The following is a 144,179-nucleotide window of genomic DNA, read 5'->3' as shown; positions in this document are numbered from 1 at the left end:
ACTCGGAATCTTGAAATGAAAAGCCAGGCAAATAACCATAATGAGAAAGTATTTCCATTCCTCTTTTTGACATATGAGCAGCCAAACACACTTGGCTGCTCAATCACATTAATTACATGGTTTTTAACCTCTGAACATGTAAAGTGTACAGAGTTCCTGACTTGCGGCCATGTCCTACAGTCATCAAACCTTTGGAGATCTTCCAAGCGCTGTTCCCAAAAACTATCGCATAACCCGCATCATCCAACTTTCCTGTACTGATCAAGCTCTTTCGGATTGCTGGAACATGTCTGACATTCTTGAGCCATAAAGAAGAGCCATTCTGAAACTTCAACTGCACATCTCCCACCCCAAGTATGTCACAAACCTGCTCATTGCCACGTCTGACATAATCTTTAGTAGTCACATATGATGTAAACCACTCTTTGTGCGGAGAAACATGTAAAGATGCCCCTGAGTCGATATTCCAATCACTCATAGCATGTCCATCCTCTTCAGTCAAGAAAATAGAATCAAGATTGCTTTTGAGGAAGATATCACCAGATGCTATACCACAATCACTGTCTGAACCAGATCCTGTGACATTCACCTCTTCAATCTTCACTGAACGCTTCTTTTCATCTTGCTCAGAACTCTTTGTTTTGCCTTTTTCTTGTTTCCACTTCGTACAGTCTCGTTTCATGTGACCCTTCTTGCCACAATGGTAGCATTCTATGTCATCCTTTGACTTTGAATCACGAGACTTACTTCGGTTTTGTGTCTTCTTACCCTTTTCTCTTTGGACTGTTGTCTCCCTCGAATGACCAAAGCACTATTGCCTTTGCCTTTGTCAATGTTCTTCCTGTTCACTTCTTCTGTGAGCAAGCTGTCTTCTACATTGGCACTTGTAAGACCTTCTGGCATGACAGAATTACTTAACGCTGTACGAAAAGTATCCCAATTATCTGGCAAAGTGATTAAGAGAAACATAGCCTTCACTGAATCTGGAAAGACTATCTCCTGTGTTGTTAAATTGACTGAAAATTGTGTGAAATTCATTGAGATGATTTGCCATGGCTGTCCCTTCATCTTCAAATCCACCAATTTCTTGAGCCAGTAAATCTGAGAAGCAGCACTTTGTTTCTCGTACATACCACATAGCTTTTTTCATACGCCATACACTGTAGTCTCTTCTGCTACGTTGAAGTAAACATTTTCTGCCAGTGTCAGCATGATTATGGAACAAGCTTACTCGTTAAGCTCTTCCCACTCATCTTCAGCCATACCTTTTGGTCTCTCCCCTTTGAGCTTCAGTGGCTTCACTTGTTTTTTCTGCACCAAAACCTGCCAAACGTGCTTCTTCCAGAATGGAAAGTTTGTGCCATCCAGCTTCTTTATGTTGTAAAGAGTCTCACTTTGAGAAGATTCCATATCTGCCAAACTGTTTACTCCTGGGAAAAATCCGGCAGAGTTTCCCCTGTAAACTGGCCTCTGTACACAATAAACAAGCTATAAACAACAAACTGAACACCTCTCCTCAAGAACTGTCAGTATTTTGAAACATTTTGACAGAGTCTCCCCTATAAACTGAGCTCTAGAAACCAAAAGATAGCTCAAAAAACAACCATAAATAGCTGACCAGTGACAAATCTAAAAATCTATGTAATATGCTATCCTGTAAGCATACACTGTCTCCTGTCTGGGCGATCACAGAACCTGTATCTGTCTCAAGACTGAACCCTGAACAATGCCTCAACGGCCTGACGCATAAGATGCAATCCAGTGTCTACACAAAGTCATACATCCTATGGGATAAAAGTCGCCGAAGAGGATGCGTGTAGAGGGGAACTCCAGCAACCTAATCACCTCACACTAGGTAACCCTGCTCTCAGTGCTTGGCTTCAAAAAACCTCACACACGACCCTCACAGATGGCTCAGTAAACTGCCCAGAACTAGCATACATCCTACAATAAACCAATCACTGTCCTATGACCGCTGCGGCGGTCTGTTTGCTAGCATGACTCACAACTAGCATACCCACAATCACAATACATCAATCTGCAATACATTCCAGTGGTGTCAAGCCGTCGTATGGCCACACCTCCCCTAGAACCTGGCAAGCACAAGAAGTAGCAATGCAGACTGCAATATATATATCTGATGATATATATATGTGTACCTGGTCTATAGATGATGCTTTGAAGACAAATGAGTGATGTATGTCGATGCCGACCACCTCTTGCTTGCCAATCTACACAAGACGGGTTTCTTTGCGGCGGGCTGAAACCTATCTTCTGATGTAGTGCTCATAATGAAATTCTAAGGGCATAAACGGCTTCAAAAGGGGGGTAAAACCCCAGGTCATCTAATGGAAATACTCTCGGAACGCCGAGTGTGAATTTCCAAGCTCCGGATCCAGAATCTGCCTGAAAAGTGCGCGTGCGCGCAATTACGCAAATACGCACTGAACCAAGCTCTGATACCAATTGAAGTCGTGGAGTGGAGCGTGGATACACACACACACACACACACACACACACACAGATACACAGAGAGCTTATACAGTACGAAGAGAAGTCGTTTGAAGGGTTATCTCCCAAAACCTTATTATCCACAAAAGTATATGTGAGTATATACAAAGAGTTAGAGTTAAGTGAGTTAGGTGGACGGCCAACCATATCCGTATAAGAGGCCACTTGGGCTTTAATCCCAACAGAAGGAAAGCTTACCGGTTTGAAGTCACACTGGCATAAAATGTGTTAGGTATGTTCATAGTGGAATATATCATAGTGGGAATTGTGTAACAAATTCGTATGTGGACTTTAATATCATTGATGCACGTGTTTTGCAGTTTATTTTACCGGTGGCCATTGAGGGATGTTTGTCTCTTGACGTCCGTAACACAATCTACAAACTTGCGAAGTTGGTGCAATGGATCTCAAAAAAGGAGATCAATGTAGGCTCCATACCATTCGCCAAACTAAACACTGTGAAGGTTGTGTGCATATTTGAGAAACAATTTCCTACTACCATGCTAACCATTCAGGTGCATCTTCTTGTTCACATAGTTGATGAGGTGGAAATAGCTGGCACAGTACATTCCAGATGGATGTTCTTTTTAGAACGTTTCATGAAAATGCTCAAGGGATATGTGCGTCAGAAGGCACATTCGGAGGGTAGCATGGCAGAAGGTTGGCTGGTATCAGAGTCCCTAGTGTACATTGGAGAGTGGCTAGACGGAATTGATAAAGCCCAGGACACGCTATGGTGAACCGTAGATGATGAGCACATATCTGGGATCATCATGTGCAATCTCGGTGTTGAGAAGAAGATGATGGAAGATCTAGAGGCTAAAATCAACCGATTTTGCATGCTTCACAATCCAATGATGCAAAAGTGGATTTCACAATATGAGGATGCAAAGCAAGAGCGACAAAGGGTACGAATCGAGTGGAGATGGGGAAGACGACCATCGATGCACTATCGAACGAGTCTGGAGAGCCTACCAACATTCATGAGTTTATGATGGTTGCACAACCAATTGAAAAGCGTACAACAGTGCGGTGAAGAAGTGACTGAGGAGGAGTGGGAGTACTCTCGAGATTGTGCAACCAAGGTAAGTTTGCAGTATACGACTAGTGACTTTCTAGATGTTTGAACGGCGACTCATAATCTTTGTTGGTTGTAGTATAAGTCATACACAGCAGCATGGTGTAAAGGTCGACATTTTAGGGTGGAACGGATCGACAAAAAGCATTTTACTCAAGACTGTGGAATCATGGCAAAATTTGAACAGTCTAGTCGACGACGGTCCTCTGATGCAGATCCTGTGGTGGCGGAATTCACTTAATTCGGCACGCTACAAGAGATTTTGAGGATCGATTATAGAGGATGTTTTGCCAACTTGTTCGACGTGCAATGGTTCAAGATAATCATGGAGGGTCGCAACGCTACTGTGCGTAGAGAAGAGTCTGGTTTTCTTGAGATGGATTCAACTAGGAAATCGACTGACCTAAGAGACACTTTCGTACTACCCGAGCATTGTGAACAAGTTAGTATGTAAATAGTTAACATCCAAGTATAGGAGTTATGTGCTTGGAAGCTCTCATGTAAGTTATGTGGCTCTGGCAGGTGATATTTCATCCTACAAAGTCTGCTTCAAACTGGTGGTACGTCATAGATGTAGCCCCTCGTAGTGCACGGATGTATGAAGGCTATCATGTGCCAATCACAGGGACATCAATGGAGGAGATCGGAGAAGATGTTCAGTCAGAAGCCGCTGAGGTGCTTCCAGATGAGCATCAAGCTGCTACTCTCTATGGGGTGCATGCAGAGGATCTACAAAATAAAACCGAGGACATAGATATAAGAAGTTATGCTGAGCTTTGCGAGGATGAGAGAGAGACCTCTTAAAGCCATAAATATTGTATTTGAACAATTTTGCTTCGTTTATCATATATATTGTATTCACGTGCCTTTTTGTCCATTTCTATCTATATGCATCATTGCATCATTGTATTTAATGGTCTTTGCGTCCACTCCAAGTACGTTTGCTCTAGGTATGTTCTCACAAGTAGGGACGACGAGCACTACACTCCGAGTACGATGGAGACTGAAGCTGCAATCACGAAGTCTGCTCAATATAGATGCTGCTCGTCTCACCGCTAGATCTAGTTGATCGAGTGAAAGAGACACTAAGAAGCACTACACATGCTTCTCAGTGAGTGTCTCTTTCACCTGATCAATTAGACTTAGTGGTGGGTGGGGCAAGCAACTTCTATGAGCAGACCTTCGCGACGTAGCTTCAGTCTCCATCGCACCCAGAGCGTAGTGATTTTACAAATTCACAAAAATTCAACAAAATCTCTCTACACAGGAATTACTCCCCCTTTATGAGTCCTCTCTCTCTCTCTCTCTCTCTCTCTCTCTCTCTCTCTACTTGTCCATGTTTTCTTCTCCATTCATTCAATATTAAGATTCAATGTTCGTGTGTTTAATGCAGGTATGGATGAAGATGAGTTTCTTTCTTCTTTGTCACCCCAGCAGAGACAGTGGTACGTGGAGTGTCATCGCTCTAGAGCACCATCATGCGTTCCTACTCCTTTAGCATCTCCCTCTGTTTTGGAGCATTCAGCGCGTTTCTAAGCTTCGGTGTCGACGAGACGATCTTCACACTCGTCTAGGCACCAGTGCTAGTGGTGGCGGCAGCGGTTGTTGTGGGGATGCCACCGCCGATGCCTCAACATCGCCTCATGTTCGACGAGGCTCTTTACCCACCCCTTCTTTACCCGCCCCCACATCGGCCACGGCATCACCATCTACACTAGGTTTTGCGCGGCTGACGGCCGTTCCTAGCAACTACACACCACTAGCTACTTCTCTAGGAGTCACTCGAGTCGACACTCCATGCTTCGGGGCCCAGACTCTAGTGGAGACACCTGACGTCTGTACCCCCATCAACACGCTGCTAGAGACCCCTGCCGGGATGCCCAAGTTTACACATCACTGGCGAGAGGGCTTACCTTACTCCGTCGACTTCAGCAGTGGCATCATCTTGGATGATGAAGGCAAGAAGGTGATCTCGCGCATGCGCGGTCTTTTCTCTTAGGTGTTTAGACACTACATACTAAACACCTGGAGTGAAGTACCGAGTGATTTAAAAGACAGAGTCATCAGCATGTTGCATGATGAGCTTCTCGTTTCAACACGGGATGACCGCTTCAATGAAGACCTGATGAAGGTTTGAATGCGCGAATACTGCAAGCACAAGTGTTTCGAAGTGCAGAAAGCAATTAAGCATGGGTGAAACAGACTAGATTGGCTCGCCAAAGAAGATTGGAAGAATGCAAAGAAAGCAGCGCGCGAGAATCTCGACAAGTGCAAGCAACAAAAGGAGGCAGCCAAAGCACGAGTAGAGGCAGGGAGCTCGCACCACTTAGGAAGCGGTGGGTGGGCATCATTTGAGGCTGATTTTGTAAGTGTTTTTCGGATTGCTCTTAGGTTTGATAGTTTAGGGTTTAGGGGTTTTTAAATTCTAACATAATGGATTCTTTGTATGTTTTGATAGTGGTCAATGACAGGACATGACCCCACACCGTACGAGCGCAAGTACTCACGAAGGAAGGGCTTAAACGCCCTGATGGACATTCTGAGTTCTCATGGCAGCATGGTTAGTATTAGGGTTTACTCTTTTCTATTTGTTGTATTGTTTTATAAATTATATGTTTATACTTACAAAAAGCTGTCTTTTTTTTTGCAAAATCCGACAGATACGCCGCTTGGATGCAATGAGACGTCTGATTAGACGATGTCAGTCTAGCCGTAGCTAGATAGCATTAGTTTATACGTCTTTTTGTAACTATTGGAAAACCATGTTTATTTTTTCAATAATGACAATGGTGTTGTAACTATTACATTTGCAAAGTTTAACAATCAAGTGATTTTGCCTATGATGTGTACAATTGTCATTGATTTACTTTGATCAATTTACTTTTGTTAGCTTTGTATCTTTATTTTGAAAACAATACTATGAATGATGGAGTTAATGGTTATATTGTCTTGTGGGTGACTACTTTGGGTCTATATCTAAGCTTGCACTTTCTTTCAAAGGTGAATCTGGGCTTATCTTGGATTCATTTAGGTTTACTCTATTATTGAAACATTCGATATGGTTGACAGGTGGCAGGGCCCAATTTTTTTTTCTCTCGGACGTCGCTATGAACGTCGCTATAGGTGACCTGTATACGTCGCTATAATTGTTGCTATAGGCGTTGCTATATAGCGATGTCTATAGTGACGCATATAGCGACATTCCCGTATCGACGCTCATAGAGACGTTCCCGTATCGACATTTATATAGACGTTCCCATATCGATGTTGTTAGCGATGCTCTTAGCGACGCTGGGGAGGATAAAAACCCAATGTATTTTCGTCGCTAACAGCGTCACAAGTGCACACAACCTCTTGTAGTGTATGCTTGCACAATGAGAGAGGAGAGGGAGGAGGAGAGTAAAGAAACACAGACACTGGATGCAATCTTCCCCCGTGCAAAAGTGACCATTTCCCTCTTGCACGTATTTGATTAATAGATTTTTTGAATGATCAAAGTGAGTACAAAAACTGGCTGGCCGGTCATAAATGGCCAAAGCTCATAAAAGAGCACTTGAATAATAAATTATACATAAAATATAATATCCTTTTGCATAACCCTTAGCCTTTTCCACCTGTCAACTTCACTAGACAATAAAATATCAATTCCATTGCATGTGCTATTGAGAAGACACTACATTTTTTTATTTTAGATGACAAGCTTCATGCCAGGATGTTTGTATAGCATTGCTTTTTGCTTCATGATAAGTGACTGAAACAATAGAGGTATAACTTGCAATATCATTGGGTGTGGTCAAATGGTGGTGCCTTACAGTTTAAGGCACAAAGACCTTCCTATTTTTTGGCGAGGTACTATCAATTGACAAGATTACACATGATGCATAACTTCTCCACTTCAAGACATGGAAAAGGAGAGCATGATGGTGCAATTGTTGTCATCAAGAGAACCCTCACTCGTGAGAAGCTAAAACCACATGATTGGCCTATGAATGTGCATATTATGTTGTTATTTTTCTTAATGAAAAATCTCATTTCACAAGGGAAGAACATAGGTGCAATACTTAGAGTGATGATTTCAAAGGATGATGTGCAACACAATTTGTTGTGGGATTGTCAGCCCATTATAGGTTCTTGCTCATTCCATTGTGTTGATGGATATTCAATAGACAAGCCATGCACTCTACACCTTTTAACATTCTCATCCCTTTGTAGTTCATGTGTGTTGGGGTAGTGGAGGAGATGCAAGAATAGACAATACATAGAAGAATGGAAATATATCTCTATTGTGCCATTGCCAGAGATGGTAGAACCAAACAACAAAAAAGATGAAGATGACGAGGAGGGAAGCATAGCTATATTGGCCATGCCAACGAGCGAGGATTCTTACTAACAATCTATTAAGGAAACCTTGAATTATTGTGTGAGATGTTGTCAGTTGGGGACAACTTTGCAATCAACATTGTCGAGGCCAACAAGGACTTCTACCTTCTAAAGTGAACAAAAGCAATGTATCAAAAAATGAAAACATAGAAGGACAAGTGGCATAACATAATTATTTATGGTGCAATAGTAGTTGAAGGCTTGTACTATGGACATATTGAGGGGAAGGTAGATAATACCCAATTGGATCAGACATCTCCAGTGATGATCTACTCCCATCTTGTAAGAGTCATACAGCATGGGCCTATCCTTGGATTCCATGGCCAGTTTATATTGTCCACTAAGTTATATGAAAACATATACAACAATATCTCATTTGATGATGGAAGTGATCGAGATGTCGTATGTTAGCCTTCAACCCACGTCCCAAAACTGCAAGTGCGACAATCTATACTTCTCTCAAATAGAAAATTTATTTTGCTGATTTCATGTTTTTAAGTTTGTACTTTAGTGTTTGTATTTCGCTAACTTGTGACTAAAATAAGAACCTAGAACAAAGGGGCATCAACTCAACACCTTATGATCATGTACAATTGGTGATTTTTAAACAATACCAAAAATGGTAAAACAAAATACCAAATGTACCAAAGACGCAAAACAAACAATGCATTTATCATATACAGCAAAAAGGGGATTTCCATTTGCCAATATATATAGCAAAAGGATATCTAGTTACAATTTTCAATCGATGTCAAGGGGTCATACATACAGGAGTACCCCTCAAGCTCTATAGAATGGTTAACAAGTATAGGGGAGATGTCATCCTCTACATCCAACAAGGGGCTCTTGCAAGAGTAAGCAGTTAAGTATTTGGAGCATATCCAACCAAGAAACCATAGCAAGATAGAATTTATCAGGTATATGGGGGTTTCTTTGTCAAAACATTCTGGCTCGTAAGATGGAAAACATAAACAAGCATCATAGTTTCTTTTTAATGACTTGTATTTGGTATCATCGACCATAATTGTGTTGGTTTTATTACGCTATGGGTGTTTCTCCCATACTCTCCTCAGTCTCTTTAAGAATACATGCTTGTCACGTAACCCTTTTGGCACGTGCAATTATTGTTGAATAGTGTTAGCCCATACCTTGCATTTTTTTTTGGAAGAATGTGTATGTTATGAGTATTTCATGTGGTAGTGATGTGTGTGAACACACTTAGGACCGCGGAGGCATTTTTTCTCTCACTAGAAGGTTTTTTCCCCCGTGCATTGTATATACGCCCATCACTCTAGGGCTATCTTATCTTTCCATTGAACACTAAGTAATACACTCTCTGTTGTGTGCCTTGAGCTTCCTTCATCTTCTGCAAGTTGTGTGTGTTTCCTGCAACCCTAATTCTAACAATTGGTATTAGAGCATGTTTTGTCCTTGCGGGCAGCAGCTCCAATACATGCATGCTCACTCTCTCCAATTTTTGTGAGCTTTGGCTAGCATCAGCAGGTCGATAAATACTTTTATATGGGCTCATTTTGGTCTCTGTTTCAATTGCAAGTAATACTGCATAGGCTATTTTGTCATTTTGTGTAAGATTTTTGTTAGTGTCATTTTTTGCATAATAGGTCCCTTACAACCTTCTACGATTTGTGCTATATAGCATGTGTTGTTCCCACTTTGTTTCTCCTCTTTTTGGATAGTTTTCCTATCAGGTGCATCATTTGCTATGGCTAACAACAACATAGATGTGTTCAAGATGTTTGTTGTTGAGGATAGATTGGATGTGGACAATTACCCTATGTGGGCTTATATGATGCACCATGTTTTCGTGTCAAAGGGTGTTTGGAATATTGTCCAGGGAATTGATGTAGGTCTTGGTTCTGAGGGTGTAGGCAATGTTGAGGATGTTGCAGGTTTTGGTGGCAAGATTGTCACTACCAGAGTTGTTTTTCCTACGGCTGAGCAAACTCAATGGGATGTAAAAGATAGACATGCTCATGATTTGATTGTGTTTTCGGTGAAGCGCACTATTACTCCTCACATTTGTTCAACAAAATCTACAAAACAGGTTTGGAATTGTCTGGCTGATCTTTATGCAAGTCGCAACAATGAGGCAAAAATTGCATTGCTGCATAAAATGCTAGAGTTAAAGATGAAATGGACACTTTCCTTGCTAGTGTCAAGGATATAAATGAGAAACTTATTTCTACATGCGAAGTCATTTCTGACAGTTCCCTTGTGCAGACTGTTCTTGATGCTTTGCCAGATTTGTACCAGACTTTTGCTAGTACTTGGAGACTTATGACCCAAGAAAATCCAGAAGTTGTTAAGTTTGACACATAATGCACATTGTTGCTGCAAGAGTCACTTTTCAAGAAAAACAGGTCTAAACCATGTGCAATTATTGCTACTAAAAGAAAAGGTGGTAACAACAATGTAACCACTTCTTATGGTTCTTTTGCGAGTGGAAAATCTTGTGTTTCCAATGCTTTTGCTGGCATCACTTCATCTGGGAATTCTGGTGATAAGGACAAAAATAAGATTTGCTGCCATTATTGTAAAGCTAATGATCACTCGATTAAGTAGTGTCCAAAATTGAAGGCAAAAGAGGCGAAGAAGAAAGAGGCTGGATCAACTACAGGGTCCAATACAAGTGCAGCTATTGTAGAGTCTTCTATGAAAGGAGATTGTGATGCTAATGTAGATGCAAAGAGGGCTTTTAGTGAAAAGTGTACTTATGCTCCTGTTGTCCATGATGCATGCATGTCAGTTGCTGCAAATTCACATGTGTGGTACTTTGACAGTGGTCCTACAAAGCACATTACCTCTCATCGTGACTTGTTTACCTCTCTCGAGGAGGTCCCTCATGGAATTCAGTCACTTGTGCAAACAATGCCTATTATCCGGTTAAGGGGCTTATTGCTATCGATGCATTGTATGTACCTGTGATCAAGAAGAATCTTTTGTCTGTATCTGCAATTGCTAGAGTTGGTCTTGTAGTCAAATTTGTGGATGATAGATGTACAGTACATGATCTCAATTTTGGTGATGGAATTGTTGAATCTGGCATTTTATGTCGTGGGTTGTATAAGCATTAGGAAAATTTTGAACTCATTTTTGGGCCTTTTAAGAGTGCCACATCATCAAAGTTGTACAAAAGAAAGCAACCCGGTAGACCCCTCTAAATATTGCTTAGAACTCCATGATATGACCTATCATTGGAAAGTTCTTGAAAAATGGATTCTAAAGAGCCAAGGTCTGAAAATTTTGGATGACTTCTGTGAAAGTTATGCCATTTATTTTTTTCAATCAGCCAATTTTTTTTACCGTTACGGTAATCTAAAATAAGGACGAAGCTCGACCCGCCGCAGACATGTGGAAGCAAGCATAGGGTGTCAACCTACACTCGACCAACTCCTAACTAATTCTTACAGAGGTCTCTACCCAACGTGTAAGTCACAACCTTCAAGAGTGCATAAGAGGAAACTTCCTACAGCGCACCCATCAAACAATCTCGAAACACCACAGAACTTGAAGGAGACCCTACTAACACCAATAGGTCACTCTCCCTAAGGTCTATGAACCAAAACCCCAACCCAAAACACCCGGTGCAAAATCACGTAGGATGTCTGGTCGAAATTTGCAGGTCTTCGTTTCCAAAATCTAAAGTGCCTAATGTGTAGCTCTACTCAATGTGAACGCGTGGATATGTTGCAATGCAAAATCAGACAATGCATGCTCACCGAATCACCAGATGAAGCTCGTAGATGGAGCTTGCAAAACCGGACTATACGCGTGCAATGTAGGTATCGGCTCGTAGCTCTCGTCGGGGGCAACACATTGCACTTCTCCACACTCGATTGTGACCACTGGTATGCGCGTAGCATCAAGATGAAGTTCTCACTCTCTCTCATACATAGTACGCTCACTCACAGACTTCAAACTTTTTTAAAATGACAAAAGGTCCTTCATTAAGGTCAAAAAGTGGTATAAATACCTTACAATTCTCAAACCCTAAAGTTCCAAATTAACCATCTACTCAATCTAAATGTCAAAACTGGGATACAATCTGGAAACTTCTGTAAGCCCCAATATTTACAAGGTGAAATGTCAGGTTTCCTCAATGAATGAATAATTACAAAAAATAATAATCTGCCGAGCAGTCAATTTTTGTAGGGTGTGTCCAGCTTCTAACACTGCCCCCCTCCTTGCTCATGTCGTCCCCGACATGGCTTTTGAGGTGCTTCTTCATATTATTGTTTCTCTCATCTTTAGCAGCGACTCGTATCTTGCATGTTGAGCGAGTAGTGTTGGGCCAAATATGTCGGTGCTCATGGTGAAGAAGCCGGTGTAGAAATCTTCTTCAAAGGCCTGGAGGTGATAGGATGGCAAAAACATGATCCTTTGATACAATGCATGTATCACCTCCTTGGAAGGCTGACCAAACAAATCATATGCACATCTGTAAGTATCTTGAAAGAAGAAGATACTGTCTGTCGCCTGGCCCGGTTTGAACGTCTCGAAGACTGCCAAAAGGGTTTTGCAGATCTTTCTCATCATAATGCAAGAGAGGTCAGGCGAGCCAGTGAACAATTTGATGACGCTCGTTAGGGTTTTCACCATGTATTGAACACTTATTCTCTCGCCTTCCTTCAAGCCTGGCAGCTTCGGATAGTTTAGCCACGTGGGTTGGCTTCTTTGCAGTAGCTCATGGGCCTTCCACGTCCGCATTCTCGGTAGAGGGCAGAAGCTTAGGTTATCTCTGATGATTTTTGGTGCCTCTACCAAATGGATTAGGTACTGTGGATACTTTGTCAACCATGTCTTTCTCCACCTGGGCTGGGAGTCGACTATCAACTTTACCCCTTCAGGCTTGGAGATATCTGCTGTGTACAGTGGACTGTTGGCTCTTCTTTGATTCTTTTGTTGATGGCGGCTTCGTACTTTAGCTTAAAAACCCTCTGCTCCCATTCCAAATCTTCTTTGGTCGTTTCTTTGATTTCTGTTTCTATGGCCTTGCGCAGCTTCTCTTCCTCTTCTTGTGTCAGATCTTGTGGCTCTTGAGAGGGTCCTACAAGGATTTCCTCTTGCATGGGTGTGTCCACCACAGGATCTGCCACATTTTCTAGGTCTATGCCTTCCATGGCTGCTGGCCCTGTGCTTGCCTGCTCTTCTGCCTGCTAGCCACTCATCTCTTCTATCTGTTTTTGGAATGTATGTTTCTCTGCTTCAGCTTGTTCTCCCATGTTCATGAGGAGGTCATTCAAATCGGCGTTTATCTTCTCCGCCTCCTCGAGCTTTCTCTTGATATTTTCTAGCTCATCTTGCATTGCCTTCTGCTCTTCTTTCATGCGGGTTTGCATGACTACTAATCCTTCTGCCATCATCAGCCTTTGATTCTTCTCTAAAGTCAACTCTTTCTGGAGATCTTTCATTTGTTCTTCATAGATCTGGCTCTCTGAAGTGGTTTGAGTCGAGCTAGTAGCTCTGACTCTGGAAGGAAATGCTCATAGCCGCTGGATGGTTTGATCTTAACTTTAAGCTGGTCCTTGAGCTCAAGGACATCATCCTGGCTAGCCTCCTACTCTATTTATGCCTTCTCTTTGGCATTCCGCATGGCCTCCACTTCCTTGGACTCCTCAGCAAGTTGTAGGGTTAGGTTATCCCTTTCCCTCTCTGCATCTGTCAATGACTTGCTGAGTTGTCTATATTCCTCTTCGGCTCCTTGCAGTTTTTGAGCTGCTGCCTGCTGATTTTCTCTTTCCATCTCCTGGCATCTTTGCAATGCCTTTGCCAGACTGGCTGTTGGGGTATAAAGCCCAATGTGGTCGCCCAGGTAAGTGGGTGGGCCGCCAGGTATGTACACATATTCTTTTGTAAAAACCTAATAAGAACTCACTATGCTCTACACATTACAGTAGAGCGAGTTCACCATATCGTCGTGCTCTTCTTCTCACACTCTCTCTCGCGTCGCACTTCCGCTCGTACTCCTTCAACTGGTATCAGAGCTCAGATCGAGGCTCGAGGCAGCACTGCAGGAGGCTAGAGTCACCAGCTCAGATTGGAGTGAAATTCGACAAGCGAAGACACGGCCCCAAATCCTGTGGGAGGACCCGAAGGGCTTGGTGTTCTCAAAATTTCATTCTGAGGTCATCTCGGCCACCGTTCGGCTTCGACAAAGGTCTGCGCAGGCCATTTTCGACTACATGGTCTCGACGGGTGCAGATCCGACTCTGCAAATTTGGGATTTTCGGCCTACGACTGCAGGTGTTGAGGATATCGACACTCCCAGAGTGCTGATTTGTGGTTGTCTACACATCGAAGGACGGCTCACAGTTCTTGGAGGCGTGTCACATACGACACGGGCGCATCTACACATAGACTGTAGGCGATATCCACTAGTTCATCAGGTAGCTTGTGTTTGCTGCTTGATATTCCAGATTTCTTCTTGACATTGCAGGTACTTCCACATGGGATGTATTGTCAGAGATCATGTATGTCTGTTGAGGGTTTGCTGGCTGTGAGTCACGCAGCAAACAACCGCGGCAACGGTTACAGCATACAGTGGGAAATTTGTGGATGTATGACTTTGTGGGAAGTCTATGTATTGTCAGATTTACTGCAGCCTTTGTTGAGGGTCGAGTGAGGTTTTATTGAGCTGGGGGATTCTCGAATGTTGAGATCCTTTCGGTGATACAGGTCTTGGAGCGATCCCTCGAGCACCCTTAGATAGGCAGCTAGGATGTATTGACTGTGAGTTAGACAGTTGGGATTGCATCTTTGCTTTACTGCCGTTGAGGCATTGTCACAGACTATGATTACAAAACAGTGACAGGACAGTCAGAGACAGTACAGGTGCAGGACAGGTTTACCCACAGCTTATAGTGTTAGAGAGACAGTGGTTTTTTGAGCTGTTTTTTGGTCTGTTTTTAGTACACCAGAGCCATTTTACAAAGGAGACTCTGCCAAAATTTCTGCAAAATCTGAAGCTTTCTTGGTTTATTTGACAGGTTGATATTGGTTCAGAGGTCAGTTTACAGGGGAAACTCTGCCAAATTTTTCCCGGGAAAGTAAACTACTGTGAAGCGTAGCTATGGCAGGATCACAGGACACTGCTCTTTACAATATCAAGAAGCTGGATGGAACCAATTTCCCATTGTGGAAGAAGCAGATTTGGCACGTGTTGGTACAAAAGAAGCAGATAAAACCTATAAAGCTCAAGGGGATAAAACCAGAAGATATGGACGAAGATGAATGGAGCGAAATGGATGAATTGGCACTTTCTACCATTATGCTGACTTTGGCAGAAAGCGTTTACTTCAATGTAGCAGACGAGATGTCGGCTTATCAAGCATGGTTAAAGCTGAGTGATCTTTATGAGAAGCAGAGTGCAGCTTCACAGGTATACTGGCTTAAGAAGCTTGTTGACTTGAAGATGAAAGAAGGGACACCTATGTCCAATCATTTGAATGAATTCAACACAATCTATAGTCAGTTGTCAGCTCAAGGTGTCAAGTTTGATGAACCTGTTAGAGCTATGTTCCCGTTGATCACGTTGCCGGAAAGTTGGGACACTTTTCGCACAGCTTTGAGTAATTCTGCACCTCCAGATGGTTTGAACATAGCAGGTGTAGAAGGAAGTCTGCTTACTGAAGAAACCAATAGAAAGACAATGGACAAAGGCAAAGGAACAGCCTTAGTTGTCAGGGGAAGGACCAAAGAAAAGTACAAAGGAGGAAAGAGGAATCAGTCTCGTAGCAAGTCCCGCAGTGCTAAAGGCAAGAGTGACATATAATGCTACCATTGTGGCAAGAAGGGTCACATGAAAAGAGACTGCAGAGAATGGAAAGCAGAAAAAGGCAAAGAGAAAGCTGAAGACCATGGTGAGAAGAACAAGTCCTCAGTGAAGATTCAAGAAATAAATGTGACAAACACTATTGCAGAGGATGACAATCTAGTGTCAGGAGACATCTACTTCTTGAAGAATACAATGGACTCAGCTCTTCTTACAGCATCTGAGGGAAATGCACTGAGTGACTGGATTATAGACTCAGGGGCATCACTTCATGTGTCTCCAAACAAGGAGTGGTTTACCTCTTATGTGACCACTAAAGATCATGTTCGGCTAGGCAATGGGCAGACATGTGAGATCTTAGGTGTTGGAGATGTTCAATTGAAGTTTCAGAATGGCTCTTCTTTCATGCTGAAGAATGTGAGACATGTTCCCACAATTACAAAGAGCTTGATCAGCACAGGTTTACTTGATGATGCTGGCTACGTCACCACTTTTGGACAGAACATGTGGAAGATATCCAAGGGTTCTATGACAGTAGCACATGGAGTAAAGTCTGGAGGACTTTACATGATTTATGTATCAAATGTCTCTAAAAATGTAATCAATGTAACCGAGCAGCCGAACGTTTCTTTGTGGCATAGCCGGTTAAGACATATGTCCAAGAAGGGAATGGAAATCTTGTCTCGTTCTGATTATTTGCCTAGATTTTCATTTAATGATTTTGAATTCTGTGAACATTGTCTGTATGGTAAGCAAACACAGCAGCCACATAAGCATAGAAGCAGTAGAAGAGATACACAGTTGGCACTTGTTCATAGTGATTTGTGTGGACCTATGCCTAACCTATCTCTAGGGGGAGCTTCTTACTTTATGACATTTATAGATGATTACTCGAGAAAAGTATGGGTTTACTTTATCAAGCACAAGGATGAAGCGTTTAGTGTTTTCAAAACATTTGTGACACTTGTGGAGAATCAGAGTGGCAAGAAGCTTAAATGCTTATGCACTGACAATGGTGGAGAGTATGTTTCAAAGGCCTTTCAGGACTTTTGTGAGTCAAAAGGTATAAAACGTGAACTTAATGCTCCTTACAATCCTCCTCAAAATGGTGTTGCTGAGAGGATAAATAGGACCATACAAGAGAAGGTCAGAAGTATGTTGTCTAATGCACAGCTACCAAATGGGTTTTGGGCTGAAGCTGTATCAACAGCTATCCATCTTGTAAATAGATCTCCTAGCAAGGTTTTGCAGAAGGATTCAGTGACAGAGATGGTATGGTCAGGCAAAATGCCCTCATACAAGCATCTCAGAGTCTTTGGCTGTGAGGCATATACTCACGTTCCAAAGGAATTTAGGAACAAACTTGAGCCAAAGAGTAGAAAGTGCATCTTTCTAGGCTATGGTAATTCTGGTGAGATGGGGTACAGACTTTGGGATCCCGAATCCAGAAAGGTTGTCCGCAGCAATGATGTTCACTTTAATGAATCCAAATATCATTCTAAACCAGAGAGGGTTGAGGAGATTAGAAGAGTTGTCTTCCAAGAGGATGGACCTGCACGTGCAAGACAAAATGTCAGGGCTCAAGAGGAGCAAGGACATGATAGAGTGGAACCACAGGTTGTGGCTGAGCCTGAGCCACCTATTGTGCGTAGATCTGCACGTGTCACACGACCTCCTGATAGGTTTGTTCCATCTATGAACTATGTCATGTTGACTGATTGCAATGAGCCTTCATGTTACAAGGAAGCAGTGCAAATGAAGGACTCCGGGAATTGGCAATTGGCCATGCAGTCAGAGATGACAGCTCTGCATAAAAACAAGACATGGAAGCTAGTTAAATTACCACAGGGCAAAAAGGCTCTACCTTGTAAATGGGTTTATAGGTATAAGATCACCGCTCATGATAGTCAGCCAAAGTACAAAGCAAGGCTTGTTGCCAAGGGCTTTAAGCAAGAACAAGGCATTGACTTTGATGAAGTCTTCTCTCCGGTGGTCAAGATGACTACATTGAGATGCTTTCTTGCATTGGTTGCCATATTAGATTTGGTGTTGCACCAAATGGATGTCAAGACAACGTTCTTGCATGGTTTCTTGCATGGTGATTTAGATGTGGAAATTTACATGCAGCAGCCAGAAGGGTTTGTTGAGAAAGGCAAGGAAGATTGGGTATGCCAGTTGTTAAAGAGTCTTTATGGCTTAAAACAATCACCGAGGGCATGGTACCATAAATTCCACAAGTTTATGCTTTCTCAAGGCTACAAACGTAGTGAGTTTGATCACTGTCTATATACAAAGAAGGCTAAGGATGGCAGTTGACTGATCCTTATTTTGTATGTGGATGACATGTTGATTGCTGGCAAGCACTTGGAAGAAATTTCAGCTTTGAAGTCAAAGATGGCAAAATCGTTTGACATGAAAGACATGGGTGAGGCAAGTCATATACTTGGTATGCGCATTGAGAGAGGCAGATCAAAGAAGTTGATTTGGTTATCTCAAACAGAGTATATTGACAAGGTTTTGCAACGTTTCAATATGGAGAAGGGAAAGGCATTGAGTGTTCCATTGCCACCATATGTGAAACTTAGCAAACAAGATTGTGCTGTGTCTGAGGAAGAACAGGCTAAAATGGATAAGATTCCATATGCGTCTGCAGTGGGTAGTTTGATGTATGCAATGATTGCTACTCGCCCAGACATTGCATTTGCAGTGGGAGTAGTAAGTCGATACAGGTCAAACCCAGGCAAGAAACATTGGGAGGCAGTGAAAGGAATATTGAGATACCTGAAAGCTACAAAGAGTATGCGTATATGCTATGGGAGTCAGGAGCTAAGTGTAAAGGGTTTTACAGACTCAGATTATGCAGGTGACTTAGACAACCGAAGGTCTACGTCAGGGTATGTCTTTACATTGGCTGGTGGAGCAGTATCATGGCGTTCTAGATTACAAGATTGTGTTACTCAGTCTACTACAGGCTGAATATGTTGCAGCATCAGAGGCATGCAAAGAATCAATTTGGCTTAATCGACTAGTAACAGATTCGGGAATCAAAGAAGAGATGCATGTGTTATATTGTGATAGTCAAAGTGCTATACAATTGGCTCGCAATCCAGTTTATCACTCAAAGACAAAGCATGTGGATGTGAAGTATCATTTCATCAGGGAAATGCTCGAGGATAAGCAACTTCAGCTTGTCAAAGTTCACACCACAGAAAATCCTGCTGATCTACTTACAAAACGACTTCCCTTAGAGAGCTTTGCGCATTTTCGCAAGCAGTTAGGTGTAGGGTAGTACATCACTTCTCTACATCTGTTATATATTAGCTTGTATAGTAGCTTCTCTCACACTTAAAGTAACACATTGGACTTTAAGGGGGAGGTTGTTGGGGTATAAAGCCCAATGTGGTCGCCCAGGTAAGTGGGCGGGCCGCCAGGTATGTACACATATTCTTTTGTAAAAACCTAATAAGAACTCACTATGCTCTACACATTACAGTAGAGCGAGTTCACCATATCATCGTGCTCTTCTTCTCGCACTCTCTCTCACGTCGCACTTCCGCTCGTACTCCTTCACTGGCTTGTAGCTCTGTCTCTCTCTCTATCTGCCTTTGGCTTTGTTTTTGTAAAGTGTCGACTTCAAGCTTGATTTTCACTTTAGGCTTTGAGAGTTTCCATTTCACTTTCTGTGGCTATTGACTGTGCCCTTAGCCCGGTTAGCTTGGTCATCACCACACACCAATCATTGGTGGGCGGGTGCAGGTCCACTGTATCAGTGGCCATCTCCTTTAGCTCCACTAACCACAGGCTCTACATTTTCTCTTTGGGCCCCGTGCTTGCCAAGTCAAATGCGACTGTGGAAGCCTCTTCTTTTGAATATCCGGCAGCCAGTAGGTCTAGAAATGTGTTATAGCTTGCTTCATTTGGCTCTGGTTGCTCATGTTTAGGCTTAGCTTCTTCTTTTGGTTCTTGCTCTTGGCTCTGTTCTTGCCTTGACTCCTCTTGATCTTCAAGTTTGTCTTGCTCCTCCTTTTGTTGAGTTTGTGGAGGGCTACAAGGAGGTGGTGAGGGCGGTGGGCTTGACTCAAAACTGGACAGTGGAGTTGTCGGCTTTTTCTTGAAATCCCTGTCCACCTTTGTCTTCCTCTCTCTCTCTTGGCCTTCCTGCTCCTCTAGCAGTTTTCGTCGGACTTACTCCACTTCTGCTTCTGTAAATGGTACATGTGGGATTTTTTCCGCTGTGGCATCGAGAATCTCAAAATTCTTAATATAGTCGTCAAATTTGTCTATGTGCACCCTTCGGGATGATCCCGACATTGCTTCTAGAGACGGCTTCCATAGCTCATTCAAATCTCCTTTGAGGGCTCTTTCGGCTCTAAAACTTTCCATTAGCCGCTCTAGCCGTGCCGCTCTCTGTGATTTCGTCTCTTTTACCGGCACTTGGATAGATTCCTTCTTTCCCTTCTTCAGCTATGGCTGCTCTTCTTGCACGGTCTCTAGCCGACGTTTCAACCTTGTGGCAACCCTTGGTGCTTTGGGCTGTTCCTCTTCCTTATCTTCCTTGAGCTGAGCTCAGCCAGTCGTTCTGTGATGGAGAGTCGGGCCATCTTCCCTTGGCATGCAATGCCCCATAAATCACTTTCGTGATTAGCTCGCCCGGCACAATGTATGTGGGGTTCTTGTTGCCCATCTTTACCAGATTATCATGTATATAAGCTGCATAGTTGATTACTTTCGGCTTGCTTTTTTGCATTGCCCAGGTAAAGGTTGTGGCAATTGCTCCAGGCGGCATTCTGTACTTTTGTGGCCGCTTTGTACACATATGGAAATACTGATTGTACAGCTGACTCATGATTGCCACTTTAGGGTTGGCAATGTCTTCAAAAGTGTAGTTGCCTTTCTTTTCTGTGTACACCTTTACTTCGTCTATTCTTTTGGTTACACTATCCCCTTTGTTGGAGAGGTCTAGTGCAGCTGCCACCACTCTCTCCGTATTACAATCTCCGTGTCTGGCTTGCCTTGCAGATCCGTAACTCGTGCCACTCCGTCTTCCTTGATTGTCGTCACAAATTTCCATACTCTTTTTATGTCGATTCCTACCGGCACAGCTTCAAAATAATTGTGGAGATCAATCTTCTCCAAATACTCTGCCATCTTGCTTCTGACGAACTCATTGAGCTCCCGCGGTAGCATTGGTAGCTCTATCACATTTCCTTCGGTGTCCTTGAATACGCCTTGGTAGATCTTTAGATCATTGGACTCTAGCAAGTCCTCTTGGATCCATGTGCTGGTTGGCTTTAGAGTTTCTTCTGGTATGACAAAGGGCTCTACTTCTTCCAAATAATCCTTTATGGTCATCCTCTTCTTCTTTTTCGGTGACTTTGCGGCTGCCATAGATCCTGTTGCACTCACTAGTCCAAAGTTAGCGTTTTTTACATATCAACTGAGAAACTGAGTTTTAACTATCCAAATGAATTGAAAATTGAAAATAAAACTTAAAAGGAACTTGGAAAACTGTGCATGTGCTCACAATACAATTTTGGCAAAAATTTATCATCTAGACATCCTACGTGTAGGATGTCTTTTTCATCTGATTTTGGTGATACTTGACATGCTGGTGGTCCTTGGCCTGTACAACGTGGCTATGTGCTTGGAATTGGGTTTGGGCATCAAAAAGTGGATTTTTCGACAGGTTCAGGCTTTAGGCTCACAAATTGGGTAGAATGTCCACAATAGGTAGCAAATGATATCCAAATGGGTTGAAAATTGACATATGGGCTCCTTGCACCATGGTAATGGCTCCCATGATGTCATTGTTTGCACCGAAGTTCAAAAACATGCTGGAGACATCCTACGCGTAGGATGTCTATTTCATCAAAATGGCTTGAGATTGGGTAGTCCTTGGCATGTGGAACATGGCCATGCTTTTGGATTTTGATTTGGATAAGAATTGATGTTGGTAAGACCATGTGTAGTGTTTTTGGGCTCATAAAGTGTATCTTGAAGGTCTTGGGGGTCAAAAATGATTAGAATGGCTTCAAACTTGATATATGAGCTCTTGAAGATGCTATGAAAAGACTTGGGGGGTTCACTATGTGTAAAACTACCATATCACGTGCGTTCAAGACATGTTTGTAAAACCCCTTATCTGTAAATTTTTTACGAATATAATGTACCCTTTTCTTTTAAAATCTGTAAGTTTTTTCTAAATTTGAAAAAATAATGTCCTTCTGCATATATATTTCTGTAATTTTCAATAACTTTTAATACCCTTCTGTTGAACTCACGTGATAGGTTACATTTTTCTTAGGTGACCTCCCCGGGTGAAAAGATCTGGAATGTAAAAATACCCTCTGTAGGCCAAAAATGTCAAATAGACATCCTACACGTAGGATGTCTACTTCATCATTTTTTGGAAGTAACCACACAGATTGGTTGGCTATGTGCTCATGATTGTATTGTGCAAGTTTTATGTGATTTGGACAAGTTTTGGTAGGTCTATGGCCCATTATTGCTTCTATGCCCTAACTTTTCGTATTTTCATGCATATGAGGTCAATTTTGGTCCAAATGTGATGAAACTTGGTGGCTAGCATGTAAAGGCTATTCAGAAAATGTGTGATGAGAGTTGTTGGATTCTATGCCCAGAAATGGCCTTGAGACATCCTACACGTAGGATGTCTCCTGATGATTTTTTTATGGGAACTTCTACTGGTGCGTGCCCTTAGTCCCCTTGAGTCCCTTTTAAGCCTAATTTCAACAAAAAAGTCAAATGGATAGAAAGTAACTCCCTGTGTGGATTTCAGAGCCTCCGAGCCATTTTCTGACTTTTGGAGTGCTTTTCGACGATGAAATTTCTTGATGTTGGTCTCCATAGCTTCCCGATCCCTTGGGGATCCTTGCCGTATGGTTTTTGTCGACTTTGGCTTCACCGGAGCTCCATTTGGCAATTTGTCGCTCTAGAAGCACCCGTGGTTGCGTTTACATGTCGTCGATGACTTGTGGTGGTCTACCACCATAGGACTCGGGAGACGTATAATACGCGAATAATGGGCGTATTATTCGTTTATCTAAATTATACGGCCGTATTATACGGTGCCACATCAGCATAAACAGCCAAGCGTATAACTTCTTGGTTTTTCGATCGAAAAACTTTTCGAACGAAATTATTTTCAATAAAAAATTATAACGATCGAATATGTTAGTATATATAGCAGCACGTGACAGGCCTCATACCATCTTTCACAATCAGTGTTTTCCTAGTACTCTCACCAAACAATCAAAAAAATAATTTGTAAAGAAATAAAACAATTTGAATTAAATAAAAATTAAAATTCAATAGAATTTAAGTTTTGTGATTCAAATTTATGAATTTGTTTTGAAAAAATTAGTAAATAGTTGAAAGTTTGTATTTTGTGAAGAGTTTAATCTCTCACCTGATACAAATTGTAATTATAAGAATCACTTGTCAATGTGTTCAATTAATTGACACTTGAAAGTGACTAATAAAAAAAAAGTAGGATATTATCGTTGTGTGTAGAGTGTACTCTCCCATGAGATAATTAGTTTAAAAATATAATTACATAAAAATTAATTTTATGTAATTTAAAGTTCGATTTTGATGTGTAGAGATTTTGTCTCACTTCAAAATGAATATAATGAAACAAAATTATATTTTTACGTCTTGTGTAGAGCTATTCACACTGCTATGCTCTCACTAGAGTAAAAATTTAGGAAAAACATGTCCAAAAATATTGATATTCTCTTATCTTTATTTGAACTGCAAAATCTACCGTACTGTGTGAGAGCATACACATGCTCGCATTGTAGATAGATAATCGCTTAAAAATCTATGGTAAAGTGTAAGAACTTTTTGTTCGCACTTTACATAGATACGATAATTATCAAGTATTGTAAGTGATTATCATTTTGACATTTAAAAATGTCACTTATAGCTCTTGTATGTATAACAATTTATAATGATAATCATTTTAATACTTGATTTAATTGTAATTATTGATTATCGTAATGTGTTAAAGCTTACAAGCTTGCACTTTAGATAAATCGATGCAATTTATATGTAATCCAATCGTATTGTTTTTTATTATTGTATTTTTGTTCAATCATTGTTTTTAATTATTTTAATTTTGTTCAATCATTGTTAGTTAAATTAATTTAATGTTTTAATTGATTTTGATTATGAAAATGATCATTGACTTTGTTTTTACTAGCAAATTACTTTTGTGCATCATGGTGAAAGGACAAGAATGGAGTTATGTGCATGAGTTGAAAGCTGGGAGAAATACATCTCGACTTAAATGTAAATCTTGTGGCCACGAGTTCAGTGGTAATGCAACCAAAATTAAAGAGCATTTATTTAAAGTCCCTGGCAATGTTGAAAAGTGCGGGGCACCACTAAAAGATATTCATGAAAAATTTGCCATGTATTCTCGCAAAGTAAAGTTTGGGCCGAGATTCTTCAAGAATATGACGCCAAGCTCGAGTATCATAAAGGATAATACAATTTGGTGGCTGACACTCTAAGTCGTATGCCAGAGATCAATTCTCTCTTGTTTACGGAACTTCGCAGTGAATTTTTGGATTCTGTAAAAAGGGCAAATATGAGCATATTCCAAAGTGTGGAGCCATGTACAATTGAGGGATCCTTCTCACTCCAATGAAGGTAGTGTAACGTTAACCTCCACACATAGTTCTCCTCTATCGAGTGATGAACTACAGCGATGGAAGCATTTCACCATCAACAATGGGTACCTACTCCATAAGGGGAGAGTTTGTGTACCGACAGACACAGACATTCGGCGCCAAATTCTTTATGAATGTCATGATAGTCCAAGTGCAAGGCACCCGGGTATTAGAAAGACTTATGCACTTGTACGATGATAGTTTTATTGGCCAGGTTTACATGGCTTTGTTCAAGCTTATGTCTTGCATTGCCAAAAATGTCAAGTTAACAAAGCAGAGCGCCTGAAAGTAGGAGGACTCTTACATCCTTTGGAGATTCCCAATGGAAAATGGAAAAGTATCTCTGTGAACTTTATTGTGGGTTACCAACCACTGTACGAGGTCATGACTCGGTATGGGTAGTCGTAGACCGGTTGACTAAACTATGTAAGTTTATTCCAACGAAATCAATGATTAAGACTCCAAAACTAGCCAAGTTATTTGTGGACACTCTATACAAGTTATATGGGTTGCCAAGTAACATTGTCAGTGATTGTGATCCCAAGTTTAACAGTCGTTTTTGGAGGGCTGTGTTCAAACGATTGGGTACACAACTAAACCTCAGTAAACAATCATCCAGAAATAGATGGTCAGACTGAACGAGTTAACCAAGTGCTAAAGGATATGCTAAGAGCATACATTAGCAAGAAACCGTCAAACTGGGAAGAATATTTACCTATTCTCGAGTTTGCCTACAATAGTGCTAAGCATGTCACCACTGGATTAGTCCTTTCATGCTCATGTATGGTTTTCACCTAGGTCGCCTATTACGGTGGGGTTGGCAACCGAAAAGCTCCAACAGGTTAAGGATTTTCTCCAAGACCACATGGATACGATGAAACTCGCTCGTCAGAATGTCCGACAAGCGCAGGATTGGTATAAGAAGTACGTTGATGAGAAACGTCGACAAGTTACCTTTGAGGAAGGAAGGAAGTATTTTTACGTGTGCCAAAACATTCAGAAAGTCTGAAGACTAGGCCAACACCTAAATTATCTCCACGATATTGTGGGCCTTTCAAAATACTTAAGCGAGTAGGTGATCGTGCCTACAAATTATTGCTACCTACACATTCTGTATTCATCTGGTGTTTCATGTAAGCCATTTACGTAAGCGATTACATGGGGATGGCAATGTCATTGACCAGCAGATTTTGGTTGATTTCGTTGAACCTCCTACCTTACCTCATGAACTTGAACGTAGTCTTGACTATCATGATTTACGTATGCATCATCATGTACATCAACAAGCCTTAATCAAGTGGAAAGATCGACCTGAAGAAGGTGCCACTTGAGAAAACATTAGTGTTCTTAAGAAGAAGTTCCGCACTTTTGTTTTTGAGGATAAAAACTCTTCTTTATGGGGGGAGTAATGTTAGGACAACGGCAAGGCTGGACTAGACAAGGGCAAGGCCGGGCTAGGCAGTGTGGAAAGGGCAAAGGGCTAGGAGCCATGCTATATAGTGGGTGGTTGGGAGGTGGACTCCTAGGTTCTAGTTCCCCTTGTCTAACAAAGGGTGGACAACAAAACTCTCTTTCTCTCTCTCTCCCTCTCTCATGGGAGATCTAGAGAGGACTCTATGCTCAAGAACTCAGCTACAGATGCAAATCCAAGCAAGTGAAAGGTTTTCTTCTTCTTCATTATCTTCTATTACTCTTTTATGATAATCTATGCTAAGATATTACTCATGTAGTAATCATATAAGAAGTACAAAATCTCTTGCTTGAAATATACTTCTTTCACCCTCATCTACCTCTTACCCCACAGTTCTTTCACCCCACTAGGGTGTTTAGGGCTTGGGAAGGAGGGTTACAATGGAATCTTGAAGAACACCATATTCTTGATTCAAGGAAAGATCTACAAGAGCACAAGTTGTGTTGTAATTGAAGCTCTCTTTGGGACAGAATTATAATACATAGACCTTTTGGAGGGCGGGGACCGCGGCTCCAAGCAAAGCCGCTACTTGTCAAGTTGTCATTATTAATTGTGGTATTATCTTTGAATTATGTGCATGATTTTAATGTTCTAATGTGTGAATGTGCAATGAAATCAGGCCGGCACAACCTCTAGTCTCCTCTAAAGAGTTCTCTTAAGGAAAACTCTCTCCTTTCATAAGTTAATTTGAATCTAAAATAAGCACTAGATTTTTTGACATTGTGATGTTTGAGCATGGGATTGTTTGTTCATAGCTTCTTGGGGTCAGATTACTAGAGCTCCTTAAAGTCCAATTATATGCCCCTCTCAAGCTCAAAAGACTCTTGCTCCTATTCTAAGTGGGATGACCTTTGTGCTGGCTCTTTCACTCTCACAGGTGATGCTGATCTTGCTCTTTTCTGCCCCTTTTCACCCACCTTTTGATTCCCCTTATCTTTTCTTCTCTTTTCTTATTTTGTACCTGAAAGTTTTTTGGGGTTCTCAAGTTGTGTCTGCATGTTCTACATCTTTAGCTTCTTTTTCTTGTTGCACGATTGTTGTTGTACCTACAGCCTCATCTTCTAGCTGTCTAGCTCTCACAAGTCTCTTTCCTATTATAGTAGAGACGTTGGTTGCCCTTGGTGGTGATGGCTACTCTTTGTTGGGTATCCAAGCCCTTTGCAGTAATGTCTTAGCCCATGGGAATATGGTTTTATAGCATGCAAGTCACCTTTTTAGTTGTAAGTCCAGTTTGCATGACACACTTTTTCTATATATACAATGTAAGGCTTTTTACACAAGATGCAATAAACAGTAGTGTGGTTTTTCTCTTTGCAAAAGATATACCGAGTGCTCTCCCTCTCACCCTCTCTGCACCATATCACCTTGCCATGCCTCCATAGCTCAAGGCCCAACACATGGTATCAGAGCGAGGTCTTCCCGGACATAACCATGCAAAGAAGAAGAAGCAGCTTCCATGTGAACAGTCTCCTACTTGAAGAAATCGAAGAGGTTCAACCATCATCAAATCACTTGGTTTTGGGATCATCAAAAGCACCTAGGGAATACAACAAAAAAGCGTTTCTCTAAGCTACTCAAATTCCTCACCCACGAGCAGGTACAAACACATCATACTTGGCGCAGCATGTAGCTTGCTGTTTTGGCTTTTTTCATGAAAGCTTGCCTTGTGTTTCATACCATTCGATTTAATTCATGAACTGCCCATCCAATTTTTTTCCACCCTTCCTATCTAAGCCATGTTTCCTACATACACGCTCACATTGCCCCTATACATCTTTGTGCATATTTGAGTTGAGCTGCGTGTTCCGGTGTGATACGACTACAACATTTTACTAGTGTGCAAAATTTTCCAAAAATTCAATTGTTATCAAAGTTGCTTCCCAGAAATTTGATTTTGCTGCAAATTGACTCTTGAATTAAATTCAATTGTTTCCGACTCTTTGACGGACATTACTTACCTTCTCCAGTATAAAGCTATCCTTTGCATATCAGATATGGCATCAAAAGTCGACACATTCAATGGATCCGACTTCCACATTTGGCAGATCAAAGTTAAAGGCTATTTGATGCGGAAAAACTTATGGAACGTGGTCAAGACTCTTACAGTCGACGAATCTGGCCATTATCTGTTGAGCTACAGAGGAAAAACGAACAAGCTTTTGGTATTATTCTAACTTCCTTAGAAGATGACTTTATTCATTATTTGGACGATGTTGATTCTTCAAGTGCTGTTTGGATAGAATTAGAGAAGCTTTTTGGTGCCAAAGCTAAGTATTCTAAAATGAGTTTAAAGATGGAATTATATTCCATCCGCATGCATGAAGATGAAAATATTGCAGCCTTAGCTAATAGACTGAAGAGCATCAAAACACAGCTAGTTTATGTTGAAGCCCCTGTGCCAAATGAAGACCTTATAGCCATTTTTCTGAATAGTCTCCCTGCAGAATTTTGTCAAATTGTCACTATTTTGAAGGAGAAGGATCCTCTGCCTTCTTTGGATGATATTGTTAACTCCTTACAGGAAGAAGAGAAGCGAGTACCACGAATCAGCTCTTTCGTACAAATTGCATATGTAGCCCGTGGTTGCAATTCAACTGCCAATTACACCAGGTCTACTACCAGCACTAGACCTTGTGCTATATGTGGACGCAACAATCATCAAACCAAGGATTGTTTCAGCAAAAATCCTTGCATCGATTGTGGAAAGACTAATCATCCGTCAAACAAATGCTTTAAGAAGAACAAGCGACAGATCAATATGGTTGAAGGTGATACAGACGATGCAGCACCAACGCTTTTCGTAGAAAGTGATGTCCTGTAGCTTGTTTGAGTCTATCTTTATGTTTTCATTATGTCAGTTATTTTTCAATAATTGTATGGGTTATAGACACTGCCATAAAATAAAATGGTAAGACCACCCTTTGTTGTTTAGACAAGTTCTAGTATGTCTCATACTGATGGTTGTTTGAGAGAAGTACACACACACACACACACACCTATGCTATAGTCAAGGGGGGGGGGGGGGGGGGGGGGGGGGGGGGGGGGCGGGCTTCTACTCATGGTTTCATGTGAATGAACTCTGCCATGGTCTATCTCGAGTCCATTGTCAGTGGTTTGGGCTTGAGGGGGGGTTGTTGGGTATCCAAGCCCTTTGCATTAATGTCTTAGCCCATGGGAATATGGTTTTATAGCATGCAAGTTACCTTTTTAGTTGCAAGTCCATTTTGCATGACACACTTTTTCTATATATACAATGTAAGGCTTTTTACACAAGATGCAATAAACAGTAGCGTGGTTTTTCCCTTTGCAAAAGATATACCGAGTGCTCTCTCTCTCCCTCTCGCCCTCTCTGCACCATATCACCTCGCCATGCCTCCATAGCTCAAGGCCCAACACTCTTCATCATCTTCCCCCATGTTGGCAAGCCGATCATTTTGGGTGGGAGCAGGCGGTAGATGGTATGCACCAGTGTGATAGGCCCATCATGTGACAACCTTTGGATCTCCATGATAGGTAATTGTACACAGATTTTTCAAAAAATATAGTTTTGTATTCACATATTGTGAATGGTTAACTAGCAAGTATGTATGCCTGGGTAAATGTAGATGCCATCATATGGAGAACTGCTAAAAGAATGACCACCCAACCATAGGAGTCCCAAACTTGATTGGACATGATCGAGGCCTTAGTGTCCTGGGCTACACACCCCTCTAGCCATCCTAGGCCTCCTGAGATCCCGTGTGGGCTTTACCCCCTAGCTCTGCACGAGTAGTGTGCACTAAGCACCCTACCTATATGTGCCATGTGTGCTCCATGGCCATGATGCTATAGATGACATGACATTGCCTCCCTTCAAAGTAAATTTTACATCCTTGTAAACATCCTTGGATACCTACAAAGAGAAAATCATGAAGTGAAAACTCTTCTTGCATGAGTTCAACTTAGAACTCTTTTTTATGCTTTTCTTTGAAAGTTCTCTCTTTGAGAATTTCCTATTACCTCATGAGTTTACCTAAAATCCTTAGCTCTTTATTGAACAATAAACTTTTTTTCACATTCAAAATGGAAACCTCTAACACCTAATGATAGCAATTACTTGTGACACTTTAGTGCCTAAAATACATAGACCAAGCATCACATACTACTTTGGCTGGACAATATGATGTCCCCTCTTAGGTAATTATCATCCACCTATCTTTAGAGACCTCTACAAATCACTGGATAGGTGAGAGTCCAAAGATTTATAATGTTTTCTCATGACATTCACTATTATTGGCTTGGAATCTTTGAACATCTACCCATGAGCTTGCTTGTATCCAAGCCAATAATTTTACCTTTCCCACAAGTATGCACTTTTCCTAGTTGGGAATCAACCATTCACTATCAAGTGAATAGGCGTTCTAAGTCTCTCACCTTATGGTGTTTCATTGGGTAGAGTGACGTCTTTTTCTTGAGACTTATGATGAGCACTTACTTGCCTTCGAGTCTTAAATCGTGAGTTTTTACACTCAAACTTTCCTAAGAAGTAACTTCTTTTTAGCTCTATACTTTCTTCCTCCCTTGAGGAATTTGTATATGTCCTTAGATATAACTTTTGTCAGGTATAACAACCTCTTGGGCTTAACCTTTTACCTTTGTGCTAGAAGCTGAGCGCAAAAGGGTGAAAACATGTGTAGGTGGTACCACTTTTTCCACCTCAATAGCTAAGAAAAGGAGGGAGCTTTAGTGTTTTTCAAATTCGTAAAAGGGAGAGAAATTTTCTCCTATTTTTTATATGCATGCGAGTAATCATTAGACAAAGTTGGAACCCTGCTCCCATTAATATGCCTATCGCACCCCTATTAATCCACATGTTGTGTAGCCCTGTTCCTTCTAACCTCAAGACCTAGACACATGTGTCATACCTTCTTTGTTAACCCCTTAATCCTGCCTTTCATCTTGTGAAGTGCTTTCATGCTCACTCATCCCTTTGCTGTCTTGCACTGGTTTTTATGCACAAAGATGAGTGCTACCACCCCCAAGAGGAACACCCCACCCCTCTAGGAGGAGTAAGAGACCCTTTGAGGATGTCGACTCTATTGTGTAGACCCTTCACCACCTCCAAAGCAAGGTGAAGCCTCCCTGACAAAAATGGCTCCCCCGTTTGCAAAGTTCGACACTCAAAATGGTATTGTGCTCTTCTTCCGTGTTTGTGCTACATGAACATATGCTTATTCCATGTCTCCTCCATTGTCTTTTGTTTACACATTGGTACCTTGTCTCCTCAAGCCTATTGGTGTATGTGTCACATATACCCCCTTGAGAATTAACATTTTCTTGTTCTCTTTCTTATTGCCAATGTTGTCTGAGTAACCCGCTCTTCCAATTTTTCTGCTCATTTGTTGAGATGCATGCTGAGTACGGCTTGAACCTCGAGGGAAATCTTTCCAAAGACCTTATCGACCAAGATTTTCCACTAGAGTAGTGGCTAACCATCTTCAAATTTCCCAAGAAGAAGAACTCAAAGGTCTTCGTGCATATGGTGCATGATCATCTCTATGACGCTTGCCAGCTTTGTATAAAAAAAGTGTAAAAAAGTAGCCCCCTCTAATAGGGAACTAGTGACATATTTTGCTACGGGATTTGCCTATGAGAATTGTGTAGTAGCTCAGGCTAAATCCAGAAGTCACAAGATTGCATGGACTGTGGTGGGTGGTATGGTCTTGGAGAATGTAAAGGCCCAAAGGGGAGGCTTGGATTGCAAGGTGTTGGCGAATACGCTGCAACGGACGTCACCCAGCTTCTCCTTATTGTGCTGATCACAGTGGTGTGCTCACATGTTGGTTTGGAGTCATAAATCAAGATGGAGACATCCTACACGCAGGATGTCTTTTTACTCTACTTCATCTCAAACTTGCACTGTAGCTTCCCCTTGATGTGCTAAACTCACAGCTATTTGTAATTTTTGATTCTGACACCTATAGGTGGGTCAAACGATCAAGAATCTATTCCAAAATCCTGGTGTCTGTTCTGATAAATTCCCAAGTCAAATCAACTCCAAATTGGACCAAATTTGCCTAGGAGGCTTATCTAAGGCTATATGACAGCATGGTATGGTCAAAGTAGAATTTTGGTCTCAGAATCATGCAGTAGACATCCTACGCGTAGGAGGTCTTTTTGCTCAGAATGAACCCAAACTTGGACCAAATATTCCCCTAGTCTTCAGCAACCCACTGGTATGCTTAGACTTGAGTTTGGATGTCAAAAGACCCCAAAACTAGCTATTCTTGCCTTTTGTTCGTCCAAAAACGCTAAAGTCTGTTCAAGCTTCACTTTCACTGACCCAAATGAGATGAAATTTATCACATGCACTCAATACAACATTTAGAACATGCCTATGGAGTCATCCTATGGTTTGGTGTCAAAATTAGGCCTTGGACACAATTTGGGTAGGATGTTTGGCAATTCTTGTCTTTTGGCTTTAATCTGTCAAAATTTGGTCAAATTTCCACTTTCCAGGTGAAAATAGGGTAGAACCTACCTGCTAAACACATTGGTAACCTCAGATTTTCAAAAAAGTGCCCAGATCACCCTGTAGACATCCTACGCGTAGGATGTCTACTTCTTATTTTTTAGACTGAAGTGTCCTGATGCTTCCTTATGCTTTCAGCAAGTGCAAGTATACTTCACAATTGCAAAAACATGCAAAAATCACTCAATTTAAGCCTTTTCTAAAATTTTACGTTTTCTGACTCCGCCTTTTGGCTTTTGGTCAACAAAAATAGGAAAAAACACTCAAGTCAATACGTTACTAGGGTAAAACCTACCTTCTAAACCCACTGGTAACCTCAATTTCCCCAAATTCCTTGCCAAAAGTGCCCTGGAGACATCCTACGCGTAGGATGTCTACTGTTTTAAACTGCAAAAAGTTTTCTGGCAGTAGTACTCCCTATGCTCTGTAGAGCTCTCAGCAATAATCACAGAAAACTTTGGACTTCAAATCAGCTTTCAAACACAATTTACCGTCTTTCCTACTTAGAGTTTTCCACTTCTCTTGATGAGCCTAACAACAAATAAGACATGCAAAAAGTACTCTAGATCAGCAATCAAGATATCCTACTTACCCTACTCCTACTCATCATGTGAGATGGTGATTTTGATGTCTTGGTTGCTTCCTGGCCTCACACGGACTCTCAAGTCAACCTACCACCATATCTACCACTCCAACTCCTACTCTCTACACCACAACCTACTACTACCTTATACTACCTAAGATGGAAGATCCAGGCTAGACACACGCTCCCTAGACTCCTCCTAAGACCTAGAGAGTCCACCACCCTTTGATCCTATCTAAATATAAAATAGTACTCTGGCAAGCCACAGGGACCTCTATCCTCAAGGACTAGTCTCGGTCACCTACTTTAGGGCCCTCGTCCCCGACAGCGGCGCCAATGTTGGCGGATACGCCGCAACGGACGTCAGCATAGCGAGAACTCAACTAACATATAATGTCGACTGAGGACGAAGCTCGACCCGCAGGCGCGTGGAAGCAAGAAAAGGGTGTCAACCTCTACTCGACCGACTAATGACTACTTTCTACAGAGATATCAAATCTACATGCCTTTGGTTCTGTGAATGTAAGAGTCTCCTATGATGCTACTGCAAGCCAAAAGCCCATTAAACGATCTCAAAACTTCACAAAAGTCAAGGGAAGTCCTACACACATTGGAAGGCTGCTATCCCTAAGGTCTCTGACCACAAATCCTAACCCAATACCCTTCGTGTAGAAAACGTATAGGATGTCTGATCAGATTTTACAGGTCACTATTTCTAAAATCTAACATGCCTAATGTGTAGCTCTACTCGCTCTGATCACGTGGATATGCTGAAATGCAAAAACGGACAACGTTTACTCACCGAAACTCCAAAAGTAGCTCGCAGGTGAATCTGCCAAAACACATAAGGACGTGCGTGATGTAAGCATCAACGCGTAGCTCTCCTCGTGGGCAACACGCTGCTGCTCTCCGTTTGCGATTCCAACCACCATAGCTCTTGTAGCACACACATACACTCTCTCACTCTCTCTCGCAGTCTCCCATTGACACAGAAGATAAGATTATTAGAAGTCCCCGTACAAAGCTTTTGGTTTTGGTTTATATACTAAACCTTAGAAAACCTAATGTCCGGCCAAAATGACCTGATTTGTCCCTATGCTTCTATAGAGCTTAATTACAACACCGTGAGCTGGCTTTGCTCATCCAACAAGCATATGCGGCCAAAATACAATTGCCAATTTAAAATATGAAGTTTATACATAAACATTACAAAAGTGACCATAATGGCTCAAGATAATGATAATGGTATATTTGATGATGTCCATGAGCTTGTATCTTCACGTTACAGCATCCATCTTCATCTTCATCACTTCATCAGCATCTTCATATGGAATCTTTAGAGAATCTTTGAGAAATCTTCATGGAAGCGTTGTTGAAAGGTTGACCTGTCAACACTCTCCCCCTCCGAATTCTTGTCATCCCCGACAAGACCCTATGTCTGGAGTGGCCTTGACGAGTGCTTCATGTTTTGGTGTTGGTTGAATCTTTTGTTGTTGTAGTTGCTTCTACTAGATGCTTTGTATGTTGTAGAGTTACCTTTTTCTTGTACATGTAGTGTAGTTGAAGCCATAGCTCTCCCCCTCCGATTGGTTGTTGTATCGTGAATAGCTTGAGTGAGGTTTGTTATTGCAGCAAGTCTTTATCTTGGCAGCTCTGTATTGTTTGTTCTTTGGGTTTCATCCTGCATGTGTACCTGTAAACTTGAAGCCTTTTTGAATTTTTTTTGGGCCGCTCCCCTTTGATTTTCTAGTTGATGAGCATGTAGTTGTTTGGGGATGTCGTTGGTCTGCTTTTCTGTGTTTATATAAAAAATAAAATAGTAAAAACAAAATGTGGCGTATATTACAAAATGAAGGTCTTGGATACCTGGATAGGACTAAAGGGAAAAACCCAGTGGGAAAAAAATGCCTTTAGTCACAATTTAATGTGAGGCTATATGTACTTATGTTTTGATGTAACCGAGTTAAAGTACTTATGGCCGTATGGCTACTATTATTGACTGGATATACATTGGATAAGTGTTAGTAGCTTGAAGTCAGAGTCGTTGTTGTTGAGCAAATGTTTCTGAACCTGTTACCGCTTCGTCATCGTCATTTTGTTGTGTAAGTGCATGGGTGGAACACAAATTGTGTCGAATGCAAATGTCCAATGATGGGACATTATATATGCTTGCACAGATAGATGCATGGGAAACAATATGTTGTGCGAGAAGAGTTTGAATGGGTGCTTCCAGGAGTGAACGTAGCTAGAGAAGCAAAAATATATTTGACTTCAAGAGCTGCCGTTACTCACAAGAAGGATTGTTGATGCTCGAGGTTTTTTCACTCTCCTCACTGTGTACATGTGCCATATCTGGGTGACCTTGGTTGTCAAAATTTCTTTTTGTTGTTGTTGGTCCCTTGGTTGAGAAGATTGGCTCGCTCCTTTCTCCGTAACACTTTGTCATCATGTTCTGACATTTCTTGAGAGCTAGAGATGACTTCAATCTTCTTCGGTATGTGTTGTTCTTTTGGCACCCATTTGTATCTGCATCATGTGATTAGCGTGTCTTTGTAGATATCCTTTGCCTTGACTGGGACATTGTCCTTGATTTTGCCTTCCGTGAAATTGCGATTATTTTCAAGCTAAAGTCGTCTGATTGAAGAATGTTTATTTGGCATCTTTGGTAGCCAGATTCTTCGATTTCCTTGATAGTAACCTTGTTCTTGAAGAATTGTAGATGGCACTTCCCATGATGTTTTTGATGTCGTATTAAGATGTACAAGAGTGCCATTTTTGGGATTATTTACCGATGAAGACACGCTATGTTGGTATGAAGGCTAGCTGGGTTTGAAATTTCCTGCATACCTTTGGCGAGCCTTGTTGGTTGGTCTCCTTTGGCGATATAAATATGAGCTTTGTTGCTTTTGGGGACACTTTTTGAAACCTTTATCCACCGCATAAGCCGAGGTCTGTGGTTTTGGTAACCAAAGTTTCTTTTGACCCTCATTAATAGCCTTGCTGTGCTAAGCTGTAGTGGGAGGCTGTCCATCCCATGTGTTTACCTTTCATCAATTGGCTAGGATCATTTACCCATATTGGGTCCTTGAACTTTATTTCTTCAGCTTTAATGTAGACCTTTGAAAACCTTTGTCGACGGTGATCTCGCAATGTAGGATATTTCGGTTGAAAAACTTTCTTTGGAGACTACCTTTGATGTGGAAGCATGTTGACGGTTGATGTAGACGCTTTTCTTGAACCTAAATGGGTTTGGCTAAAGACTTTGATTGCAGAGGATGTGTTTGTTGGTAGGACATTTGTGGGCTTATTTTGGCTTTGCCTTTGTCAGCAGAGCCGATAATCTTGGAGCGGTTGTAGGCTGACTTTCTGGAGAGCTAGTTGTGATGACCATCATTGAAGATTCAAATTCTTCCTTAAGTGTTTTTGCCCATAGCTTGGACAAAATCAAATGTGTACTCAGTTTGGAAAAATCCACTACTAGGAATTTGTCTTTAACTATCTTTGACCGTAGTTTAAGGGTAGCTTCTATAATCCCCAAACTGGTGACCTTAACTCCATTTGATAGGGATACATGTACCTAAATTTCATACAGTTCTGGCTTATCTAGAAGTAACCACAGCCCATAAGACATGATATTAGTCGTGGCAGTGCAATCTATCTCTGCTGCTGTAAAATTGAATTTCAGTTTCTCATGCACATCCAACAAGAATTTAATCTTCTTGTTGGCTGCCAAGTAACTGATGTCCTCTTTGCTTTTGGTGCTTGTCTCGGACTTTTGTGCCTTGGAAGCTTTGTCATCCTCTTGTATGTTGAACTTCTTTGTCATTTGAGTGGTTGTAGCATGTCCCAAGTGCTTACTATCTTCTGATCTATAGCTTTGGGGAAGGTCTATAGCCTGAGCTGCTTGTTGGTCTTCATTGCTAGTTTCTGAATGTGATGCCTTGATTCTTGATTTCAGAAGCTCTCTGTCACTATTTACTTCTTCTAGCACTTGAAGGTCATTCAATGGTGACTTTCTTCTTGAAAATGTTTTGAAGCTTGTGTAGCAGGATGTTGAGGTTGACTCTCTTCTTCTGATGCAACGGTCGCCGTGGCCTTTGGTTCACATTGCTCCATGGGTTCTTGTGGAGTCTCTGTTTGAAAATATTCATTCATATCCTGCATTGCTTGTCCTTGGTAGTCAATCTTGGAGTCGTTCATTTCCTGTTCTTCGGTGGGTTCTAAGACTTCAGCTACGTCATCTTTTAGCTTCTGCTTGTCTTTGATTTCTTTAACCACCACTGTAGATTCCAAAGTAGATGAATTTCCTTGTGGAGTTTCAGCTTCATTCGTTGACTTTTCTTGCATGCCTTCCGCTTGTGACGTGGCACTAAGATTTGATGTTACCTCTGCCACCTCTTCTTGGGTTGACATACCATCTTCAGGATCTTGGCTTCTTTTGCTCTCGAACCTTGAACCGCAAGCTTCATCTTCATCACCTTGTGGATGCTTTGACTTGTCCTCACTGAGGTTCTTTAAGCAATCTTGAATCAGCTGATTCAATTGATCTTTTTTGAAAGCCTGATTCTCTATGATAATGTTGTTGACACCCTTGACTTCAAGCAACTGTGTCTTGAGCCTATCTTTTGTGCTCTGTCACAAGATCTACTTCTTTTTCGGAGAGCTCGTTGGGGATTCTTGCTTTCGTTTCCTTGTTGTCACTGTTTGAACTTTTCTTTTGGCTTGCTGCTTCTTCTTTTCCAGGTAGAGCTTTGTTGGGTAGTCCTTGATTAAATGACTAATGGCACACTGGTTGCAATATGCCTCTATCTCAGCATTTGCATTCTTTGGATGAGGCAGCTCTCCATAGTACTGTTGATAATGATTTCCTATGGTATCTTGATACAATAAGACATCTGAGTTACATGCATGTGCCTGTAGATTACGACCAACTTAGGTGTATCCACTGGCTTCGTCTCTTTATCCTCCATCGTCTTGTCCTTGAGAAGCTGAAAATAGCTTCCATTATTGCTTGCATACAAGATCAAATCACTATCCATTCTTTCTAGCAGTCGTAATGCTAATTCTTCCATCAACATATGGTCTTTGACGTGGGGCTTCTGCATAGCCTTAGGGCTATGTTTTCGAGTTGATTTTGGTGAGGTTTGCACCGAGGGTGAAGATCGAGCCCGATCTTTGTTTCCCCTTTCCCTAAATGGTGCTTTTGGACTGGGTCCAAGTATGTGACTTACAGGTTGCCGACAAATGCTAAACTCATCCATATTTTTCACATCGGCTATTTCATAGTGCCTATCGTATTTGTCGACCACAATGACATCTTGACCTGACCTTCTACATTTGGCATTGTGAATTTCTGATGGTCTCTCCTCCGGCTCGGCATCTTCCAATGCTTCTTGAAATTCCACTTGGGTGCCTGAAAAGGACACTGTTTCTTGTAAAATTGGACTTCTTAATTCCACTCTTGAAGAGATAGGGTCTCTTTGTTGAGTTTGAACTCCCCCCATCCGAGAGGGTTCCATATGTGATGTTGGCATCTGTTTAATGCCTGATGATATGACATCTTGTGCTTTGTTAAGTAGCTCTTGAGACCGAGCTAGTTCTTTTTGAAGTTGTGCTATCTTCATAGGTGATACTTCCGGCGTATTCCTTGTTTGTGCATTTTGGTGTGTTTGTGCTTTGTCTTGTGCTGGTGCGGTGCATGAGACTTGTGCCATGTATTTCCATGTGGTGTCTTGTGTTGTGCCTTGTTGTGTGTCATGTGGTGTGTCACTCATTTGTGTAGTGACAGCTATCGGTGTCCAGGTGCATAGTTAGAGGTAAACCCATGACGAGATAGTATACATTACCACCTTTAGACATGTAGTCTTCTCCTCTTGAGCCAAACGCTTCTACTGCAAAATAATGATTGTTTTCTACAAGAACTTCATGACTTGTGACAGCCCTGTAGTATCGACCGTCCTCATCTCCATGGAAGGTACCAATTTTCCGTTTTCCATCTGTGCTTTGTACAGAAACTACTTGGAGGATATGTGTAGATATCTATAAGTTGATCCTTGTACAACATTTCTATCTCATTGTTGATGTATTTTCGGTTTCAACTTCCACATATTGAGATGTCCGAGTTTCCTCTGTATCTTTCTTTGTCTTGATGTACAATTCCGATTGACATCCTCATAGCATGGCAGTCCTTTGTAATGGCCAGTCAGATAGATCCAAATTTGCTCTCTTGTAATTTATGTGGATGTACTTGGAGCTTTGTCTCGGCTGGTCTGATTCCTTTGAGATGCCATTGATTTCGTCTTGACTCCCTTGTTGTACCTGTTCAGTGATAGCTCTAATTGTTTTCCTCAATGCTAATAAAAATTATTAGCACCCTTGTGTCGGTCTTTTTTGCTTGAGGTCCTTCAGCTTTTGTGGATGCCTTAATCTCTGAGTTTTCTGAACTGGGCTTTGCTTGCACTGCTTGAACTTCTTAGCTCCCTTGCTTGCCAAGGCTGATACTGAATTGTCTGGCTGCTTGCTTTGTTTAGAGCTTTTTAGCAGGGCTCGGTCTATTGGAAGCACTATGAGAAGTTATGCAACTTACCACTATACTACAACGATTGCTCCCTTCGTAGCGATTCTTGAGTCGAGCTAACCTGTGTTCACTTTAGCACACAATCTGCAAAATTCTATTTAGCTGGCAAAATTTTTCACAATGAATGTAAAAATTCCTGATGTGCCTTTGACGGCCACACTTGTTTCGTGGGCTGGGAAGTAACTTTCAAGTTCGCTTTTAGCTAAACTAAACTTAAGCTAGCACAAGAGAATTATGCACAAGTTGCAACGATTTGCTAGCAAAACTCTTGTGTTAAAGTTCTCCAAAACTTGTGACTGTTGTTGCAAAATCAAGAGTCCTTGTGTATGGTCTTACTGCTACCAGATTTATGTATGGACGCTCAAATTTTACACTAGGCCGTAGTTACTTTTACACCTTCGCACGGGTGACCAATGGTTTTCCCAAAAGATAAATTCAATCTGCTAACTTAGCAGTCTTTAATGGTCAACTAGAAGACCTAGAGACCAAATTTGGTTTTAAATTTCAGCTTCCCGATAATGAAAATCTCACATGCACTCGTGTCCGCTATAGGTTGATTTGAGCGGTCTGTTCCAGAGCCTGGGTTGATTCTAGCCGATGACCTCGCTTATGGCTCACTAGCCCCTCTCCTCGGGAAAAGTCAAAACTATGTTCAAAACCGTGACCGTTTTCTCACAATTCTTTCGAACTATCGGTTTTAGACACACCTGACTTTCGGATGCATTTTGAGGCCTTAAACGACGTTTTTTTTCAAAGTTGACCAAAATGGTTGCCAAAGTCTGTAGTGTCGCTCTCAGGCTACATTTTGATATAAAAACTTTTCCAATCCAATATAGTTTGTGAAAGTTATGGCCAAAATAGTGAAATGCAGTTTAGAATGGTCAAAATGATTCCAAATTCAATTTTAAAGAATATTTGGGATCTTTGTGACACTTTGAACACCCCTGTATGGTCAAAATTACAGTTGGACCCTAAAACTGGCCTGGAGACATCCTACGCCCAAATTTTTTTTGCTCAGAATGAAGCAACATTTGGTGCAAAGGTTCTAGCAACACAGTGGTATGGTCAAAATTTCAAAATAAGCTCCTGGACAGTAGGATGTCTTTTTGCTTAGAATTGGATAAAATTTGGTCCAGAGACTCCCCTTGGTGTGTTGAACCCCTAGGTATCCTCACTTTTTGTTTCTGACACCTCTAGGCTGGTCAAATGCTCAAGAATCTGTTTTAGAAGTTGGATACTCTATCAGCTGATTTTTTAAGTCAAATGAGCTCCAAATTGGACCAAAATTAACTGGCGCTTAAGATGCTATAAAACACTTTGGTATTGTCAAATGTTGGTTTAGGGTCCAAAATCATGCAGGAGACATCCTACGGGTAGGATGTCTTTTTGCTCATAATTGAATAAAATTTGAACCCTAGATTCCCCTTGAGTCAAGCAACCCAATGCTATGCTCAGATTTAATTTGGATGCCAAAAGGTCAAGATTTGGGCTGCATAAGCTTCTGGTGCACTCAGAGGGTAGGATGTCTTTTTTCAGGAGCAAATGATGTCCAAATGACTTAAAACTTGATGGCTAAGCTTAATAGGGCATGATAAACAATTGTATAAGGTCAAAATCTCCCCATAAGTTCATTTAGCACGTGGAGACATCCTACAGATAGGATGTCTTTTTGCTTAGATTTGGCCAAAATTTGAACCACAGGTTCCCCTGGAGTCTAACAACACAATGGTATGCTGAAAATTTCAATTGGACCTGAAAATGACCTTGAGACATCCAAAATTGAATCCAAGGTTCCCCTTGATGTGCTAAACACACAGCTATTCTCACTTTTTGATTCTGACACTTGTAGGCTAGTCAAATGATCAAGTAACTGTTTCAGAAGCTAGATGTTCGATCTGGTGAATTTTCAAGTCAAATCAGCTCCAAATTGGACCAAACTTGACTAGCAGGATTATATAAGGCTATACAACACTATGGTATGGTCATAATAGGATTTTGGCTTCAAAATCATGCAAGAGATATCCTACGCGTATGATGTCTATTTACTCAGCATTGGCCCAAATTTGAACCTAAGACTCTCCTTGTGTCCAACAACCCAATGGTATGCTCAGATTTTCATTTGGACCCAAAATTCACCTTGAGACATCCTACAGATAGCATGTCTTTTTGCTCAGAATGACTTGAAATTTTCACCCCAGCTTCTCCTTGCTGTGATGATCACAGTGGTGTGCTCACATGTTGGTTTGGAGTCATAAATCAAGATGGAGACATCCTACGTGTAGGATGTCTTTTTGCTCTGTTTCAGCTCAAACTTGCACTATAGCTTCCCCTTAATGTGCTAAACTCACAACTATTTTTACTTTTTGATTATGACACCTATAGGTGGGTCAAATGATCAAGAATCTGTTCCAGAATCCTGATGTCTGTTTTGATGAATTCCCAAGTCAAATCAACTCCAAATTGGACCAAATTTGCCTAGGAGGCTTATCTAAGGCTATATGACAGCATGGTATGGTCACAGTAGAATTTCGGTCTCAGAATCATGTAGTAGACATCCTACGCGTAGGATGTCTTTTTGCTCAGAATGAACCCAAACTTGGACCAAAGATTCCCCTAGTCTTCAGCAACCCACTGGTATGCTTAGATTTGAGTTTGGATGTCAAAAGACCCCAAAACTAGCTATTCTTGCCTTTTGTTCGTCCAAAAACGCTAAAGTCTGTTCATTCTTCACTTTCACTGACCCAAATGACATGAAATTTATCACATGCACTCAATACAACATTTAGAACATGCCTATGGAGTCATCCTATGGTTTGGTCTCAAAATTAAGCCTGGGAAACAATTTGGGTAGGATGTTTGGCAATTCTTGTCTTTTGACTTTAATTTGTCAAAATTTGGTCAAATTTCCACTTTTCAGGTGAAAATAGGGTAGAACCTACCTTCTAAACACACTGGTAACCTCAGATTTTCAAAAAAGTGCCAAGATCACCCTGTAGACATCCTATGCATAGGATATCTACTGCTTATTTTTCCAGACTGAAGTGTCCCCGATGCTTCCTTATGCTCTCAGCAAGTGCAAGTATACTTCACAATTGCAATTACATGCAAAAATCACTCAATTTAAGCCTTTTCTAAAATTTTACGTTTTTTGACTCCGCCTTTTTGCTTTTGGTCAACAAAAATAGGAAAAAACACTCAAGTCAATACGTTACTAGGGTAAAACCTACCTTCTAAACCCACTGGTAACCTCAATTTCCCCAAATTCCCTGCCAAAAGTTTCCTGGAGACATCCTACGTGTAGGATGTCCACTGTCTTAAAATGCAAATTTTTTTCTGGTAGTAGTACTCCCTATTCTCTGTAGAGCTCTCAGTAATAATCACGGAAACTTTTGGGCTTCAAATCAGCTTCCAAACACAATTTACCGTCTTTCCTACTTAGCGTTTTCCACTTCTCTTGATGAGCCTAACAGCAAATAAGACATGCATAAAGTACTCTAGATCAGCAATCAAGATATCCTACTTACCCTACTCCTACTCATCATGTGAAATGGTAATTTTGATGTCTTGGTTGCTTCCTGGCCTCACATGGACTCTCAAGTCAACCTACCACCATATCTACCACTCCAACTCCTACTCTCTACACCACAACCTACTACTACCTTATACTACCTAAGACGGAAGATCCAGGCTAAACACACGCTCCCTAGACTCCTCCTAAGACCTAGAGAGTCCACCACCCTCTGATCCTATCTAAATATAAAATAGTACTCTGGAAAGCCAGAGGGACCTCTATCCTCAAGGACTAGTCTCGGTCACCTACTTAGGGCCCTCGTCCCCGACAGCGGCGCCAATGTTGGCGGATACGCCGCAACGGACGTCAGCATAGGGAGAAATCACCTAACATATAATGTTGACTGAGGACGAAGCTCGACCCGCAGGTGCGTGGAAGCAAGCAAAGGGTGTCAACCTCTACTCGACCGACTCATGACTACTTCCTACAAAGATATCAAATCTACATGCCATTGGTTCTCTGAATGTAAGAGTCTCCTATGATGCTACCGCAAACCAAAAGCCCATCAAACGATCTTGAAACTTCACGAAAGTCAAGGGAAGTCCTACACACACTGGAAGGCCGCTATCCCTAAGGTCTCTGACCACAAATCCTAACCCAATACCCTCCGTGCAGAAAACGTGTAGGATGTCTGGTCAGATTTTACACGTCACTGTTTCTAAAATCTAACATGCCTAATGTGTAGCTCTACTCGCTCTGATCACGTGGATATGCTGAAATGCAAAAACGGACAATGTTTACTCACCAAAACTCCAAAAGTAGCTCGCGGGTAAATCTTCCAAAACACAGACGAACGCGCGTGATATAAGCATCAACGCGTAGCTCTCCTCGTGGTCAACACGCTGCTGCTCTCCGTTTGCAATTCCGACCACCGTAGCTCTTGTAGCACACACACACACACACACACACACTCTCTCACTCTCTCATAGTCTCCCAGTCGACACAGAAGATAAGATTATTAGAAGTCCCCTTACAAAGCTTTTGGTTTTGGTTTATATATTAAACCTTAGAAAACCTAATGTCCGGCCAAAATGACCTGATTTGTCCCTAGGCTTCTATAGAATTTAATTACAACACCGTGAGCTGGCTTTGCTCATCCAACAAGCATATGCGGCGGCAACCAAAATACAATTGCCGATTTAAAATATGAAGTTCCTGTAAACATTACAAAAGTGACCATAATGGCTCAAGATAATGATAACGGGATATTTGATGATGTCCATGAGCTTGTATCTTCACATTACAGCATCCATCTTCATCTTCATCACTTTATCAACATCTTCATATGGAAGCTTTAGAGAATCTTCATGGAATCTTTGTGGAAGCGTTGTTGAAAGGTTGACCTGTCAACACAAGGTGAACAAGTTCTTCTCCGATTATGGTGTGTCCATCTTACATGGACAAACGGATTATGATGTTGACTCCTATAGTGTGACGATGTCTAATCACCCTGCAAAAGTAGATGAGTTTGTATCCCAACCATTATACACAGATTGGGTGTGTAAACTACCAAGGATCTTGATGGAAAAGTTCATACTACTGAGCAGAAGGTCACTTTTGCTAAATTGTTCTTAGCAAAGAAAAAGGATTTGTGGCTGCGCAATGAAGGGAGCTAATCCGCTTGTGCTCCAATTACAGAAGATATGGAGAGACTCAAATCAAACATATAGATATTACAAGCATCTCCCTTAGAAAATGAAGTTGTCATTGTCAAGATGGAAGTTGAGATAATAGTGTTGGATAGGGTCTTGTCAAGGGCTGGTGCCTTGAGTAATGCTACAAAGATGAAGGGTGTCCACCCTATAGGTACTTTCATACTAAAGAGTACTACTATGCTAAAAGTAGTGGTCTAAGCACTTGCAAGTGCTAAGGCTATTTGTAAGTGGTTAGACCACTTGCAATCGTATTGCGCTCATGCATGTTCTTGTCCACTTGCAAGGGCTCAAACCACCTAAAAGTTCTAGGATCACTTGTGGTAAGACTTACACACTTGTTCTTAGACCACTTGCAAGTGCTCATACCACTTGTAGGTGCTAAAACCACTTGCAAGGGCTCAGACTTGCAGGTGCTATGTAGACTTACATGTTGCAAGTGTTTTAACTTGCAATGGCTCAAACTTGTAGGTGCTAAGACCACTTACAAGTGCTCTGACTACTTGCAGGTGCTAAGACCACTTGCACGGGCTGAGACTTGCAGGTGCTAAGACCACGTACAAGTGCTTAGACCATTTGCAAGGGATCAAACTCGGGCTGCTAGGACCACTTACAAGTGCTCAGACCACTTGCAAGTCCTTAGACCACTTGCAGGTGTTGAGACCACTTGCAAGGGCTCATACCGCTTGCAAGGGCTCATACCGCTTGCAATTGCTACCACCAATTACAAGTTCTTAGACCACTTGGGAGTGCTAAGAGCATTTGGAAGTGCTTAAAATTACAAATGGTTTTTCCCCATTATGTATAGGCTTTGGTTGAGGAGATGGACCGTGTGATATGTGAGCTGAGGAGACATGCCTCCATCATGAAGAGGAAAAGGTAGATGCTTGAGAGCCCAAGAAAAGTACTAACCCACTTCCCCCCAAAACTTGAGCATACAAGAAGCTTTATCTAGAGCACACAAATCTCCCATGCAAGACACTGACAAGTGAGGTACTTCTAGACCATGAAAACCACCCCTAGGGTGGAGGTCATGCACAAAGATTTAGAGACCAGTTTCCTTGAGTGACCTCTACCACGATACGTGAGACACCACAAGATCAAGTAGATACTACCTTAGAGGATGTTCGCAGGAGTACTACTATCTATAAGCAACCTAAGAGATATGAAGCCTATAGCTCATCACATAGAGCTTATCCTACGGCCACTAGACATGCTTATGTACCCCCCAAGGTGACATAGACTATACCACTAGCTAGTGATGATACACCAATTTGGATTGAGGGCCACAATACACAAGTTGGTTTATCCCATGGCTGGATCATATCTAGATAGTCACAAGAGGCATATGGATTTTATAGAGACATAGATAGATTTCGGTTCCTAGACCATGGACCCTAACACATCCTCATAGATCTCCTATAGTTTCTTTGACCATATCCGTGTTACAAAGATCTACACCACGTTTACAACCTATAGAGAGACCTTGACCATGACGAGTGCCGACACAAGCTGGGTGGACATTTACAACAACATGTTAGGAGATCTCAACATACTTTAATCAAGATACCATGGACATTGAAGATTTGGATACCAAAGAACCAACCACCTATTACACCACAGGTTGACATGAGCCATAGTTTATGTGAGATATATGTTGACCATGCTATTGACTTAGAGCTATGCTAGAGTCAACCATTGAGGGATCCTAAGCCAAAGACTATATTGAACATAGATTCATAGATTGATGTCATCCCTAGACCCATTACTTCTCCTACAAATTCTAACAGCCATATAGAGCTAGGTGCTAGCCATCCCATGACCATTAGATAGAGAGCTAGGAGATTGTAGTTTTTATTGTTTGAGAAGAGTTCACTTAACCCTCTTAGTTGCACTGAACCCTTGACTTGTGCATATTGACTATGGTACACTAGACACATGAGTATATACCTTCAAGTTTTTTGCCTCTAGACATCCAAGTTTGAGACTTAGTATAAGATTTCTTTTTATTTTTATTTAGGTAATCAAAAACTCATTTTTATATTGACACACCTTCTTAGATGGTAGTTTTGTCTTGCAATTTTGCAACATAGATGGACTTGAGCTTTCACCTAGGATGGATGTGTTGAGCTTCAACGTTACACGTCAAAATCTAGAAAATCAACTTGCTATACTGAGAAATGATGTAGAGAAGGTGGAGGCCTTTATCAAATTAGTTAAGGATCTCCAAGATCAACTAGCTATTGGTGGTGTGGGTATTTCTCCAAAAGATTTATCTCAGCACTACATTTGTATACTTCTAGCTAGATATGATGATCTTGTTATGACACTCAACACTCAGGTTCATCCAACCTCTCTTATTCTTAAAGAACTGAGTACAATATTGCTTGAAGAACTCGGGACTAGGGATGGCAGGGTTTATGTTGCTTTCACAGTCACTGCAAAAGACAAGGAGACTACATCGATTACCTCTAAGAAGAAGCCCAAGAAGAAGAAATTTACAGGTAGTTATTTTTATTGTGACAAGAAAGGTCATATTGGTAAAGACTACAAAAAGAAGAGAGCATATGAGAAGAACAACACCATGAAATATTCTTGGAAGGAAAGAGAATCTACCAACAATCTTGACGTGGATCTTGAACTATGGTCCATCATAGAAGAGGTATGCTCATCAGCACATACATTGTTTGTTGATGGCCCTTGAATTCTAGATAGTGGAGCATCGCAACATATGACTAGTAAGAAAGAGTGGTATAGTTCTTGGAAGCCTTCACAAAAACCTATTAGTGTGATTATTGGTCATAATACAAAAATTTTGACATTTTTTTTGAACTAATTCCTCTTTTAGTAGTGACATGCAAAACTAAGCATGCCATAGATCAAGAAGAATTTGTTGTCAATTGCTAAAGTCAATGATTTTGTTCTTGAAGTTTGTTTCAAGCAAATTAGAGTTAAAAATCTTGGATTTTGAAGGCAATACAATGGGCACTTACGATAACTACAAAAAAAGATGCAACTCAATTATGGCATAAGAGACAAGTATTGTTGGGATGAAAGAGATACAGAGATCTAGGATGATTGCACACATGCCTCAAGTCTCATATATAAATGAAGTATGTGAGGCTTCTATGATGGGAAAGCGACAAAGAGAGACATTTTCACAAGAGAGTAATAATCAAGCTCAGTCTCCTCTAGAGTTGGTATATGCAGATCTTTATGGTAAAATGTCTACTTCCCCTTTGGGTGGATTTTTTAATTTTTTGCTATTGGTCTCAATGACTTTAGGAGAAATACGTGGGTGTATCTCATTCATGAGAAGCTTGAAGCTTTTGGAAAATTTAAAGTGTGGCACAAGCTTATAGAAGTTCAGAAAGGAAAGAAGGTCAAGAAACTTTGCACCGATAGATGAGGAAATTTCATTTCAACTGAATTTAGTAACTATTGCAACAAACATGGAATTAAGTGAAATCTTACTACTGCTTACATACCACAACATAATTTATGAAATGTCGCAATTAGACTATGGTAGAGATGACACAATGTATACTTAAAGCCAAGGATATGCCGAATTCCTTTTGGGCTAAAGCAGTAAGTACAAAAATTTGTATCCTCAATTGAAGCTACACAAAGGTGTTGAAAGGACAAACACCTCAAGAAGCCTATTCTAAGAAGAAACCTTCAGTATTTCATTTCAAAATGTTTGGGTGTTTCAATTATGTACGTGTTCCTAATTCCAAAAGGACAAAGTTAGAAGCCCAAAGAAAGAAGTGTGTATTTCTAAGATATAGTGAAGATTTTAAGGCATACATACTCTATGATCTAGTGGCAAAGAAGATTCTCACTAGTCACGATATGGTAGGTTCCACATTCAGTAAAGAAAATAGGTTTGTCCACTTGCTCATCAAATTAAGAAATAACCCAACTTGTGTCAAATCAAAGGTAGGTAAAAATTGAGGGGGAGGAGTTTTCAGGTAAGGAAAAGAACTAGCCAATCTATTGTAGCATCACAAGATAAGCCACTACCAAAGTGGACTCAACAGCTAATCAAAATCCTTATGTTTACAATTCTCATGAAGAAGAGAATGAATGGCTTACAAAGGTCAAAGAAAATAGAGGAGCAAAAAAGGGCCTCCAAACACATCATCAACATGGCTCTAATGATTTAAATTGCGGGATCTATAAAGAAGCCATTTTCCATGTAATAAAATATAATATCTAACTTTACCAAATGATTTTCTCATATTAAACTGATCATTTAATATGGGAAGATAAGAGGGGAACAAGAGTTAGGATATAGATATATGCTTCTAGACCTATCTCAACAGGGGACCAAAAGGAGAAATAGTTACATCTGAATAGGGATCCAAAAGGAGATGGTCTACCAAAGAGCAATGTGCAATAAGTGCTTCTAGATTTACCTCTGCAAGGGATCAAGAGGAGAGATGGTCACATCTCAATAGGGGTCCAAAAGGAGGTAGTCTATCAAAGAGCAACGTGCATCTAATGGAGCTTAAAAGACCTTAGGGTTAGCTTCATTAAAGACCTCCAAAAGTTGGTGTTAAAAAGTCCTTTAACCTTACGCAAGCTAGCGCTAACCTCGAGGTGGAAATCGTACCCAAGCATGAGGTGCTAAAATGATTAAAGTGGTTGTGGGAACCTTGCCCAAAGCTTGAGGTGATTTTTATGCTTAAATGAATAAGGTTTTTGAAATGTTAAATTCAAAGATAAATTATCAAGAGGCATGAACGTCCATACTTGATTGACTAAGGCTTGAAGTATTCAATTCAAAACAAATGATTTGAGAAGCATAAAAGACACACGCTTTCTTGATTGACTAAGTCCTTGAAGTATTCAATTCAACCAAATGGCTTAATAAGCATAAAAGACACATAATGATCCTCCACATGTGTGGCCCTCATTATGTACTTGAATGCTATTGGTTAGGTTTTAAAGGGGGTCCAATGAGAATTTAGATACATAAAAATAAATAATTAATTTCTTTCTCTCAAAGAGAAAAAAGAGGACACATGTCCAAATGAAATAATAAAGAAATAAGAGAGAGAGAGAGAGAGAGAGAGAGAGAGAGAGGTGTGGACCAAGCATGAGAGTGGGGTATACTCTCCCACACATACGCACACCTTCTCTCATTGTATGGAGTACAAAGTGCAAGAGCTCCATCTCCTTCTCCAAGCTTGTGGATAAGTGGAGAGCCTACACCAACACTCTTGGCTATGGAATGTAAATCCAACCAAGAGCCATGCTTCAATGCTTAAGGTTGCCATCTTGTTTATCTTCAATGCTAAGCAAGAAGAGTGATGATAAGTGAGGAACTATTTCTTTCTTCTATGGAATGTTTCTTCTTCCTCTTCCCTACCCTCATTCCCCGCTAGCTCTCTCCACCTTCGAAGGTGTTTGAGGCCTTAGGACTGAGGCTTGGGATAGTTAATGCTTTTTGCAAAGTTTATGTTATGCTCGTGATGCATGAAGCTTTCCATCTTCATAGAATCACCAAGGTCACAAGGAACACAAAGATTGTATTACAACAAGTCTCTCTTGATGGGAGAATCTATAATACAAACGCCTTTTGGAGGGGGGACTGGCTCCAAGTAAATCCGGTCCTCAACTATTGTCATGTTCTCTAATACTCTCTCTCTTGCAACAGTGTTGTTCATGCCAAGTTAACTAAATGCTATGTTTATGTTGCTACCATCAATTAAGTTCACCCTCTATGTTCTCAAAGTAATCTCACAAAAATGCTCACTCTAATTCTCTTAATTCCACTATCCTCAAAGTTCATAGACCATTCCCATTACATTCCATCCAAGAGGCCATGGCTGATTCAAACTGGAAAGAAGCAATTCAATTCAAGTTTGACAAGGTTCATGGCTCATTGAGAAATTACAAAGCAAGGTTAGTAGCATAAGGTTTTTCACAAATTGAAGGGTTTGATGTGAGTGAAACCTTTGCTTCCACAATTTGAATGACCACTATTTGCTTGAACTTGCTCTTGTTGATATGGTTTGTTGGTTTTCTTATTAAGTGGATGTAGTATCTATTTTTTTGAATGGACTTCTCAAGGAGGTTTATGTAGAGCAATCACTAGGATTTGAGTCACCCCATTCAAATGAGAAGATTTGTAGTTTGAAAAAGGCTTTATATGGCCTAAAGAAATCACCAAGCAAGGCCATGGTATGTCAGGATAGATAGGTTTTTTATCTTGGCTATAAAAGAAGTGCTTCTGATGCAAATTAGAACAAAAAGTAAGTCATTGTTATCTTATATGTAGATAACTTACTTATCACAAGTGATCATGAATAACTTAATCAACAAACTTGAAAGAGTTTGAACTACGAGTTTGAAATGATAGAATTGGGACCTTAACATTATTGTTTGGGAATTGAGGTTTGCAATCTACAAAGGAAATCTTCATCTCTCAGCAAAAGTATGCAACAAAAATTCTAAAAGCATTTGGGATGATGGATTGTAAACCTTAGGGCATTTCAATGTAGGTGAATGTGAAATTCTCCATGGAGGATTCTTCTCCCTTAGTCAACATCAAGAAGTATATGAAGCTTTTGGGAAGTTTGATTTCCGTGTGTAATACTAGACTAGACACTTGTTTTATAGTTGGTGTTGTGAGAAGGTTTTTCAACAATCCTAAGGAAGGCGAGCATGTATATTCCAAACTATATTAAATGTACTTTGTGCCATGGAATTTTCTATGGCCTTTGCACAAATACCCCAAGTGGGTATCATGAATCTAATTGTGTAGAAGATTGTGATTCTAAAATGTCAAATTTTGGATGTTGTTATCACTTAGTTCTAGAGTGTTTTCTTGAATTAACAAGAAGCAGACAACCAACATTCTTTCTTCAACAAAAGCAAAGTATAAAGGTACTTGTTTTGTAGCTTGTGAAGAAGTTTGGCTCGGGGGGTCTTATGGACTTAGGTGTTCTTGTTGATTTAGCAACAACACTTCAATGTAATAATAACCAGAGTTGCATGGCAATTTCCAAGAACCTTGTCTTCCATGCACACTCAAAGCATGTTGAGATTCAATATCATCATGTTCAAAAGCTTATTGAGAATGAGATTGTGAAGATAGAGTATTGTCCTATTCAAGACAATTGTGCAGATAAATTTACCAAACCTCTTGTGAAAGACCAACTACTTTGACACCTTGATCAACTCAGTGTTGGTGCATGGCCAACATAAAGCATCTTTGGGTTATTCTCGAGGGTGGTGTTAGTATACTTGCAATGCTCACCTATCGTTTTTTCCCAGCATAATGTGTGTTGCACAATTTTTAAGGCCCTCATAGAAGGAGAATCCAATAGTGCACATATATTTGGTGGATTCCACCTTACATACTGATAAGATCTATATTTGTGATCATGGATAGTACATAGTAAATTCAAAATTTATCATGTGAGAGAAAACTTGCTTGTTGGAATATTCATTTTTGCCAAAATATCATGACTAAACGGAGGCCAAAAAGTAATAAAAAAATGGTCAATTTTTTGTGGTGTTTGATTGGTGGCTGATAACCTTCAAAGTTGGTGGCCAATTTTTAGGTGGACTTGTCTACACATATATGGCTACACAATGTGTGCCAGGATGGTTGTGTCTCATAAGAGAGGGTAGCCCATAGAGACTCCTTTACATCTTTATAAGTAGGCCATCTCCATGAACCATGGAATCCATATTGAAGGATAACCAACTCGTTTTATTCCTACCTAATACATCTATTTTTCTATACCACCATCTAAGATTTACCTTGAGAGTGTATGGGTGGATGTTACCATCACTTTGTAATAGTGATAATCTATATTTTGATTATCCATTAATCTACTTTGCGTCATATCTCTCTCTTCTCTCCTTGCTACAAGATCCTATTTTGTTCTGCATTTATTACATATAGCCCCACTTGGTGAGACATCCTTTTGTGCATCCACTTTTTCTAGTTCTTCTAAATTTTAGATAGTTCATGCCTATCCATTCAAGTTGTCATGTCATTCTTAGAGTAGGAAATAGAAATTCAACTGGTAGAACTGCATCAAGTTCGTAGACTAAATTGAGTGGTATTGTGTTAAAAGTGGTGCAAAAACTAAGAGAAATTGATGATGCAACCAATAAATGAGGGAGCTATGGCTATAAACTAGAGCAATTTATAGGGCTTAGGTAGATGCTAGGTGTTTGTGTTTGCAAAGGGATAAAGATGTATATGCAAAATGTGGTTTTTGGGCCATTTTTGGATTTTTTTGAGCCTATTGGCTAGAATATTTCAAAGTTGAAAATTAAGAAGTTTTTTGTTGGATTCCTTAATGGGCTCTACGATCTTGTCCTTATAGCTCACCAAAAGGAGCTACTGGTAGGAAGCTATGCCAAGTTGAAGGTTCAACTATTTCTAGATCAAGAAAGTGATGGTGATGAAGATTATGCATCCCAAGGGTTGTGGAAGATAGGGCTTTGAATTGAAAAGAATGATTTTTAGCCGGCCTTTACAAATCCTGACTCAAAGATCAAACAATAAAGATGTGAGCAATTGAAGCTTTCCCGAGGAGTTAGATCTACACCATTTTTTTTAGTCTTGGGATGCATGCAATCAAATAATTTATCAACTTTCTAGGATTTTGGGAGTTAGTTAGTATTCAATGCAAGATGTAAGGGGCCATAAGTGATGGTTTGTTGATTAGAGTCATGTGCACAAAAAACATGTCAGTTGAATTCCATAATGAACGATTCACAATAATGAACGGCTTAAATGTAAAAACTTGATTTTGAAGCGACCGATATGGTGGGTTGGAAACCTCAAAGTACAAAGAAAAGGAAGGATTTTGAATCCTAGTATAAGAGTTTTTGGCTGAGCTTGATGGCTCAAGCATCAAATTAATGAGCAAAAATCTTGGAGCTCCTGAATATGGCACTAAATAAAAAATGGTTGTGCTTATTTTGGGTAAACTTGGTGTGAAATTTGGGAGGCATCCATCACAGCTTGCCACATGGCACCTCTCAAATCCCACATGCAAATGAATAAGATGAGTAGGTGTAACACATTTTGAAAAGGAAATAAGCAGGCGAATGTTGAGAGATCCGGACCCTATTGCATAACAAAAACATTTAAAATGAATTTAAGATCACAAAACGATCAGCACTGAACTGCAGTTTGCATGAGGAATTATGCATTGCGAAATTTGGCGAGAGGTAGGGATCTCTCTCTCTCTCTCTCTCTCTCTCTCTCTCTCTCTCTCTCTCTCTCTCTCTCTCTCTCTCTCTCTCTCTCTCTCTCTCTCTCTCTCTCTCTCTCTCTCTCTCTCTCTCTCTCAAGCCAGGTTAGCGTGCATAAAAATGGCTTCGAGGGCTGTTTTTGAGATGCTGTTTCAGGTAGGGGACAATGCCTCAAAATTCACGCAGAGCTTGCTCTGCAATAGGTGAAGGGAGTAACAAGGCTAGTAGGGGGAAGGCGACAGGGTAGCAGCAACGTTGCGTGAGTGATGTGAGAAGCAAGACTGCATGACAGGAAGGGGCGAGGCCACAAGTGAAGATGAAACTCATGGTATATATAAGAAACTAACGCCCTCTCATATGTTGAGAGAGAGAGAGAGAGAGAGAGAGAGAGAGAGAGAGAGAGAGAGAGAGAGAGAGAGAGAGAGAGAGAGAGAGAGAGAGAGAGAGCTGCTTGGCTATGGAGTATCGTGCTCCTCCCATGCATGGGCAGCTCCAATGGTTGTTTTGGTTGTTGGGTGGCTTGGAAGGTGGATCTCTTAGTGGGTGGTCACATGCATTCACATACAGACGTCGAAGAGTCCCAAATGATTCAAATCTTTTGTACTTGAAGGAAAAAAGTCAAAGAGGGAACAATAATGGCACCATTGTTCCCGTCGCTCATGGATTAATCAAAAGCTCCTCTCAAAACTTGGAGTCCAAGAAAAGTAAAAGTAAGGACAAAAATAGATCTAAGAGACCATGCATGTGAGGTAGCTGCCAAAATTAGCTAGACCGCCCAAAAAATCAATTTTCTCTGTTTTTGAAGAAAAAAGGAATTGTAGGGTTTATTTTTTGGATGAGGGAGAAGATCAAGAAGCTAAAAGTTGTGTAATTTTTTTGGTTGTCTTAATGAAGCTTTCAAATTCCAAATTAAGCCCGATTTTTGTTGTGTATTTGTCTTGGCATCCTCTATCACTTTCTTTGCTTTGTTAGCAAGGTTGTGAGTTGTTGTGCACTCCCCAAAATATCTTTGTGTGCATGCATGCACGCACCGACACACACACAAACATTACCAAAAATTGGTGTGCGATTAGGGTTGTAGTTGTTAGTGTGTGTAATTTTGACTACAGTTCAAAATATGGGGTATTTTTAAATCCAAGTCTAAGTCGTTTGGGGTGTTGTGTGTACCATGAAGTGTAGAGAGGCCATCCATTTGCTACTAGGTGTTTTAAATGGTTCCCCCTTTCAAAGAGTCTTGTAAGCTATGGGATAAGCCCACAACATAGAATGCAACTACATATCCCAATCTCCTCTTCTTGAACTACCTATCTTTGTAAGGACTGATCTTAAAATTTTGTTGCTATATTTGTCTTGGATGTTTACTTGTGCTAATTTGTTGTGAATGATCATGAACTCTTTTAGCAAGTGTCCAATCACTTCATTCAAGAAATGCATACCCCAATTGCTAATAATAGTAAGCCATTACAGGCTTTGGATCTTCACTTGGTAGGGCTAAATCTATTTTCTTTGCATATTCTAGTCCACCATAAGATCTCCCATGCTATTTTAACTCCCCCATAATCTATTGAATAGAAACCTTCCTCTCTTCATGTGTCTATTTCTTGTAATGGGATGAAACACTTATGGAATCGCTAGGTGCATCCGTTTGATACCATCACTGCAGTCCAAAATACTTTCAAGGTCTTTTTTAAATTCTTTGATTTAGGTTTTTGCTCAATTTTAATCAATTTAGGGTCTTTTACAACCTCATTGTCCCTTTTTGGTTTTCTCTCTATTTTTTAATCCCTTTTTTTTTCGATGCAATCCTGTGCATTCACCTAGGATAAAGCGATGAATTTTTCCCTTCAATTTAGGCATTGAATGTATCCTTGTTCTTTTGAATTAGTTTACTATTTTCCCCTAAAAACAGTGTAATTCTACTGAGATAATCAATTAAACTAATTATCTGAGATTAGATAATTATCACGGGTTCCAAAAGATGTGATTTATCTCTAATAATTATCTCAAAGTATTTTGAATTAATTTGATCATTTCTCCCTTTGATTTTCTCTTAAAAACAGTGTAATTTTGCTTAAATAATTATAAAAATTACTCAAAAATTTATAAGATAAGTTTCCTTGCATAATGATAGTTTAACACAGCTCTAATAATTATCTCATCTTAATCTAAATTTAATTATCATTAATTTATGGTTAAAATGAGTAATTTCAGTCCTAGTATGATATAATAATTAATTAGCTTAGTATCCCTAAGCTTAATCACAATAATCAGCAGAGAATTTTGAATTAGGAGAGAATTTTAGAGTATACATAGGTTTAATCTTCAATTAATTAAGAAAATTATAAATAGGTAAACCTAGTTTTATTAATTAAAAAAGGTTAGTGCTAATTACCGTTGATTAACCAACTAAAGCTTTGCTCTATAGTGATTTCTACTAGAGATCTCTCTAGATGAGAGAGAATGTACGAAGGCTTCGAGTCTAATTTTTTGTGAAGGAAGGGGGTCTTTTTATAGTTTTTATGGGCCCGTGGGCTGTTTCTGGCAGGTTTTGGCACCTCAAGCAAGGCCCCAGCTTCCAGCTAGCACCACCTACTACTAAATCTATCCCGAGCAGGTTCCCCACAGGTCCACACAGTCCCCCCAGCTTCCAAAATCGATTTTTACTAATTTCACTGATTTTTAATGATGAAAATTGGAAATATCAGTAATTTCTAGAACCTTAGGATAAGAAAGTCTTTATTAATAATAATTACTGAAACCATCCAATTTTACTTAACTAACTAAATTCCTAGTGTAACCTTTCAGAGCCTGTAACTTTTCCAGATTTTATCGAAATCTGATTTTGAAAATTCTAACCATAGTAAAGCTCTCGTTATGATTCCAAAAATACCAATATCAACCGATATTGGGAAAATCTTTGCGAAGTGATACTTCGTCCTCCCATGTGGCATCTTCAGTGGGGTAGTCCTTCCATTTTACTAAATGTTCTCTGATAACTCTATTCGTAGACTTCTTTCCCTAGTATCAAGAATACAATCTAGTTGGAGTTCAAGAATTCCTTGCTTCTGCATCACAATCTGTTCGTCGTCTAGAGTGTGATTGGGATTTGGGATGTAAGGTTTTAGAAGATTGATATGGAATACATTATGGACCTTGAGGTGTTCAGGTAGTTTTAAGTTGTAAGCTTGATCACTAATTACTTTAATCACTTCATAAGATCCACAATATCTGGGGCTTAGTTTTTTGTATTGTCCCAAGGATAAATTGCTTCTCTTTGGCCGTACCCTAAGGAATACTTTATCCCCTTGTTTGAAAAACCGATCAGACCGTTTTTTATCAGCATAATGTTTTTGGCGGTCCTTAGCTGCTTGAATGTCCTGTCGTATGGCTTTGGTTTGGGTATCCATCTCTCCAACATTTGCTTTGAAGCTTCTACTCTTGAAGTAGGGTCAAAAAATTTTAGGGGTGATATACATTCATGCCCATAGAGAGCATTAAATGGTGACATCCCAATGCTTTTATGAAATGAGAAATTATAGGCGAATTCCACCAGAGGAAGAAATTGTATCCATTTCTGGGGTTCTCTACTACAGTAAGCTCTAAGGATGTCTTCAATAACTTGATTCACTGTTTTCGTCTGGCCGTCCGTCTGAGGGTGATAGGTTGTACTGAAACATAGCTGGGTACCTAAGGATTCAAATAAAGCGTTCCAAAATTTTGAAGTAAATTTTGTATCTCTGTCTCACTGACTATTCTCTTAGGAAGTCCGTGTAATCTGAAGATCTATTTGATAAATAAACGGCTTATGTCTGATGCAGTGTAAGTTGTTTTTACAGGCATCAAATGAGATACTTTAGTCAGCATATCCACTACCACCATAATGGAGTCATAACCCCCTTGAACAGCGGGAAGGCCAGCTACAAAGTCCATGCTAATAAGTTCCCACTTCATTTGAGGAATGTCCAGAGGTTGAAGTTTTCCTGGAATCATTACTCGTTCAGCCTTAATCCTTTGACAGGAAAGACATTGTTTGATGTAGCGTAGTATATCTCTTTTCATTCATGGCCAAAAATAGCTTTTCCTTATGGAATTAAGGGTCTTTACATAGCCAGGATGGCCGGCAACTTGAGCGTTGTGTCCTTCATAAAGGATTAACTCCTTTATTGTTGGATTCTTAGGAATGTAAAGCCGATACTTATAATGGAGAAGCCCATCCTCAAGTGAATAATCCTTGATTCTGTCTTTCTCTTTCTCTTTTAGGTCCTACTGATTAATAACCTATAGGAGTTTTTGATAATCCTCATCTTCCAGGGAAGCTTCCTTAACCTTGTTTAAGATTGGATTGTCGAATGTGGAAATAGCCCCAAGAAAAACCTTACGGCTAAGGGCATCAACAACCACATTCTCTTTCCCTAGTTTATATTTTATTTCAAAATGATATTCCTGTAAGAGTTCTATCCATCTTCTCTGCCTCATGTTGAGTGTTGCTTGTGAAAAAATCCATTTTAGACTCTGATGATCAGTGATTAACTGAAACTTTCCTCCTAAAAGACAGTGCCTCCAGAGTTTAAGAGCATGGATGATAGCTAGGAGTTCCAGATCATGAGTTGGATAATTCAGCTCGTGGATTCTTAATTTTTGAGAAGTAAAGGAGACTGGTTTGCCTTCTTGGTTTAAGACTCCTCCTATAGCAAGACCGATGGCATCTGTTACTACTTCAAACTCTTGAGTGAAGTCAGGAAGTTTGAGTACAAGGGATGATGTAAGATTTTGTTTTAGTTTGAGGAAACAGTCCTCCTGCTCTTTTTCCCATGTAAGTTTGGTTGTCTTTTTAAGTAGTTGCGTCAAGGGTGCGGCAATGACTACATAATCTTTGATGAAGATTCTATACCATCCTATAATGCCCAAGAATCCTCAAATCTCACTGACCGTCTTGGGTTGTGGCCAATCTATTATGTTCTTAATCTTTGCGGGGTCTACTGAGATTCCTTCAGGGTTTATTATAAAACCAAGATAGCTAACTTCAAGCGTGAAAAACACACATTTACTCATCTTGGCATATAACTGATGTTGGCGTAGAAGATGAAGTACTTTCGTACATGGCCTTCATGCTCTTTTTCATCTTTGGAATATACCAAGATATTGTCAAAAAACACCAACACAAAATCATCTAGATATTCTCTGAATATATCCTCCATGAGATGGTTAAAAGTAGCCGGAGCATTTGTAAGACCAAAAGGCATCACGATGAACTCATAATGCCCATACCGAGTGTTGAATGCAGTTTTGTAAATATCTGCCTCCTTAATCCGGATTTGATGGTAACCTGATCTAAGATCAATTTTTGTGAATACCTTGGCTCCATGTAATCTATCAAGCAATTCGTCGATGCGAGGAATAGGATACTTATTCTTTACTGATACCTGGTTAAGTCCCCTATAATCGATGCAGAGATGTAAAGATCCATCCTTCTTCTTTTGGAATAGAACAGGCGCTCCCCAGGGTGAAATGCTTGGTCTTATGAATCCTTGTTCAATAAGCTTACCAAGCTGTTCTTTTAATTCAATAGCTTCAGGGAGAGACATTTTGTAGGGTCTTTTTGAAATTGGTTCACTACCTGGAAAGGTTTCTATTTCGCGGTCTATGTCCCTTGGAGGAGGTAAATTTGAGAGATCTTCCGAAAATATATCCGAAAATTCCTTAAGCCATTCTAGAGTTGTGTTGTCCCTTGAATCATCAGCCTTATTAAGTTTTACTACAAAAATATGTTGCCCCTTGCATAACCCCTTCAGAAGTCGACTAGCCTTAACTAAATGAGCTTTAGGCTTCACATTTGATCCTTGTACTAACGTTTCTTCACCTAAGTGATTTTTGAAGGATAGGTTCCCTTGAGCACAGTGAATATGGGCTTGATTTTTGATTAACCAATCCATTCCTAGAACACCGTCATAGATTCCTACTGGTAGAGTCCGAAAGTAAGATGAAGTAAGGGTTCCTCCTAGTTCAAACTCAACTTCCCCGGCTGTAAATTGAGATAGAACCTCTTTCCCATTTGCTAGTTCTACAACTAATTTCTTGGTGGGATATTGTTTCCATTTAAGTTTCCTTAAACATTTAGGGGAGAGAAAAGAGTGTGTGCTGCCACAATCTATAAGTAGTTCAAATTTTTCACATTCTCTATTTGCAGTGGTTTGGATGACATCATACTGTTGTCGAGCTCCAAGGTTATCAATGGTGGCAAAAAGAGTAGCTCTTTCGTCTTCCTCATCCAGCAAGGTTGGCTCTCCTACTGCAGCATAAGTTCTGGCTCCTCTACCTCTTCCTCTGCCTTGTCCTCTATTTCCTCTACCTCTTTGATTATTTCCTTGTCCTATCTGAGTATGAAGAGTGGTTCCAGTAGCAACTCGGGGATTTTTCCCTTCGGGGCATTGGCTCCTGTAGTGCCCTATTCTATTGCATTCATAGCATCTGATGTTTGGAAAAGTCTGCTCTATAGTGGCTGCAGCTGACACTGCTCTTCATTGATTTCTTTGGTTATAATTTCCCCTTGCTCTTCCTCTAAAGTTATTGTAGTTATAATAGTTTCTTGCAGGGGGCTTTCCTTTAGCTGCGAGCGGTTTAGCTCTTAGAAGAGCATCTTGAATAGATATGGATCTCATAACTTCCAAGCGGGTACTTAAAGGTTGTTTAGACCTTGGCAGAAATGAGCAATCTGTTGTTCCATTGTCATTAGGGGTGCATAACATCGTAAAGACACATATTTGGTGTAGTATTCTTCCAAAGTAAGCCCTAACTATTTGAGGGCAAAGAATTCATTCATTTTGATAGCTTGATGAGCTGGAGGAAGATATCTTTCCTTCACTGCCTGCTTCATTCTTTCCCAGGATGGACTAATGGAAGGGTTATCTCTACAGTATTGTTTCCACCAGAGTTTTGCATCTCCAGTGAGTTGAAACATTCCTAACATTGCCTGATTTTTTGAAGCAGTTCCTGCTGCCAAGAAATAATCATCCATGGTGTAGAGCCAGGCTTCGGCATCACACTCTAAGTTGGTTCCCTCTCCCTTGAAAGTTGGGAGTTGAACCTGTTTTAGTATTAGTTTCTTTTCCTGGGTGGGAGTGTAGAGGCTTTTTGCATTCCCATGGGTTTTTAATTAATGAAGATCTTTTAGTGATAACAATAATTTTGTGTTGTCATGCAATTTTTCTAATTTATATACTTTTAAAAATTTGAATGAAAACAGAAATCCGACGATTACTATAACCATCTCAATTAAGTTACACAAAGCATGTCATAAAACCATGCAAAAGTTAATACAGCACTGACTCATAGTATGTACAAGATGGACTCATGCTATATACAAGATGGACTCATACTATATACAAGATGGACTCATGCTATATACAAGGTGTAACTTTCTATACCAAAATCCTCTTCACCACTGGTGGGTCTGACAGGGGATCAAAAAATAAAACATCTTTTGGTCCCCTAAATTTTGGCCCTACCCTCATGGGTCTTATCCTACCTCGGTATATTACTTTTGCTACCTGATCATATACCCACTGATTTTGTGACACTTCTATCCCATCTATAGTAATGGTCTGATCTTGATCTTTAGTCCCACTGAAAAAGAAAATTTTGATGGTCCGAAGTGTTTCTACCCACTTGAGTCTTTTCAAATTGAGTGCCAAACCTTCTATCTGTCCCATATCAATCAAGAAAATTCCGCCAAACTGTGACCAGCTAATTCCACATGTAGGAGGAGGGGAAAACATTTCATCTAGTAATTGCATGATGCTCTTGCGAAATAAAAATTTACTGGAGTTGCAAGCAGCCTCGAACATGATGTTGAAAATCACAAACTTTCGGTAAGCTTGGTAGATATTTTTCTGTATCGATAGGAAAATTCTCATTTCACAACATACCATAATCAAAATTGCAATATAACTTGTGCATATTCTTTCAACTTTTTCATCCTAGGGTCGGGACCTTGTTAAACCATGCTCTGATACCACTTGTAATATCCCGAAACCCGCTCTCATACCATAATTAAAAATGCAATATAACTTGTGCTATTCTTTCAACTTTTTCATCCTAGGGTCAGGACCTTGTTAAACCACGCTCTGATACCACTTGTAATATCCCCAAACCTGCCGACACCAAGAGCAGGATGGGACTTTTGACAGGTCTCTAGGCCTAATAAAATCTAAGTCCCTAAACAAGATAATTCCAGGGAATTCACCCTTACCATTGATAATGGTTTAGGTTTATAGCCCTAGAAGGAGACTTAGTCCTGTCTCGCAATGGAAACGGGACAACTTGTTGAATAGTAATAATAAAAAGAAACTATTCCGGCCCTATAACTTCGACCCTTCATATTAAGGTTTCCTTAGCCAACGCTTTTTTTCCCCTAACATATGTGAGGGCACAACCGTTGGTGGATTCCTCTTCCAAGCGAAGAAGTTTCTAGACGTTTTTAGTGCACGGGAATGGATAGTTACCTGACTAATCAGGTCCACCCGTCCATGATTGACAACCTTAGTCAATCCTCACTTACCACCCCACACTCACACATGATTCTTTGTTGTTGAATTACTACCACATTCTTGTCACAATTAAAACAATGATTTCTTTTAACTTTCATAACTGAATTCATTAAGACAACCCTTGAAAAACAGTATTGAAAACATTCTTTTAGCAAACAAACATCTTTAGACTCAAGACAAGGTATTGTCATTTTGAAGTATCTCTTACCAGTACTAGCTTGTCTCAAGACCACCTATATAGGGGTGAAAAAACGGCACACATTCCTTGTTTATAAAAACCGGGGTGGAAAAATCCATCACCCCATAGTCCGGCGTCCATACGCCAACCGGTTACCCATACAACCGGGCGGTTCCTCTAGGATAAACTTGATATCCTAAGTAATATCCACAAGCACAAACAAGCATGGGGTAAAGACCATGCGCACTGAGGAAACCGACTCATCCATGGCAGAATCGCCATCATTACTCATTACCGGGAGTAAAATATTCCAAAGAATCAGAGGTGCCTTGAGACAAGCTGTCTTAAGGATGGTCAAACATTTCTTTCCTAGGTCAATCATTCATAACCCAATTATTTCTTTCCTATTTACAATCATTGCTCGTTGGTTTCTTGGAAGTTACCTTCCTTTACAACCAGTTTACGTATGCAATGTTAACTTAGAAATGAACTTTAATATAATTAAAGACTTAAGTGAACAAAATAGAAATCCACCTGGGACTGGTCGTCCATGTGCTGCTGCGCTGGTGCCTGCAGACTTTCCTCCGTAGGCCTATGACTAGGCCCAGCCTCATGGTCATGAGTGGCTTTATTTCTTTTGTTGCTAATATGCTCTTCCTCGGTAAGAGGATTTCCATTGGTTCTCTTTGGAGCCATATTGGCAGCCTTTATAAAAGGACTTAATCGATTAGAGGATTACTTGAATAATCTCTTTTGTTCCTTTTTATCCAAAAATAAGGATTTTTGGAATAAATAGGTATCCTTCTTAGTTTATTGGATGAGATATTTCTCCTTTAACTTCCTTGTACTATTAGTAATTTTCCATAATTATCATATAATTAGGGAAGCTATTTTACTGGGTTTCTCCTTAGTCTATATTTCAAGAATATCCTATATTTGGCCTTAGTAAATTATAATTCCTATCTGCTAGTGGATTACTCACCCTAAATGTAATTTAATATGTTCTAACTTTAAGAATTTTCTGGTTAACTCATAAAATTGATTTATAGCTTTTCGCTTCTATACTTATGGTCTAATTTAGGTAAAATTTACCGACAATAATTTGTTATAACAATTATTTAGGCTAAGGTGATTTTACCAACCTTCAATAGTGATTTTTGACCTCTGGTAATAATTGGGTAATTATATAAATTCATTTACTAATTTTCTTTCTCTAGTTTATACACAAAATCGATCGACTACTTTTAATGAAGATAAGTATCTAAACTAATTACCTGAGGTTAAGATAATTATCATGGATTTCATAGATGTTTTTTTGCTCTGATAATTAACTCAAAGCATTTTGGATTAGTTTACTCTTTTCCCACTTTTATTTTCTCCTCAAAATAGTGTAATTCTACTGAGATAATTAGTTAAATTAATTATCTAAGATCAAGATAATTCTCAAGGATTCCATAACATGTGATTTATCTCTGATAATTATCTCAAAGCATTTTAGATTAGTTTTCTATTTTTCCCCTTGTATTTTTTCCTAAAAACAATGTAATTCTATTGAGATAATTAGTTACACTAATTATATGAGGTTGAGCTAATTATCATGGGTTTAAAAATATATATTTATGCTCTAGTAATTATCTCAAAGAATTTTGAATTAGTTTACTATTTTTCTTCTTTTATTTTCTCCTAAAAATAGTGTAATTCTACTAAGATAATTAGTTAAACTAATTATTTGAGTTTAAGATAATTATCACGGGTTCCATAAGATATGATTTACCTTTGATAATTATCTCAAAGTATTTTGGATTAATTTGATCATTTCTTCCTTTACTTTTCTCTTTAAAACAATGTAATTCTGCTTGAATGATTATAAGAATTACTCAAAAATTTACAAAATAATTTTCCTTGCATAATAACAGTCTAATACAGCTCTGATAATTATCTCATCTTAATCTAAATTTAATTAATATAATTATCATTAATTTATAATTAAAATGAGTAATTTCAGTACTAATATGATATAATAATTAATTAGCTTAATATCCCTAAGCTTAATCACAATAATGAACAGAGAATTTTAGAGTATACATAGGTTTAATCTTCAATTAATTAAGAAAATTATAAATAGGTTAACCTAGTTTTACTAATTAAAAAAGTTTAGTGCTAATTATCGTTGATTAACCAACTAGAGCTTTGCTCTCTAGTGATTTCTGCATAGAGGTCTCTCTAGGTGAGAGAGAATGTACCAAGGATCTGAGTCTAATTTTTTGTGAAGGAAGGGGGTCTTTTTTAAGTTTTTCTAGGACCCTAGGCTGTTTCTGGCAGGTTCTGGAATCTCAAGCAAGGCCCCAGCTTCCAACTAGCACCACCTGCTGCTAGATCTGTCCCGGGCAGGTTCCCCACAGCTCTACACAGCCCCCCAAGCTTCCAAAATCGATTTTTACTAATTTCACTGACTTTTAATGATGAAAATTGAAAATATCAGTAATTTCTAGAACCTTAGGATAAGAAAGTCTTTATTAATAATAATTATTGAAACCATCTAATTTTACTTAACTAACTAAATTCCTAGTGTAACTTTTCAGAGCCCGTAACTTTTCCAAATTTTATCGGAATCTGATTTTGAAAATTCTAACCATAGTAAAGCTCTGGTTATGATTCCAAAAGTACCAATATCAACGATAGTTGGAAATATATAAGTAGTTCAAATTTTTCACCTTCTCTGTTTGTAGTGGTTAGGATGACAGCATACTGTTTTCGAGCTCCAAGGTTATCAATGGTGGCAAAAAGAGTAGCTCTTTCGTCTTTTTTATCCAGCAAGGTTGGCTCTCCTACTGCAGCATAAGCTCTGGCTCCTCTACCTCTTCCTCTGCCTCGTCCTCTATCTACCTCTTTGATTATTTCCTTGTCCTATCTGAGTATGAGGAGTGGTTCCAGTAGCAACTTGGGGATTTTGCCCCTCGGGGTATTGGTTCCTGTAGTGTCCCATTCTATTGCATCCATAGCATCTGATGTTTGGAAAAGTATGCTCTATAGTGGCTACAGCTGACATTGCTCTTCGTTGATTTCCTTGGTTGTAATTTCCCCTTGCTCTTCCTCTAAAGTTATTGTAGTTATAATAGTTTCTTACAGGGGAGTTTCCTTCAACTGCGAGCGGTTTAGCTCTCAGAAGAGCATCTTGAATAGATATGGGTCTCATAGCTTCAAAGCGGGTACTTAAAGGTTTGTTTAGACCCTGGCAGAAATGAGCAATCTATTGTTCCATTGTCATTGGGGGTGCATAACGTCGTAAAGACACATATTTGGTGTAGTATTCTTCCAAAGGAAGCCCTAAGTGTTTGAGGGCAAAGAATTCATTCATTTTGATAGCTTGATGAGTTGGAGGAAGATATCTTTCTTTCACTGCCTGCTTCATTCTTTCCCAGGATGGACTAATGGAAGAGTTATCTCTACATTATTGTTTCCACCAGAGTTTTGCATCTCCAGTGAGTTGAAACATTCCTAACATTGCCTGATTTTCCGAAGCAATTCCTGTTGCCAAGAAATAATCATCCATGGCGTCGATCCAGGCTTCGGCATCACGTTCTAAGTTGGTTCCCTCTCCCTTGAAAGTTGGAAATTGAACCTGTTTTAGCAGTAGTTTCTTTTCCTGGGTAGGAGTGTAGAGGCTTTTTGCATTCCCATGGGTTTTTAATTAATGAAGATCTTTTAGTGATAACAATAATTTTCCGAAGCAATTCCTGTTGCCAAGAAATAATCATCCATGGCGTCGAGCCAAGCTTCGGCATCACGTTCTAAGTTGGTTCCCTCTCCCTTGAAAGTTGGGAATTGAACCTGTTTTAGTAGTAGTTTCTTTTCCTGGGTGGGAGTGTAGAGGCTTTTTGCATTCCCATGGGTTTTTAATTAATGAAGATCTTTTAGTGATAACAATAATTTTGTGTTATCATGCAATTTTTCTAATCACCAACAATTGCACTCTTGATCTCTCATTTCTAGAATTTGAACCACTAGAAGTGATTTCATTTTCCCACCATCTCTTTTGTGGCATCATGAATTGTAGCTTCGTCCTTATTTTCTTGTTTAGAAATGTCTTTCATGGAAATTTCTTCATGTATCTTTAATATTAGAATCTTCTCCCGTGTTTTTCTCTCTCGCAATCATTAGAGTCCTCTTTTGAATCTTTGTCATTGCCCTTTACTAAAAATCATCTAGATAGGGATTATGTCAAATCCTTCCATGTCACATATTCTTTTTAGGAGTTGACTCATTGGCACATACATCCATCATTGCAAAGATTTGAGTCCACTCAAAAGGTTGAAATAAGTACAAAGGAAAAGAGTTAGAAATATGTAGCTCCTTGTTATTGTAACTTACGAGGCTTTGAATTTCCACACATCCAAAGATGTATTATTGCACTTAATCATGATGGTAGTTTAGTATTCGCAATAGGGACTAGGTCAAGTTACTCTATTTGGATTTAAGACTCACATTCAAAAGAATTTTCTTCCAAAAAATTCTCATTACTGATCTATCTTGCCTAAGATATATGTAGATAATTATATCTTTAATCTTGAATCATTTGTAATTGTCTCATAAAAGATCTCCCAAATATAACATCATAATTGGATTTCTTCACAAAATCCACTATTGTGAAGGTGTGTTGGTAGTGAAAATTACATGAATTGACAGCAAATCCCTCAAATAAACCCATACATTTCTCAACATGCTTGTCGGCAAGCTAAATAGTCATTCATTTTTCTTATGAAAGGTTTACCCCAAGATTCCCAAACTAGGCTTGGTGGCTATAGCAATTCTTGCTCCACTATCTAGTGCATCCAAAAAGGAGTTTTACCAAACACTGAGCGAAATTTTTTGAGCAAACAAAATATCAAGCGAGCCATATGTAAGGTTTTCAGTTTTTGAAACCTTAGAAATTGTACAAAGCCTGCTAAATTTAACTTGAAAACACTGTAGAATGATCCAACTATGGCTGATATTGGTATTTTTGGAATCATAACTAGAGCTTTACTATGGTTAGAATTTTTCAGGATCAGATTCCGATAAAATCTGGAAAAGTTACAAGCTTTGAAAGGTTACACTAGGAATTTAATTAGTTAAGTAAAATTGGATGGTTTCAGTAATTATTATTAATAAAGACTTTCTTATCCTAACGTTTTAGAAATTATTGATATTTCTAATTTTCATCATTAAAAATCAGTGAAATTAGTAAAAATTGATTCTGGAAGCTGGGGAAGCTGTGTGGAGCTGTGGAAACTTTCCCGGGACAGATTTAGCAGCAAGTGGTGCTAGTTGAAAGTTGGGGCCTTGCTTGAGGTGGCAGAACCTGCCAGAAATAGCCCAGGGACCCAGAAAAACTATAAAAAGACCCTCTTCCTTCACAAAAAATTATACTCAGAACCTTGGTACATTCTCTCTCATCTAGAGAGACCTCTACGTAGAAATCACTAGAGAGCAGAGCTCTAGTTGGTTAATCAACGGTAATTAGCACTAACTTTTTTTAATTAGTAAAACTAGGTTAACCTATTTACAATTTTCTTAATTATTGAAGTTATACCTATGTATACTCTAAAATCCTCTCCTAATTCAAATTTTTTTGTTGATTATTGTGATTAAGCTTAAGGATACTAAGCTAATTAATTATCACATTAGGGATGAAATTACTCATTTTAACCATAAATTAATGATAATTATACTAATTAAATTTAGATTAAGATGAGATAACTATCAAAGATGTGCTAAACTGTCATTATACAAGGATAATTATCTTGTAATTTTTTGAGTAATGTTTATAATTATTTAAGCAGAATTATACTATTTTTAAGAGAAAAGTAAAGGTAAAAATGAGCAAATTAATCCAAAATACTTTGAGATAATTATTAGAGGTAAATCACATCTTACAAAACCTGTGATAATTATCTTAACCTCAGATAACTAGTTTAACTAATTATCTCAGTAGAATTACATTATTTTTAGGAAAAAATAAAACAAGAAAATTAGTAAACTAATTCAAAATGATTTTGGATGATTATTAGAGAAAAAATACATCTTTTAAAACCCATGATAATTATCTTAAGCTCATATAATTAGTCTAAATAATTATCTCAATAGCATTACATTATTTTTAGGAAAAAATACAAGGGAAAAATTAGCAAACTAATTCAAAATTATTTGAGATAATTATCAAAGATAAATCATATATTATGAAATCCGTGATAATTATCTTAACTTCAGATATTTAATTTAACTAATTATCTCATTAGAATTACAATGTGTTTAGGAGAAAATAAAAGGGAGAAAATAGTAAACTAATCCAAAATGCTTTGAGTTAATTATCAAATAAAAAATACATCTTTTGAAACCCATGATAATTATCCTAACCTCAGGTAATTAGTTTAGATAATTATCTTCATTAAAAGTAACCAATTTTGTGTATAAACTAGAGAAAGAAAATTAGTAAATGAATTTATATAATTACCAGAGGTCAGAAATCACTATTGAAGGTTGGGAAAATCACCTTAGCCTAAATAATTGGTATAACAGTAAATTTTGTCTAAATTAGACTATAAGTATAGAAGGAAAAAGTTATAAAACAATTTTATGAGCTAACCAAAAAATTCTTAAAGACAGAACATATTAAATTACATCTAGGATGAGTAATCCACTAGCAGATAGGAATTATAATTTACTAAGGCCAAATATAGGATATTCTTGGAATATAGACTAAGGAGAAACCCAATAAAATAGTTTTCCTAATTATATGATAATTATGGGAAAATATTAATAGTACAAGGAAGTTACAGGAGAAATATATCATCCAATAAACTAATAAGGATGCCTATTTATTCCAAAAATCCTTATTTTTTGGTAAAAAAGAAGAAAAGAGATTATTCAATTAATCCTTTAATCGATTAAGTCCTTTTATAAAGACTACCAATATGGCTCCAAAGAGAACGAGAGGAAATCCTCTTACCGAGGAAGAGGATATTAGCAACAAAAGAAATAAAGCCACTCATGACCCTAAGGCTAGGCCTAGTCATAGGCCTACGGAGGAAAGTCTGCAGGCACTAGCGCAGCAGCACATGGACGACAAGTTCCAGGTGGATTTCTATTTTGTTCACTTAAGTCTTTAATTATATTAAAGTTCATTTATAAGTTAACATTGCATACGTAAGGGATAGGAAGGATAAACTGGCTGTAAATGGAAGGTAACTTCCAAGAAACCAACGAGCAATGATTGTAAATAGGAAAGAAATAATTGGGTTATGACTGATTAATGTAGGAAAGAAATGTCTGACCAATACAGCTTGTCTCAAGACACCTCTGATTCCTTGGAATATTTTACTCCAGGTAATGAGTAATAATGGCGATTTTGCCATGGATGAGTCGGTTTCCTCAGTGCGCGTGGAGTCTTTATCGCGTGCTTGTTTGTGCTTGTGGATATTACTTAGGATATCAAGTTTATCCTAGAGGAACCGCCCTGTTGTATGGGAAACCGGTTGGCGTATGGACGCCCGGACTATGGGTGATGGCTTTTTCCACCCCGGTTTTTATAAATAAGAATGGGTGTCGTTTTTTCACCCCTGTATAGGTGGTCTTGAGACAAGCCAGTATTGGTCAGAGATACTTCAGAATGACAGTACCTTGTCTTAAGTCTAAAGATGTTTGGTTGCTAAAAGAATGTTTTCAATACTGTTTTTCAAGGGTTGTCTTAATGAATTCGGTTATGAAAGTTAAAAGAAATCATTGTTTTAATTGTGACAAGAATGTGGTAGTAATTAAACAACAAAGAATCATGTGTGAGTGCGGGGTGGTAAGTGGGGATTGACTAAGGTTGTCAATCATGGACGGGTGGACCTAATTAGTCAGGTAACTATCCATTCCCGCGTACTAAAAACGTCTAGAAACTTCTTCACTTGGAAGAGGAATCCACCAACGGCTGTGTCCTCACATATGTTAGGGGGAAAAAAGTGTTGGCTAAGGAAACCTTAATCTGAAGGGTGGAAGTTATAGGGCCAGAACAGTTTTTTATTATTATTATTATTCAACAAAATGTCCCGTTTCCACTGCGGGACTAGGTCTCCTTCTAGGGCTATAAACCTAAACCATTATCAATGGTAAGGGTGAATTCCCTGGAATTTTCTTGTTTAGGGACTCAGATTTTATTAAGCATAGAGACCTGTCAAAAGTCCCATCCCGCTTTTGGTGTCGGCGGGTTTGGGGATATTACACCATACATCTAATCAAAGAGAAAATTGAGTTAAAAAGGTGATTTGTCCACTTGTTACAAAAGAAAGATGGTGTATATAACACAATTTTAATTTATGCTTATACTACCATTGAAGAGATGTTGCGAGATCATGATATAAAACCCAATCATCAAGCTTGCTTTGGGGAGAGTAGAGACTACTTGTACTAACTATTGTGCATGTTAACATTGAAGAGATTCCCTTGCACAATGACTTGTAAGCCGTCTCTCTAAAGATAATAAAGATTGCAACGTCGAATCTAATTTGCAATAGAGTATATTTTAAAAATATTTTACTTCAGTTTCTAGTAGATATAAACTAACAATAGAAAATTACAACTTTGATCTCATTTTTATATTTGTGGATACACTTTGCTCTAAAACTTAACAAAAGAAATGTGGACATGATCCAAAACCTTGCACGTATTTTGTGTCAAATCATAGAGGTTTTATTATTGCAATATTATGTGAGAGAGATAAATATTGATAATTTTGATTTGTCAATGTGTTTAAAAATGCCCATAATCCTAGAAAAGACCATGGCATTGAGATGTCCCAAAGACCTCAAAATCAAATATCCATATATCTTTTTATAAAGAAAAAAGATTCATTGAAAATTAGGGCTAATCCAAATTTTTATAGCTGCTAGAATTTGACAATTTTGACCCAAAACCTTAGAAACGACTACCCATATGTCCCGTTCTGACACCGAGAGACGGGTTTTGAACCAAAAAAGTTTCTAAATTGTCCCATGGATAGTTGTTTCTAGGGTTTTTTGCCATTTTGGATGCAAAAATTGTGAAATTCCATTGCTCAAAAGGGGTCCCGCATTGACGCGAGACACCTTTTTTGGTCTAAAACCCTGTCTTTGGGTGTCAGGATGAGGCATATGGGCAATTGTTTATCCAAGTGTTGACATACACTTAATTAAGTTGGACATGATAGAATGCAAGTTTCCAACATCCAAAGATTCTTTGGTTTAAAGTGCCTTTGTGGTCTTGTAAAGTAACTTCTCTTTTTTTTCCCCAAATATGAAGATAGGTTTTTTAAAAAATTCACTCTTGACCCCTCTTATTTTTACAAACCCTAATCTTCATATAAAGATTGCATATCCACCTCCATGGGTGGATGATCCAAACACAACTCTTCAAATGGAGTAGATTCTAAGTTTTAACTTCCATCATTTCTATCTTTTATAACATCCCAAAGATACTTTGCTCAATCTCCTACCACATGTGGAGTCCTTTGGAATCCATCTTCACTATCTAAAACAATAAGAGTTCATTCTCTTGTGTTTCTTAGTATCTCTCAGTTTTGTTTGTTCACTTTCTCAGTAGTGTTTTGTCCTTCAATTTTTGTTTCCACCAATGCTCAATATCCTTTGTTCTACATTTCCAAATTTCTTGCTTGATCTTGACTAGTTTTTGACATACAGGGCCTTATTTTGTTATTTATAGCATAAGGTCTAGATAGTGTTTGCATTTTCTCTCTAAGTTCTACTCAGCATAGCAACCCTACTTGATTTGCTTCCAAAGCAACATTTATTTGCTCCTTTATGTACTAAGACAAATCCTCTTGATTTTGTTGTGGATTTCTTTATCTTGAAAGAAATCAACTTTTCTCGCCTTTCAAGCAACTTTGGCTTTCTCCTCAATTTGTGCACTTGTTTCCACTTTCTCCACAATGTCCTATGCCTTTGAGTTTTGCTTGATATAGAGATAACTACTGCTTCCATCCAAAGCTTCAACATCATTCTTTTTCTAGAGCCTTTCTTGAGCTCTCGTAACAACTTTCATTGGCATGGTTGGTTCACTATCATAATAAATTTACAAAATTACTCCCCCCATGTTGATAGCAGATTTTTCCATATTGTTTGGTTTCTAAGAGAAATCCTTTTAAAAAATTTTACCCTTGTACCAAAATCATAATAGTACACCATTCCTTGAAATTTCCAATTTTGCCAAGACATAGCCCTCTAGCCCTAGAGGAGGTAGTCAATAAGACGAGGAAAGAAACGGGAGAAAGTTTAAAAAGCGAGCAAGAAAAGTGACCAAAAAAGTGCCTAATGGTAAGTTTCCTAGCATCATGTATGTTATTTGACCTCATGTGCTCATGGATACAAGTTTTGTTTGAACCTGGATGTGTGTGTGTGTGCACGCGTGCGTGGGCGGGCGGGGGGGGGGGGGGGGGGGGATTAGTCATGCCATTTCCCTCTTAAATCACGGTCTTGATTTTAGGAGTTTTTCACTTACTAAATACTTCAGCTTTATTCACACAATAGTTAAAATTATAAATATTATTCTTCTCTCTCTCTCTCTCTCTCTCTCTCTCTCTCTCTCTCTCTCTCTCTCTCTCTCTCTCTCTCTCTCCATGTTGTCTCCATGCTACCAAGTCCATTCATGCTCAAGTAACTCAGCATGCAATGTGAATTTTTATACTAAAATAAAATTCTCGTAAAATCTTCATCTCTAACCTTGGCAAACAATGTCTACAAGTATAACTAAGAGGGATCTCTCTCTCTCTCTCTCTCTCTCTCTCTCTCTCTCTCTCTCTCTCTCTCTATATATATATATATATATATATATATATATATATATATATATATATATATATATATATATATATATATATATGTGTGTGTGTGTGTGTGTGTGTGTGTGTGTGTGTGTGTAGCTGTTTAAATCTTAATAAGACATAATTGAATTTTTACATTCAAAAGACAGCTGGCCAAGGAATAATGAACTGATATGTACAAAAATAACTCAGTATCAGAATTATTTAGGTACAATGGTTGTAGGAAAGAGATCCTCTTTCAGTAAGACCAGTAGTAGAACTTTCCCGTTCCTCAGTGAGTACTTCATTAAAGTAAGGTTGCTTGCCAAAGAAAAGAAAACCCTCCAAGATAAGATAGAGTCCTTACCTGCATCCATCCAAACAAGATAACAATTCAGTTAGCTTTGGATGTGTTTTACAGGTATCAATGGACCCTATCAGTTGTTATCCATGTCCATCTTACAGATTTAATTACTTTAGAAAAGCTGGGTTATTCAGTAGTCTTTACTTATTACTTCCAAAATGAGTGTTACATTCTACCTTTTACTCAGAGCTATGAAGCTCAACAAGAGCCCAACTATCACGAGTTTTTCTTTAGAAAAATAAACCATTGTGAGGTTTATTTGCAACAATTTTGTGCGGGATTATCTGAAGAGATGGCCGAATACATCAACTCTCAACGGCCTGGTACTATTAGCGAAGTAATCCATCACACCATGGTTGCTTCACGCATCAATTTCCATCAAGGGGCTAGACGTAATGTCAAGCCCATGGAAAACAAAGACAAAAATGATGCAAAGGGGAAAACCAATGTTCAAAATACTTCCCAAGCCAATTCCAACAACAACAACAATCGGTCCAAGGAGAAGGGAGTTTACAAAGGTAAAAACAAACTCTCTCCTGAAGAGCTTGAAGCTTTTCGCAAGGACCCTAAGTGTTTCAAGTGTGGGGAGCAAGGACATGGCTATCGTTCTTGCCCCAAGAAGAATTTTCGCAATGAGACTCCTAGGGCTTCCACCATCGAAGCTCCAAAAGAGGATGCTCATTGCAAAGGATCATCACTTTCCTATGCTTGGGAAAAGGTAAGGGAGCATGATGCCTTCATCTTGTTTGACCCTGGCTCTACTCTTAACTTCATACCAATGGAGTTGTCCACCAAGTTGGGCATTCAAGCTTTTGAGATGGGAGATATAGTAGTGGCTGATACAGCTTTCAAGGGACAACAAGCCTTCGTTACTCCCTTGATTGGGAAGTTGAGGCTTCATGTCCAAAGCTATGTTGACAAAGAAGACTTCTTTATCTCTCCTCTCCAACATGAGGATGTTATCCTAGGGGCACCATGGTTTGATCGCATGGCTGCCAACATGAAGTTCCCTGAAAGAAGAATCTACTTCACCTACAGGGGAAAGAACATGTATATAGATGCTAGTGAGCGTGGTCGCACTATTCCACTTGTAAATCCTCTTGCTTTTGATAAGTCAATGAAGAGCTCAGTTTCTGCGTACATGATTTTTGTCAAAGAGTCTCTAAAAGATACTTATGTTTCATCAAATGTAAATGGTAGAAATCAAGAAGAGTTAGACTTGTCTAGTTTTCTAAAAGGATTCCAAGATGTGTTCATCGATGATATCCCTATGGACTTACCTCCAAAACGAGGGGATGATGACCATCGTATTGAGCTCCTTCCTGGAAGCTCACCACCTAACAAGCCTCCTTATCGAGTCTCACAAGCTCAACAAGAGGAGATCATGAGGCAAGTACAAGAGCTGGTAGACAAAGGGATGCTATCCCTTTTGTTCTCCAGTCCTTTTAGTGAAAAATAAAGATGGTACATACCATATGTGTGTGGAATATCAAGCACTAAACCATATCACTATCAAAAACAAATTTCCCGTACCTTGGGTAGAAGATCTGTTTGATAAGCTACAAGGCTCTACCCACTTCAGTAGGATTGACCTTAAGAGTGGCTATCATCAAATAAGGATAGTGGATGAAGATATCTTAAAGACTACGTTTCGAACAACGTTTGGTCTTTATGAATATCTAGTCATGCCTTTTGGCTTGACTAATGCACCAGCTACGTTCAATCGTTTGATGGAGAAAAGTTTTAGACCATACCGCAAATTCACTGGAGTGTTCTTTGATGATATCATCATCTACTCCAAGTCTTTGGAGGAACATAAGCAACATCTCCAAGTGATTTTTCAAGCATTGAGGGAGAACAAGCTTTTTCTCAACCAAAAGAAAAGCGAATTCTTCCTTCAAGAGATTCAATACCTAGGTCATATTATCTCTAAAGATGGTATCCAAATGGATCCATCAAAGTTAGAGGTAATGAAAGCCTGGCCTAACCCAAGAAATCTACATGAGCTAAGAAGCTTTGTTGGTATGTGCGCATACTATAGATGCTTCATAGCAAAATTCTCTCAAGTAGCAGGACCAGTACACGACTTAACTAAGAAGAACGTTAAGTTTGTATGGACTGCTAAGGAGCAAAATGCTTTTGAAAAGCTCAAAGAGAAGCTTACTTCCCAACCAGTCCTCGTGCTTCCGGATATCTCAAAGCCATTTGAGGTCCAATGTGATGCTTGTGGTGATTGCCTTGGAGCAGTTTTGCTTCAAGAAGAGCATGCCATAGCATACGAGAGCCGAAGGCTTAATATTGATGAATGAGTCTTGGGCATTTATGAGAAAGACCTTTTAGTTGTTCTACATGCCCTAGACACATGGAAGCACTACCTATTGGGGTCTCCATTTATCCTACGAACCGATCACCAAAGTCTCAAGTATTTCATGACGCAAACCAAGCTTTCCGACAAACAAATGAGGTGGGCAAATTTTCTATCGCAATTTAATTTCCATATTGCTCACATAGCTGGTAAGCACAATCGAGTGGCCGATGCACTTTCACGATGACCCAAAGTTAATGCAGTGTCTATAGCTACTCACAATGATCTATCCTCTATGATAGATGAGTATGCTACTGACCCTGACTTTAGAGACATAATGTCAGCCCTTGCTTTGGGGAAGAAAGAGGAACCATTCACCTTGCACGATGGTGATCTTCTCCATGGAAATAGGCTATGTGTTACCCATTCCCTTCGTGAGAAAGTTATGTATGAATCCCATGCTCCTCCATATGCGGGGCATAGAGGTATTCAACCTACTCTCCGAGGAGTAGAGACGTACTTCTATTGGCCTACCATGAAAGTGTCGGACATACAAGAGTATGTTTCAAAATGTGTAGTATGCCAAAAGACCAAGTATGATAGAGGGAAGCAACCTGGATTACTCTAGCCATTGCCTATCCCAAATTCACCATGGGAGAGTATATCCATGGATTTCATCTTTGGATTACCCAAGTCTATCCCACGGGAATACAGGAATATGGACAATAGTTGACAGGTTTAGCAAGCAAGCACATTTTATTCCTGTCAAAAAGATATTAAGGCACATCAAATGGCAACTCTCTTTATATCTCAGATTTTCAAGCACCATGGATTACCCACATCCATCGTGTCAGATAGAGATCCTAGAATGACCAGTAATTTCTGGAAAGGTCTCTTTGAAAATCTAGGAACAAGATTGAATTTCTCTTCGGCCTATCACCCACAAACTGATGGCCAAAGTGAGATAGCCAATCTTACGATACTCGATCTACTCAAGACTTATGTCACCGAAGTAGATACCACTACTCCAAAGCTTACTATTCAAGAAGGTAGATCACTATTCAAGAATGGTAGTGGCTCATTGGTATTGCCAAGAACATGCACATGCTTGATTAGTGATGCTTATGATTAGGGAGAGGGAGAGAGGGAGAAATTAGTTAAGCCTAGGTGCAAACAGTCGGCTCTAATACCACTTCATGGGTCTTGATGCAGAAGCACACTCCCTAATTTCCAATGGTAAGTGTGGGCTATGGTGGATGGAGCCTTAGCTTCACCATGGTGCTAGGATTAGGGTTAGAGTAATTAGGATTAGGGTTTAAGCTATTGCAATAATAAGAGCATAAATGTATAGTGTAGACACAATGAAGTAAACTCAAAGTGTAATTGATTCATAGAGAGAAGCCTCTTAAATAATCTTAGTGCTTTACATCATCCACTGGATACAAGGATTGCATCCGCTTTCCATTGGACCATGTCATCATCTATCCTTTCTTATGTGGCTAGAGGTGTTTCCCATGTGGTGCAGCAATCTAGGCTCTCACCCTAACAATCCTCCCCTTCAGAGGCTATTATTACCTCCCCCTTGAACTTAATTTCATTGACTCCTCCCCTTGAGATCGTATCATTCATACAGAGTTTTTGGTTTACTCCAAACCGTGAGTTTTAGGTTTCTCCACAACCAAGGGTTTTAGGTGGTACCCATAACCTGGTGCTTCTAAAGAGCTGCCATCATAGACGGGGTTTTAAGTTAACTCCCCAACTTTGGGTTTTTAAGGTTTACCCAGTTACCTTTAATATTCATAGGCCCGGTCTTACCTCTTTTAGAGGCAGTGCAGTGTCTAAAGCCTTTACAAAACATGGGAGAGGGCAATGAATATGTCATGTCGTTGTTTTCATGTAGTCATGTCCTTCTTCTTGATCCATCCGGCTTGTAGACGATGCAGTCTCTATGGCGAATGGAGTAAAATACACATATATTTCATGTTTAGTTCTTGTGTGTGTACACGCTCACGATTATGGGTGGTCTTACCGTATACATGACATATAGGCAGTGTCTATCCCTTGCGAGTTTTACGAGAGGAGGTTACGATAAAATGGCGAATGTGGAGTAACTCTTTGCTGAATGGAAAGCACCTCTTCACAATGGTCGAAAGCACTTGGAAGTTTGAATATCTTCTTGCAGATTTGTGCCTTGACTTTATAAGTTCCAAAGGCTTTGGATGCACTTATTGATTCCGTGTAGAACACTTTATGATGCAAGAAGGACTTATAAATAGGAACAATGCTTTTGAGTTCAAAAGTGGCAGAGCCGGAAAGGCTACTAAGGCCGATGACTTTGGCCAAGTTCAGAGCCTCAGACAGGCCAATGGATTGCGAGACCCCACGGGATGTGAGCTAATGTGGATTCTTTAACACAGCAGAATGTTGTCATTATGGAATACAAGGCGCTACTCGGCAAGTTGCAAAATGAAAAAATGATGCACAACAAGCAGGTGGATTGACCTTTGCTGATTGAGCTAGAAAAAAAAGAACCGCCAGTCTATACTGCAGATGGGTGCTACGAGGGCCAGCAGATGATAGTGTTGTTTAGCCCACCAAATGTGTCGCGCTCTCATGAAGTCGGCCGGATCCGACACTGGAATTTATTCGACCTTTGAAAGCATGCACGTCCGCCCAAGGGGCGCTAGGAGATGGGCACTTGGATTCCCCTGTGAAAGCATTGTTTCACGTGGTTTGAAGGCATAAAAATGGGGTTTTGTTTTCTTTTTCCCTACTATATTAAAAAAACGTTTTGAGAATTTAATGCTCCGAAGCTCACATACACAAATTTCTATATCTGTTGTACGTGAGGTTAAACAATAAAATGGCAAAGTTAATTGAGGATGCTAATGCTGATCAATTTCAATGATCCATGGCTCAAATGAAAGCTCTTGACGAGTGCTTCTTCCACATGTGCTTAATGCAAAGAGAGTTATGTGCCCCCTAAAAGTAGTTAGAGAGCTATTGAAGTCAAAATCCGAAATTTAATCAACTTATTGAAAGCTGAAAACACATGACTTCGAGAGCTCAATAGAACGCCCAAGTGACATGCGATATGGGTACCCAGCTTGAGGGCTCTATGGAACGACGTCATGAAGCACACACGACACACATAAGTTGCAGAATGCAATGTGGCCTACCATGAGAGTTATGGTAATCCAAAGTAGCTTGAAAATGATTGAGAAATGCACACGAATAGAAAAATCACACACACAATTATTAGAATACCACTAATCCAAAGCTTACTATTCAAGAAGGTAGATCACTATTCAAGAATGGTAGTGGCTCATTGGTATTGCCAAGAACATGCACATGCTTGATTAGTGATGCTTATGATTAGGGAGAGGGAGAAATTAGTTAAGCCTAGGTGTAAATAGTCGGCTCTAATACCACTTCATGGGTCTTGATGCAGAAGCGCACTCCCTAATTTCCAATGGTAAGCGTGGGCTATGGTGGATGGAGCCTTAGCTTCACCATGGTTCTAGGGTTAGGGTTAGAGTAATTAGGATTAGGGTTTAAGCTATGGCAATAACAAGAGCATAAACCTATAGTGTAGACACAATGAAGCAAACTCAAAGTGCAATTGATTCATAGAGAGAAACCTCTTAAATAATCTTAGTGCTTTACATCATCCATTGGATACAAGGATTGCATCCGCTTTCCATTGGACCATGTCATCATCTATCCTTTCTTATGTGGCTAGAGTTTCCCATGTGGTGCAGCAATCTAGGCTCTCACCCTAACAATCCTCCCCTTGAGAGCCTATGATTACCTCCCCATTGAACTTAATTTCATTGACTCCTCCCCTTGAGATCGTATCATTCATACAGAGTTTTTGGTTTACTCCAAACCGTGAGTTTTAGGTTTTCCCACAACCAAGGGTTTTAGGTGGTACCCATAACTTGGTGCTTCTAACGAGCTACCATCATAGACAGGGTTTTAAGTTAACTCCCCAACTTTGGGTTTTTAAGGTTTACCCAGTTACCTTTAATATTCATAGGCCCAGTCTTACCTCTTATAGAGGCATTGCAGTGTCTAAAGCCTTTACAAAACATGGGAGAGGGCAATGAATATGTCATGTTGTTGTTTTCATGTAGTCATGTCCTTCTTCTTGATCCGTCCAGCTTGTAGAGGATGCAGTCTCTATGGAAAATGGAGTAAAATACGGATATATTTCATGTTTAGTGCTTGTGTGTGTACACGCTCACGATTATGGGTGGTCTTACCGTATACATGACGTATAGGCAGTGTCTATCCCTTGTGAGTTTGACAAGAGGAGGTTACAATAAAATGGAGAATGTGGAGTAACTCTTTGCTGAATGCAAAGCACCTCTTCACAATGGTCGAAATCACTTGGAAGTTTGAATATCTTCTTGCAGATTTGTGCCTTGACTTTATAAGTTCCAAAGGCTTTGGATGCACTTATTGATTCCGTGTAGAACACTTTATGATGCAAGAAGGACTTCTAAATAGGAACAGTGCTTTTGAGTTCAAAAGTGGCAGAGCAAGAAAGGCTACTAAGGCCGATGACTTTGGCCAAGTTCAGAGCCTCAGACAGGCCAATGGATTGCGAGACCCCACTGGATATGAGCTAATGTGGATTTTTTAACACAATAGAATATTGTCATTATGGAATACAAGGCGCTACTCGGCAAGTTGCAAAATGAACAAATGATGCACAACAAGCAGGTGGATCGACATTTGCTGATCGAGCTAGCAAAAAAAGAACCGCCCGTCTGTACTGCAGATGGGTGCTACGAGGGCCAGCAGATGATAGTGTTGTTTAGCCCACCAAATGTGTCGAGCTCTCATGAAGTCGGCCGGATCCGACACTGGAACTTATTCCACCTTTGAAAGCATGCATGTCCACCCAAGGGACGCTAGGAGATGGGCACGTGGATTCCCCTATGAAAGCATTGTTTCACGTGGTTTGAAGGCATAAAAATGGGGTTTTGTTTTCTTTTTCCCTGCTATATTAAAAAAACGTTTTGAGAATTTAATGCTCCGAAGCTCACATACACAAATTTCTATATCTCTTGTACGCGACGTTAAACAATAAAATGGCAAAGTTAATTGAGGATGCTAATGCTTATCAATTTCAATGATCCATGGCTCAAATGAAAGGTCTTGACGTGTGCCTCTTCTACATATGCTCAATGCAAAGAGAGTTATGTGCCCCTTAAAAGTAGTTAGACAGCTATTGAAGTCAAAATCCAAAATTTAATCAACTTATTGAAAGCTGAAAACACATGACTTCGAGAGCTCAATAAAATGCCCAAGTGACATGCGATTTGGGTACCCAGCTTCAGGGCTCTATGGAACGGCATCGTGAAGCACACACGACACACATAAGTTGCAGAATGCAATGTGGCCTACCATGAGAGTTATGGTAATCCAAAGTAGCTTGCAAATGATTGAGAAATGCATACGAATAGAAAAATCACACACACAAAATTCAGTCGGCTCTGATACTACTTTGTGGGTCTTGATGCAGATGCACACTCCCTAATTTCCAATGGTAAGCATGGGCTATGGTGGATGGAGCCTTAGCTTCACCATGGTGCTAGGGTTAGGGTTAGAGTAATTAGGATTAGGGTTTAAGCTATGGCAATAACAAGAGCATAAACCTATAGTGTAGACACAATGAAGTAAACTCAAAGTGCAATTGATTCATTTCGTTGTCTTTGTCTTTATTTTCATGTAGCCATGTCCTTCTTCTTGATCCATCGTCCTTTCTTGGAGTCGGCCGGATCCAACACTAGAATCTATTCCAGTGCCTTTGAAAGCATGCACGTCGACCCAAGGGGTGCTAGGAGTTGGGCATGTGGGCCCTCTCTGTTTGACCTTAGATTCCCCTATAAAAGGGCTTTTCCACGTGGTTTGAAGGAAAAAAAATGGGTTTTTTTTTTCTTTTATCTTGCTTTATTAAAAAAAACTGTGAGCATTTAATGCCCTGAATTCAGCTCACACACACAGATTTCTATGTCTGCTATAGAAACCCAGAGATTCAACAATAAAATGGCCATGTTAATTGAGGATGCTAATGCTTATCAATTTCAGTGATCCACGGCTCAAATGAAAGATCTTGACGAGCGCTTCTTCCACACATGCTTAATGCAAAGAGAGTTGTGTGCCCACTAAGAGTAGTTAGAGAGCAAATGAAGTCAAAATCCAAAATGTATGCAGCTTATCGAAAGGTGAAAACACATGGACTTTGAGAGCTATGGTGGATGGAGCCTTAGCTTCACCATGGTGTTAGGGTTAGGGTTATGGTGATTAGGATTAGGATATAAGCTGTTGCGATAACAAGAGCATAAACCTATAGTGTAGACACAATGAAGTAAACTGAAAGTGCAATTGATTCATAGAGAGAATCCTCTTAAATAAACTTAGTGCTTTACATCCATTGGATACAAGGATTGCATCATTGGACCATGTCATCATCTATCCTTTCTTATGTGGCTAGAGGTGTTTCCCATTTGGTGGAGCAATCTAGGCTCTCATCCTAACAATCCTCCCCTTGAGAGGCTATGATTGCCTCCCCCTTGAAGTTAATTTCATTGACTCCTCTCCTTGAAATCATATCATTCATATAGAGTTTTTGGTTTACTCAAAACCGTGAGTTTTAGGTGTACCCATAAACTTGGTGCTTCTAACGAGCTACCATCATAGACAGAGTTTTTAGTTTACTCCCCAACTTTGGGTTTTTAAGGTTTACCCAATTACCTTTTATCATTCATAGGCCCCATCTTACATGTTATAGAGATAGTCTCTAAAGCATTTCTAAAATATGGGAGAGGGCAATGAATATGTCAAGTTGTTGTCTTTGTCGTTGTTTTCATGTAGTCATGTCCTTCTTCTTCGTCGGTGCGGCGTGCTGAGGATGTTAGTCTCTATGGCGAATGGAGTAAAATAAACATATGTTCCATGTGTAGCGCTTGTGTGTGTGTTCTTGATTATGGGTGGCCTTAGCGTATACATGACGTATAGGAATTTTCTATCCCTTGTGAGTTTTACAAGAGGAGGTTACAATAAAATGACGAACGTGAAGTATCTCTTTGTTGCTGAATGCAAAGCACCTCTTCATAACGGTCGAAAGCACTTCGTAGTTTGAATATCTTCTTGTGGATTGGTGCCTTGACTTTGTAACTTTCAAAGGCTTTGGATGTACTCATTGATTTGGTGTAGAACACTTTATGGATCAAGAAGGACTTCTAAATAGGGCCAATGCTTTTGAGTTCAAAAGTGGCAGCGGGAAAGGCTACTAAGGCCAAGGACTTTTGCCAAGTTCAGAGCCTAAGACGGGGCCAATGGATTGCGAGACCCCACGGGATGTGAGCTAACGTGGATTTTTGAACACAACAGAATGTTTTCATTAGGGCATACAAGGCACTACTCGGCAAGCTGCAAAATGAAAAAATGATGCGCAATAAGCAGTTGGATCGACCTTCACTGATTGAGCTAGCAAAAAACGAACCGCCCGCTTCCACTGTAGATCGGTAATGGGAGGGCCAGCAGATGATAGTGTCGATTAGTGCTGGCAAATGTTTTGTGCTCTTATGGGTCGGCCGGATTCGACACTAAAATTTATTCCACCTTTGAAAGCATGCATGTCCACGCAAGGGGCGCTAGGAGATGGACACGTGGGCCCTCTCTCTTTCTCTCTTTGACCTTAGATTCCTCTAAAAAAGGGTGTTTACACGTGGTTTGAAGGCCAAAAAGTGGGGTTTTGTTTTGTTTTTTCATGCTTTATTTTTTTAAAAAAATTGAGCATATAATGTTCCAAAGCTTACGCACAGAAATTTCTATGTCTGATGTAGAAAACCAGTGATTAAACAATAAAATGGCCAAGTTAGTTGAGGATGCTAATGCTTATCAATCTCAGTGATCCACGGCTCGAACGAAAGATCTTGACAAGCTCTTCTTCCACATGTGCTTAATTAATGCAAAGAGAATTATGTTCACACTAAAGTAGTTAGAGAGCTAATGAAGCCAAAATCCAAAATCTAAAAAACTTATTGAAAGCTACAAACACATGACGTTGAGAGCTCAATAGAATGACAAAGTGACATACGATTTGGGTGCTTGCCGCTATGGAATGGTGTCATGAAGCACACACCACACAAATAAGTTGCAAAATGCAATGCCGCCTACCAAGAGAGTTATGGTAATCCAAAGTAGTCTGAAAATGATTACAAAATACACATGAATTTAAATTACACACACATACACAAGCTAATGTGGATTTTCAAACGTAGCAAAATGTTCTCATTAGGGCATAGAAGGCGCTACTCGGCAAGTAGCAAAACAAATAAATGATGTGCAATAAGCAGCTGGATCGACCTTCGCTGATTGAGCTAGCAAGAAAAGAACCGCCCGCTTCCACAGTAGATGGGTGATGCGAGGGCCAGCAGATGATTGTGTCGTTTAGTGCTGGAAAATGTGTTGTGCTTTGTTGGAGTCGGCCGGATCCGGCACTAGAATCTATTCCAGTGCCTTTGAAAGCATGCACGTCGACCCAAGGGGTGCTAGGAGTTGGGCATGTGGGCCCTCTCTCTTTGACCTTAGATTCCCCTATAAAAGGGCTTTTCCACGTGGTTTGAAGGAAAAAAAATAGGGTTTTGTTTTCTTTTTCCTTGCCTTATTAAAAAAACTATGAGCATTTAATGCCCTGAATGCAGCTCACACACACAGATTTCTATGTCTGCTATAAAAACCAAAGATTCAACAATAAAATGGCCAAGTCAATTGAGGATGCTAATGCTTATCAAGTTCAATGACCCACGGCTCAAATGAAAGATCTTGACGAGCGCTTCTTCCACACATGCTTAATGCAAAGAGAGTTGTGTGCCCACTGAGAGTAGTTAGAGAGCAAATGAAGTCAAAACCCAAAATGTAAGCAGCTTATCGAAAGGTGAAAACACATGGACGTTAAGAGCTATGGTGGATGGAACCTTAGCTTCACCATGGTGTTAGGGTTAGGGTTATGGTGATTAGGATTAGGATATAAGCTGTTGCGATAACAAGAGCATAAACCTATAGTGTAGACACGATGAAGTAAACTGAAAGTGCAATTGATTCATAGAGAGAATCCTCTTAAATAAACTTAGTGCTTTACATCCATTGGATACAAGGATTGCATCAGTGGACTATGTCATCATGTATCCTTTCTTATGTGGCTAGAGGTGTTTCCCATTTGGTGGAGCAATCTAGGCTCTCATCCTAACAATCCTCCCCTTGAGTGCCTTGCCTTTGTAAGTTCCAAAGGCTTTGGATGTACTCATTGATTTGGTGTAGACCACTTTATGCTGCAAGAAGGGCTTCTAAAAAGGGCCAATGCTTTTGAGTTCAAAAGTGGCAGCGGGAAAGGCTACTAAGGCCAAGGACTTTGGCCAAGTTCAGAGCCTAAGACTAGGCCAATGGATTGCGAGACCCCACGGGATGTGATCTAACGTGGATTTTTGAACACAACTGAATGTTTTCATTAGGGCATACAAGGCACTACTCGGCAAGCTGCAAAACGAACAAATGATGCGCAATAAGCAGTTGGATCGACCTTCACTGATTGAGCTAGCAAAAAACGAATCGCCCGCTTCCACTATAGATCGGTAATGGGAGGGACAGCAGATGATAGTGTCGATTAGTGTTGGCAAATGTTTGGTGCTCTGATGGGTCTGCCGGATTCGACACTAAAATTTATTCCACCTTTGAAAGCATGCATGTCCACGCAAGGGGCGCTAGGAGATGGACACGTGGGCCCTCTCTCTTTCTCTCTTTGACCTTAGATTCCTCTAAAAAAGGGTGTTTACACGTGGTTTGAAGGCCAAAAAGTGGGGTTTTGTTTTGTTTTTTCCTCCTTTATTTAAAAAAGAAATTGAGCATATAATGTTCCAAAGCTTACGCACAGAAATTTCTATGTCTGATGTAGAAAAACAGTGATTAAACAATAAAATGGCCAATTTAGTTGAGGATGCTAATGCTTATCAATCTCAGTGATCCACGGCTCGTATGAAAGATCTTGACAAGCTCTTCTTCCACATGTCCTTCATTAATGCAAAGAGAATTATGTTCACACTAAAAGTAGTTAGAGAGCTAATGAAGCCAAAATCCAAAATCTAAAAAACTAATTGAAAGCTACAAACACATGACTTTGAGAGCTCAATAGAATGCCTAAGTGACATACGATTTGGGTGCTTGCCGCTATGGAACGGTGTCATGAAGCACACACCACACAAATAAGTTGCAAAATGAAATGCCGCCTACCAAGAGAGTTATGGTAATCCAAAGTAGTCTGAAAATGATTACAAAATACACATGAATTTAAATTACACACACATACACAAGCTAATGTGGATTTTCAAACGTAGCAAAATGTTCTCATTAGGGCATAGAAGGCGCTACTCGGCAAGTAGCAAAACAAATAAATGATGTGCAATAAGCAGCTGGATCGACCTTCGCTGATTGAGCTAGCAAGAAAAGAACCGCCCGCTTCCACAGCAGACGGGTGATGCGAGGGCCAGCAGATGATTGTGTCGTTTAGTGCTGGCAAATGTGTCGTGCTTTGTTGGACTCGTCCGGATCCGACGCTAGAATCTATTCCAGTGCCTTTGAAAGCATGCACGTCGACCCAAGGGGTGCTAGGAGTTGGGCATGTGGGCCCTCTCTCTTTGACCTTAGATTCCCCTATAAAAGGGCTTTTCCACGTGGTTTGAAGGAAAACAAAAATAGGGTTTTGTTTTCTTTTTTCTTGCTTTATTAAAAAAATTGTGAGCATTTAATGCCCTGAATTCAGCTCACACACACAGATTTCTATGTCTGCTATAGAAAACCAAAGATTCAACAATAAAATGGCCAAGTCAATTGAGGATGCTAATGCTTATCAATTTCAGTGATCTATGGCTCAAAGGAAAGATCTTGGCGAGCGCTTCTTCCACACATGCTTAATGCAAAGAGAGTTGTGTGCCCACTAAGAGTAGTTAGAGAGAAAATGAAGTCAAAACCCAAAATGTAAGCAGCTTATCGAAAGCTGAAAACACATGGACTTTGAGAGCTATGGTGGCTGGAGCCTTAGCTTCAATATGGTGTTAGGGTTAGGGTTATGGTGATTAGGATTAGGATATAAGCTGTTGCGATAACAAGAGCATAAACCTATAGTGTAGACACAATGAAGTAAACTTAGCTTCAATATGGAGTTGGGCATGTGGGCCCTCTCTCTTTGACCTTAGATTCCCCTATAAAAGGGCTTTTCCACGTGGTTTGAAGGAAAAAAAAAGGGGTTTTTTTTTTTCTTTGATCTTGCTTTATTAAAAAAAAATTGTGAGCATTTAATGCCCTGAATGCAGCTCACACACACAAATTTCTATGTCTGCTATAGAAAACCAGAGATTCAACAATAAAATAGCCATGTTAATTGAGGATGCTAATGCCTATCAATTTCAGTGATCCACGGCTCAAATGAAAGATCTTGACGAGCGCTTCTTCCACACATGCTTAATGCAAAGAGAGTTGTGTGCCCACTAACAGAAGCAATGTTACCCGCCCACCACCACCCAATTCCAACCCGGGATTAGGCCGCGGAAATGGCGCCTTAGTCCCACGCAGCTCTTTTGCGAGCAATTCATACAACACCACACCCAACAGTTTTGCCTCCAATACTTACAACGACAATAATAACAAGCCGCACCCCGATCGCGTCTGGTGCAGTGACTGCAGGATTACTCATGGTCTTAACTACGCATGTGTCCTCAAGAGAAATCAAGCATCCTCATCATCGAGCAGGGTCAACACCCTCCAAATAGACGAACCACCCTCCCCACCCAAAATAAGAGTCGAAGAACTGGCTAGCCCTGTGGCTGACCAGCAACCCAGGATTGGAGCGGTATCCCTCCACCCTCAATGCATGGCAGCAGCGATAACGGACATCCAGAACCTGTATGTTCAGGCAACAATTGGATCCCAGCCACAATGGATCATGGTAGACTCATGCGCTAAACACAATTTTCTATCCCCGCAGTGCGCCGCTCGCCTGGGCCTACGCCTCACCACCGTCAATGAAACTACAGTCAAGTTTGCCCAAGGAAAGGATAGCAATGTAAAGGTAGCCCGTCAAGTCAGGATAGAGATGGGTGAATTCACATGTCGCCTTGACTTCATAGTGGTCCCAATGGACGACTTTGAGGCAATCATTGGTCTGTCCTTCAATGACAAGTACCTCATTGCACTCCTAGGCATGAAGGTGGACCAATTACTCCTGAATAATCAAGGCAAAGCAATGACAGTCCAAGGCGCCAGACTCACCACCAAGCAAGCCTTCACTCGTCAGGCGCATCTTCAAACCAACCCCCCCCCCCCCCCCCCATCAACCGCCAAGACCCCGCTCAGTTAGCAGCGATGAAAGGTAAATAGAAAGTCCCAGAACACTCGTCCCCCAGACTCAATCTCATGAGTGCAAAGCAAGCAGAGCGGGCTCTCAAGAAAGGAGCTCAAGTTCACCTCTGCATCATGCAAGCAAAGGAGCAGCCCACACCAAGAATCAACTCCATCACCCTCGAACAGGCCAAAGTGGGTGATCCCTCACTGACCCCATCCTCCAGAAATACAAAGATGTAATGCCCCCAGAACTTCCCCCCGGCCTACCCCCTCCCCGTCAAATTCAACATGAAATTGATCTCATCCTAGGGAGCACACCCCCGGCGAAGGCCCCCTACCGCATGAACGACACCGAGCTAAAAGAGCTCAAGAAGCAACTCCAGGAATTGGAGGATCAAGGTTTCATCCGGCCCAGCAGCTCTCCTTTTGGGGCCCCAGTCCTGTTCGTCAAGAAGAAAGATGGCTCGATGCGGCTCTGTGTGGATTATCGGGCCCTCAACAAAATAACTATAAAAAACAAGTACCCAGTTCCCCTCATGGAAGACCTCCTGGACAGATTACAGGGTGCCAAGTACTTCACACGCATCGATCTTTGCTCAGGCTATCACCAAGTCCGCATTGCCCTTAAAGACATTGCGAAGACCGCATTCCGCACACACTACGGCTCCTGGGAATGGCTTGTCCTGGGTTTCGGTCTCACCGGCGGTCCTGGCACCTTTTGCAAAATAATCCATGACAGTTTTCGTGACATGATTGACGACTTTCTCATCACTTACATCGATGATCTGCTCATTTACAGCAAGACCTTAGAAGAGCACCAGAAGCATGTCGCCACAGTACTCCAGCGCCTCCGGGAACACCAACTTTATGCAAAGCTGGAGAAATGTGAGTTTGCTGTCCAGAAAATCGAGTTCCTGGGTTTCATCGTCACGTCCGAAGGTATTATGGTGGACCCCAAGAAAGTCGACGCCATCATCAAGTGGGCTCCTCCGACATCCATCAAAGAAGTCCGCGAATTTGTGGGTTTCTGTCAGTACACACGCCGCTTCATCCGTGACTTCAGCAAGATTGCCGCCCCACTTACAGAGATAACCAAAGGCCACAAACCCTTTCAGTGGACCTCCAGAGAAGAAGAGGCTTTTGAGAACCTGAAGATAGCCATGTGTAGTACCCCCGTCCTCCGACTACCCGACTTCACCAAACCCTTTGAAGTCCACACTGATGCCTCCGATGGTGCCATTGGCGGTGTCCTCATGTGAGAGAATCAACCCATAGCCTATGAATCCCACAAATTCATAGATGTCGAGACAAGATGGACTACACATGAGAAGGAAATGCTCACTGTCGTCCATTGCCTCCGAAAGTGGCGACACTATGTCCAAGACAAACACACCAAGGTCTACACAGACAATAGTACTTCCAGACACAACCCAAAATCACCCCCAAGCAAGCTAGGTGGCAAGATACACTAGCAGAATAAGACATCGACATCATCCACAAACCACGTACTACAAATGTCATGCCAGATGCTCTCAGTCGAATGCCCACCCTCACAGCCATCTCCACAGCAACCAGCACTCTACGCCAACGCATCCTCGACGCACAAAAAGCTGATCCTGCTGTCCTCCGCATGCTCCACGACCAGATCTCTTGTAAAGCTGCCCTGGGTCTATTCGAAGTCAGAGATAACCTCCTCTACGCGCATGGAAAAATCTACATCCCCAATGACCCAGAGCTCAAGAAAGATCTCATGTGGGAAGCGCATGACTGCAAGCTAGCTGGACATGGTGGCCAGAAAATATCTTATGACAAACTCCACCAACATTACATGTGGCCCAAAATGAAGGACGACGTAATCGACTACGTGCGCACCTGCCCAACCTGTCAACTGGTCAAAGCTCAAAGAGTCAAGCCTGCCGGCCTCCTCCACCCCATGCCAACACCCTCCCGGCCTTGGGACATGGTAAGTATGGACTTCATCGTCGACCTCCCCCCCTCACACGGCCACACTACCATCATGGTGGTCGTCGACTACTTCACCAAGCAAGCCCAATTCATACCTGCAAAGCCTCCTGTCATTGCCTACCAAGTTGCAAAACACTTCTTCGCCAAAGTCTTCAAATACCATGGCCTCCCCCTAGCCATAGTTTTTGATCGCGACACCCGCTTCCTCAGTGACCTCTGGCACGAGCTCTTCAAGCTACTAGGCACCCAGCTACGCTTCTCCTCCGCCTACCACCCCGAAACCGATGGTCAAACTGAAAGAGTCAACCAAGGCATTGAAGACTACATCCGCATCTACGTCAAGGCAGATCAGAAGGACTGGTCCGAATACATGGACGTCATGGAATTCCACTACAACAACTCCATCCATAGCAGCACTGGCTACACCCCCTTCGAGCTCTCCACAGGTAAAGAAGTCATCACACCTCTTGCACTGGCAACCGGCGATGTGCATGCCCAGGATCTGAAATGTGAAGAGTTTCTTCAACAATGGCAAACCCGCATGCAAAGTGCAAAGAAGAGTCTCGAGCAAAGCAAGGTACGCATCACCAAATACGCCAACCAAAAGCGAAGGCCTGCCGAACTATTCCAAGAAGGTGACTTAGTCCTCGTCAGTTCTCAAAATATCACCCTCCCCCAAGGCCTCTCCCTGAAGTTCAACCACCGCTACTATGGTCCATACAAAGTGCTCAAGTCCTACAACGACATCACCTACAAGCTGGACCTCCCATCACACATCAACATCCACAACGCCTTCCATGTAAGTCTACTCAAAAGGTTTGTGCCGGATAACACCTATGGTCGAAGTCTCCCCGAATATGTAAAGGATGGCCCGCCACATGAGCCGGAGGCCATCCTAAAGTCACGTTTTGGGCGCCGGGGACAATTATTCTATGTCAAATGGCGAAATCGCCCTATGACGGAATGCACTTGGGTACCTGAAGAAATCATGCTTCGACTCGGGAGACCCCTTGTGCTGCGCTTCTACAACATGCCGACTGAAGAGGAGGACAACCTACTAAATGACAACAATATAGAGTAGTCCTCCCCCCCACTTTGTAACTAGCATCACCCTAGGTAACTAGACATTTTGGTGGCAACATCTAACTCCCCTCCTTGTAAATATCCACCCCAAAATCTCGGCATCAACTTTTGTATCGGCACCTCTCAAAACCCCGGCTTGACGTGTGCGTCAAGCTCTCTCAACCCAGGGGTGTATATAAGGGAAGTATGTGCCACTTCCCCCAACTTGCCAGCCCCGTTTTCATGTGATTACTTGCGTCCCTTGCATTTGGAACTTTCTTATGATATTGATCATTTGCGTCCCTCACTCTCGTGTCCCTCTTGCGTTCAGTTTTCAAGTTGCCTTCTTGTGTATGCGTTTGCTTGCCTGCAGGTCCCGTTTGCATCGCAGGTGAGCCGGCGCGGCCCCTTTTCCGCGACGCCCCGAACGAGGGCGTCACAGATAGCCTCCTCCTTGAAGTTAATTTCATTGACTCCTCTCCTTGAAATCATATCATTCATACAGAGTTTTTGGTTTACTCGAAACCGTGAGTTTTAGGTGTACCCATAAACTTGGTGCTTCTAACGAGCTACCATCATAGACGGAGTTTTTAGTTTACTCCCCAACTTTGGGTTTTTAAGGTTTACCCAATTACCTTTTATCATTCATAGGCCCCATCTTACCTCTTATAGAGATAGTGCCTAAAGCATTTCTAAAATATGGGAGAGGACAATGAATATGTCATGTTGTTGTCTTTGTCGTTGTTTTCATGTAGTCATGTCCTTCTTCTTCGTCGGTGCGGCTTGTTGAAGATGTTAGTCTCTATGGCGAATGGAGTAAAATAAACATATGTTCCATGTGTAGCGCTTGTGTGTGTGTTCTTGATTATGGGTGGCCTTACCGTATACATGACGTATAGGCAGTGTCTATCCCTTGTGAGTTTTACAAGAGGAGGTTACAATAAAATGACGAATGTGAAGTATCTCTTTGCTGCTGAATGCAAAGCACCTCTTCATAACGGTCGAAAGCACTTCGCAGTTTGAATATCTTCTTGTGGATTTGTGCCTTGCCTTTGTAAGTTCCAAAGGCTTTGGATGTACTCATTGATTTGGTGTAGACCACTTTATGCTGCAAGAAGGGCTTCTAAAAAGGGCCAATGCTTTTGAGTTCAAAAGTGGCAGCGGGAAAGGCTACTAAGGCCAAGGACTTTGGCCAAGTTCAGAGCCTAAGACTAGGCCAATGGATTGCGAGACCCCACGGGATGTGATCTAACGTGGATTTTTGAACACAACTGAATGTTTTCATTAGGGCATACAAGGCACTACTCGGCAAGCTGCAAAACGAACAAATGATGCGCAATAAGCAGTTGGATCGACCTTCACTGATTGAGCTAGCAAAAAACGAATCGCTCACTTCCACTATAGATCGGTAATGGGAGGGACAGCAGATGATAGTGTCGATTAGTGTTGGCAAATGTTTGGTGCTCTGATGGGTCTGCCGGATTCGACACTAAAATTTATTCCACCTTTGAAAGCATGCATGTCCACGCAAGGGGCGCTAGGAGATGGACACGTGGGCCCTCTCTCTTTCTCTCTTTGACCTTAGATTCCTCTAAAAAAGGGTGTTTACACATGGTTTGAAGGCCAAAAAGTGGGGTTTTGTTTTGTTTTTTCCTCCTTTATTTAAAAAAGAAATTGAGCATATAATGTTCCAAAGCTTACGCACAGAAATTTCTATGTCTGATGTAGAAAAACAGTGATTAAACAATAAAATGGCCAAGTTAGTTGAGGATGCTAATGCTTATCAATCTCAGTGATCCACGGCTCGAACGAAAGATCTTGACAAGCTCTTCTTCCACATGTCCTTCATTAATGCAAAGAGAATTATGTTCACACTAAAAGTAGTTAGAGAGCTAATGAAGCCAAAATCCAAAATCTAAAAAACTTATTGAAAGCTACAAACACATGACTTTGAGAGCTCAATAGAATGCCTAAGTGACATACGATTTGGGTGCTTGCCGCTATGGAACGGTGTCATGAAGCACACACCACACAAATAAGTTACAAAATGAAATGCCGCCTACCAAGAGAGTTATGGTAATCCAAAGTAGTCTGAAAATGATTACAAAATACACATGAATTTAAATTACACACACATACACAAGCTAATGTGGATTTTCAAACGTAGCAAAATGTTCTCATTAGGGCATAGAAGGCGCTACTCGGCAAGTAGCAAAACAAATAAATGATGTGCAATAAGCAGCTGGATCGACCTTCGCTGATTGAGCTAGCAAGAAAAGAACCGCCCGCTTCCACAGCAGACGGGTGATGCGAGGGCCAGCAGATGATTGTGTCGTTTAGTGATGGCAAATGTGTCGTGCTTTGTTGGAGTCGGCCGGATCCGACACTAGAATCTATTCCAGTGCCTTTGAAAGCATGCACGTCGACCCAAGGGGTGCTAGGAGTTGGGCATGTGGGCCCTCTCTCTTTGACCTTAGATTCACCTATAAAAGGGCTTTTCCACGTGGTTTGAAGGAAAAAAATGGGGTTTTGTTTTCTTTTATCTTGCTTTATTAAAAAAAACTGTGAGCATTTAATGCCCTGAATTCAGCTCACACACACAGATTTCTATGTCTGCTATACAAAACCAAAGATTCAACAATAAAATGGTCATGTTAATTGAGGATGCTAATGCCTATCAATTTCAGTGATCCACGGCTCAAATGAAAGATCTTGACGTGCGCTTCTTCCACACATGCTTAATGCAAAGAGAGTTGTGTGCCCACTAAGAGTAGTTAGAGAGCAAATGAAGTCAAAACCCAAAATGTAAGCAGCTTATCGAAAGCTGAAAACACATGGACTTTGAGAGCTATGGTGGATGGAGCCTTAGCTTCACCATGGTGTTAGGGTTAGGGTTATGGTGATTAGGATTAGGATATAAGCTATTGCGATAACAAGAGCATAAACCTATAGTGTAGACGCAATGAAGTAAACTGAAAGTGCAATTGATTCATAGAGAGAATCCTCCTAAATAAACTTAGTGCTTTACATCCATTGGATACAAGGATTGCATCAGTGGACCATGTCATCATGTATCCTTTCTTATGTGGCTAGAGGTGTTTCCCATTTGGTGTAGCAATCTAGGCTCTCATCCTAACAATCCTCCCCTTTAGAGGCTATGATTGCCTCCCCCTTGAAGTTAATTCCATTGACTCTTCTCCTTGAAATCATAGCATTCATACAGAGTTTTTGGTTTACTCGAAACCGTGAGTTTTAGGTGTACCCATAAACTTGGTGCTTCTTACGAGCTACCATCATAGACGGAGTTTTTAGTTTACACCTCAACTTTGGGTTTTTAAGGTTTACCCAATTACCTTTTATCATTCATAGGCCCCATCTTACCTCTTATAGAGATAGTGCATAAAGCATTTCTAAAATATGGAAGAGGACAATGAATATGTCATGTTGTTGTCTTTGTCGTTGTTTTCATGTAGTCATGTCCTTCTTCTTCGTCGGTGCGGCGTGCTGAGGATGTTAGTCTCTATGGCGAATGGAGTAAAATAAACATATGTTCCATGTGTAGCGCTTGTGTGTGTGTTCTTGATTATGGGTGGCCTTACCGTATACATGACGTATAGGCAGTGTCTATCCCTTGTGAGTTTTACAAGAGGAGGTTACAATAAAATGACGAATGTGAAGTATCTCTTTGTTGCTGAATGCAAAGCACCTCTTCATAACGGTCGAAAGCACTTCGCAGTTTGAATATCTTCTTGTGGATTTGTGCCTTTCCTTTGTAAGTTCCAAAGGCTTTGAATGTACTCATTGATTTGGTGTAGAACACTTTATGGATCAAGAAGGACTTTTAAATAAGGCCAATGCTTTTGAGTTCAAAAGTGGCAGCAGGAAAGGCTACTAAGGCCAAGGAATTTAGCCAAGTTCAGAGCCTAAGACTGGCCAATGGATTGCGAGACCCCACGGGATGTGAGCTAACGTGGATTTTTGAACACAACAGAATGTTTTCATTAGGGCATACAAGGCACTACTCGGCAAGCTGCAAAACGAAAAAATGATGCGCAATAAGCAGTTGGATCGACCTTCACTGATTGAGCTAGGAAAAAACGAACCGCCCGCTTCCACTGGAGATCGGTAATGGGAGGGCCAGCAGATGATAGTGTCGATTAGTGCTGGCAAATGTTTCGTGCTCTAATGGGTCGGCCGGATTCACAACTAAAATTTATTCCACCTTTGAAAGCATGCACGTCCACGCAAGGGGCGCTAGGAGATGGACACGTGGGCCCTCTCTCTTTCTCTCTTTGACCTTAGATGGGGCGCTAGGAGATGGACTCGTGGGCCCTCTCTCTTTCTCTCTTTGACCTTAGATTCCTCTAAAAAAGGGTGTTTACACGTGGTTTGAAGGCCAAAAGGTGGGGTTTTTTTTTTCTTTTTTCCTGCTTTATTTTAAAAAAAATTGAGAATATAATGCTCTAAAGCTTACGCACACAAATTTCTATGTCTGATGTAGAAAACCAGTGATTAAACAATAAAATGGCCAAGTTAGTTGAGGATGCTAATGCTTATCAATCTCAGTGATCCACGGCTCGAATGAAAGATCTTGACAAGCTCTTCTTCCACATGTGCTTAATGCAAAGAGAATTATGTTCACACTAAAAGTAGTTAGAGAGCTAATGAAGCAAAAATCCAAAATCTAAGAAACCTATTGAAAGCTGCAAACACATGACTTTGAGAGCTCAATAGAATGCCTAAGTGACATACGATTTGGGTGCTTGCCGCTATGGAACGGTGTCATGAAGCACACACCACACAAATAAGTTGCAAAATGCAATGCCGCCTACCAAGAGAGTTATGGTAATCCCAAGTAGTATGAAAATGATGACAAAATACACATGAATTTAAATTACACACACACATACACAAGCTAATGTGGATTTTTGAACGTAGAAAAATGTTCTCATTAGGGCATAGAAGGCGCTACTCGGCAAGTTGCAAAACTAATAAATGATGCGCAATAAGCACCTGGATCGACCTTTGCTGATTGAGCTAGCAAGAAAAGAACCGCCCGCTTCCACAGTAGACGGGTGATGCGAGGGTCAGCAGATGATTGTGTCGTTTAGTGCTGGCAAATGTGTCGTGCTTTGTTGGAGTCGGCCGGATCCGACACTAGAATCTATTCCAGTGCCTTTGAAAGCATGCACGTCGACCCAAGGGGTGCTAGGAGTTGGGCATGTGGGCCCTCTCTCTTTGACCTTAGATTCCCCTATAAAAGGGTTTTTCCACGTGGTTTGAAGGAAAAAAATGGGGGTTTTTTTTTTCTTTTATCTTGCTTTATTAAAAAAAACTGTGAGCATTTAATGCCCTGAATTCAGCTCACACACACAGATTTCTATGTCTGCTATAGAAAACTAGAGATTCAACAATAAAATGGCCATGTTAATTGAGGATGCTAATGCCTATCAATTTCAGTGATCCACGGCTCAAATGAAAGATCTTGACGAGCGCTTCTTCCACACATGCTTAATGCAAAGAGAGTTGTGTGCCCACTAAGAGTAGTTAGAGAGCAAATGAAGTCAAAACCCAAAATGTAAGCACCTTATCGAAAGCTGAAAACACATGGGTCATGAGTCTTTATGACCTTCTGAAGATAGTAATAATACGTTTAATTTCATTGTGTGTGTGTGTGTGTGTGTGTGTGTGTGTGTGTGTGGCTTTCAACCTACACCTCATCTTTCTCACTTGATCGGAGGAGGTTGATTTTCCTTTTTCCAACCACTGTTCATGATCATGAATTGTGGTTTTACCCTTGTCGTAGTGCCATATTTTGTTGAGTGCACACTAGAGACCCCTATATATAGATTGGTTTCGTTCAAAAGCAATATGTTAATATAACGTGGAAAATGATGCAAGAGCAATCTTGGAGGGAGAAAGAAAGATTTCTTTTCTGTATGAAGAGTAGGAAAGAAGCTTGGAGTGTGACATGTCGACAGGCACCAGTAGCTGTTGTCAACTCCCTAGAATGTGAAACACAAGTCTATAGGCACATTTTGGAAGACTTTTGGCAACATGATTGTCAAAGGAACATTTGATTCAAGGAGTGAAAGCGAGATCGATCCAGCTTTGGGTCGTAAGAAGAAGAACATAGTATCAAGGAAAAGGTTTATTAGTAAGTGGGTCTTTAGAAAAGTGGGCTTTTAGACAAGAGGATTCTCGGATACGTGTCATGCTTTAAAGTACTGACTTCCAACTAAGAGTATCATGGAAAGGTAGATTTCAAGATACGTGCGTGATAAATGCTTTGATTTTTCACAAAATGATTGTGTAGCATGGATTAGCCCAATCAAAGAAGAAAAGAATAGAAGTTGATAAGCACAATCACACAAAGCAAGCCAATTTTCCAAAAGAATATTTACGAAATCGTTTTTGTTGGTAGCCAATTAGAATTAAAAATGGAACAAATGGTGATATATTGCAAAAAAACCGAGAGATTCTAGGCCACACTAGGTATGTGACATTAACATAGGAACCGACGTGTGTTTGAAGGAAGCCTTGAGGTGACAAGCTTCACAGAAATTATACAAGAAAGCAAAGCGCTAATCTGGACGCTGGGACGCAAGCAACACTCAGAGGACTGGTCTAGGACTACTTGTGCCTTGGTGTCACCAGATGGCATGCCTAGGACGGGGGAAAATCTTGGCTATCGGTAAGTAAAAGATCTCAGAAGAACATGACAATGGACCCTATGTATCAAGGATAAGGGGGCGAGTTGGTTGGGATGGTTGCCCTGCTAGCCGATGTAATTATGGTCCCTAGATGATGTCATGGCTCAACACAAGCATGACAAGACCTTGTAATTATTTGGGATGATAAATTTAATTACTCACAATTGTGAGTTTTGCTATTTTAAAAAAAAACATAGGGATAGTGTAGCATGACATTTATAAAAAAAAAAAAAGCAAAACTCACAATTGTGAGTGGATTATATTGAGCAGCCCAAAAAATTACAAGGTTATGTCATGCTCATGTTAAGCCATGACAACATCCAGGGATCAAAATTACAATGGCTATCAGGGCAGCTACCCCTACCACCCCGCCTCCACATCCTTGATACCTTGCTTTTGTCATTCTGAGATCTTTTATTTACTGATGGCCAAGAATTGCCCCCATCCTAGGCATTCCATCTGCTGAAACAAGGCACAAGTAGTCCTAGACCAATCCTCCGAGTGATGCTTGCGCCCGAGTGCGCATATTAACACTTTGCTTTCTTCTATAATTTCTGCGAAGCTTGCCACCTCAGATCCTCCTTCAAAAACACGGCGGTTCCTTGTCTGCCATACATTATGAAAGAAGAAGTATTTGACGATCTGAGTGCTGACGAGGAGTGCAAGACTACCTGAATTTTTACTTCCAAGGCATAGGTTAGTCTTGAAAAAACTAATTTCTCTGGACCCACTTGCATACTTTCCCTGCTAGGCCTTTTACAACTGGGCAGTCCATGAACAGGTGGGCCAGATCTTCACTAGCTAACCTGCACCCCAATCATCGATCTGACCCAATCCCTCTCTCTTGAATCTTCACCCCCGTCGGTAGAGCACCCCAAATAACCTTCCATAAGAAAACCTTCATGAACTGCGGAACCTTTGGCTTCCATATGTTCTCCATTACATGCTCCCACCTTTCCTCCAACCATTGCTTTTTCCATAGCTTGTTAAGGGGGCTAGACCAATCCTTCATTTGCATCATTGTCTGATAAATGATTTTAGTATGGGGTTTCCACAAGAGACTGCTTCCGGGCCATTTCCAGACATTCCAATCCAACTCCGAATCACAGATTGGCATCACTAGATTGTCAAGCTCTTTCATCACTTTGTGCACAAGCAAGACCTCCAAGCTATTTAGTTGGTACTGGGAAACCATAAGGTCAATGGTTTTCCAACTCTTGTTGACACTGTCCCAAAAGTGCTCAAGTCGGTTCAGACCCTTATTGTTCAGCTTCATGGCTGTCTCAATCCAATAGGGAGTTTGCGGCGGATCTACAACTTTGGAGAGCCAGGGGGACCAATGCAGGATGGAGTTCTTGAAGTATCTGGCTTCTTCCCCCCACTTTAAGACTCCTGCTACTCTATTGCATTTTCTTACCAATTCTCCTGAGCTGCCTCCGAGTCTTAAGGTAGACCACTCCAGGGCTAACAGTTTGTCATGAACCTCCATCCCTCTCCACATTCCACCCTTCGTGCCAAGTTTAGCTGCTTCTATCATATCTTTGATCATGACAGCCCAAACTTGATCCTATTTAGCCAGGGAAACAACAAATTTGGCGCAACAAGCTTCTGCATGGGCCACAGGGTTGAGAATCCCGAGGCCTCCTTGATTCCTCGGTCGAGCAACTGATTCCCAACGGGCCCATTGCCATGGCCTAGAAGATTTCGTGTTATTTTTTCATAAAAATGTTTTTACCAATTTTAAGAACTCTTTCTAGTGACACTTAGCCATCTTGAGAAGCGGGCTAGTGAAGGCAGTATAAGGAATCATAAAGGCATTCATCACTTTTATCCGATTTGGGAATGGGAGAAGAGCATACTCCCACCTCCTCATTTTTGTTTTGATTTTTTCAAGCACCCACTCGAATCTTTGCTTGTGAGTTACATCCACCCCCAAGGGGGCTCCCAGATGTCTAAAGATATTCCCTTTTGTGACAATCTCCCCTGACCAGACAGTACGGTCAAATGAGTCATTTTCCGATAGGGAAATCATCCTTGACTTCTCTATATTACACTGGGACCCCGAAGCTACTGAGAACATTTGTACAATCTCCAGAGCTTTTCTAATGACCTCGGGGCACGCCTTCAAGAAGAGGAGAGAATCATCTGCTAATAGTTTTGCCACGAGTTGTCTATTTCCTGGTAAAACAAGGCCTTGTATCTCCCCTCGTTCAACACTAGCTTCGAGCGTCGTGATTAGAGGATGTGATCCTATGGCGAAAAGTAGGGTAAGCCTTGGCAAATTTTAACCGAAATAATATAAAATAAATGGTTTTTCTTAAGCTAGACAAGAAATTGGAAAAAAGGTGTAGTTGTTGCAAAAAGGAAATTGAGATTAATCTAATACAATAACTTTATTATGTAACTACAACGTCAATTTGTCCGATAAAGGCTTGTCCCTGGCCCTTAGGTATTCAGCTATCATTTCTTGCTCATGTGATTTTTATTTAATGGAAGCCTGGAATTTTTAGTGGATAGCCCTTCATGCTTTAACGCAAGAACCAAAAGCGTATACGAACATAATACAAGTCAATGTCTTGGCGAGCAAAATGAGTCCCGCCTTTTAGTCCTCCCTTTTGCAATAACCCCAAAATCCCAAACAACCTTAATAGTAAATACCTAACGCTGCGACACGTGTTTTGTGTTCCCACTTTTTACCGCAGAATTTTTAAGGTGCGCTGGCTATATTGAGCTCTCAATGTAACCTAGCCTACTCATTTTGACCCTAACAAACATGGAGTAGATATTGTGAATAGAGCAAGGATGAAAATCTCTCTCTCTCTGTGTGTGTGTGTGTGTGTGTGGGCATGTGTTATTGCTTTTTTGCTTGGCTCTGTGTGTGTTTGGCGTGGGCGGGGGGGGGGGGCTGGGCTCAAGGGTAGGATCTTGAGGCCCACTAAGCCCGGCCAGTGCAAAAAACGAGGCGGCACAAGCCCCCCCCCCCCCCCCCCCCCCCCCCCCCCCCCCCTGCCAGTCAACACTAAGTAACACCTGGCATTAAAGGCGGCAAGTGCTTTCTCGCCCAACATGCACGCTAGATTTGATGGCTTTTTTTAATGGGTAGTGTCGAGAAAGTCCTTGCAGGAATTGATGCCTGCGGTAGCCAAGAGGCATACTTTGGCTACCAAATGTGAAAGAATATGTTGCAGGGAGGAATCCAGATCCTTGGCAACCACAATAACCTCAATGCAATGCCTCCCATCGTTACCAAACCATGCAAGGGGAATGCTCATGTCATGACCGCACATGCATGGAGATTGAATGAGCCGAATGTGTGACTCCGTCATGGCTTGTCGGAGATTGAGGTGAGCAGAGTGCCATATTGCACATAGGCTATATAAGTTGCATTGCCGATTGGACCTCCTCGCAATTGGAGGCAATGCCTGTTGGCTGCACACGACCGTTGGACGTTGACGCCCGCTCATCAAGGTAGGAGGGTGTTGACTCTAGTGTTGTGCATGCTATGCTAGCATTACATATGTATTGGGGACAGTGCCCACACTAACTCCCATGCTGCGTGTGCTGCACTTGCAGTGCCATGCTAGAAGGCGCATATAGCCACCACGTAGGCAAAGGGAAGGTGGAAGTAGGATTAGCATCTTTGTGGTTGCAAGCATTTGCAGATACTACTCCTCTCTTTTTAATATAATATATAGACTAGTGTGTTCCGCGCGTTGTTGTGGCCAAGAAAAGCATGGCCATTGGGTCACACACACACACACACACACACACACACACACACACACACACACACATATGTGTAGGTGTACATAAGTGTCTGTATGCACACAAGTGGAGAGAGTCCATGGATCACTCCAAGAAGATGACAAATCTTTCTCTCTCTCTCTCTCTCTCTCTCTCTCTCTCTCTCTCTCTCACACACACACACACACACACACACACACACACACACATACAAAGTTTTGAGCTGGAGACTTTTCAAGTAGATCTTTGAGATCTCTCTCAGTGAATAAAAAGACAAAATTATAATAACCATTGACTGTGGTGGATTGGTTATCAAAATTACCTCTTAAAAATCAGCTCTTAAATTAAAGACTTGTCAGGTTAGAAACTTGAGATCTCTTAGTGTGTTCCTATGATATTAATAAAACTTCTCTCTCTCTCTCTCTCTCTCTCTCTCTCTCTCTCTCTCTCTCTCACACACACACACACACACACACACACACACACACATACTGGCGTTCAACCGGGCGATCACCCTCTCTATCTCCCTCCATCAATCTTTCTCTTTTGATGGGCAAATGGAAGCCCATAAGGACCCATAACTTCTCTCTCTCTCTCTCTCTCTCTCTCTCTCTCTCTCAAACACACACACACACACACACACACATTCAAACTTAGGAAATTGTAATTGGAAGCATGCCATACAAATTGTCTCTACCAAAACGTACATATAATACAATTTCGACAATTAATCCTTGTTGGTATCTTCTCCACTAAGGATATGCTCAATTGCTCTTTATGTGGAGTAGATTTTCAAGATTAACAACCCTTCAAGCAGTCGATGCTTCTATATGAAAGAAATCTTCAGAAGTTCTATGTCAAAATGCAATGTCTTATGTAGCACAAATGTAAGAGCCTCTCCATTAAAAAAGTTATTGAAATCATTATCTAGATATCCAAACTTTAATGGCAATATAATTTTGCATACATCACCTAATCTCATGAGTCCAAAGCCACATTCTCAAACAACACTTCTCATTTCCCTCGAATGAACCACCCTTTGCTTTATTTCAAGCCTCAAAAATACGACCTCAATAGACAATAGTGTAACTATCTCAATCAAGCACAAAAGTTTCACCCTCTTTTGGTTTTCACAACCTTATGTCCTTGAGCCGTAATCAATATTGTATCAATGTATATTAGGATACTTCATATTTTGGTTTCCATAATCTTTTCCTCGCAAGGTTGGCATGTCTACAAACTCTAACACTGTCACTCTTTTATTTTATGGAGTATGTGAAAGCCGAAGTAGCGACTGCTAGTTATATAAAGCATTTCTCATTGCAAAATGGGCCTAACTCCTTTTCTCCTTGAAATAGTATGTAGTTGCTTTAGGAAGGCTACTATTTTTTCAAGGACTCTCTCTCTCTCTCTCTCTCTCTCTCTCTCTCTCTCTCTCTCATGTTGGTGTCCATGCAAGGGTCTTTGTGCTCGAGGTCGTGAGAGAGTGATCGTGGATGTACTGAGCGTTTCTCTTTTCATTGCCTCTCACGCCCTTCTGTTTTGGGTCTGTTGGAAACCTCTGTTCACAAAAAGAAATAAAGTTTAATGTTTTTTTAACCGGCTAAAATTGTAAAACCCGGGCTACATTCTAAGCTTGCCTTGAAGAAAATCAATAAATTTTGCAAGTTTCAATGTAAATATCAACAATTCTTCAAGTTTCAATGATACTGGAAATTCTTCATATTTTAACCTAAAATTTGAAAGAGTTTTATTTATGCCCTTATTTATTGAATTACTTCAATTAGAAAAATTAGTATAAGTAGATGAAGCATTTCTTATCATAGAATTGACTCTTTTAAAAAAAAAACAATATGTAATTGCTTATGGAGGGTTTCCAACTTGTTGAGAAAACTCTCTCTCTCTCTCTCTCATGCCGGGGTCCCATGCAAGAGTGTAATAGATTTTTGACAGGTGCACTTTCCTCTTCATGCATAGTTTGTGCTTGAGGTGGCCATGGATGTACTGAACATCCAAGTTTTTTAGTGCCTCTCATATCCTTCCATTTTGGGTCTATTGGAAACTTGTGTTCACAAGAAAAGTGCTAAAATTGTAAGACCCAAGCTACATTCCAAGCTTTCCTTGAAGAAAATTGATAAAATTTTGTAAGTTTTACTGTAAATATCGACAATTTTTCAAAATTTTAGCTAAAAGTTGGAAGAGTTTTATTTGTTTCTTATTTATTAAATTACTATAATTAACAAAAATAATGTAAGTAGATGAATCATTTCTTATCATAGAATTGACTTCCTTTTTCTTGAAACAATATTTCATTGCTTTTGGTTGGCTACCAAGTTGTTGGGGAAACCCTCTCTCTCTCTCTCTCTCTCTCTCTCTCTCTCTCTCTCATGTCGGTGCTCCACGTGAGGATGTAGCATTCAACAAGTGCACGCCTCCTTTCGTCACATACTATCCTTGGGTTGGTAAGAGAGTGACAATGGATGTACTAAGCTTCCAACTCTTATACATCTATCATGCCCTTCCATTTTGGGACTATTCGAGGCCCATGTTCACAAAAAACCGGGTTTTAGTGTATTTGTTATTGGATAAACTTATAAAATTTGGGCTATATTCCAAGGTTGCCTTGAAGAAAATCAATTTTCTTTTGCAGGTTTTAAATATTGTCAATTCTTAAAATTTTGACCTAAAAATCAAAAGAGCTTTTATTATGCCTGTTTACTATCATTTTAACCAGCTAAAATTGAAAAATCTTGGCTAGATTCTATGGAAGCTTTCCTTGAAATTTTTTGGAAACATTTTGCAAGTTTTAGCGGTAAATTCTCAAATTTTGGCCTAAAAACCAAAAGCCTTTTAATTGTGCCCTTCTTTACTTAGCGTATTATTTTTTTGGGTAAGCCTAGCAAATTCATTTAGGAAAAATATTTTTTGCGAGCCATATTTGAGACCTCACTTGCCACATGCTTATGTTGTCTCACATGAGGTACTGGTGGTGCCAGCCCAACTGGGAGATTATCTGACTTTACCTCCTTGGGTGAAGTTGTAACTTGTAGTGTGCATGTCCTTGAGGTTAGTAGAATAGGTATGCGTGTAGGTGCCTAGCACAAGGTTTTTGCTCAACATATGGAATCATGGAGAGCTTAGCATATGCTATTCTCAAGTCTTCTTCTCCTTTTGCTTTGTATGGTTCATGGTCCATGTTCATATGGGCACGGTGTTCCTCAATGTGATGAGATGGCCCTATGGTGGCACCAATACATGTACATGGTTATGGGTTACCCTTCCTTGTAGATAGCCTTGTGTGAACTTGTATGGTCGGTTCCTCATGGCCATGTCAATTTCTTAGCATGAGGCTTATGTATTGGTGGTGGTTTTAATCTATCAACCCTTCTGAGTATTTGTTATAAATATTCAAAATGATAAAATATCAAAATAGAATCATCCTTCAAATTTGAGCGCTCTCTCTAGATTTGTGTAGAAAGAAAAGATGGGTTTCTTTATGGAATTCCAAAGGAAAATTAGAGCCTCTTCAAATTTCCATCAAGAGGAAAAAAAGAGTTTCCCTTCATAGAGTAGTGTTATGCTTCCAGGGCTCATCTCCCTCTCTCTCTCTCTCTCTCTCTCTCTCTCTCTCTCTCTCTCTCTCTCTCTCTCGCGCGCGCTCGTTCTCGTGTTGCACCTGAGGATGTAATAGATTTTCAACAAGTGCTTCCCTCCTCTCTTTGCAAAGCATGTCCTCAGGGTGAGGAAAGTAATTTTGGATGTACTAAGTATCCAACTTTTCTACATCTCCCCTTCCATTTTGAGGCTATTCAAAATTAGCGTTCGCAAAAAGTCAAGGTTTATTACGTTTTTAACTAGCTTAAATTATAAAATACCAAGATACATTTCAAGCCAAGTATAAATACCATTGATTCTTTAAATTTTGACCTAAAAATTGAAAGGATTTTTAGTGTGTCCCTTATTTACTTTAAAATTAGTTAGATCAAGAAAAAAGATTTGGTGTTCTCTTCAAAACTCTCCCCTCTCTCTTTATCACACACACACACACACACACACACACACACACATACACATATCTTTCCATTTTGGAACTATTCGAGACTAGCGTTTGATAAAAAAGAGTTTAGTATATTTTTTAACGGTCTAAAATTACAAAATCTTACCTAGGTTCCAAGTTTGCCTTGAAGTACATCGTTAAAATTTTGCTAATGTACATACAAACAATCTCTTAAATTTTTAACTTTTATGACCATTGGTCTTTGAAAAGCAAAGTTGAGCCACCATCAATTAGCTTTTACCGGGAAAAGTAAAGTCTAACTGAAAAGGGCAAGTAAAGTCAACCCCTTTTTGTAAACTTGTCAAATTGAAAAATTGAAAGAATGAGTTGAAATGGTTCACTAGTTCTAAGCTTCACAAATATGAAACATTTTGTAAAGTTTTCTTTGAAGTGAACCTAAGAGTGACACCGCAGAGCCTCTCCTTTTTCAAAAATTTTAACTCCACTATATAGTAAAAGATACATAGATGATTTTGAATGAAAGTGACATGAAAAAAAGTGCTTCTCAAGCTGTGAGCATATCCAACTCCTATTCCCTAAAAATTTTCAACATTTTGGAAATAATGTAAAGATAATTAAAGAGTGTCATTGTTTTGGATCTTGTCCACTTATTGGCCCCTATAACCTAGGCCATATTGAATCCGAATTTCTGTGTTCAGGAAAACCTGTTTACCAAACATACAAAAATCCCTTTGAGGCAATCCATGACATGAGATTATGCATAATAACGTGTATCTTTGGCCATTTTTACACTCCTCTAGGGTAAGGGGGCCAATAGGGGAGCAGGTACCAGTAATGTAACATTTTTAAGTGACTATAATAGATTAAAAAAAGTAAGAGAATGCTCCAGTAAAAGAACGAGATTACAACGTGGCTTTCAAAAAGCTTTGGGAAGAAGTTCATAAATCAAAACAAACAACCGAGGCCCTCGACACGCCCTTCACTGTACCACAATAGGTTTCTGTGTCCACTTTCACACCCCTGCCAGTCATTACAGCTAGCGAGCCTCTTCCAGTTAATAAATCACCTGCACCTGCACTCAACAAGGACGTGATCAGCAATCAATAGAATCCACACAGGCCGATCTTTTATCATAACCAGCCATGTACATTAAACGCAGAATAGCCTTCAAAAGGAAATACGATCAATCCCAAATCAACCAGCTTTCCCTCCAAAATCACCTCAGCAAGGAAGCGTTACAACAAACAACTATAAAATTCACTTAGCCATAAACCACTTTGTTTCGTTAGCAGAGCACTCCAACTCAGATCACCTCCTGTAGGCACTGAAGCAACAGAAAACACCTTCTCACACATATGACCTCCTGCAAGCATTGAAGCATAGATCACCTTCTTCACACAGAGAACACCTCATTCACACAATCCATCAGACATCAGCACCCTCATTCCCAGGTGCACCAAACACACATACAACTTCACCCTCACACAGAGAGCGCCCTCAGACACATAGACATCAACACCCTCATTCCCAGGTGTACCACTTTGCTGCTGTATTTGCAAATATTCAAAAGGACCAAAGTGTAGTATGCTTCAAATACCAAGATGGCATCTACAGCGCCTTGTGAATGCAAGGCTTGCTTAATAGAGCGACATCCACAACTCGAAGGATTGCTTTGCACATCTCAGTTGTTGCACAAAAACGGTGGTCGTGTATGTTGTTGTGGCAAGGTACACATACTTCCCATATTTTCGTGCAAAATACCAAGAAAGAAGCCTCCCTTCATTAGTCCAAAACCATCCTCATCAAACACAGCTCTGAAGGTCAAAAGTCCAGAGAAAAGCGCTCCCAAACCACCACCAAAGCGAAAGTTCTCAGTTAAAGAGTACTCTAATCTACTTTCTGACTTTCAAGGCTGACTATTCAAAAGGTAGAATATCCTCAAACATGGTTCTCACTTTCATGACAAAAGATTCAATGATGCTTAGTTAGGACACTTATTACTTATACTTAATCTGGCTTCATCGTGTATGCACAGTACATGGGGAAATCAAGACAGAAGATGCTTTCCATCAGGCTATCAGTGGCCTGTAGCTTGCCATAACGTGTCACAAGCTATCGGCTCCAAGCTGTATCATCACCAGGTAAAGCTCCACACATTTGTACCACCTGTATGATACGTCAAATCTACCTTACCACAGAAGGTAATAGATACCATTCATGCAACCAATGTTATGCAACCTCCCACAGTATGGAAGAGAAACTTTCTGTCCGTAGAACAATGATTCTCCGTCAGCAAAAGATTATAGGAACAAAAAAGGAGCTTGGAAGTGTCAAATCCTAGTAAGGAAGGCTATAGTGGGACACACACACACACACACACACAGGAGCTTACATCAATACAAAGATCTGCCAACTGAGTTTGTCACAACTCTAGAGATGTAGGGCAGACTCGGCCATGATGAAGCCTGGCACTAAAAGAAGCATTAAATAGCAAATATTGGAAGAGGCATACAAAGCATACCTCGTTGTTGCCAGAGTAGAGGGAATTTTTCAAAAACTAAGCTTGAAGAACCTGGCAATGCATTATCTGACTCTTCTTTCCCATTCTGGAAAACTTTTACCACAAGTCAGACACAAAGGATTTAAGCTTCCCTCTGCCAGCTATATTTTCCCAAAGCTGATCTTTATTTGCAGGGCACCCTGCATTGGCAACATCTGCAACGTTAATGCTCATTTATTGCGGATAATGCAGAGTTTGCCGCCAAGAGGAAGCAAAGCGGCAGCCTCAACATCCTTAGAATTTCCTAAATGAACTTTGCTGTCAACAGATGGGTACCACGACTCACTTAGATCATCGTAAACACGGAGCTTACAACCATCAGGGCAATCAAGAGCATAGAGCTGCCCGTGAAGTGACATGCTTGGATTATGCCAACCGGACACAGGGCCATCACCAGCAAGCGCCCAGGAGCTACATCTGCGTGTGTTGCTCATGAGGGGGCGCATGTGTCGTTTTGGCATGAGTTGCTCATGAGGGGGGCAGACACAGGGTTGGTGGCGTCAATCTGCCATACAAAGACTTCAATGAGCTGCTGCTAGCGTTTATCTGCTTGTGAGAAAAATTCGTGGCAAGCTGCTGCCGTTCTGAATAGCACTCCAATAGAGAATGTAGTCTATCTCCTAGGCTTTGCCAGGCGTGCTGCGCAAGTGAGGGTTTCTTGTTAGCTGCAGGCAAATGCACTAATCTTGAAGGTGATAGAGTCGGCCACCTAGCTTGGTAACCTGCTCGTGCATAGAAGAGAGGACATGGCCACATGCTGCAGCACGGGGGCAGGTAGGGGAGTGCTTGTTCACTGCTTAGCGTCGCTTGATGCTCAGAAGAGAGAGGGACATGGCCGCATACTGTAGCATGGGGGCAGGTAGGTGAGTGCATGCTCACTGCTTAGCTTTGACTGCTGCAGCATTTTAATGGACACTCAATTGTCTACCAAAACGATAACGCATGTCCACGTGGGTGGCCTCTAGTGGTCCTACGGTGGTTTCCAATCGAGCTATTATTGGTGATGGGCCAATATGCCACACCTTGAGTGTAGACACGTTTGGGGGGTCAGGTCCATCTCCTCATTCACTCCAGTTTTTTTTACATAGACTTCAAAAAACCTTACAATTGACCCACCTAAATTTACCACAATCTCATTAACCTAGTTACCTTTGTAGAGCAACACGTGGCGCTCCTGCCCAAATGCTTACCTAATGAAAATTTGTTGAAATGAGCCCCCAAATGACCTCTAGAATTAAGGTGTTCCCCTATTGGCCCCCTTACCCTATGCAATTTCTATTTCCTTTTTTCTACTATCTCAATAAGCTATTGTCAACTTCCTATCGGATCAAGGCTAAGGTGAGGCGTACTTTCTTGAACACTATTGATTTTGTAGAAGAATCACCAAAGAAGGTCTTCCAAAGTGGAGGACTTGCTATCTTGTATAGGAGCACTTCATGTTAATTGCCTCCTTCATGGACCAATTCATCCATTTAAAGGTGACACGGGGAATTTCTTGTGTTCTATCTATACTACATATAAAAAACACAAGGGTAGATGCCAAATGCGTTGCAAGCTGCTCCATTTCGATGCAGCTAGAGCCTCTGATTGCAAAGCCCATTCGCCTTAAGTTGAGTGCGCATTGACAAGAGACCTCGAGGAATTTGTTGTGCTCTGTCTATACTATATATATAAAACACAAGGGTAGATGCTAGGTGGCAGCAAATGCGCTGCAAGCTGTTCCATTTCCATGCAGCTAGAGCCTCTAGTTTCTAAGCACATTCGGTTGCAAAGCCCATTCACCTTAAGTTGAGTGCACATTGATAGCAGAGCCTCCAGCTTTGAAAGAAGCCCTGCAACCCAAGAGCACCAACGACGCTAAAGAGGATAAGCTCATCGCTATTTCTTTCCTCAGTTACTCGGCATGGTTTTGTGGTTGTGGTGTGCAGGACTTGGTGCAATACAGAACATCTCTCTCTCTCTCTCTCTCTCTCTCTCTCTCTCTCTCTCTCTCTCTCTCTCTCTCTCTCTCTCTCTCTCTCTCTCCCCAACCACGAAACCTTGCATGTTTGCATGTCTTATCATCATGACATGATGTTGAAGGTGGAGCTGATTAGTCTTGATCCAGTGGGAGTTTAACAATCTATGCCCATGGGAGATGACGAGATAGCTTACCGATGCACACACACATAGACGAGAGAGATGATTAGTGCCACCTCTCCTCTACTAATGGCTATTGAGGAGAAGGGTGCTCTTTTTGGAGCCAGGGCAGGCGCACACTGGAGGCAAATCAGCAAGCTGGGAAGATGAGAACAACACTAAGAGTACCTACATCGAGATTTGGCTGATCTCTCTCTCTCTCTCTCTCTCTCTCTCTCTCTCTCTCTCTCTCTCTCTCTCTCTCTCTCTCTCGTGCGTGGAGAGCCTAATGTTCATTTTAGCTTTTTTTTTTTTACTTCATTTTATTTTGTACCCAGACATTGTATTAGACCCTTGATTGTATGAGTTTGATTTCATCAATCATTTGGCCTTTTGAAGACGGTTAATATAACATTTCATTTTATCTGTGTGTGTGTGTGTGTGTGTGTGTGTGTGTGTGTGTGTGTGTGTGTGTGTCTGTGTGACAGCGCCCGATGCAAGCATCCTCAGTCATTGATGTTCATTTTAGCTTTTATTTTACTTCCATTTTATTTTGTGCCCAGACATTGTATTAGATCCACCAAGATTGTATAGGTTTGCTCTCATCGGTCATTTTGGCCTTTTGAAGATGGTTAAGATCCACCAAGATTGTATCAATTTGCTCTCTTTGGTCATTTTGGCCTTTTGAAGACGTTTAATATAACATTTGATTTCATTTCTCTCTCTCTCTCTCTCTCTCTCACACACACACACACACACACACACACACACACACACACACACAAAGGCACGTAGGTTCCTTTGGTTTTTCTCAATGACATCTAAAATTCTCTCTCCCCCCCCCCCCCCTCCCCCTCTCTCTCGCTCTCTCCCTCTCTCTCAGGGACATTGCCTGATGTCGGGCATCCTCGGAAACTAATGCTCATTGTTTTACTTTGTACCCAGACATTGTATTAGATCCACCAAGATTGTATTAGTTTGCTCTCATAGGTCATTTTGGCCTTTTGAAGATATAACAACAAAAGGGTGAACCTATGGAAGCAACAGAACATGCACTCTCTTTATAAGGTACCCTGTCCTCGGTTTGAAGAGGTCGTTGCCATAGCACGACGCTTATGCAAACAAGGTTGTTTACAATAGACTGAATCACTAGGCCTACAATATGCAAGCTCTTCACTGGTTGTGGGCGGCAGCAGCAGCAGGCGAAATGGAGCTTGCGCTGACTACTTCATGTTCTGATGGAGCTTCGAAGTTGGAAGTTTTTTTTTGTGTGTGGGGGGGGGGGTGTGACCATAGATGGTATCAATGTCCAAAGAAACCAAATCCGTCTAATTTGAAAAGAAATTCCAACGCAAAAACATCATCAAATTCAGAGCAACCACATTCTACTCAAGATAAAGGAAAATTAGTGGTCAATACAATTCGTGTCTCAGAGGGTCTTTGTCTTCGAGTGACCCACTGATAGGTAGCACTTAGCTTGAAATCATGCGTAGAGGTAGGGCTACCACATACGGTTTGTGAAGTTGCTAGTTCAATGTGCGTGTTGTTGGAAAGTGTTGACTTTTTGATCGACTCTATTGCCGACCGGCTACAGATGATTGGCAACTGGCTTCGAATGCTCTGCCATGTATGCAAGCTAGCCGAAACCAACGGCAAGCCTCTGTTGAAGGTGCCAATGAATCTACGTCGACAAATGGATGAGTGAAAAGACAGTGTGCTACTATTTCTCTTACAGCACGTTGGCCATGTTAGGAGTGCCCCTACTCTCTCTCTCTCTCTCTCTCTCTCTCTCACACACACACACACACACACACACACACACACACACACACACACACACACACACACACACACACAATTGTCTCATGCACTTCCAAGAGGGTAAGATCGTGGGCACTGCCCTCTTGTGATGTAGCTAGGGTCGTCGGTTTCCATGGTTAGGTCGCCTGCAAACTGCGCTCCCCCAAACCTATCAAGCAAGCTGGTTACTAACCAGTGGTCTTGATGTCATTATAGCAATGCAAGTCAAATGCTCCAAAAACAAGCTGTGAAATGGCTACAATGCTGAGAGCCATGCGGTTGCCATGCTTAGTCGCAAAATGACAACCAAGGGTGACACCTTTTTATAGCGTTTGTGAGAATATATATATATATATATATATATATATATATGTCAGTTGCCATATGGTACCAAATGTTGCCTCCAGTGGGAGCTAGTCTCTCCCAATGCTCACGTTCGCCATCATCTAGGGCACCAATTCAACGTTTAGGGCTCACCACAATAGCAATACATTGTCCAATGAGGCTACATGGCACTTGAGAATGCTTCCTACTAGAAAACAACCCAACGTTGGGGTTACAAGACTCGAGGGAGCGTGCCCGTTTCTAGAGGATTGTCTCTCCCTCTTTTTGCCGCCTTTGCAGCCTCTTCGCCAAAAGCGGAGGAAGTCTTTCTCGTGTACTCCGTAGGATGCTTTATGATACCCTTAGCACTTAGTACCCGTACTCGTAGGAAAAAGGAAGCTACAATTTGTAACCAATTCTTACATATCCTCGTTGGTGGTGTAAATATATGGAATTAAAAAGGAAAATCTTCACTACAAGAGGTTGTGTGCTCTTGTGACGCTGTTAGCGACGGAAATACATTGGGTTTTTATAAACCCCGGCGTCGCAAAAACCGTCGCTAATAGCGTCGCTACGAGAGCGTTGCTATATGCGACGCTATAGGCGTCGCTATATAGAGATGCTCATAGCGACGCTCATAGCGACGGTTATAGCGACGCCCGAGAGAATTTTTTTTTGGTGACAGGGCATTGAATGCCCTGCCACCCATCAACCATATTGTACTTGATTCACTTTTTTAAAAAAAGTGCAAGGGTAGATAATAGACCCAAAATAGTCACCCACAAGACGCATTGTTTGCAAAATTGACAATTGTACACATCATAGGCAAAATGAATTGATTGGCAAATGTAATAATGACAATTGTACAACATCATAGGCATAAAGAATTGATTGGCAAAATGAACTGCGGTGACAAATGTAATAATATACATGGTTCAAAAAGACGTATAAAATCCATCTCATGATACATAAGCTATGAGAAACCCTAAACTAATGCTATCTAGCTACGGCTAAACTGACGTCGTCTAGTCAGACGTCTCATCGCGTCCAAGCGGCGTATTTGTCGGATTCTGCAAAAAAAGACAATAAGACAGCTTTCAGTAAGTATAAACATATAACGACATTCATAAAACAATACAAAAAATAGAAAAGAGTAAACCCTAATACTAACCATGCCGCCGCGAGAACTGAGAATGTCCATCAGGGCGTTTAAGCCCTTCCTGTCTGCGTACTCGCGCTCGTACGGTGTGGGATCACGTCCTGTCATCGACCACTGTCAAAACATACAAAGATTTCATTATGTTAGAATTAAAAAACTCATAAACCCTAAACTATCGAACATAAAGAGCAATGCGAAAACACTTACAAAATCGGCCTCAAATGATGCCCATCCACCGCTCCCCAAGTGGTGCGAGCTCCCTGCCTCTACTCGCGCTCTGGTTGCATCCTTTTGTTGCTTCCACTTGTCGGGATTCTCGCGCGCTGCTTTCTTCGCATTCTTCCAATCTTCTTTGGCCAGCCAATCTGGCCTGTTCCACCCATGCTTGATTGCTTTTTGCACTTCGGAACGCTTGTGTTTGCAGTATTCGCGCATTCGAATCTTCATCAGGTCTTCATTGAAGCGCTGATCCTGTGTTGGAACGGGAAACTCATCATGAAGTATGCTGATGACTCTGTCTTTTAAATCACTTGGTACTTCACTCCATTTGTTTAGTATGTAGTGTCTAAACAGCTTAGAGCAAAGACCACGCATGCGCGAGATCACCTTCTTGCCGTCATCATCCATGATGATGCCGCCGCTGAAGTCAACGGAGTAAGGCAAGCCCTCTGGCCGGTGACGCGTGAACCTGGGTGTCCCGACAGGGGTCTCTAGCGGCGTGTCGATGGGGGTACGGACGTCAGGTGTCTCCACCGGCTTCTGGGCCCCGAAGCGAGGAGTGTCGAGTGGGGTGGCTCCTGGCGGAGTAGGTAGAGGTGTGTAGCTGCTAGGAACAGTCAGCCGCGCAAAACCTGGCGTAGATGGCGATGTTGTGGCTGGTGTGGAGGCGGGCAAAGAAGGGGAGGGTAAAGAGCCTTGTCGAACACGAGGCGGTGTGGAGGCATCGGCAGCGGAATCCCCACAACAACCGCCCACAGCCACCACTAGAGCGCCGGTGTCTAGACGAGTGTGAAGATCGTCTCGTCGACACCGAAGATTCGGAGTGCGCCGAATGCTCCGAAAGAGAGGGAGATGCGGATGGAGTAGGAACGCGCGATGATGCGCCAGAGCGATGACGCTCCACGTATCACTGTCTCTGATGCGGTGACAAAGAAGAAAGAAACTCCTCATCATCCATACCTGCATTAAACACACGAATATTTAAACTTAATATTGAATGAATAGAGTAGACAATGACGCAAAGACCATTAAATACAATGACGTAATGATGCATATAAATACAATGACGCAATGAATTGAGTGATAGAAGAGGCAAGTCAAAAACTCAGAATTTTCAATCAAAAGATGTGAGCGCGAGTGGAAAAGAGCGTTATACACCATGGAAGGTACTTAGAGAGCCAGAGCTTTTACAACACGGAGCAAAATTGTTCAAATACAATATTTGTGGCTTTAAGAGATCTCTCTCTCATTCTCGCATAACTCAACATAACTTCCTATATCTATATAGAGCTCTCCGTTTAAACACATATCCTCTGTTTCATTTTGTAGCTCCTCTGCATGCACCCCATATAGAGTAGTAGCATCTTGATGCTCATCTGGCACCACCGCAGCGGCTTCTGATTGAGTATCTTCTCTGATCTCCTCCATTGATGCCGTTGTGATTGGCACATGGTAGCCTTCATACGTCCTTGCACTACGAGGGGCTACCTCTATGACGTACCACCAGTTTGATGTAGACTTTGTAGGATGAAATATTACCTGCCAGAGCCACATAACTTAAATGAGAGCTTTCAAGCACATAACTTGTAAAAGGGGGATGTTAACTATTTACATACTTACTTGTTCACAATGCTCGGGTAGTACGAAAGTGTCTCTTAGGTCAGTTCATTTCTTAGTAGAATCCACCTCAAGAAAACCAGACTCTCCTCTACGCACAGTAGCGTTGCGACCCTCCATGATTATCTTGAACCATTGCACGTCGAACAAGTCGACAAAAAATCCTCTGTAATCGATCCTCAAAATCTCTTGTAGCGTGCCGAAGTAAGTGAGTTCCGCCACCACAGGATCTACATCAGAGGAACGTCGTCGACTAGACTGTTCAAATTTTGCCATGATTCCACAATCTTGAGTAAAACGCTTTTTGTCGATCCGTTCCACCCTAAAATGTCGACCTTTACACCATGCTGCTATGTATGACTTATACTACAACGAACAAAGATTATGAGTGGCCGTTCAAACGTTTAGAAATAAAGTCACTAGCTAGTTGTACATTGCAAACTTACCTTGGTCGCGCAACCCCAAGAGTACTCCCACTCTTCCTCAGTCACTTCGTCACCGCATTGTTGTGTGCTTTTCAATTGGTTGTGCAACCATCTTAAGCTCATGAATGTTGGTAGGCTCTCCAGACCCGTCGGATAGTGCATCGGTGGTCGTCTTCCCCGTCTCCACTCGATTCGTGCCCTTTGTCGCTCTTGCTTTGCATCCTCATATTGTGAAATCCACTTTTGCATCACTGGATTGTGAAGCATGCAAAATCGATTGATTTTAGCCTCTAGATCTTCCGTCATCTTCTTCTCAACACCGAGATTGCACATATGCGCTCATCATCTATGGTTCGCCATAGCGTGTCCCGGGCTTTATCAAATCCGTCTAGCCACTCTCCAATGTACACTAGGGACTCTGATACCAACCAACCTTCTGCCATGCTACCCTCCGGACGTGCCTTTTGACGCACATATCCCTTAAGCGTTTTCATGAAATGTTCTAAGAAGAACATCCATCTGGAATGAACTGTGCCAGCTATTTCCACCTCATCAACTATGTGAACAAGAAGATGCACTTGAATGGTTAGCATGGTAGTAGGAAAATGTTTCTCAAACATGCACACAAGCTCCGCAGCATTTAGTTTGGCGAATGGTATGGAGACTACGTTGATCTCCTTTTGTGAGATCCATTGCACCAGCTTTGCAAGTTTGTAGATTGTGTTACGGATGTCGAGAGACAAACATCCCTCAATGGCAACCGGTAAAATAAACTGTAAAGTATGTGCAACAATGATATTAAAGTCCACATTTTATGCAATGATATTAAAGTCCACTATGAACGTACCTGACACATTTTATGCCAATCGTGTGACTTCAAACCGGTAAGCTTTCCTTCTTTAGTAAAACACGTTCGGAGCGAGTGCATTACGCCAGTGGGGGTCCGCAAAGATCGAATGGTCTCTTTTACTTTGCGTTCTTGGGCTCCTGTGAAAATCCATGGTGCTTTAGGGAGTTTTATCGATCCATCAGACACTGTTTGCGGCCAATATTGCTCCATACGATCCACATTTCTAAGGTCAACTTTGACTCCCAAAGTATCTTTCTTGCCGGTCAGATGGTCCCATAGTAGATTACCCACATTCTTGAATATGTGCATTGGATCGAGCAAGTGATTGATCATGAGTCGGGGCCAGTATGGTAACTCGTACCATAGAGATAGTCTCTTCATCCCTGGAGGCAATCCGTCATCGCACATCTCCTTCTGCTCTAACCATGCTTGTGCAGACATCCTTGGTGGCTCTCTTCCCAAAAAGCCGTCGCGTAACACATGATTCTCTGGAAGATACGCTTGATGACCTTCGTAGATTTGCTTCTTCAGTGAGGGCGCCCTACGTCATTCAGTCTAGGTCCACATGTGACACATGCTCTGTATCCGCTTGTTTGAAGCCCTACATGTATACACATGATAATAGATCAACTATGGGAAAAAACAAGATTTACAGTGTCTGAGTGAGGAGTGTCAATAGATCACCTGAGCATTCTGTTAGCCCGGGATAGTCATGCATGGTCCACATTAGAATGCCTCTGATCAAAGCATTCCGTCGTCCTATGTGTCGGCTCATATCCACCACCTCTATGCCAATCCACAATTGTTGTAGCTCTTCCAATAGTGGACGAAGATACACATCCATATTCTCCACTTTATATCGCCCTGGCACAATCAAGCTTAGCCATAGGTGCCCCTTCTTCGTAGTCAACCACGGGGGAATGCTGTAGTTGACGATGACAACGGGCCATACACTGTAAGATGTTGATCTTTGACCAAATGGATTTACGCCATCCATAGCCAGGCCTAAGCGCAAATTTCGAGCTTCCCTGGCAAAATCCGACCATGTTCCATCTATATGTTTCCAAGCTGCGCAATCTGCAGGAATTCATAGCACACCATCCGAAGATTTATTCTCCTCATGCCATGATTCTAGGGCGGCCATGGACTTACATTCGAAGAAATGCTTGATGCGAGGAAGCAGAGGAAAATGTCGCAAAACCTTTTGTGGAATTTTTATCCCGTGGAGATCTACTCGATATCTTTCGGAATCACATTTCGGACACTTCTCCATGTCTATGTATTCCCCTCTGAAAAGAATGCAGTCATTAGGACAAGCGTGGATAGAATTGTAATCCATCCCCAAGTTTCGCAAAATCTTTCTTGCTTCATCTCGGGAATCTGGCATCACATTGTCAGCTGGTAGTATGTGCTCTTTAAGCAATCTACACAACATAAAACTATGATACAGTCGTGTAAAAATCTATCAGATCATTATACATTTAGAGTTTTATTAAAGTAAACTAATTGTAATAGATCACCTGAAAAGCGCTGTGACGCTAGTGTCACTCCATCCAAACTTTGCCTGCATGTTGAGAAGAACCAGGAGTGCTTTCAATCTAGACATACGTGCTCCATTATACAATGGCGTATCGGCTTCACTTTTCATATCATCATAGATAAGCCTTTCTGAATCCATGATCGTCTCGATCATTTCATCAATCTCGGGCTCAAACATTGCCTTGTTGGGAATGTGCTCTGCATGATCATCCCCCGAGCTGTCAGAGGCTACATCTTGTGGCCTCGCATATGCTGCTTGACCAAAGCGCCTGCGAACACGTCTATTGGGTTGCAAGATTGCTGCTTGTTGGCCAGCGTCAGAGTCCGACGAGTTATAATTGGCAACAACTCGATCTATAATAGATGGATCGAACTCGCCAAATTCGCGAACGTGCTGCAAAGAAACACGTCTTGTCCGTCGCACAGCATGCTTGCATTGATTACAAGGACATAAGACCCTCGTTGAGAGATAGGTGTTTCGTTTGGACGGTCCCACATCCTCGTCACTACTCATAATGAGGATAAAAATCTTATAACCTGGACAACAAATTTAATATTCTATTGGCAATCTTCGTCTTATCTCTCTCTCTCTCTCTCTCTCTCTCTCTCTCTACCTCACATTCTCTAGTCATGTCCAATCCCCGCACACCTCGGTCTAGAGGTGCACGGAGATCAGAACCACCGGGTTATAATCTCGTCTTTATTGGTCAATACCTATATTTGTGGGTACAAGAAATCTACAGACCCACGTCTACATGATACTGCATGTAGTGGACAAAACCCCTTTGCCTCTTCTCTAGATGTAGCACGTCACAGCATCTTAACATCTTTTCACAGTAGATCTTTTCACTGTTCGTCTAACTCTAAACCCTAAACCGTAAGTAATTCTTGCGTGGACTCGATCTAACGTAAATAAGCGTAAATCTAAATAAACGTAAATCTAACTAAAAATAAACCTAAATCTAATTTAACGTAAGTTTACATCTAACCTAATCTTTAACGTCTTTTGGGATAGTTTCCTACGACGTTAAAACTCTCTTCTTCTTGTGTGTGTGTGTGTGTGTGTGTGTGTGTGTGGGTAAACCTAAATAAACCTAAGTCTAATCTAATATAATATAAATCTAAATCTAACGTAAATTATGTTATATTAAAAACAAAGAACTAAACTAACAGGGATTATAAGAACCTTAAAACTGATTTAACACATAATTTTTTACATAACTCGGCAAGAGTTGGCATTCTCATCACTAAAGATGTGAGAGTTAACTTCCGGCGGTGACGCTGCCTCATCTCCATCCACATCTGACGACAGCAATTGGCCCTTTGGACTGTTCTTGCTCTTGTTACTAACTTTGAAGTTGCTGTTGAATGACTAGAGGTTGTCTAGATGGTCATTGTCGGGGATGTAGTGACTCTTGCTGCCCAAAAGATCCACCTTCTTCCCTATCTTCTGAAGACATTTCACCAGTACTTTTGGATCGACGGAGCCCACCATGAGTGAAGGCAGCAATACCCTATATTCCATTGAGGGCTTTCTTCACCCGCTTCATGCAGGCATCGCAGTGTATGGAGACCCAAATCTAATCTAATATAACGTAAATCTAAATCTAGCGTAAATAAACGTAAATCTAACTAAAAATAAACCTAAATCTAATCTAATTTAACTTAAATAAATCTAAATCTAATTTAACGTAAGTCTACATCTAACCTAATCTTTAACGTCTTTTAGGATAGTTTCCTACGACGTTATAACTCTCTTCTTCTTGTGTGTGTGCGCGTGTGTGGATGTGTGTGCCAATAAAAAGAGATAAATGGTATAACCTTTCTATCACCCATGCCAAGTATGATAGATTGGTTATGCCATTTCCCTCTTGAATAATAGGTCTTGAGTTCAACTCCTCGTCGGCTAGATCTTTAGGTCTTTTAATTTTAATTAGTTTCCTACGACGTTAAATTAGTTTCTCTCTCTTTCTCTCTCAATGTGTGTGCGTTTTTTTGTTTATGCATGGTTTCTCTCTCTTTTCCTCTCTCAATGTGTGCGTTTTTTGTTTATGCATGTTCTCTCTCTCTTTTCCTCTCTCAATGTGTGCGTTTTTTGTTTATGCATGCTCTCTCTCTCTCTTTTCCTCTCTCAATGTGTGTGTGCATTCTTTGTTTATGTATGTGTGTGCGTTTTTGTTTATGTTTGTACTCTTTCTCTCTCTCTCTCTCTCTCTCTCTCTCTCTCTCTCAAAAACACTATGTGTGTGTGTGTGTGAGAGAGAGAGAGAGAGGGAGAGAGAAAGAGAGGGAGAGAGAAAGAGGGGAAGGGAACATGAGAGTGAGGAGAGGGAAGGAGCATACCTGGATCTCCTTCCTCTCCTCGTGTGTGTGTGTGTGTGTGTGTGTGTGGAGAAGAGAGAGAGAGAGAGAGAGAGAGAGAGAGAGAGAGGGAGGGAGAGCGTTACCTGCTCCTTGCTTGAGGGCGTTGAAAAACTCAGATCTGAGATCTGAGGTTTTAGGCGCTCTCTATTATTTTTTTTAGCCCAGCCGGCGTCGCTATGAGCGTCCTAAATTTACTTGTAAATTTGCGACGCTCATAGTGACGCCGCGATTATTTTTTTTTAGCGTCGCTGTGTGAGCGTCGCTAATATGAATAGCCTCTTGTAGTGCTTTTTTTTTCCATAAAGGGCGAGAGAAGATTTATATTATAGAAAGAGCGCAATTACAAAAAAACTACCGCAAAGGGTATGGTTCGGTCAATAGTTACAAAAACTTGGTGTTCAAAATTACATTCTACTTTGTCAAGTTTTCCAAAAAATCATGCAGTGGGAAACTAGCCAGATTCCATTACTATGTAGCCTTCTTAATCTTTCCCCATCTGCTCTGCATTTGTCCAACATTCTCTGCAGGTGTGTATAGGAGCCATCGAGAAGTACCTCTTGCTGTTTGTTGATATTTGCATTGTTGTAGTAGCTCATATAGTTCGTGAGTACCTTGAAGCTGGCTTCATACACTCGACATTGATCAAGCTTTAGTTGATTCACCTGAAGGCAAAAGTAGTGAAACAGTTCTCTCATACTTTTAGTCTGGTAAAAAAAAAAGGCAAATCTTGGTTGTAATTTCATTGAACCTTAATTAATTTCCTTACATTTTGTCATAAATCTCAGTTGTGTGAAAAGTTTGACCTTGAAACTCGAGGCCAAGAAAGTGGGCTTTTAGCATGTTTTGTAAGGCAGCTGTGACGCCCCAGAATCTGGGCGCGTCAGGTTGAGGTGCGTGGTGGGCGCGTTTGCTTTCAAAGGGCCCGGCTCGGACGGGACCGGCTCGGGCGGAGGGGTGTTTTGTCTTCAAGGGCCTGGCTCGGACGGCACCGGCTCAGGGAGGGCCGGGCTCGGACGGTACCGGCTCGGGTCGAGGTGTTGTCTTCCAGGGGGCCTGGCTCGGACGGGACCGGCTCGGGTCGAGGTGTTTCTTCAAGGGGTCCTGGCGTGGACGGCACCGGCTCGGACGGGACCGGCTCAGGTCGAGTTGCCTTCAAGGGGGGCCCAGCTCGGACGGGCTCGGGTCGGGTTGCGTTCCATGGGTCGACGGCCGTGTTGCGTTTCGCGGGTCTTGCGTTCCGGGTCCCTAGCCCCACGTAGCCTCAGGCTCCGCCACACTCACGGAGGGTCATAGCGTGCCCTGGGGAACCTTGCGTGGAGTCCCCACGGTGCACGAGTGCGTGGAGTGAGGCTAGCGTGTCTAGGTGGGGGGTCCCCTCCCGTGGCCGTTTTCGGGAGGCTCATACCCCTTATATACACCCCCGGTTGAAGAGAGTTCGGCGACCTCGTCGAACGGAGGGAAAAGAGTGCTTGGCTATGCATGAGGCCAAGGGACTAAGGGGTGCATATAAGTGCAAAGTGAGCAAAGCTGTTCCCAAATGCAAGTAGGTAGGTAGCATGCTTTGTTTTTGTCATTTTTGAAGTGAGTGTGTGTGTATTTTTGGATTTTTGGCAGAAGGCTAAAAAAGTATGCTTTGAACACCCAAGTAGAATTCCCCATACTTGAGCATTCCCCGAATAGGTAACCCGGAGTGCGCGGAGCCACCTGCTGTGTTGGCCCGCGCGGAGGCTTCTTGAAAGCCGAATGTGAAGGAGAGTCTGTTGCAATGCAGCACTTGCGAAGTTGCAAGGAAGCTTACCGTCATTTTGACGCGCGTTGTAGACTTAGGCTGACACCAGCTTTGGTTTCCAATCGCCGAATTTTGAATCGGGCAAGGTTTCTTGGTTAGATGCAGTCTTTAGGTTGAAGTAGCGTCGGTCATCATGACACCATGAAGGCTTTGGCTGATCTTCATTCTTCAAACTGATCCCTGTGTGTCCCTGTGTGGACGTCATTTGGAGGGCTAGCTCGGGGCCCTGTGGTCTCTTTGTAGACTTGAGTGGGTCTTCAGCTCAGCATGGGCCACAAAAGTGGCCGGGGCGCGACGAACACAGTTGGATTGGTCCGTCGCGTTTTTGGTAGTTCAGATTTTTGTTATGAAGAGCTCTGTCTGGCTTGCATCTTTCCTTTTTGTGTTGGAGGTGCCCGGCTCGGATCTGGGCCGGCGCGGGTCACGGGTGATGGCCCGGGGTTTGGACGCGTCACGGGGACGGGGGCGTGGAGTTCTTTTCCTGGAGCTCTTTCACCAAGATTTTGACGACCCGACCCGGGAGGTTGGGGCCGTCGTGAGTAACGTGCGCGTCGGGCACGAGGGTCTGAAGCTCTGATACCAAGTGTGACGCCCCAAAATCTGGGCGCGTCAGGTTGAGGTGCGTGGTGGGCGCGTTTGCTTTCAAAGGGCCCGGCTCGGACGGGACCGGCTCGGGCGGAGGGGTGTTTTGTCTTCAAGGGCCTGGCTCGGACGGCACTGGCTCAGGGAGGGCCCTGCTCGGACGGTACCGGCTCGGGTCGAGGTGTTGTCTTCCAGGGGGCCTGGCTCGGACAGGACCGGCTCAGGTGGGCCCGGCTCGGACGGGACCGGCTCGGGTCGAGGTGTTTCTTCAAGGGGTCCTGGCGTGGACGGCACCGGCTCAGGAGGGCCCGGCTCGGACGGGACCGGCTCGGGTCGAGTTGCCTTCAAGGGGGGCCCGGCTCGGACGGGACCGGCTCGGGTCGGGTTGCGTTCCATGGGTCGACGGCCGTGTTGCGTTTCGCGGGTCTTGCGTTCCGGGTCCCTAGCCCCACGTAGCCTCAGGCTCCACCGCACTCACGGAGGGTCATAGCGTGCCCTGGGGAACCTTCCGTGGAGTCCCCACGGTGCACGAGTGCGTGGAGTGAGGCTAGCGTGTCTAGGTGGGGGGTCCCCTCCCGTGGCCGTTTTCGGGAGGCTCATACCCCTTATAGCAGCAATGGGAGGGTCCCTAGCAGCTCTAGAGGGGAGCCTCTCCCATGGACATGTGACATCGTAAATTACCATAGAGATTCCAGACCTATGATTAGAAGTTGAGATGGCAGCTATATTGAGTTGACGATTTGTGTCAACTGTCAAGTATATGTAGACCTATATTAGGGGGGGGGGGGGGATCAAGGGCGGGGAAGTTCACACACGAAGATTGAAAAAATCACAGTCTCAGATGTCTGCTAAAAAATTAAACATGGACATGTACTAAACTTGGACTGCTTAAAAACTAAACCTAGACACACACTAAACCTGGACAACGTGGACAATGCATATCAACTCACAATATTACATCGTAAAAACGGTTTGGAATACACAATGTACGCACGGGTGAGGTGGTTAGTCCATGTCACCCTAAACGTGGACCCCGAGGTCACGGGTTCAAATTGCGATGGTGTGCCTCGTTTTTCGCACTGGCTAGGTTTAGTGCCCCTCCTTTTTTCGATAGCAGGCCTTGTTTTCCTCGCTAGCTAGGTTTAGTGCGCCTCGAGATAATTGTCGATCCCATTACTCTCCCCCGCATTAAAAATAGGTGTTACTTAGTGCCAATGCTAGACAAACAAATCATGCAAGAGTAAACTAGGTGTGACCTATGAATTTAAATATGGGACTCAGAAGCATTTTGGAAACTATGAACCATCCAAGGAAGGATTTGAACTCACACTGAAAGATCATGCAACAATTGTCCAACCATCATGTAATTGGTTTATTGAGCTCTTGAGGGCTTTCCAAAATAGTGTACGCATAATCTGATCATATGAGGAAGCCTCTAGGCCTAGAAGGTGTGCATGTAAGTTACAATGGGCTTTGTCCGGGCAGGCATGCAGGGGATGAGCTATGTGCAACGGCACCGTGGGTGAGGTCAAGCATGGCGACTCGTGTGGATGAGGAGCAGAGATCTGTTGCATAGATACTTGGGTGTTATCCTCAGGGAGGGGAACCTGGCCAAGCTTTTCTCGGCCTCTTAGGTACCTTCATCGCACACTTATTTTTGTAGATGAGGGCTTGGCAGCTGTCCTCCCCTCCTCTTGAGGGGTTAATTGCTCGCCTGGTCTTGGTTAGGGTTTTTCTATTCCTCCTACTATCGTCTAGCCTCTGGGATTAGCATGTGGCAGGTGTCATTTCTATGGTAGCACCACTTGGGCAGCTTTGGTTCATGTGTTGGTGCTTGGCTCTTCGAACAAGCCTGGTCTCATGTTGTTGGTCTCGCTTCAATCAGTTTCTCTAGAGTGGCAAGGTTGATTGTGATCGGCAAGAAACTTCGGCGTGCGATGTTGGCACTCCAAGCTTGACAATTGGGGTCGAGGTTGCTGGTTGTGGTGCGGTGGTATCTTCATGGCAGAGATGGTGTTTCAGTTTGGTTTTGGCTGGGATGGAGACTTGCAAGGATGGGAGCATGTGTCCTTTGGTTCGTGATGCTTTTTCAGCCCTTGGTAGCTACTGCTGGTGGTGGTTATTGCATCTTCAGGGGCTTTCCTACACGGTGGACATGCCGTGTTGGGGTGACAGACCACGGTATGGTGGCATCCCCCTTGCATGTTCGACTAGTTCTACTTTTTGGTATTATATAATGGTGATGTATGTAAGGTTGTGGCTCCTTCTAAAAGCCAAGACAATGTCTTTTTTTTCTTTGAACGTTAGTCGAGTTTGGGGCTCCCTGTCTGTAAAAGAAAAGCCCCCGTGAGACGATGTCTTTAGAATTTGGGTGGTGGATCATGGCACAATTTATATGTGGTGTTTTCTTCGCTTTTATTATATAATCTTACTCACATTATGTGAGTTTTTGGAAAAAAAGTGAAAGGGTCACGGTGGCTTTCTAAAATAACAAGAAAATGATAAAATCATTAGGTTGAGTTTAACTAGAATTATATAAGGTAAAGCATTGTTCAAAAATATCCCTTTTATTAAGGGATTGAGTTTCCTCCTTGAAAAGAAGTAAACCAAAAATAATAGTCAAATTTTTGAATGTGCAAGATTTTTGAACTAAGTTTTCGTATATTTCACCATTTTTTCTTCCTTTTACCATGGTTTGCTCATATATATATATATATATATATATATATATATATATATATATATATGTGTGTGTGTGTGTGTGTGTGTGTGTGTGTGTGTGTGTGTAAAATAAATAAATGTATGTATGTGTGTATGTATATATATGTATAGAATTTACTAGAATTATGAAAGGTGAAGCTTTACTTTAAAATTCTAAAAGAATAAAATACAAGTGAAGTCAAACCGTGTAATGATGTGAAATGAAAGATGAAATAAAAAATTTATTTAATATTTTAAAATAAAAATAACATTTAAGATAAGTCTCCATCTTTGCATTGAAAACAATGAAAGTATGCTTAACCGAACTCAACACTAAGGGTCTTTTTAGAAAGCCAAAAATAAGAAAATCATAGTAAATTTTCACCTTGTTATTTTTGAAGCAAGGCTATGATGTTTTCAAGGGAACGGGACTCAGGAGAGAGAGCCAAAAAGACAACTAGGCCTATCGCTTTTAACGTGCCAAATAGGAATTTGCAAACGAGTTTTAGTAGTACATGTCCACGTAGAAGAGAAGAGTGGTTGTTGAGCCATGGAAGATGACAAGAAACTACTTACATAAGCTTGGAGAGCTTCTTATTGTGGTTGCTTGTACAAGAGTCAAGGTTCCGTGAGGCATCAACCTAATTAATATTCTTCTAAGGAAGGCTAGTGGTCAAGCTTGATGACAAGTACACAAGCACAAATATCTGTCACCCTTTTTACTCCAATTGTGTGTGAAGTGATGGACAAAGGTTGATAATTGTGTGCTAGAAAAAAAAGTTATTCTAGTCCAAGTTGAGCGTGATTATATCCCTTTGCTTCCTTGAAAAACTTTTGGTCAAGTTTTGTGCCAGTAAGTGATACCTATATTTTTTATTTTATTTTTGGGGGGTTTGGGGGGGGGGGGGGGGGGGGGAGGATTGTGATCGATGGTCGGGGTTGGGAGGTGGAATCTCAAGGTGCATTAAACCTAGTTAGCAAAAAAAAACGAGTCGCATTGAACTTGGCCAACAAAAAAAACAAGACATGATGAGGAGATTTGAGCCCAAAACCTTGGAGTTGAGTTTAGAGACACATAGACTAACCACCTCACCTGTACATGCATTGTGTATTCACAAATGTTTTTACAATGCTATATTATAATAAACATGCATTGCCCAGACTGTTCAAGTTTAGTGCATGTACAGGCATAGTTTTTGATTTGATATAATTTACGGCTGTGATCTTTCCGACTTTCGTACGTGAACTTCTCAACCTTTGCTCCCATTGCCTCCCCCTCTAAAATATAGGTGTTACTTAGTGTCAAGGAGTTTTGTGCTTAAGGGACATGTTTTTTAAAGCTCGAGGGTTGGTTTGCTTCTTAGGTGTGAAAAATGTTGTAGTCTATGCGTAGCTTACAATATTAGCCTACCAATAAATTTTAGAAGTGGTTAACGCAACATGTCATAAACTAGCCTAAATTAACCTCTAAAGTCTAAACCATGGGTAAGCATTAAATTAATCAAGTTCAATTGAGATAACTCATAAAAAGTAAATGATTGAAAGAGACCTCCAAACGTTTGATTTTTTCCCTTTGGAAGGTACAAAATCTATTACAAAAAGGTTAGATTTGTGGGGCCTTAGCCTTTTACTAGGGTATCCCTTTGGCTTGTTTTCAGCTCCGATTTTTTTTAATCCACATTATTATGAAAGGGACCCTTTGAGTGAAGCTTGTGTAGCTCAATGATGACATAAGACGCTCAACTTGCAAATGTGAATGTTTCAAGGTAGGGTGTTGGGTCTTGACACGCATACTAAAACCTTGGACTAAACCATACACACATACCTAGGCCTAGGCCTATGCCGTAAATATAAACAACTGGGTTCATGAGATCGATTAGTTGTATAAAGCCTTGGCTAGGAAGCGAGCCTTCCTGCAATACCAACAAAAGCAAAATTCCATACACACGGGAGCTAGTGTCCAAGGTGTGGGGGTTGATTATATATGCCTTCGCCCACATTTTCAATTAGCACAAATATGAAGCGCAACCATACTTTGATTAGTGAGTCTACCATAATTAATCCTCAACTATGTCATCTTCCATCTCCTCCTCCTCCTTCTTCTTCTTCTTCTTCTTCTATGGCGCACCAGCTGATTAATGTCGAAGTTGTAGACCATGAGATGGAAGAGCTGCAATACCTCAATGAGAATAATTCCACGTATACAGCTAATTATATTTATACTACCGTCAAGCCGGCCTCTAGTACTTCTCTTGAGGTGCAGCTAGCTGATGAACCTCTTGCAAGTGCGGCACTAGGCGCCAGCGCCACACTTAATCACAATGCTCACTTTCGTAAGCAGAGGCCGTATATAGCTGCTCACATTCAGAAGCCCTCCATTATGAAGAGGCCCATCAGAAAATTGAAGGCCAAGACGGCTTCTAATTACCCTCTAGTGAGAGTCATACAAACGTCTCCTCCAACTCTGGTGACAACAAAGCCCGAGGATTTTAGGGCGGTGGTGCAACAGCTAACAGGCTCACCATCATCAGCTTCCTCAATATCGACGACATCCTCATCCTTATTCAACTCAGTGACTTCGGTGGCATCATCATGCAAGCTTTCGCTACCAGCAATCAGTAATGTGCAGGCAAATATGCAAACAATGGTGGCCAATTCTCAAGATTCCCTTGATTTAAATGAGAGGTTGCAGATTAATGACCTGCCATTTCAGGAAGGCAGGCTTTCTGTTGAGAAGGAAGAAGATGATGATTCTGTCCTTCTTGCCACTGATCATGATGATGATAATCTAGAAGACAGCAATACTAATACTACCTGTAATACCTTGATGCAAAGAATAAACCCATCACAAGATCAATATGGTCATGCAGCTAGAAAGCCTAATTATTGTCATGACAGTCCAGGCCCAGATCATGCACCATCGACAATTACTTCGACGCCATGCTGGGACGCCGCCTCTTCAAGTTCTCGCTTCTCCATCTCTGCTTGTTTCGAAGAGTTGGAAGGCTTATCAGACCCCTTTGAGGCTCAATCTCCCAGCAAGCAATCAAGCAGCACGAGTCGTGATCCAGAATTAAGCTGCTCCTACACATTATTTGATGATCAAGGGGGCTGCCAGTGGCCGGATCTAGATGCAATCAATAGTTTTTTTGACGAGATAGATGATGTGCAAGGGCGGCCGCCAGCATATATGTCTTTGCAAAGCTATTTTAACCATATGAATGCTGCACCTGCAGCCGCTAATTATAACGGCGTCGATGTTCATTCATGTCAGCTAATAACTTCCTAATCAAGGTTTGTACTCAGTTGGAAAATCGTTCTTCTACCCCCGCTGCATTGAAGAACCACGCAAAAAAGAGCCGGCTGCAATTTCACATGAAAACAAAAGAAGGTGACGAGTGGCTGGGGCTCTACCCCCGTCATGCGATTTGTGTTTGAGTTTCCAACACTCCTCTTCAAACACATTTGACTAGAGAGGAGCATGTAGGTTTTATTACAGTGATAGTTGTTGAATGACACATGTGCAAAGACCTAGATGTGCCATATGCGACTAAGATTATCCGTGCATTCTATTTTTGTGTGCCTTGAGACAAGTTCATGCGCATAGTTAAATCATTTGATGTTACCAAGGATCATCCCAAATCTATGTCGAACTTCGAATTCTTCATCTTCATTGCGGCTCTTTGTTTAGCCCGCCTTTTCTTCATGCAGCTTCAACATTAGCATCATCACAAGCTAGACATCGATCTTCCTTTTTGCATTCATGGTTCTTCCCACCTTTTGCAAACTTTTATGCACGCTCTTTGTACCATTGTTGTTGTTGAAGAACTCTGCATACCATTCTTTGATTATGCTACAATAGGATGACAAGTTTGTTGAGGTACATGGAGCAACAACTTATTATTTGACTTGGAGCATGGGGATGGCATGAGGAATATTGATGAGAGAGAGATTCTAGGCATCGGCTATTCATGAACACGGTTGTAGGGACGTTCGGGCCTTGATAACATGTTGAAGTTTAGAGAGAGCACCATTGTGTCCACACACACACACACACACACGATTGCGTAGAGAGAGAAAGAGAGAGAAGAGACGAGACAATGCACACACAAAGAGAGAGAGAGAGAGAGAGAGAGAGAGAGAGAGAGAGTCAGAAGATGTTGAGTTTAGAGAGAGGGCCATTGTGTACACACACACATGATTGTGTAGAGAGAGAAGAGAGGAGACGATGCACAGAGAGAGAGAGAGAGAGAGAGAGAGAGAGAGAGAGAGAGAGAGAGAGAGAGGGTGTAGTTGCTTGCAAGCAATTGAAGACGATTACTTATCAAAATGTCGTTACATTTATAGAACCAAACATATGAGATATTGAAGAGGCGCAAATTATTGGTCATGGCTATTCAAAGCGTGGTACTGACGTGTGGTTGATGCTCGGGGAGTTCACTATGTTAAAATTGCATTTAACACGTGCGAACAAGAGATATTTAAATAATCCGTGATCTGTATATTTTCAAGTAATCTATGTATTACGCATATATGCATTTTTGTAAAAAAAAAACTAGCCCTTATGTATGAAAATTTTCACTTTCTCAAATAAAAACCATGTTATGTAAGTATATTTTTCTATAAATGTACCTGATTATAAATCCTTTATTTTGTTCCTTGAGGGGTCCACTATGTAAAAATTACATATAGCATGTGCGAACAAGAGGTATTTAAATAATCCCTTACCTGTATATTTTCAAGTATTATTGTAACCTTTATGTATGCATTTTTGTAAAAAAAACTAACCCTTATGTATAAAAATTCACTTTCTCAATTAAAAAAAACTTTTATGTAAGTATATTTTTCTGTGAATGTACCTAATTATAAATCCCTCATTTTGCTTGCACGTGCTATCTTACATATTTTTTATTGGATGCCTCGGATTTTGTTCGCACTTGCTATCTTACATATTTTCTAGTGAACACCCCAAGGGTTGATGAGGCAATTTGTGTTTGTGTGTGTGTGAGAGAGAGAGAGAAAGAGAGAGAGAGAGAGAGAGAGAGAGAGAGAGAGAGAGAGAGAGAGAGAACGTTAGAAGAAGACGAAGAATTTTGAAGGTTGTAGAATTAGAAATCTCAAATATCTATATATTGAAATGTATATAAAACTCAAATTGTAACTTAGAGGGAATTGGGATAACAAATATTACACACATTGTGTACTAAGAAAGGTTGCTAATCCTTATGGTTTGAAACCCTTGAAGGTAAGTTTTTCTTGGCCCCTCTTGAAGATTTGGTTGGCTCTTTTGGAAGATCTATAGTTTATGCCCTCTACCACGCTTGGCCTTGGTGGAGTTCCTAGTAAGCTTTGTGCCCTTTGTAGTATGTGCAGACGAATTGTTTACTCTATACAAGGTTTGGTTTTTTCAAGATCCCTTTGCAAATTCTTTGCAAATTGCTGTTGTTCCTTGTGCATGTTTTCATCATAATTAAAATTCTCTAGTTTTGTTAAAAAATTGATTGTGAAAAATGTTGAGACTCCTTGAGCTCTCATGCTTAGGCTCCCTCTCTCACGCTTCTAAGGCTTGCTTACATGCACGCTGAAATGGAGCTTTTCTGGCCTCTAGTGGCGAGGTAGTGTGGCCACAAGAAAAAAAGCTAGATGGTATTCTGATGTGAAATAGGTATAATTACGATGCATATCCACCCCCTAGATGGTATTGACGAATTTTGAAGTGGTATTAAACACTAAAAAGTGTGTTTTCTGTAATATCAAAGCCAGTTTCTCTTTTACCGAGTGTGAACATGATTATCGAGGGCCACCAACCATTCAAAGCCACCAACCCTCACAAAAAAGAGTAAGCATTCAAAGTATGATGCTATTACCACTCATTACAACGCGTCTTTATCTGAATGATTCCTTGATGTTGTGAATCCTTCAATGTCGACTTTTGGAAATGATAAGAAAATGCTATTGAGTTATTCAAAAGGCTTTTATGGTGTCCCTAAGTAGATCCGATCAACCCTTCAATGATCACTCCTCTCCTAAGTACCAAGTTTGTGTTTGAACCATTTAAGTGGCTTGAACCGAGCTTGAGCCAATCACTATGTTGGCACTAAGATCTACTATTCCTTAACAAAGAAAAACTATAATAAGCCATTGAGGTCATTGACAAGGAATTATAAAACCCAAAATTGGGGGTGAAACTTTATATTTTTATTGGGTGCACGGGATGTTACTTTTTGAGGCCCCACATAAAGTGTCATTTTCAAATCTCTTGGAAATGTGTCCCTTTTCCAAAAATTCTCCCTGTCAATGGACCATTTTTCTCTTTTGGTCCAACTTTCAAATTTCCCTCTGCTCATTCTGTCCTTTCTATGCACCTTTCTCTGCATCTTTCTTTGCATGATGTCAAAATCATCATCTTCCCCACATCACCTCCATGAATCCTGCTAAAAGAGGTATCTATCATCTCCATGCCGAGTTGGAAGATGAATATTCCTCTCTAAGAAAAAGAAATAGGGCTTGTGAAACTCCTCCCTCTACCATAGAATCATTGAGATTAAAACAAAAGAAGCACCTTGATCAATGGATAGATGATAGCCCATAAACCCCATCACCAAATGCACCCCACCATTTTTAGGTTCGTGTTACTTCTCCTCTTCCTTGATGGCTTGCATTTGTTCTTTGATTACCTTAAGTTCTTCCATCACTGAGGGTTGGATTTCTCCCTCTTCAAGTTCACCACTGGCTCTTGCCTCAGTTAGCTCTTTCTTAAGGGCTGAAATCTGCTTCTTGAGCCTTCAATTTTGGTCCGAAGCACCATTTTCTCGTCAATCCGAAGCTTATCCTTGCTGATTTTCCATTGAAGAAAGATCACCTTCTCTTTCTTCCACTCTTCCATATCTGCCATGTACTCCTTCATCTCCTTCTCCACGATTGTCAGTCGCTTGTTGGTGGCCATAAATGTGACTTTCTTCCCTATTGGGGATGCCATGAGGGAAGAGGGTGAATTAGATCAACAGGTGGGGGAGGAGTTAGATGTTGAGGGATTTGGTAGGTACAATGTGTCAAGGGGTGTCAATGCCAAAAGCCCCTGTATCTACTACAGGGGTGCAACAAAGGAGTTGAATCCTGCTAAGTGGAATAAAGCCCCAGATAGACAGTCTAAAGATCCAAACTTTCAAGTTGTTTAAAATATTCCCCTTTCAAATGTCCACCTCTACACACTACATTCACTTTGTAGGGTTTGCATGGAAACTACAACCTTTATCAGCGAGAGAAATTGCCATAAAAAGTATTGAGAGGGTATTGTCTGATATTAGACTTCATGGGGGAATGTTGTGATTGAGTCAGACCCCAAGAGGTCATATGTTGGAACTAATGTCCCTAGGGAAATTTTCTATTGGTGGGATGAAGGCCAAAAAATTCTTAGGATTTCATGGAAAGTTGGGTAGGGGTTCATCTAAAGTCCAATACAACCAATGGAAGGCTCTACACAATGCTATGATGGACCATGGAGTTGGTGGCAGAGCAAGAAATTAGAAGGTATAAGTGTGGGAAGCCTTGGATGTAGTCTTTTCTGACTGTGATAAAATTAATTGGGAAAAGAATAACCTCTCCAACTTTAAGAAAGAGATGAACAGATTCAAGAAATCTATGACAAGTGCTTGGAGCTGAGAGTACTTCACACACTACATGGTAATACTTATGAATTTTGATTCTACTAATTTGCTTCAATACTTACATAAGTTGTTAAAAGATATTTTCTTTTTTTTTGTGCAACACATTATCTACAACCGCACTCCTTGGTTTGTAAAAAAGTATGGAAGCTTGTCAATCTGGTCTACTCTAGGTATGGAGAAGTTCCACTATCAAACTGACCCCCGGAGAAGTTCCACTATCAAGCTCAGGGGGGTCACTTAATAATAATGTGACTATCATGTGAGTGCAGACAAAGGGGTTATTAATTCTCATTTTTTCTCACATTTTCACGTACAGAAGGGTACCAATACAATGTAATCCAAAAAAAAATGCAGATTGAATAGAAAATGGATATATTTTATTTGTCAAAAATTCACAGATAAGGAGTTTAAAAAATAGTTCTTGCACGTGATATACACAATTTATACATAGTGACCCCTCGAGCTATCAAGCAAGAACCAAGTTTTTCAAACAAATTATACATGGTGGAGGAGCTCAAAAGCTAGTATCTTGCTTGAAGTATTCTATTGATTTTATAGATAAGTGTGGCACATAACAAGATCACAAGAGACAAAAAAATTATTAAACAGTTCTGATATTGCCACATCTATACAAAGGAGTATATAGAAAAGGAAGGATGCATATAGTAGATCATTTGCAAGTGAAAGGTTTTTACAATGGCTTTCCACTAGAGAGAGGCAAGGAAGCAAGTGTGGGATAATACAAGGATCAATTTTGCATGCTTGTTCCAACATCACTCTTTTCATTTTTTCCCCTCCACTTCAAGTACTCTTGCTTCTTGTAACCCTGCAATTGCTCACGTATGAGGCAAGGACATAACTGGACATGGTGCCAAAGTATGCACTTCTTGAGCCCATAAACCCTCGAGCAAGTCCAAAAAATCTAATGGCTTCTTACTTCTCAAGACGTATGATTTTTTCCACTTCAACTTTTATTGGATGTGAACCTATTGGATGTGAACCTACCACCCTTGACAGAGCCATTAGTGAAAGTATGGGGAGAGTGGGTGATTGGGAAAGCTTCTTGAGGTAGATAGCTATTGTCTTCTTGTTGAACCTTCCAATGTAATGGCCCAAATTTTGACCTCTCTTTAGATTTAAAGGCTTGGAGCCCTTCCCTCTCCCTAGAAACTTGTCAGGATCTACAACACCAATCTATGAAAAACAAAAACCCTCAAATCAGTTAATAAAAATAAATTTTCATTGAAGTTTTAATGGCCTAAACAATGCGCTTGCAAAACTTATATTTTATCATTTTGCCTTAGGGTTTTCATCATCTTCAAAAAGGTCCTCTTTCTAAAGGTCAATGAAAAATCTTGGTTTAATCTCGTTGCTCTATCTCTTGGAACTTCTTTGCCCATGTGTTCAATCTTCAATCTTTTTTGAATTGTAACTCCTCATTTGTGGGAAGCCCTTGCTCTTCGTAGCAGTGAACAACTTCTAGTACATGCTCTCCAGCATGGGGCTGACCTGTACACTTTTCAAATTTTGTATTAAGCAATGATAATGGGCATGGTGTATTCTAATCCACAAAGCCTTATCAGGCTTTGCCCACTCTGCCAAAATATCAAGGCAATAGTCCTCTCTTAGATCAAAGAGGTTTTGTATATCTTGTAGCAACATATACTCCTTATTGTTTATCTTGTAGGTGGGCATGGTTGTTGTGCACAGCAAGGGATCAAGCTCTTCCTTTGGAATATGGATGTGCTCCACCTTGGTGATGTTCCTTGCCTTGAACTTTGCAACATCCAAGATCTCTTTGCTCCACATCTTGGACATTCACATTTGTTGTGTTTTGAAAAAATTTGGACTCTCCCTCTATTAGGATAAGAGTCGAAACAAGAAAAAACGAAATATCTTCATTCACAAGCTTACAACCATGCCTTCCATGCCACTCACGTGGGTTATGGACCTTATTCCAATCATCTTGGAGTAATGCCAACTTCTTGGATCATGTGCTGGTGTTAAATTACCTGCCCTAAAAATATCCTTAAAGTGTACAAAGTTGTCAAGCTTATGCTCCCTGGTAAGGTCAGCAAAAACCTTATGATAGTCTAGAATTTCGTTGTTGAAGCCTTCAAGAACTCTCAAGATCAAAGGGAACATTAAATATTTCTCTCACATAGGCAAACTTAGACAAATGCTTCACTGGTATAGTAGGTCTATCAACCTTTCATCACTTTATCCTCAACCTCTTCAATGTCAACACCCTCCAAAATCTTTCTAGTCACCTTTGTGCACGAAGAAGAACTAAAATACCTTAAAATTTCATACACTTGGAAGAAAGATTGAACATGTTGATTAAGAACAAAAACACCTTAAAATGTCAAATACTTGGAAGAAAGGTTGAACATGTACACTCTTCAGTAAACTCAGTCATAGAGCATCCGGCCGGGTGTTCTATTTTTGCATAAGGGCGACACAACCAAAGAGAGATTGAACATGTTTACTCTTCAATGAACTTGAGCATCCGGACATAGGTCTGGGTGTTCTATTTTTGCATAAGGGCAACATAAGCATGAAATAGAATTGTATAGTCACTAGTGTCGTCTCTATGCCACAAAAGAGCACCCGAATCCGGGTGTTGTATTTTTTCATAAGGACGACACAACCAAAGACAGATTGAACATGAAAATGAACATGTTTACTCTTCAATGAAATTGACTATATGTCATCCCTATGCAAAAAAAGAGCATTCGAACGTAGGTTCGGGTGCTCTATTTTTGCATAAGGACAACATAAACATGAAATAAAATTGTCTAGTCAACTAGTGTCATCTCTATGCAAAAAAAGAGCACCTTGCTAAGTGTTCTATTCTTGCATAAGGGAGACACAACCAAAAAAGAGTATCGATAGGTATGATTTTCTATCGGCTCAATGACTTATGTCTTTGGAATGCAAAAATAGAGCATTTGGACGCATGTCTAGCTGCTCTAATTTCACATAAGGATGACATAAAAGGATTGATTTTTTTCTCATTTAACTTGTGTCCTTGCAATGCAAAATAGAGCATTCGCACGCATGTCCAATTGCTCTAGTTTTGCATAGAGACAACATACACATTGACAAAAAATTCACCAAAATAATTCCCAATAAAAATACGTACCTTGGTGTTTCCTTAAGAACATTTTGAGCTCTCTTTAGCTTTGGATCCTATGCAAAAATCTCACCAAATTAGGACGGACATACCAAAAATGTTATATATAGAAGCTTCGATACCTATAAATAGTATTTCAATCATGCACCTTGAGAGACATGCAGAACGGTCAAATCCATGCATTGTAAATTGTGTAAATTTAGAATTTACCTAGGTAATTGTGAACTTCTATATAAAGAGATGCTTGCGCCCGATCATTATTTTTGCTAATTTTTTTCATTTAGATCCATTCTTCTTTCCACATTGCTCCACAAGGTCGACTCACGCCACTCCTTTTTCTACTACTCCACAAAGTCCACAAAGATCATTGTAAGTTAATCGTTCAGAATATTAACTCTTGCTTGGTAAATTTGGTCACACTAAGTTTTTTAAAATATTTTTCATGTTTGTGTCCTCTCTACGTGAAAATAGCGTATTCAATCATGCATCGGCCAATCTTAATTATGAGTAGAGAGGACACAATAATTTATTAAAAATATTTATATAATTTTTTCTTGAATGTGTTCTCTTAATGCAAAAATAGTGTAGTTGGATGTATCTCCGACTACACTATTTTCATGTAGAGATGACACAAAGTATTTTTTTAAAATTTTGTTGGTGGTGTCTCCTTTATGAAAAAATAGAGTAGTCGGACATGGATCTGACTACACTATTTTCACGTGATGACATAATAGCCCTCTGAATACTTTTCAATTTTGTATCCTCTCTACACAAAAATAGCGTACTCGGTTATGCATTCACCAAGCTTAATCTCGCGTAGAGAGGACACGAGAGTTTATTAGAGATACTTTTATCATTTTTTTTCTTGAACAAGAGGTAGGCTCATGCAGCTACATCCTCCAAGCAACCAACCAAAAAGGGAGTTGCTATCAAACTCCCTCCTGTAAAGAAAAGGAGATTCTCTCAAAAGGTGAGATGCTTGAGGGAGATAATGAGAGCAGGAATTGCTGCGAAACTCCCTCCTATAAAGAAAAGGAGATTCTCTCAAAAGGTGAGATGCTTGAGGCTGATAAAGAGAGCACAAAAGGCTCTGACAATTGCAATTACAAGGCTTACTTTTCAAAGGCTCTATACGCTTATAGTAGAGTAGTTTAAGATTGATATGAGATGGACAAGAGGTGCCTTGACATGTATGTAGGAGCCTATTGAAGATTTTTAATTAAGCTCTTCCAAGATGCATATGTGCAACCCACTCTTAACATTTGGTACTATGCTTTATAGTTTTTAGTTGACTCATGTGTTACTAAATCACTAAGTTTGGGTATTGTGCTTTTTTGTTTTCAACTGACTATTGTAGTACCAAATCTGATACTCTATATTACCAAACTTTGGTATTATCTCCTACTAGATTTGATACTTTATAGTACTATAGTACCAGATTTGATGCTCTATACTACCCAACTTTGGTACTATCTACTACCTTTACAATCATTCATTTACTACTTTGTAATACAATACCAATATTTGGTGGTAATATGCCACCAAATTTGGTATTGTGCTAAATGGTTTTAGATGATTGTTGTGTACAATTCTTTTGCAACCGAGTTATAAAGACAACAATATGGTGGTAATAAGTAGAGTTTTTTGTATTCTTCAATAACTATACACTTCCTCTCACTCATCTTCCCCTCCCTTGCTCTCATCATCATCTCTCTCCCCTTGCTTCCTATCATCCTCTTCCTTCCTCTCATCTTGCCTTGAAGAGGAACTACTAACTTGGCAACTCCCACTTGTCACTAACTCCAAAGTCACCCTTGTCACCAACAAGTATTAATAGAAAAAACTTGCCACCCGCAGATCCAAGGAAAAATGATCTCCATTAGATACTTTGACTTTTTTGGGTCATAATACTTTGGCTTATATGATCGAATGCAGCACCACGAGTCATAATCATTCTTCAAGGACTTGTATCTTGGGTCGTCCACAAGGAGGGTGTTTGCTTCATTGAACTACGGATGCTTGCACCACACTCTTCTTAGGAGCTTTAAAAAAATAGGCTTGTCGCCGAACTGCTTATCTGTGACAAGTAAACTAAGCAGTCAGAACAGCTATAAAAATAAGAGTACCAAAGCAACAAACAATGCATAGTAGTGACATAGTACCAAACTTAGTACAACACAGTACCAAAGAACCAAAGTACAAGATAATACAAAATTGTGTACACAGTACCAAACAGAGTATCAAAGTACCATAGCACCAGAGTACCAAAGACCCACCAAACAGTACCAAATTATGTACACAACAATACCAAATTGTGCAAATAGTATCAAAAGTACCAAAGTACCAAAGTACCATATAGTACCAAAATGTGTACAAATTAGTAACAAAGTGTAAAATAGTACCAAAATCAGTAGAACCAGTTTGAAAGTTAAGGGATAAATACCTAAAAAGAGGTTTTCATCTTTATCAATTGAGGGAAGCAAGCATTCATTATGGCCATCAGGTTCTTCCTTTGGCTACATGGCCAGAGCATCACTTGCTCAAGTTGATGATAAAGTCCTCCGCATCACGTCTGACCACACCATATTTGTATCGAGAGACTTGCATACCTTGGGACCTACATCCCGCTGGGAATGGGATATTCCACAAACTAGTTTTTCAACACAATCCTTCAATAGCACTCCATTGACATCCAAAATAACAAGGCACCTATCTATCGCTCACCATTACATCTACTAGCATTGATGTAACCAATCGTTGTTCATTTAGCCACCAATTGTCCCTTGTTGTAGTACAACTAAACTATATGAGTAGAAGAACGCAACCTTTTTGTAATAGCAAAGCTGGACATTAGGCACCATAAAAGCTTACCAATTTTTGACACTAGGACATGTCAGTGTACAAACACACTTACATCTTTCAAGAGTAGAGTGACATGACACCAAATGCATTAATCCAAAAGCAAGTACAAAATAATGTCACAATGGCTAATTCTTGCACGTTCATGGCTTAAAGATGATCAACATGGCCCTTTCTAGATTTCATAGGGAAGAGTTGAGAGAGGGTGGTTGAGTCAATGCTATCACCTATTTCTAAGGGCATCGTATCAGGTTTCTCCTCTGCACTTTTGGCCCCCTCTATGCCTTTAGCCTCCTCTACACCTTTAGACCCTTTAGCCTACTTCGTGTCTTTAGCCTCCTCCCTACCTTTGGGCTCCTCTGCACCTGCATTCTCTTCTGCACTTTTAGCAAGTTTTGCCACCCTCTTTGCCTTCTTCCTCCTCTTTCTACCCACCTTCTCCTCTACAAATTTTGATGTCGCATCCAAAAACTCTATTGTTGAGAGAACTTCAACTGCCACCTCCTCATCAATCGGCATTTCTTTGTTGATCTTCTTGACTTGGTCAATCTCCATTTCAACAACTTCCTCAATTGAATCACTTCCCCTCTGTTGATTCTCATGTGGTCCCCTTTCTTCTTTAACTCTCTCCTGCACTTCAGCTTTCAGTTTATTTTCTCCCAAGCTTGAGTCTATAGTAGGCTCAACCACTTTCCCTTCCAGTGTGCTACCATCAAGGTCTTGTAGTTCTTCCTACACTTCAGCTTTCAGTTGATCTTCTCCCAGGCTTGAGTCTACGACAGGATTAACCCCTTTCCCTTCCATTGTGCTAGCATCAATGTCTTGCAACATTTTCTACACTTTGGCTTTTAGATGATCTTCTCCCAAGCTTGAGTCTAGAATAGGCTCAACCCCTTTCCCTTCCACTATGCTGGCATCAAGATCTTGCAGTATTTCCTGCACTCACTTGTAAGGATCTTCCTAGAACCCGTGATTGGCATCTGGCTTGTTGTGACCAGGGAGATCCTTGCAATCCATTGGGGTGTTGTCATGAGTGTCCGCACCAAAATATCCTCTACCTACATATACACAAAGATGAAAGAAAAGATTATATTATCAATCAAATGATATAAGCATATAGTGCCCAACACAAGTACCCCACTTACTCTTCAATAATGACCTCCCTAACACCCAAGCCTTTGCTTCCAAAGGGATTGCGATGTTGCAATGTGCCTTCACACACATATCTTTTGTTCTCAAGATAGTTGCAAAACGTAGTGGATGGTATTGATGCATGCACGGAAGCATCAAGGTACCAACCATGTAAGAAGCCTCCAAAGCCTCCCCACAAAGCAACATAAGTACTTAACACATGAATTGTGTTCTCAAGGTCCACAACATGAGGCCTTGGATCCAATGTGTATGTTATTCCCCACTTCACGTCACCACACAACTTGCTTACAAATTTGCAATGGTCTTGGGTTTCTAAGCACTTATTATAGGAGAGAGAGAGAGAGAGAGAGAGAGAGAGAGAGAGAGAGAGAGAGAGAGAGAGATCCCTTGAACTTTGTGAAGCTCCTCTTCACTGGGGTGAATCTCCTCTTCAGAATAGTCTTTGAGGTTGTTAAATTTTTTCTTTGGAGAAACTTGATGAATTCAGCCTTGACATTTTTGAAAAAATCGCGTTCCAATGCCTTTTTGTAAATCTTGAATGTCGCTCCCTTTTGAGGGCTCAATGATTTTCCTTTGAAACCCTTTTGGCTTTGTTGAAACTTGATGGAAGAAGAAGGGCTCAAATTCTTGCTCTCTTTTGCAGGTGTGATAGGCCGCCAATAAGCCAGCTTGGGGTGCCTTATGAACTCTTTGGAGCTAATACCCTAAGGTGGGAGCGGCTTGATGAGGGCAAAATACTCAAAAAAGATCAGCGTGTGAACAACGGTTGGCCACAAACCCAAAAGGGTACACAATACAATGTGGCACCTTAAAAGGTTGCATCCCACTATGTTTGTGCCCAGTGCGTGAAACATCCCCAACGGACCCAACCGTTTTCAAAACAGTTTGCAAGTCCGATATTCACATCCGATGGGCTTGCCCCAATTAGCTTGCCCAATTTGACCTTGAGACCTCATGCGCCCCACTCAAAAGTAGAGGTCAATTCACTAGCCATCAAGGAAGCCTTGTTTTCTTGTGAGAAGTCTCCTGAAAATAAAGTAGTAAATTTGAGTAAGCAGGGCTTCACACACATACGCACACCTAAAGTTAGAAATATAATTAGATGGCTTAATCTCCTCAAATATTGGGGCTTAAGAGCTCAAATTAATACTAGTGCACAGGAGTTTACACACATACAAGTTGTGAAGTTTAATTGGCCAATTACTTTGGCATGCAATGCCCAATTAAGGCGAGGAAAAACTCGAGGGATTGCTATTGGCAATGACTTCGCACACACATAAATTGCACTAGCCAATGGTGGCTTCAATGAGAGTTGTGAGGAAATTAAGAAAGCTGAAAATGAGCACAAAAATACAAAAATTGAACACACAATGAATGCTAAATGCAAGTTCCCCTTCACCTAATCAACAAAGGGTAGTGGAGCATGCTCTTGCCTAAGTGGTGATTAGGGATTGGGATTATTAAGCTCATGCAAATAGAGATTAAAAAGTGCTAATTAAAAGATGCTAATCACTAACACACAAAATCATAGCAACAATCCTAGCTAGCACACCATAGCTTTGATACCACTTGATGGGAATGGGATCATGCTAGCTATGGTGGATGAAAGAGAAACATTGTACAGACAAGTGAGTGTGTGTTGGTTAGATTATCACTCAATCGAATTAGGTTCCAAGATCAATTGATTTGGACTCGTAAGCACGATCTTGAGTTGTTGCTAGGTCATCACAAGCTCACCATAAACAAGAGAGATGTAATGCAAAATAGAATTGGTTTATCCATTCATAAAATGAGCTTTAAGTACCTCTTCACCCTTGCACCACTACATGTGGGATAATTCGACCTTTCTTCTCCTTGAATCATACTCTTATACTCTAGGACAAAGCTCACACTTTACAAGAGCAAAGCGAGCTTAAAGAAAGATCTATATCCTTGCACCATTGCATGTGGGGTAATTCCATCATTCTTCTCCTTGACTCATACTCTCGTACTCTAGGACAAAGCTCACACTTTATACTTAATACTAATGAATAGTGTACAACATCTAGACTTGTTGGTAGGTTTTGATTCATCATCTTCAAATAGGAGTGAGGTATGTTCGAAGTCGATATCAGCAACCTTGCATTGTTTTGCACTAGCCCTTGTGTTAAGACTGGTTTTGTGCTTCGACTCTCTTTGTTGGGAGAATGGGGTGGAAGCACCTTTTCTTTTGCTTTTGCCAAGGGAGGACATTCCCTCCTTGACCTTTGATTTATTTTTGCATGTTAAAGGTGATGGCCTGCTAGCATTTGGTTAGAGAACGAACGCGAGAGAGTAAAGAAGCTATGCTGCAATTGCATGAGAGAGAGAGAGAGAGAGAGAGAGAGAGAGAGAGAGAGAGAGAGATCAGGATTGTAGAAGGCAACTAGAAGGGCAGGCTATGTAGCCTGAGTTCAAACGTAGGGCAAAAAAATTTGCAACCACTAAATCCACTCATGATACCACTACTCTCACATGGGGTGGCCCATTATGAAACTATACAAAATATTCTTATAGAAATACCATTATATCTAAAAAATAGAAATGAGAACACCTTTTTCCTCTCAAATTTCCCTCCAAAGTACCAAATAAGTGGAAAAAATTGGCCCTTTTTTTGTACTTCCAACCCTTGCTTTTAGTGTGTGAGATTTATACATCACATCCTATGAATTACACAACCATATGCAGGAAGAAAATGATGTTTTACATTCCACTTCAAGAGATCAAGAAAAGTGTATTTGGAGAGGAATAATAACAACATGGAGGGTGATTAAGATTTTTTTGTACTTCCAACCCTTGCTTTTAGTATTTTGAGAGGAATAATAACAACATGGAGGGCGATAAATCACACAAAAATAAGGGATTATATTCCCTAATCACTAGTATATGTGTCCAGAATACACCCAAATACATGCATACTTAACTAATTCAGATGTTCCTTTATCTACTTATTTTTGGCATGATTTAACTTAAGTAGACATAAAACTCAACATTAACCACATATTATTTTGAGGATAGAGACATCAAGGAGGTTTAACTCAATGGTTAGCTACCTACAATTAAGTGATCTCCGTCAAAACAATACTAGAATAGGTGACCTCCTGAGAAGTTTTGAGTTTTGGTAATGGTTGT

The 144,179-nt window shown here is 40.9% G+C and overlaps 1 protein-coding gene across 1 annotated transcript; it reads right to left on the bottom strand.

Annotated features, from left to right (window-relative positions):
- Positions 1-107,030: 107,030 nt before the first annotated feature.
- On the bottom strand, positions 107,031-109,610 carry LOC147466015 (F-box/kelch-repeat protein At1g55270-like). Its single transcript, XM_086513259.1, has 2 exons — positions 109,016-109,610; positions 107,031-108,869 (listed from the first exon to the last, which is right to left on the bottom strand). Exons 1-2 carry the CDS (start codon positions 109,188-109,190, stop codon positions 108,787-108,789), a joined length of 258 nt encoding a protein of 85 aa, XP_086369385.1. The 5' UTR covers positions 109,191-109,610; the 3' UTR covers positions 107,031-108,786.
- Positions 109,611-144,179: the final 34,569 nt, after the last annotated feature.

The sequence above is a fragment of the Adiantum capillus-veneris genome, chromosome 1 (assembly GCF_014529385.1).
Source record: "Adiantum capillus-veneris isolate H3 chromosome 1, ASM1452938v2, whole genome shotgun sequence".
Classification (NCBI taxonomy): domain Eukaryota; kingdom Viridiplantae; phylum Streptophyta; class Polypodiopsida; order Polypodiales; family Pteridaceae; genus Adiantum; species Adiantum capillus-veneris.
The sequence above is the reverse complement of the archived record's forward strand: the minus strand, read 5'-3'. Positions and strand labels throughout refer to the sequence as shown.

Bases quoted from the DNA above. Each gene is read 5' to 3' on its own strand.
- LOC147466015 (XM_086513259.1), bottom strand. From the start codon at position 109,190: ATGCCAAAACGACACATGCGCCCCCTCATGAGCAACACACGCAGATGT. The intron at 108,870-109,015 runs GTGAGTCGTGGT...TTGCCAATGCAG, and splicing joins CCGTGTTTACGATGATCTAA to GGTGCCCTGCAAATAAAGAT.